Below are 142,183 nucleotides of genomic sequence, written 5' to 3' on the forward strand. Positions count from 1 at the left end.
CACACACAGGTCTTGCACATTTGTACAGAACTCAACTATTTGTAAAGCATCAGCCGATTTGATCCCCTCAGCTCTGAAATAGAAGTTATCCCCATTTTCCATACAAAAGATGGACAGGTTGGGGGAGCTTGATAACATGTAGGATTAGGACCAGCTCTCTTGATTCCTTGTCCAGTGCTTTTTTTCCTATATTTGTTTGTCTAGGCTTCCGGTAATTAGACCTTACATTAGCTGGCCTCCCAACTCAGGAGGATGAGTTTTGTTAAATTAATACCTGTTGCTCCTGACCCTAAAGCAGCTCCCATGTGGAGTTTCCCACGGTGCTTCGGGAAGCCAGCAAGCTCTGTCCTGGTGGCTCTTTTCCATGACTCCTGAACAAGTATGGCACATCTCCAGATCCACAGTCACACCAGCCTCTCTGGAAGTTATCTGCTACTCTTTGAGGTGCCTCCAGGATCCCCAGGGTGAGTTTCGTGGATACTATGTAGGTTAAATTTTTTATTATTTTTTTAAATTTTCTTATTTTTTTTTTGCGGTACGCGGGCCTCTCACTGTTGTGGCCTCTCCCCTTGCGGAGCACAGGCTCTGGATGCGCAGGCTCAGCGTCCACGACTCACGGGCCTAGCTGCTCCGCGGCATGTGGGATCCTCCCGGACCTGGGCACGAACCCGTGTCCCCTGCCTCGGCAGGCGGACTCCCAACCACTGCACCACCAGGGAAGCCCAAGGTTACATTTTTAAAAAGACAGCTTTATTGAGCTATACTTCCCATACCATACATTTCACTTATTTAAAGTATATCATTCTGTCATTTTTAGCATATTCACAGAGTTCTGCAACCATCACCACAATCAATTTTAGAACATTTTCATCTCCAGTAGAAAGGCTGTACCGATTAACAGTCACTCTCCTTTTCCCTCAACCCTCTAACGTCCCCCAAATCCTAGACAAAACCATAATCTACTTTCTGTCTCTATAGCTTTTTCTATTCTGGACATTTCATATAAATGGAATCATATAATATGTGGCCTTTTGCTTAGCATAATGTTTTCAAGATCTATCCATGTTCCAGAACCTGTCAGTACTTATCTTCTTTTTATTGCTGAATACTATTCCAGTATATAGATGGATCACATTTTATTTATTCATTGATCAGTTGATAGTCAGTTGGGTTTTTTCCACTTTTTAGCTATTAAGAATAATGCTGCTATGAACATTTGTGTATAAGTCTTTGTGTTGACATATGTTTTCATTTCTCTGGGGTATTTACCTAGGAGTGGAATTGCTGGGTCATGTAGTAACTCTGTGTTTAATCATTTAAGAAACTGCCAGGATATTCTCCAAAGCGGTTGCACCATTTTACATTCCCACCAGCAGAGTGTAAACGTTCCAGCTTCTCCACATCTCACCAACACTTGTTTTCATCTATTTGGATTATAGCCATTCTGGTGAGTGTGAAGTGGTATCTCATTGTGGGTTTTATTAGCGTATGTTTTAAATTAGACCACCTCAAACATATTTTCCAAATCTAGTGACACCTATCCAATTATCTTCATGTGACAGAATAAGTGACAAAAAAGGAATGGGAGCCAGGATTGGAGGAGGTGGACATGAGACAGTGGGGTAGGTGCTGAAAGGGAGAGAGTTTAGGGTGTTTCAGGAGACACAACTGGGGCTTGATAAACAAAGAGATGCAGGGAGCCTCCAGCAGAGAATAGAGCTCGGGGGACTGCTTGAGCAGAATTGGTTACAAGTATATCTTCTTTCTGGGAATCTTCCATTGTAAAGAAGACAGGGCCACTGAATAAGCAGAATCACATTTGGTATTTATGATATTAAGTGGAAAACAGTTAAATATAATCTTAATGCTGCTAGGATTATAGCCATATGAAAACATGTCTGTGTGTAGATAGGCCCTGAAAGAGAACAGGGGAAAATAAACACACTTCTGTTAGGGAGCTAGGATGGTGGGGTTTAAGAAAATGTTTATTTCTTTTTCTTTTTTCCTTTATTGATATCATACTGTTTGTGCAACACCAAGTTGTTAGGCAGGAACCAAAAAAAATTCACGTTAGCAGCCCCTACTTCCTTACCAGCCGTCCTCATGCCTCGTGCTTCAGCCACACTAAGCCTCCCATTGGTCTCAGACATGTCTGAGCTTCACTGTGACTCTGTACCTTGCAAATGCCATCCTCCATCCTCAGAATGCCCTTGGCTCCAGCACATCCTCTGCCAAATTAGTCCTTGTTCTTTTTAGCCCAGCTCAAATGTCCCCTCCCATGAAGCCACGCTCATGGGGTCTCCCCGGAAGAATGCGTCATCCCTTCCTCCATATTCCGCTACTCCCAGCTTTGGCTTCTGTTTCGGCCAGCGAGGGGCCTGACACATAATGTGTTATTTCTGGAGACTGCATTGTTCCCTCCCGGCACCCGCACCTTTGCAAGGTGACTTTGTAGCGCCTCCTGTCAAGAGGCGGAGCCTATTTCTCCCCTCCTAACTGGCCTCTAGACTCCACTCATTCCCTCCAGTCCATTCTCCTCACTGTAGCCAGTGATTTTTTTCATGTACAAGTCTGATCATATCCCTGCTTAAAATTCCTTAGTGGTTTTCCATTAACTTGGAAAACAGTCCATACTCCTCAGTGTGACAGTTGTGGCCTTGATGGAGCTGGCCCTGCTCATCTTTTCAGACCCACCTCTCTTAACAGCTTACCCTGAGGAAGTTGCCTGTACTTGGAGCATAAGCCCATCTCCACCCTTTCAGCTATCTTCTGCTCAACCTTCAGGTTTCAGATAGACTGCACCTCCTCTCTGAGGCTGAGTTAGTTGGTGCCCCTCCTGTGTATGCCCAGAGCATCCTGACAATCTAACCTTTATCGCAGTGCTTTTCAGTTTCTGCAGCTGTCTCCATTACTAGATTGTGGCTCTATTCCCTGTGCTGTACAATACGTCCTTGTAGCTTATTTTATATATACTAGTTTGTACATCTTAATCCCCTACCCCTATCTTGTCCTTCCCCCTTTCCCTCTCCCCACTGGTAACCAATTAGTTTGTTTTCTATATCTGTGAATCTGTTTCTTTTTTGTTACATTCACTAGTTTGTTTTATTTTTAAAATTCCTTGTATAAGTGATATCATACAGTACTTGTCTTTCTCTCTTTGACTTACTTCACTAAGCACAATACCCAAGTCCATCCATGTTGTTGCAAACGGCAACATTTCATTTTTTTCCTTTTTCTTTTTTGTGTGTGTATCTGTTACAGATTTTTGGTTTGTGGTTACCATAAGGTTTATACATAGCAATCTTTATGTATACGTGATTGTTTTTAGTTGCTGACCCCTTAATTTCAAATGAATTTTAACACCCTGCATTTGTACTCTCCTCCTATCATGATGACTGTCTTTGACATCATATTTTACATCTGATTGTTTTGTGTCTCCCTTAACCACTTATTGTGGATATAGGTGATTTTGCCACTTTTTTCTTTTAACGCACCTACTGGCTTTGTGTGCGGATGATTTCCTACATTTATAGTATATTTGCCTTTACTGGTGAGCTTTTTCCTTTCGTAATTTTCATGTTTCTATTTGTGGCCTTCTCTTTTTCACTTAGAGTTCCTATAACATTTCTTGTAAAGCTGGTTTGGTGGTTCTGAACTTTTGCTTTTGATCTCCCCGTAAAATCTGAATGAGAGCCTTGCTGGGTACAGTATTCTTGGTTGCAGGATTTTTCCCTTTCACCACTTTAAATATATCATCATATCGCTCCCTTCTGGCTTGCAGTGTTTCTGCTGAAAAGTCAGCTGATAGACTTATGGGAATTCCCATGTATGTTATTCCTTTCTTTTTGCTTTCCCCTTTCTGCTTGTAATAGTCTCTCTTTATCTTTAATTTTTGCCATTTTAATTACAGTGTGTCTTGGTATGTTCCTCTTTGGGTTAATCCTGTATGGGACTCTCTGTGCTTCCTGGACTTGGATGACTGTTTCCTTTCCCAGATTAGGGAAGTTTTCAGCTATTATCTCTTCAAATGTGTTCTCTGCCCCCTTTCTCTCTGTCTTCTCCTTCTGGGACTCCTATAATGTGAATGTTAGTATGCTTGATGTTGTCCCAGAGGTCTCTTAAAACTGCCCTCATTTCTTTTCATTCTGTTTTCTTTTTCCTTTTAGCATGAGTGATTTCCACTACCCTGTCTTCCAGCTCACTGATCTGTTCCTCTGCATCATTTGGTCTACTTTTGATTCCCCTTGGTGTATGTTTCATTTCAGTTATTGTATTTTTCATCTCTGTTTGGTTCTTTATATTTTCTCTTTGTTAAAAACTTCTAACTTTTGCTCTGTGCATCCATTCTTCTCCCGAGTTCTTTGATCATATTTATGATGACCATCCTGAACTCTTTCTTGGGTAGATTGGCACTCTCCACTTCACTTAGTTCTTCTTCTTAGCTTTTACCTTCGTCCTTCATCTGGAACATGTTCTTCTGTTGCCTTACTTTGCTTAAATTGCTGTTTGTATTTTTATGTATCGTGTAGGTTGTTTCCTGACCTTGGAGAAGTGGCCTTCTATAGACGTCTTTTGTGTCCCAGCACCCCACTCCCCTCTTGTCCCCAAGCTATATGCTCTAGGGTTTTCCCCCATGAGGGCTGCATGGGTCTTTCTGTTTGGCAGGCTATGTGGGCAGTCTGGTAGGCTTGGGTAGTCCCCAGTCCAGTTGGTTGCCAGGCCCCACCTTGCGCAGAGGCTGCTGGCTGTTGGTTGGCAGGGCTGTCATGAGGCAGCTGACTGCACAACCCCAGGCGGCCCTGGGGCTAGTACTGGCTCACTAGTGGGTGGAGCCATGATCCAGAAGACTCCAGGATTGTGGTCTGCCCACTGGTGGGCGAAGCCAGGTCCTGAGGTTAGTGTCAGACTACTGGCAGGCAGAGCTGGGTTCTGGAGTATGTTTGCAGGGCCCCGGGATCCCAGAGCTGGTGTTGTATCACTTCGGGGGTGGGGGAAGGGAGATTCCTGACATGGGTGGAGTGTGGGGTGTCCCAAAGCTTTGTTGGCTTGCTAGTGGGCACGGCCAGGGCCCAGCTGGTCCCAGGGGAGCCTGCTCTGGGCCGACTGGGTCAGCAGGCTGTGGGATTGTGGATTTCTTGCCTCTCGTGTCTGTCCCCTTGTGGGTGAGGCTGGTCCAAAGGTTAGAGCAGACTTCATGGAGGGCAGGGTTGGGGCCCAGGGGGTTCTGGGACTGGTGCCTACCCACTGGTGGGTGGAGCTGGGCCCTGGGCCCTCTGGTGGGCAGGGCAGTGTCCAGAGGTGGCTCTGGGCTCATGAGGTCTTTAGCTTGTGTGCTGACAGAGGGACTGTGTCCCCGCCCAGTTAAGTTGCTTGGCCTGAGGTGTCCCAGCCCCGGTGCCTAGAGGCTGTTGTATGGGGCCAGGTCTTGGTGCTAATAAGCCAGAGGACGGGATCCACAGTGGTGCCCACCAGTGCCAGGGGCCATGCGGTAGAAGCAGCTACCAAGAGTGGCTACCACCAGTGTCTATGTCCCCAGCGGAGCCACAGTCGCTCCCACCCCCATCCCCCCAGGAGACTCTCCAAGACCAGCAGGTAGGTCTGGCCCAGGCTTCTATCAAATTAGTGCTTTTGCCCTGAGTCCCAGAGCATGTGAGGTTTTGTGTGCCCTTTCAGCTTCTTCTTTCCCCAGTTTTGTGGGACTCCTGAAACCAAGCCCCTCTGGCCTTCAAGGCCAATTGCTCTGTGGGCTCTCTTCCCAGGACAGGAACTCCTGTGGGAAGATCCTCTGCAATATAATTACCCTCATTTGTGGGTCATCCAGCTGGGGTACAGGACTTGACTGCATCATAAGCCTGCCTCTCCTACCCATCTCGTGTGGTTCCTTCTTTATATCTTTAGTTGTAGATCTTTCCCAGGAGGTTCCCATATTTTTCATTGATGGTTGTTCTACAAACAGTTGTGATCTTTGTGTGCTCGTGAGAGGAGGTGAGCTAAGGGTCTTTCTACTCTGCCATTTTGACCAATTTATCGGTCATGAAACATCTTTGATAGATTTAATTCCCAGTTACCTTTGGGGGTATTTTTTTGGTTGCTGTTCCTATTGTAAATGGTATTTTCTCTTGGATTGTGTTTTACATGTTGCCAGTGTACTGAAATGCATTTGATTTCTGTATATTGATCTTAAATCCAACACCTGATAATGCTTTTGGATTCACTAAGTGGAAAATCAAAATCTGTGAAAAGTGTTATTTCTTCCTTTTTAGTCCTTGCACCTTACTTTCTTTTCAGTCTAAGTGCTGCGGCAGGGGCGGTGTAGGGACAATGATGAATAGAGTGATCCAGGATATCCTCATCTCACCCCAACCGTGAATGGAGTACTTCAAACATTTCATTTGCTCCGGGTTTCCTGTAGATATCCTTTGTGAGGTAAGGGGAGTTCCTTTCTGTTTCTAGTTTGCTAAGCGTTTCTATGGTTTGTTGCTGAATCTTACCGAATACTTTTTCTGCATCTATTGACATAATCTATGTTCCATCTGTTACTGATTATTTGGGTTCCTCTACTCCCTACAAGATGAGAAAATAATTTACAATATAAAGAAAAGCTTGAGATCCTTTTAGTGCTTGCCTTTATAACACATACTGGCTAGTACGGAGACTAAAACCCAGAAAGCCTGTTTATCCAGCCCGAAGCTCCCTTGTTTGCTTTCAGGCCAGGCAATGGACTGTTCTAGTCGGTGGGGGCTGGTGGAGCTGCTGGCCGAGGGAGGCCAAAGAAGCCCTGCTCTGTCAGGTGCAGAAAGCACAGGCCCAGGGGCCGGGAACACGGGGGACCGGGGGGACCGAGAGGACACGTGACAGCTGCCAGACTGGAGAGGGGACAGGGCGGGCATCTCTTCCCCACCCTTGGCCATGGCCAGCTTTACCTGCCTCTGAGGATCCCCTTCCTAGAGCTCCACAGCCAGCCTCGGAGTGGGCAGACTCTTTCCCAGAGGGCCACTCAGAAAATGAAGGTAGTAATTCTTCCAAAGAATTCCAGGCTCCAGCAGAACACTGGAGAGGAGTAAGGTCTCTCGTGACAGGTTTTCCGAATGGTGGAGTCACCGGTATGAAGACGTGAGCTTGCCCTCATGACTTAACTGTGCACTGAACAACTCTATCCACTGTAAGAGGATCTTAAGACCCAGGGAACCAGGCCCACGAGACACAGAGGCCGGGACTGTTGTCTTCACACCTCCACAGGGCTGTCCAGGGGCAGAAGAACACAGAAGTGTGACCACAAAGGGGACAAACCAGGACCATCAGGAGGAGCTAAAGGAAGCATAGAGGCTGACTCAGCATAAGGAAGAACTTTCATAGGGATTCCCTTGGTGAGAGGGATTGCCCCATCACAGCAAGTGAGCAAAGACCTGAGGACCATCTGGCAGGGACTGGAGAGAGAAGATTCATGCCAGGATGGAACTGCTGCCTCCAAAGTCCCTTCTGTCCCTGGAATAGGCAGTGACACCAATGAACAGAGTTGCCTGGGTTTACCCAAGAGCCAAGGTGGTCAACGTGACGTTCTGGCTCATGACATCATTCCGCAGGCTCCGCTGTACCAATGAGTTTGACACCTCTGGTCCCCTGGGGTGGCCTGTGCTCTCCCAAAGAGCTTGAGAGCCCTTAGGAGCTCTGTGTTCCTATTTTGCAAATTGGATCAGGCTAAGATTCTGTACTGTGGGAAGGTGCCAAGAAGCCATCAAAGCCCTCCAACATGAAGGGGAGTGGAGGGAGTAGAGCGGTTGTTCATCCACCAGTGTAGCACAAACAGGGGCTTTATTGGTGGGGCTCGGGACATTGTGACAGCCCAGCACGCAGGCTGTGAGGGCCTGGGCAGCTGCCAGGAGGCGAGACGTGAGGGGACCAGCCTCTGCACTGTGCTGCTTGGGGACAATGTGTAGGGACAATGATGAATAGCGTGATCCAGGATATCCTCATCTCACCCCAAGCGTGAATGTCCCTTTTCAGTTCTTAGAGGCAAGTGTGCAGGAAGAGGGTTCAGGACTTCACAAACTGGTGGGTGACCTCGTAGATTCCCACAGACTCCTGAGCCTTTTCGTCATAGTCAGTCCAGTCCTGTGGGAAAAAATGGCAGCGTTAGCCTCATGAGGCAGCCTGGACAGCATGGGGAGTGGAGGACTAGGACTTCAAAGGCCCAGCTCAGGCTCCGGCTCAATCTTCAGGAACATGTCAGACCCAGGACAGAGCCAGAGTGCTCGGGCCTGAATTCCTACTCTTTTAGCTTTGTGATTTTGGGCAAGTCACTAACTTCTCTGAGCCTTCATTCTGTCCTCTATTAAAAAAAAAGAGGACAGCAGTAGATTTTACACTGAATGTTGAAAGAATCAAGAGTTAACACATGTAAAAGTATTTAGCCTAGGGCCAGGCACATATGAGAGCTCAGTAAACCCAGTTACTGTTATTAGGTGCTATGCAAACTGAATGTTTTTGTCCTTCCTTCCTCTGAGGCCTGACCACAAGCCTTCCTTATTTGCAAGGCACTAACATGTCCAGTTGATTCTTGGTATTCACAGTAGTTACGTTCTACAAAGTCCCCACAAACACTGCTCCCAGGGGAAATACAGGGTTAGGTTCCTGGGAGCATCTGATTCTGTTTAAAAACACCTTATTTAACATACATACATATATATTTATATAGCTGATTCACTAATACTGAACTCACAGCCAACAGTGCTGTATCTCACACCTGAACAAGCTTGTCTGACACCTATCTTCTCTGTAAGGCACACCCAGCTTTCCTGCGTGTGAACACTAGGCAGCGCTTCAGCACTACACTTGGGGCTATCGTAAACACCAAAATCACCAACAAGAAGCACGGAAGCGTGGAGTCGGCTTCCCACTGAAGAGCCTTGTTCACCAAAAGGGTTATTCCCACCAGGTGCCCTAGAGCTCCCCGCAAGGCCCCCAAGGCCCGTACCTTTTCCTGCAGATTAATGTCACTGAAGACTGTCCCGGATTCCAGACCCTCAGCAGCAAAGCCGGCCTGCAGGTGACAGGAAGGCAGTGGTTAATCTGGGGGAACGGAGGCACTGGTCCGGCCTGTGGGGCCTGGTCAGGGAACTGGCCTTTCTCACACCTCTGGCATCGGAAGACAGAAATACAGTTGGGCTACTGTTCTGGAATAAGTGCTGAGCTTCCATGCCCTGGCAGCTGCCCTGGGACTAGAGTGGTTTCTCCAGATTAGAGCCCTGGCCCAGAAGGCAGGAGGCGTGGGGTAAACCCACCCATTACCCTTGATTTTCTGAAACACCCTGGGCGTGTCACTTCCCTCTCTGGACCTCAGTTTTCTTACTTATGAAACGGGGATGACAATACTCTCTCTTCTGCCTACCTCACAGGGTTGTGAGGTGAAAATGCTACACAAATAAAGTGGCCTGAGCACTGGCTCTGGAGTCGGATAGATGTGGGTTCAAATTACAGCTCCATTGCTTACTAACTGCATCACCCTGGGCAAGTGGCAAAATCTCTAAAGTTCTTTTCTCATCTGAAAAATAGGATGTATAACTTCACAGAGTTACTGTGAGGATTAAGTGAGGTAACATTAAAAGTGACAAGCCTGGTGCCTAACATATATTAGATGCTTAATAAATAACAACTGTTATTCTTAGAAATGAGAATTCCTAGTCCTAGAATTCCTAGTCCACGGTCTCTGCAGGAAGCACAGTTCTACTGTCACTTCCTATACGCCCTCCCCAAAGATACAGGTTCCCCAGGAAGACATGCACCTGGGGCTGGAAATCGACTGGTTCAAGTCCTCGGCACTCAAACTCCACTATCGTCTTGAACTTCTCGTTGTCTTCGGCCTAGAAAGGAAGTGTGTTGAGGAGGTAGGTCCAACTGTGCCCTCAGGTTGACTCCACAGCCCCTGAGAGCCCAGAATGGGACTCAGGGGCAACTCATCCCATCCTGGAAGAAGGCTGCCTTGACACCTGCTTGCCATGAGATCTTCCTGGATGTGGCCTCTGGGGTCAGAGTGCTTGGATGTGAGCTCAGACACAGTTCTGCCTCTCTTTTCCTCTGGGCCTAAGATTGTCAGCTGGAGCTGAGGAAACCACTACAGGTTTATTGTGAGAACCTGAACTAGGTGTAAATTGCCCAGTATAGGACCCGACACTATGCTCAATGAATGGTAGATAAAATTATCAAAATAAAAACTATGAAGAAGAATGTTAAGCTATAAGGTTTCCAGGTCATCCAAAAGGCCCCAGTACACTTCGCTGTGGCCTTTTGCTAACCATCCGCCATGCTGTCAAGGCAGGGGCTGACTTAAAGCCTTTGAAGTGGGATATGCATGTGGAGGAGGCACACTGAGGGGGGTGGTACAGCCAGGAAATTCATGCCTCCCTGACCCCTGGGCCCACAGACCCCAAGGACACACCCACACGTTCATTCTCATTCTGTCATTTACTGTAGAAATGCTTCCTGCACACCAACCATGTGCCTGGCCCTGGATTGGTTTTTGTTTGCTGGTCTGTCTCTTCCACTAGATTATGATTTACTTGAGTGCAAGTCCTTGTGTGATTTTTCCCTTTAACTTCAGGACAAAGCTGAGAATTTGGCATAAATCAGACATTTTTCAAAAATACCAAATAGGAATGGATGAAGACACAGACCCAAAGCATACACTCCCTCCCTCACCTTTGGACTAATCTGTTAATGCAGTAACATATAGATACTTAATAAAATCAAGTATCAAGGATGGATGCACTGTCTCATCCATGGATTCAGAGAAGGCTCACTAGCCCTCCAAGATGTAGACAAGGCAAGTGTTCCCAGCGATGGAAACTGAATGGCCAGGTTGGGTCAGAGGTCCCCTAAGCTCCCACAGCCCAACACCTATAAGAAGGCGGTACAATAGCCTAGTTACGAGTCTTTTTCCTGCCGAGCACTCAGTCAGGGTAAGGTGAATGAATGACTGAGTGAATGAACGAACAAGTAAGCACATGAAGTCAGTCAGTTCCATGTGGGTCACTCTGGTGCAGATATAACTTGAGAACCCAGGCCTCCTAGCTCCCGGCTTGGATCTGATCCCACCATGCCTGCCACTGCAGCAGGAAACTTACATTGTAAGGTTTGATGGTGCTGCTCAAAATCTCTGAAATGTAAAAGAGAAGACAAAGTCGATTTAAGTCCATATCCCGGCCCCACCCAGGTACCCAGATGTGGCCCTGGGCAAGAGTCTACGGCAGAAGCTTGGATCCCTCAGGCCTGGGTCCACCCACAGGTAACATGAGCATGCTTTTGGTCTGGTACCACAAAGCCGATGGCCAGCCTGGCAGAGGTCAATATCCATGGCCTACCTACCAATGGAGTTTTCCCTTGAACACAGCTTGCACTTCTGGACCATGGAGGCACTGCCACGGCCTCCCTTCAGTGCCACGTTGTCCTGGCAAGCAGTAAACAGAACCTCTAGTCACATATCAGTCAGATGTAAGGGTCCCCAGGAGACCCAGTCCTACCACTTATTATCAATTAATATTATAACAATATTTAAATACACACCATCTATATCTACCAAGACCCAGACAGGGTGAGCAACTTGCTAGGACAAGAATCCTGGGAAGGCTTCTTGAGAGCGAGGAAAGGACTTCCCCTTGATTTTGAACTCTGCCTCACATCCCAAAGCCCATTGTTCCCAGTTGATCACACTCTGCCTGCCCTCCCAAACCACAAAAAGTGGGGTCCAAAGACCGGGGAGGTGAGGGCCACATACCCCTGCCCAGAGGCCTATGTGTGTCTGTATATGGGTATAGTGGTGGGGGGAGCGGTTACCGTCAGCCGAATGTACTGCCACTTCTCTGAAATCTCACCACAGTTGCCACATTTCATCTTGGGGAGGGGGAAAAAGAGTATTAGTAAAGAAGTTGGCTCAGTTGGGCAGATGCTGAGGGAAGGGTAAGAACAGTGTGAGGTGGGCAGGTTCATCATCTTGTCAGCAATCTTACCTCATCCTTATGACCAGCCCCACTAAGGACATAACCAGACTTCTCTCTGGGCAAAGTGTTTCTCGTGTTGCCTTGCTCATCCTCCTCTAAGAAGTCCCCAGTCTGACTAGGGATTCAAGGCTCAAGTAGTACAGAAATGGCTTCAAAGTCCCCCCACCCCGTGTTGAGTTAGGAGCTTCCTGTGTGTCCTTACAGGCCCTGTAGGTTCCTGGTAAAAGTATTTATCACTCTGTTGCCACTCCTTCTTTGTCTCCTTCTCTAGACTCTGCTTTTTGAAGCCAGGAAACATCAACTCCTCAAATAAGCCCTGGCACTCGGGCTTCAAAATATTTGGAAATAAAGGTGGGCAGAATGCTTCCTGAAAGATAGGGCTTTTGTCAGGTACTGAAGGATTCTGGGATTTAGACTAAAAGGAAAACAGATCAGAAGCTCCGGGATCTGGGAGAGTAAAGGACCTCAAACTGCTCAGTTAAGAAGAGGACCTCTGTATACCATCCCACTAGAGTACCAGATTTACCAATACAGGATGGGGAATTAAGAATGGAGCCATGCACAAAATTAAATGATTTCACAGTAAATAAAACCTAATCAGCAAAAGAGAAGATGAAATTATTCTTACTAAATCATCACAAGATCCCTACAAGTAGCCTTTCGTTTAGTGTTTGTTTACATACCATGAAATACGTTACGGAGGAAAAAATTACAAAAGATATTTCAAGATACTGCCAATTAAGAATTAACCAGTAGGTCTTCCCTGGTGGCGCAGTGGTTAAGAATCCTCCTGCCAATGCCGGGGACACGGGTTCGAGCCCTGGTCCGGGAAGATCCCACATGCCGGGAACAACTAAGCCCGTGTACCACTGCTACTGAGCCCACACGCCTAGAGCCCGTGCTCTGCAACAAGAGAAGCCACCGCAATGAGAAGCCTGCACACCGCAACGAAGACCCAACGCAGCCAATAAATAAAATTTTAAAAAGAATTGACCAATAAACTTAAAAAAGCAAACATAAAATTCTACCCAGAAGAAAAGAGAACATTTAATAAGCATTTCTCACCTAGCTGGAGAGAAAGCTCCCGTTCACCACTGAGATGAGGGTGGGAAACCTTTACGCGGCCCCGGCCCCGGCGCCCCCACCACAGCCTTACCTTCAGGTACCACCGGAAGTCCTCGCCCACTGGCCGGAGGTTGGTGACATTCTCCAGCGTGGCTTTGAGCTGCAGCGCAATTTTCTGAGAGGAGGAGCGCCAGGGCGACGGCGTCAACAGCGCCCGGGCCCGCGCCTAGCCCCTGCCCGGCCCCACCCCTCTCCTCCCCCCCCCCCGGCATGAGCTGTGCCTCCCCGCTCCTTCTCAGCGCGAGCTCACTCCCCTCCTTCCCTCCTGGCGCGAGCTCCTGCCTCCCAGGTTCTCGTCGTTTCCCAGGTTCTCGTCACCTCCCGGCCTCTGCCCCGGCAGCACGTCGCCTCCGCTTACCCCCATAGCGACCCGGCTCAGCCGCCGCTGGCTGCGGCCACTGCTTTCCGGCCCGTCGTAAACGGCGGGCGCCGCATGCGCACCCTCGCTGCGGCTCTGGGCGGGGCGCGGGGCGGGTCTCAGTGCGCCGGGGCTACCCCCGCACACCTGGCTTTTTCTCCCAGGTAAAGTGGTCTTGTGGAGGTAGGCTGAGTCCGCAACTAGCCGGTGCTCAGACCCGCGGAAGGCTGCCTCCAGCAATCGGTAATTCCAGATATTTACTGAACGCCATGCTAGTCTGAGGGATACCGCAGCAAACAAGACAGTCCTGCCCGAAACCTCTGCGGGGTCCGCTTCCTGCCCTTCAGACTCTTGCCTTCCCTCACCCAACCTCGCGCTTGGTCCCTGCCTGCCCTTGGAGGCTTCTTAGATCACGTTCACCCAGCCCAGGGCCGGCTTCGTAGGTTTGAGGGACGGGACCTTTTTCATCTTTAAACTGCTCCTTCCTCCTTCCCCCAGGGGACCTTTCAGAGGGTTGGCTCGTGCACATGTCCTCATTGTGGTCGCCAAGACTGGACACTCCCTTTCAGCTGGCTCTTCTCTGAGTTCCTGGTTTGTTTTCTATCATACATTTACTGAACCTGTGCTCTTGTGCAGGGCACAGTCGAGACCATACAGAAGCTGTGAGCATTATAAGGAACAGCCTGTTTGAGGCTTTTACAGCTTCCTGAGGTCTAGTTTCTTTAAAATTTGGAGTGACTCTTTTCGGATGTCTACTTTGCCACGAATTTACCTGATTGCCAGGTACCTTTCTGTAGCAGAGGGTGCACTATAGCCAGGAAGCCTGACATCTCAGGTCCCAGATCTGCACCTAACTTGCTGCCCTGTAATCTTTGAAGGAGGCAAAGTACACTGTGTGTGTGTTGTGGAGGAACACTTGCCTAGGAGTCACCAGACTTGGGACCTGTCCCAAGTTGGCCTGTCTTGAGGGATGTTGAGCTCAGCCTAATCACCTCCCCTCAGTCAAATGAGATTTATCAAGACCTCGTTTCTTTCAGCGCCCACTGTCTGTTCAGTCAGCAATTTGCCTCATTAAGGAAGCCATGCAATTTAGCAGCAAGAAAAAGTTCCTACAGATTTACCTGCTGAAAAAATCCCCACACTATCTACAACAACTAGGTTGCTTCTTAATGGCCGCTGGTATTCTGATTTTCAAATGAATTATTGGAAAAATTTTGAGACCAGGCATTTTATCCCTTATAATGTATTAAACCAAATATTTCCCCCCATACTGAAGTAGCTTCAGATAGATCTATAAAGGTGATTTTAAAACCCCCAACCTCAGTTATTAAGCTGGATGAAAACAACAAAACCCAAAATACCAACCACAATACTATTTCACATCTAAAAAATTAACAATACTTCATTAATACCAAATATCATGTTCAAATTTCCTTAATGATGTCAATTTTACATTTCCTGAATCATGATCCAAATAGGGTTCAAATGTTGTATTGATTGTGTGTCTCTCAAATCTCCTTTTATAGGTTCTCACTCCATCTCCATTTATTTTATGTTTGCAGCTTATTTTTTGAAGAAATCAGATCCCTTGTCCTGGAGTTTCCCAGGACAAGGATATTGATTGGATTTCCACTGTATTTATTAGCATGTTTCTCTATTCTTTTACTTCCTGTAAACTGGTAGGTATATGTATAGAGTTGATTAGATTTTTGGCAATATTTCACATAGGATGTCAGTGTTAAAAAGTGAGAAGAGTGCACGTGTTCGGGTCTTTATAATAAAAATTGCATTTTGTTACGTATTTATTAAAGACAATCATTTATAGTTTATAAAAAAAATACTGCCCTGATATACACAAAAATGTCTTGATAATGGTAATTAAAAGGAGCACTCCCACCCCCCTTGTGTCCACACAATCAATATTCAATCTAGATTGGCTTGATCTTGAAGTGTAATCCAATAAGACTGAAGACCAAACACTTCAGGTCCTGGACAAGATAATAAAATACTCGTAAGCCTTCTGGATCCCTAAAATGCAAGAAGAAAAAAATGTTTAAAAAGCTGAGAAAACTCAGCAAAAAAATACCATTTACTAACCCAGATTATTTATGTACCAGGATATTCCTCATAGAGGTATTTACATAATTAAAACTTTGAAAACAACCCAGTGTCCAAAAAGAAGAAAAAGCCTATACGCTATATATTAAAATGTAATATTATGAGGTAATTTAAAATGTTAAGGTTTCTTCTTAATGAGGAAATGCTTATATTAAGTGGGAAAAAATCATGATTAAAGTAACAGGCTGTTGATCTCAATTACATTTTTTGTGCTTTAAAAGACTATATATATTTTTTAAAGCACAGGAAAAAGACAAGAAATACTTTAAGATGGTTATCTAATTGATAAGTTTACGGGCTATTTTCACCTTTCTACTTTTCTGTATTTCCTATATTTTCAACAATGAACATGTATTACCTTCAGAATTAGGAAAACTTATTTTTGAAGTAGTACTAAGCAGGACCAAGAGGCTGAAGATTACTACAGCATAACTGGGTAAGAACAAGACTGTTCCTGTGAAGACAGTTATGCCTAACATGTACTAAAAGTGAGCCATATCTAACCCCAAATCCTCAAAGCACAAGACCCAAAGAGGTTGCCAAATTCTAAGGATTCTTTGTAGCATGTAGATTCATGTCTCAACTTTATAATTTACCCTGACAAAATGAATTTTTAAATTTATATTCTGAATAATTTCAAGTTTCACTAAAGTCAGGCTTTAAGATGTGCTATCGGAATAGCCAACACTGAGGAAGGTGTTCAGACTCATTGATTCTACAGTTTATTTCCAGCACTTGTTTTTTTGTGTTTCATTTCTGTTCTGGCCAGATTCTTACCCACTTTGGCTGCTCTTATGGCATTACTCTGTGTGTGTGTCACTGAGAAGCTCTTATTAACAATGATTGACTAAAACACCAAAAGCAAAAGGAGCAAGCCCTTGAAAATATATAATTTGGAGTCTCTCTATTGAGGGGGACAAAGCTGACCAATTCTGTCTTACATTTGTACCAGATCTTACCATAATGGTCCCAATTTGGTTAAGGGTTTCATATCAGCCTGCTCTAAAACAGACACATCTGGATATAAGGATCATGGATACTTACTTGGATTGATTGACATCAATAAGGGAACCAATTTTTGACGTTGTGAAAGAAATATGTTCATCTCCAATGACAATTTCAAGCTCCTAGAAACATGAAATGTCAATTTAATTGGATTTTTCATCAGTCACACAGGAGAAGGGTTCATCATCTGCCAAATCACATAAACTATAATACAGCTGGCCACATTCCCAAGACCAGTTCAATCTGAGCCCTAAACTGTACTGGGCACTGGAAACAAAGAGATAAATAATTGGTATGAGATAAATACTGGTTTAGCCCTTGAGTAGCTTATACTCTTAGAGGAAGTTGTATGTGTGAGGCTCCACCATTTAGAAGAATTTACATCATGCTTTGTATAGGACTTTTCATTGTTAACAATGTGGAGTAACGTATAAATCTGTTTTACGAATACTTAAGAATCTAACTTTTCTGGGCAACATGGGACAAGTAAAAGAATTCCAGACCCTGAGCAGATCCCAGCTTTGTCACTTACTAGCTGTATGCCCTTGGGTCTGAATTTCTAAAGAGTGAAACAAGTACTATAATCTTAAAAAAAAAAAAAAATCTATTGGGTGGGGAATTGTAGGGCGGTGCCTATGGGACAGATCAGCAAAACCAAACAAACATCTCTGCCCTTGTGGAACTTACAATCTATTTTTTCAATATTTATTATTTATTTATTTATTTATTTTTGGCTGAATTGGGTCTTAGTTGTGGCATGTGGGATCTTCATTGAGGCATGCAGGATCTGTTGCTGCAGCGCTCGAGTTCTTCCTTTGTTGAGGTACATGGGCTTCTCTCTAATAGTGGCTTTAGCTGCCCCGTGGCACGTGGGATCTTAGTTTCCCCGACCAGGGATCGAACCCGCATCCCCTGCACTGGAAGGAGGATTCTTTACCACTGGACCACCAGGGAAGTCCCAAACTTACAATCTATTGAGCTCTACTTCTTAACACTCAGATTTGAAAATGTTAATATTTTATCATATCTGTGTCAGATTTCTTTTTTAAGAAATATTAGAGTTTAGACCCACCTCCCACTCTGTTCTCCTTCCTGCCTCCCCAGAAGTTGGGGTGTATTCTTTCCAATCATGATTTTATATTAGGTAGTATATTTTTAAAATTTTACATAAATGATCGTACTATATCTTTTTGCTTTTTTCATTCAACAAGGGTTTTTGTTAATTTGTTTTTTATTGAGTTAACATTGTTTTTTTGTTGCTGTTGTTGTTTTTGGCCACACCATGCAGCTTGTGGGATCTTAGTTCTCTGACCAGGGACTGAACCTGGGCCCACGGCAGTGAAGGCAACGAGTCCTAACCACTGGACCACCAGAGAATTCCCATATTGGGTTAAAATTGGTTTAAAAGTTTCATGTGTACAATACTATATTTCTACTTCTGTAAATACTAGAGTGTGCCCACCACCCAAAATTTAGTTTCCATCTGTCACCATACAGTTGATCCCCTTTACCCATTTTGCAACACCCCCTCCCCACCTCCCCCAGCCCCTTCCCTCTGGTAACCACTACTCTGATTTCTCTATCTATGTGGTTTTGTTTGGCTTATTCATTTATTTTGTATTTTGTTTTCAACAAAGTTTTTGTAGGTAGATCAAGTCCATTAGTTTTAAATGCTTTAGAATATTCATTTCCCTATTGAAGCAGACTTAAGTTCCCAATTTTTGTTTCTATAAACAATGTGGCAAAGATATCCTTCTATGCATCTTGTGTATATATGTGAAAATCTCTCTAGGAAATTCCTAGAAGGTAAACATATTTTCAGCTCTGCTAGACACTAACAAATCGTTCCCTAAATGGTTGTAGCAATGTTGTTTCCACCAGTATATATGAATCCCCCTTTTCTTTCTCATATCCTTTTTAAAACTTGGTGCCTTTTTTTTTTTTTTGACCATTCTAATAGGTCTGACATTGTATTTCACTGTTGTCCTCATTTTCACTTTTCAAATAAAACTGTAAATGTTTTCATAAATTTATTACCCACTTGTTTTTCCAGCTCTGTAATTGTCTATTCATAACCCTTACACATTCTGCCACTAGTTTACCTTTTTATTATTAATTTGTAGTTCTTTATATATTCTGGATTGAAATGCTTTGCCAGTTATGTTTTGCAAATACCTTCCTCTAACCTGTGGCTTATCTTTCTATTTTATCTTGATATCTTTAGATAAAAAGAAGTTTTAAATTTAATGAAGTCAAATTTACTAATCTTTTCCCTTGAGGAGTTTAGAAAACTTCTCTACCCGGAAATAATAAGACAGTCTATATTTTCTTTTATGTTTTAAAATTTTGCTTTATTTCTATAAATCGTCTAATTAAAAAATACTCTGTAAATATATTGCCAATCAACTTGGTATACTGTGTTAAACAGTCCATCCTTTTTCTATTAATTTGAAAGCTCAACTCTGTCATATACTGTTCCAAGTTCCCGTATACTCATGGGTTAATGTTTCTGGGTTCTCTATTCTGTCCCATTGGTTTAGTGGTCAATTCCTGAGGCCATGTCACCATACAAATGACTATAGTTTTATAAGAAATCTTCAAAATTATCTTGGCTACTCTTGCCCCTTTGATCTTCCATGAATTTGAGGCTCCATCAGGTTTTAGGAAAAATCCTGTTGTGATTTTGATCTGAATTTATAAATTATTTTGGTGAAAATCGATATAATATTGAGTCTTCCCATCCACAAAAATGATACATATTTTTATGTCCTTCTGTAAAGCCCTTTCCCATAAGTTTTATATATCTTGTTAAATTCACTCCCAAGTTCTGTACAGCTTTTGTTGCTGTTATGAATGGGATTTTGTTTTTAATTACACTATCCAGTAGGTTGTTGCTGGTATATAGGAGTATGCCTTGCCCACTTCACAGGACTACTGTGAATGCTGAATGAGCTAATGGAGCTGAAAATTTTATCAATCCTAAAGCAAAATACGTATATATAGTATTACTAAGATCTCATGAACGTTAATTAAAAAGTTAACTTGAGTAAGTACTGAGGATGAGATTTTTTTCACTCTTCCTCAAGAGTTAGTTGGCCCATCATTCTGAGGTTAATTAGAATAAGCTTATATGAGTTTTCATATTAATTTAATAAATATAATTATTTTTGAGCTTTTACTATACACTGGCACTATTTCAGTCACTAGAGATATAGCAGTGGAAAAAATAGGTAAAGTCCTTGTACCGAGAAGTATGCATGTGTATGTGTACGTCTGTTGCAGTGGAGGAGGAAGAGAGATGCATAAGGAAAATCAAACAAGGCAATTTCAGACAATGATAAATGCTATGAAGACAAAAACCAGATTTTTTTTTTTAAGTGGTGGGGAAAGGCATTTTAGATTGGACGGACAGGCAAGACATCAATCACTGAGGAAGTGACATGTGAAGACCTCAATAATAAAGACAGTTGGATAGAATGTTCCGGGCAGCATGTAGGAAATGCAAAGGTCCTAAACTAAGAACCACCTAGGTGTATCCGAGTAACAGAAATAAGACTGGTGAGGTCTGAACACAGTGAGAGATGGTGAGAATAGTAGAAAGTAAGGTGGGAATGTGGACTTTATTTTAAATGCAGTGGGAAGCCACTGGAGAGTTTAAAATTAGTGGAATAAACAAATTTACATTTTAAAAGATTACTCTGGCTTCAGGAAGGAAAAAATGGGCTGTACAGGACAAAAGAAGAAACAACGAAATCAATTAGAAGTCTGGATTAGGAAAGCAGCATTAAAGTGGAAAGAAGAACCTGTCCTATTAATTCTGTCAAATATGACAGTGGCTTTTATTTTTTAATTGCCACAATGTTTTCAGAATAAATATCTAAGCCATGAATTTAAACAGATATACTTAGTTGCCTGTATGATTTTCCATTAGATTGTTGAAATAACTATGTTTTATTTATCTTTGCACCCTCACAACGTTTTGTCCATAGTCATTACTCAGTAAGTAATATGGGCAGCAAGTACTCTGAGAAGCAAGGGAGGGATCACAAGAGGAAATTAAGGGCTGGGCTCTAGGTGGAGAGCAGCACCACCTGCTCTCCCCGATCCTCTGTGTGGGATTAGTGCTTTCTTAGACCAACGTGCTGGTAATCTGCTCTGTGTAGGGCTCCATATCGCACATCCATACATGAGTATATTCAGTATCATATGCAGAGCAGTAAACCTCATCTTATTTGTAAGATTTTTGCACTGTGGATAGTTGCTGAAACACCCACCTGCCGGCCCACTCGGTCAGGAGGAGGCCACAGAGCATCATCCTCTTTGGTAATTTCACTGTCATCAATTATTCTCTTCAGTTCCTCCATCACACTTCTATGTACATAAGCCTGAAAGCAAGTTAAAAAACAGAATTTAAACTGTATCGCTAAGCAGCATTCTGACTCAGATAGTGATGAAAAATAAAAAGACTACTCATGAAAACTTATTTCTGGCACCTCTGTAAGTGGGAAGACATTCCGGCTTGACCTCAGCATGCCAAGAGGACGGCAGGGTCAGAAGTGCCCAATGACTACACCTCAGTCCCCCAACTAGTAGTTTCTATTTCTTGGTACATCCTGTTCATGTGGACCTACTCCTTGCCTACCTACAAAACTCACACTGGAGCCCCAAACAAAAGATCTGTGAGTAACTCTGGTTCATTTTAACTAAATGACATGCTTCTGAAGGGCAGAGATATGTCTTTTGCATTTCACATATTAGTCCACATTAAAAAAAACTGTGAGGATGCTAACATGTGTGGGTAAGCATAATACTGATTGCTAATTAAATACAATAGCATGAGAATATACTGACTGTTAAGATAATATACTGACTGTTAAGGTTTCATCAAAGTGGTTAAAAGAATAACTTTGACGAAACCTTAACGGTGTGGTAGAAATCATGCCAAAATGGAGCACACGGACTTGACAAAGGCAGGCACAGGTCTGAATTCCTGCTCAATCTCTTACTAGGAGGGCTAACTTTGTACCAGCCCCATTATTAATATCTGGGCCTTCACTGTCTTATCTGTAAAGGGTATATAATACCACCCATCACAGAGACTTACAGTAAGGGTTAAAATAAGCTCACAGATGTAATACCTAGTGTCATGCCTGGCATCTAACATGCATTCAGTGATGTTAACTGCTTTCCCATGCTCCCTTTCCCCCATTCAAATGCAAATTAAAAGAGCTCTATTGAGTGCTAGGTACCAGGGAATACGTCAAACACTAAGTTAGTGGGGTGGTAGGTTTTCTGTTTTATCAGATGAAGCAACTGAAACTTATCAAGTTCAACCAGGAAGTGTGCCCAAGGTCACAAGGTTAGTAAGTAGCAGATTCAGGGTTCAAACCAAGATTTGCAAGACTTCAAATGATTACCCGTTACCGATTCAGCATTGTTAAAGAAAATATAAACTAAAAGAAGATTTGAGAAAAACTTTAGAAGCTATCTACAGACATGTCTATACTTCCCTGTTCTTTATCTTTCAATACTACTCACACAAAGAACAAAAACAGGACAAAAGGCTAAACGGCTCTCAGAGGATTCATTACCTCTTTTCTGATCATGACATCATTTTTGTAATTGCTGTTGTTGGCGTATCTCAATTTCCCTGTGAGGGGCAAAAAACAAATTCAATATATAATAAAAACATATAAATAAAGCCTGCCTTATCAGTAAACAAAGAATGTTGCCACCATCAAGCCACCAGCCACACCACTCCCAGCTCCCTCCCCACGGGTGCACCCTGAGGGGATTCAGGGTGGGGGAAACAGGATACTGGCCCTAGATAGTTAAGGTGCATATCAAAGGAATGACCTCAAGGAGCCAAGCATCTTCCTCTACATAGGAAAGTGCTAACTTCTTTAACTTGAGCTGCCTGGTATTTCTTTAATTAATAGTTAATAGTAATATTTTGATGTTCTGACTACCTGTTTTTTTTGTCTTTGGGGTTTTTTTTTTTTTTTTTGCACAAACTCCTATATATTCTGGCTCATCCCTTACCTCTTCGGAACAGTCCCTCAAAGCTATCTGAGAGCCTGTCTCCCAGGCTTAAGTCCTCAGTATTTCTGCCGAATAAAACATAATTCTCAATCTTTAAGTTGTGTTTTTTTTTTTTTTCAGTCGACACTATTAAATAGCCTCCTAGCCAAAAATACAGCTGACAACGAATTACAATTCTTGCAAAAGCCAGCTCAGGTGTGAGAAAAGAACAGACTCTTTTGTGACTGGCAAATCATGTCTCTGCAGGTTAATGTCCTCAGCTGAAAATAGGAGAAATTGATAACTCACCTGCACCCAGGGCCTTCTAAGGCTCAAAAGAGTGGTGAAAACTTCTGCAAACTGTAAAACACTTTTTACATATATTAACATGTGACTGTGAAAAAACTCTCATCTATCCTTATGATGGAAAAGCTGTGGATTTATTATTGAGCATATTTGGTATACAAGGCCCTTTGTGCATATGTGCATCTAACAGGCTAATTTGGGTATATAGGGTGGATATGAAGGAGAAGATAAAAGGAAATAGAGGAGATAATTATTTCCCTATAGAAGGCACACTAAAAAGAGCCAAATTAATTGATGCCTCACTGCACTGTCTCTCTGCCTCGAGTCTCTCCTTTCAGGTCATTCTCCATACAGTGGATAAAGTGATATAGTAACAGATGGCTCTGATTAGGTTACTCTAACACTCTGATACCAACAATGGCTTCCCACTGCCTTCTTGATAAAATCCAAATCCCTTAACGTGGCTTACTGTTAAGCTGAGCCCCTTTCCAGCCTCACTCCTATAATAGTCCTCTCTCACAGAGCTGGAGTTAATCAAACTATAGCTGACCCTTAAACAACGTGGGGGTTAGGGGTGCCCACCCTCTACACAGTCGAAAATCTGAGTATAACTTAAGAGTCAGCCAGCCCTCTGCATCTGCGGTTCCTTGGTATCTACGGTTCCTTACCCGAGATTCAACCAACTGTGGATCATGTAGTACCATAGTATTTACTATAGGAAAAAATTTGCATATAAGGGGACCCATGCAGTTCAAACCTTTGTTGTTCCAGGGTCAACTGTCTTGGTTTCTGCCTGAAACATCCTATGCACTTTTTGGGGTTTCAGCCTCCTTGCTGTTAATGCTGTCCAAAATGCCTTCTTGACTCATCTGCCTAACCAACTCCTACACATTCCTAAAGACTCACACACCCCCTTCCCCGTGTCATTTTATACAGGAAGCCTTCTTTGACCCTTCAGGATAGGTTAGGTGCCTTCTTTCTGCTCCTAGAATCTTCTGTTTCTTTCTACCACAACACCCAATACACTGTCTTGCTATTGTTAACAAAACTTTCTCTACAATTGGGGCTTGTCAGTTCATCTTTGTGCCCCCATTTAGTGGAAGTTTTCTGTCATCTTTGACTCCTTTTCCTTCACCGTACTGGCCACGCCCCAAATCTTATCAATTGGCAAAGTCCTTTTGGTTCTGCCTCCAACAGTATCCTAAATCCTTCCCTCTACTTTTACTATCACTCTAGTCCCAATCAACATCCTTTTTGTCTTAACAACTGTAACCGTCTCCCATTAAGTAGTTGCCATTCTTGCCCATTCTGCACCTAATAGTTACAATACTTTTTCAAGAACAGATTACATCTCTGCTTGAAACTTTCCAATTGCTTCCTGCTGCACTTAGAAAAAAATCTAAACTCTACCATAAACTATAAAGACTACATGGTGTGACCCCTGCATATCCGACATCATCTCCTACTATCCTCCCCAGAGGTCAGTACTCTTCAGCCACAATGGGCACCTGAAACATGCCTAACACATCTCTGCCCTACGGCCTTGACACTTGTTTCTCCCTCTGCCTAGAATGCTCTTCTTCCTGAGCTTCACAAGGCTGGCTCCTTCTTGGCAATTAGATCTCAGTTCAAACATCTGCTCTTCAGCGAGTTCTCCAATGGCCACCCTTTCTAAAAGCGGCCCACCAGCAATTATTTCATCATTTTATTTTCTGACCACTCATCACTATCTGGAATCTTTTTTTTTTTTTTTTTACGATCTCCCAGCACGAGGATACAAGTTCCATGAAAGAGGAAGCCTGTCCATCGTTCACTCCTGCACCCCAGAATGTGGAACAGAACCTGGCACAAGATAGGCGCTCAAGTAATGTTTGTTGAATGAAGCATTATGGTCAAAAACGTCACTAAACAGAAGTCCGTGCACACATACAGAAAGAACCAGTGGGGAGGACATAGGATCGTTCCCTCCAAATCAGCGCCTCACAGCCATCTGTCCCTTCCTCCTCCAGTTCCTCGTACATTCCGGACCCCCGGCCTCCCCACTAGCCCGCCCCCAGGCCTAGTCCTCGCTCCCGGGAAGCGGGAGGCTTCTCTCACCGTCCGGCCGGAACTCAAACTCCAGGAATTCGTGGCCGAATTTGCCCTTGTGACCCACATAGTAACGCAGATAGAAATCACTCTCCATAGCTGGCAAAAGGCAACCAACACCAAACTTTAATAGCAAACCTCACCGCCGCCGTACGCCCCCGACACTGACGTTTACGGTGGCGCGCGGAAGTGACGTCAGGCAACGGCACGGCCTGCAGCGGAGAGACTCCCTCCCTACCCCATTCACCCGGAGGTGGGACAAGGCGGCTGCGCCCTTCCCGGCCGAATGAAGCTGCATTTCCCCGGAGGCGGGGTCTGTGCAGCCCTGCCGGCTCAGCCCGAGGCGTGAAGGGCCTGAGGCTGGTCGACCTGCCTTCTCCTGGGCTTGAGGCCGGAAGCCGTCCGTGGACTTCTGGGCCCCGCGGCGGGGGGCGGGGGTCTGGAGGTCGCGTTGCCTGACCTCGGGCTTAACACCCGGAATACTGCGTCCCCCCAGGCTCCACCTCCATTTGGGACACCCGACTGTGTGGGTCGGAAAAGGCCCTTCACCGTCTCTGGACCTAGGTCGTCTCATCAGTAAAATAGGGTTAAAGGGAGACCTCAAGGGAGAACGCAGCGTACCACGGTGAATGAACGTACGCTCCGACTGAACTCTGCCTGTTTAAGGATCAGTTCTAGAAATCCTTCTCAGCCACGCTTTCCCTGAATCCGCAGTGGAGCTTTTCATTTCCCTGCAGCTAACTCGGCCGCACTTATCCCGCATTTTATCTCTTTCTACCTTTTATTTCTTCCTTTCCCTTTCTACCTCACGGGTCTCTAGATGAGGTGCTGTGAATAGGACTTAAGTTGAATATTTGATCTCCCACTCCCCAGCACAGCTTACCCAGCAGTGATTCTCGGCCCGGCCTGCGCAATTGGATCGCCTTGGAGCACCTAAAAAAATACTGGTGCTTGGGCCCTACCCCAAACCAATTCAACCAAAATCTCCAACAGTGGACCTGTGTGTCGGTATCGTTGTTTTGTTTTGTTTTGCAGAGCTCTCCAGTTGAGTCAGGATTGAGAATTACAGCCCAAGAGGCTCTTGTCTTTTCAGGCCAAAGTGGTTGACCTCTGTGAAGGCTTTCTGGCTATGGAAAAATTTTCCTCCTTGCTTAGGCCAAGGGCAACAAAACTCCTAATTAGTAGAAGCCTGCTGTAGTTCATCTAAGTTCCAGCCAGAGGGGAAAATGGAGTTGGATCTAGAGACAATGCCGAAATGGCATCATTCTTGGCGCCTGTAAGTACACTATTCTGTATTTGGGCTAGTGGTCTCTTCTCATTCCCAGTCTTGCCATTACTACTTTTCTCCCAGAAAAAGAATTGGTAGCAGAGTGTAGAGTGGGTCTGATGGGGGGAAAAAGTCACTGGAGATTTGTATTAAAATAATCCCTTGTGTGACAGTGATTCACTGTGACCAAAGGTGAACTGATTGAATTTTTTGGACCTCAGGTTTCTTATCTTTAAAATGAGCATAATAATGTCATACATCTGGCAGAGCTGTTGCAAGGATAAGAAACAATGTCTTGGAAATTGGAAAATACTTTGTAAACTGTAAATTACTATAAGGCATCTTATTAAAAAAAAACAGTGGATGTGGGTGATAACAGGGAACTTGTATAAAAAAGAGAAGGGATCCACCGTGTATTAGGCACCTAATAAATGTCAACCCCTAGGCTGAGTCTGTTTACAAGTTCTTGTTCTTCGAATCCTCATGACAATCTTGAGGTGGTAGTTGGAGTTAAGTATTTAGAGACATTGGGTAATTACCACAAGGTTATTTTCCAAGAGTGAAATTATAAAAAATTATAATGTAATTGATGAATCTGGGCATCTGCAGATATGGCAAATATCAAAAGTGCTGAGAAAATTTAAAGGACACCCAACTTGGGCTTCCCTGGTGGCGCAGTGGTTGAGAGTCCGCCTGCCAATGCAGGGGACACGGGTTCGTGCCCCGGTCCGGGAAGATCCCACATGCCACGGAGCGGCTGGGCCCGTGAGCCATGGCCGCTGAGCCTGTGCTCCATAACGGGAGAGGCCACAACGATGAGAGGCCCGCGTATCGCAAAAAAAAAAAAAAAAAAAAAAGGACACCCGACTCCAATCAGGCTATAAGGTGATTTCAGGTTTTGGGGTATGAGGCCACATAGTATAGCTGAAAAAGCATGGTCTATGTGTCTGATGTGCCTGAAGTTAGCATAATTTAATGAGCATCTACTATGTGTCATGTGCTGGGAATACAGTGGTGAACAAGATATACCTTTATAGAGCTTACAGAGGAGGCAATCAAGGAACATACAAGCAATTATAATGTAGGGATAAAATTTACAAATAGGGGAAGCACAGAATACTATGGAAGCACATGGAGTGGCTCCTAATCCAGTCTAGGGGGTCTAAGGGAAGTCTTTCTGAAGAAAATGTTCCAGACAGAAGGCCCAGAACTGTGTGGTTTGCATACAGAATAAGGTTGTGAATATAATAATGAGGTTGGAGAAGGGGTAGAAGACTAATCATGAAGGGCCTTACAGCCCATATTAAGGAGTTTGGGCTAAAACCCAAGGCTACTGGATTTAAATGGAAGGAAAATGGATGACGGGCTTTAGGCAGGAAAGTGGAAAGAGGTGGTGATGACATGATCTATTGCATTCTAGAAGGATCACTCTGGCTGGTTGTAGACTGGATTGGAAAATGGAAAGATTAGAAGTATGAAACTCGTAGGCAAGGAGATTAAGATGTAGCCAGAGAGGTAGGGGAAAAACCAGGAGTATGGTGTCAATGTAAGCCAAAATAAGAGTATTTCAAGACAGGAGTGGCAACAGTGTTACATACTGCTTCCAGGTCGAGGAAGATAAGGACTGAAAATATTTACAAGGTTTATAATCAAGGAAGTCCTGGGTGACCTTGGTAAAAGCAACCTCATTGGCATGGGAGTTAGAGGCAGAGCAGAAATATTGGGATACAAATGGAAAAATTTGTTGTGGAAGCACAGAATTACCTAACCCTATGAGTTAGGTCTGAGTCTGAGAGAATAGAGAAGGCTTCCTAAGGAAAGTACTCAAGGACAAATAGGAGTTAGCCAGATGAAGAGGCAGAAAAGGAAAATCGAGGCAGAGAACACCACATGTGCTACACGTACTTTGGGGGCACTAAACATAACTATTGACTCTGGGAAGTTTCTTCACTCATATTTCTCATCTCTAAAATGGGAATGATAATATTGACAGTCCTTATCTCACAATATCATTCACTCCCCCCCTCGTTAAAGCATCACAGTACTTTCATATTTTAAGAAAATGCATTTAATCTCTCTCTAGAAACAGTGCACTGATTTTACAAATGTCCACATTTGGTTTTAGTTCACCAAGATGGTGTCGGTACAATTAGTGAGATGCAGCTCACCACCCTTTGCCTCTGGAAGAGAAACCAGACTGCAAAGGGGACCGAGTACAGAAGCTAATGGAACTCAGAAGGACAAGACAAAAAAGCGTAAATGGTGAGTGTGACCCAACATTCTAACATGCCTGTTACATCAAATGTGGTCACTTGGGGGTGTTCAGAGGAAGACAAACAAGGAAAGTTCATTTGCATACAACGTGATGGAGTTTGCAAACCAGTAGCTCACCCCACATCAACAACAGTTTGTATAGAACAAAATGCTATTTTAAAACACATGGTTTGCACAGATATTTGTTTTCTCTTGTAATTTTTGTAAAAAAGTATCAAAACCTTCACGTCTTTAAATATATATATACATATACAGGTGGCTTTTTAAAATTACTCTTTATAGCACAAAGTGTTTGCAAATGCAGAGGATTTCTGCTGATTCTTGACTATGTACACGGTGCATAGCCTGAATGAACAAAGCTTCCTGATTTCTTATATTAACTGAAAATTTGAAGCTGTAATTCCTCCACCTCTAAGTTCTCCATATCCTGAAAATCCCCAATACCCTAAAAATAGTGTGAGAAGATTCTGATACTCTATCTTCATGCATTGCCAGGAAAAGAAATTATTTACTCTGAAGCATTTAACTGATAACTCATTTATATCTTGTAAAATGATGAGTGTATAGCAGGTGTGAGGGAGTGGGGTAGAGAGGCTCACATTCCTGTGCTCTCTCTCCATTCCCCCTAGCACCCGACTGGGCAGTACTTGGGGCCCCCTCTGCAGACCCCACGTCTTCAAAATTTCCAGTTTTCTTTTTCACCGTTGAGAAAATCCCAGAGGTTCTTGACAACATGGAATCCTTCTGTGAAAATCCCACTGCCCTTCTATTAAGTCTTCATTGACCGTATCAAAAAACTTCAACTCAAATTTATGAAAAGCAGTCACTGTTTCCCTTTGGCCACAGGAAAGCTTGAGGGTGAAGACTGTCATGTCTGCAAAGTGCTGGCAACACATTCTGATCAATTTTCCATGATGCACTTGGTGCTTTATACACAGTAAATGACCAAGAAATGTTTCATTAATTGAATCAGAAACTAAATAGAGTATTCTATAAAGTGCTTACATTGAACCTGTCTTTCCATCCAGCCTCGTTTCTTGCTAAGTCTCCCTTGAGCCTTTTGCTCATTACAATGAATTACATGCAGTTCCTTAAGATGCCCATGCTGTTTCATGCTTCTGTGTCTTAGCTCAGTGTGTCCTCTGCCTGAAGCAGCTTGGATACCCCTACTTAATTTCTAAGACTTAGCTTAGGGCCATTTTTCCTACAATGCCTTTCTTGACCCCATTCTTACAACTTTGTAAACTAATAGTACCCCCCAAAATATCTATTCCTTTTTTTTTGTTTCCACATGTCTTCCTCTAATTGCTTCTGTGAGTTCTGTCAGGACAGAAGGTGTTTGACTGACCTGTACATCCACAGTACCTGGCACTTAGTTGGTACCTAGCAGATAGTTTCAGTGGATGAATATACATATTGCAATCACACAGAATTGGAGGGATGAAAAGTACTTATTGCTATACATTTAAATACGATCTCATTCTGAGGTTACAGTTTACCTCAATCTGTTTTATATGTAATCATGCTATCAAGAGTAAATAAATAAAATTTTAGTTTTCCTCATTTCTGGAAGGATATTTCTGCCAGTGCTTTCAAAATTCCACCAGAAAGATAGGCCATGAGATAGGCAGCAGGTTTGATACAATGTTCGGGCAGCCCAAAGTAGTCTCCTGGAAAAGGCAAGCGAGGAAAAGGGCTGGGACTAGTTTCTTTTACACATATAAAAAAATGTCTGATAAATTTTCTGCCCTTCAGGCCTTATCTCTAAGCTTCCTTCCAGCTCTGTAGTCCAATGACTCTGTGATCCATTATTGGCTGTAGGTATATGATGACGCAGGGGCAAAAGGCCACAGAAGTGCAACTGTACCTCAAAACGCATCCAAGCATAGAGAAGAATGAACGTGACTCCTCAGATTTCATCTCATTTACTGCCATCCAACACATGAGTATTCCACAGTTTTTTGTAGGTTGCTTCCGTAACTGTCTCTTCCAAACTGCAGTTGTAGCATATTCAGGAAACATGGATGTCTCTCCGAAAGTTGTGTTTCATCATCATTTTGATATCTCAGGCTGAATCATCCTGACCCTATTCATTATTTTTTTCTGTGAAGGACAGGATCTGACTAAAAGTTTAGAAACTATGCATTAGTCACTATTATCATTTCCCCAGGAAATTCTATTTCTTTGGAGGCAGGTTACAGAAAAAGTTGCTTGTTTTGTGTAAATTTCAGTGCTTTTCACTTTCATGATTTTTCTTCAGTCAAAAATAATTTTACTTTCCATTCTTGAAAGAATAGTAGTAAGTGATTAAGCTCTATAGGAGTTGGCCACCTGTTCTTAAAATTCTGTTTGGTTTTGGTCATTCTAGATCAATTGCATATACCCTCTCAATGAATGTTTCAGGACTATCAACACATGTATATCATGAAGAAACTGCTTGCTTATGCAAAGCTTAGTGCCCAGGCTCCAGAATACAGTTATTTTCTCAGAAGACAGGAGACCATGAGTGATGTAGAGAAAGGTCCTAGGAACAGGGTGACAGAACCCCAGAATGTCTGCCTGGAAATTCAGAGGGTATCAAGCTGGTGAGACATCCAAGCTTCACAGAGTTGGGGGCAGCTGGGGAGTAGAAGGGGAGGAATTTGCTTAAAAGTGTCAAGTTCCAGGTATGTTAAGGTTAGATACATGTCCTCTGCTCCTACTTAAACCAAACACTTCCATGTCACACCTTGTCCCTGGTTGTCCAGTGGGAGTGAAGTGGCAGAACAGCAGAGTTAAGACCACACCTTGGATAAGAGCCAACGGGGACTGAATTCCTTCTGGGACTGTAGGATTATCTTTTCAATGGTAGACCCCACAAAAAGAAAAGTGCACTTCTCCCTGCCTCCCCCAAGGCCCAGGAAAAGCAAAGTAAGTGTCCACAATGAAAAAAAAAAAATCTATACATATACCCAGAGTTTCTCCTTTTATTTACAAAGCAGTAAACCAAATCCCTGTGTGAACATATATATCCAATATACTGTAGTATTGTGTACGCCGTTTCCCCCTCAAACAGGACTTTAGGTTTCGCCACTTTTTCTGATTTAAGCCAAATATTAGTTTCATCTATGTGAACACATGATGGCAACGAACCTATGTATCACTTTAAATTGTTTTCTCCACGTAAAGGAAATGGTAGAGAGAAAGGGGAAGGGAGAAATAGAGATGTAACAAAACCTGTTCCTCCATCCTCATCCTCAACCCATAGCATACTCAGAGGTCAGTGCCTGAGCCAGTCCCAACAGTAAACTTGGGCTGTTCAAGAAACATCTCCATTTAGCTCTCTATAAGTAAGGATGGCACCCTCAGTGTGCTTCAGAGGAAACAGTGAATTCAACCCAAGTGTCCTAAAAGAAAATGAAGTTACTTGAAATGCTGAACTTTAAAACAAGGAGTAGCCAAGGTTCAGGCATGTTCTCACCTGAGCCCGCGGGAACTTTGGGTACTGTGTGAAGTCTGTACACTGGCTTTAGCCACAGAAGCCACGGGTGAGCTGAGGGCCTTTTGCTGACTGATTGGAATCCCAAGAACAGTCAGAGGCAGAAAAGATCTACCTCTCCCCACTGCATGTTTGCACAAACCATGGTATCTCTTTTCTGATCCAAATTTCCAAAGGCTTCTCTGAAAACTACAGATAACCCTTCTTGTGGACTGTTTTAAAATATATTTATCTTTATGTATCTGAACAACAGCCATAGGTGTGCCTCTTCTCTACAGATTTTTCTTTCTCACTCACATACACACATAAACATAAATGCACACAGAGTCCAGGTGGTAGGCCAATCATACCAAAAATAAATACTCTCACCTCTGTAAATTACTTATAGAACTAATCTTATTTTTGAAATATGTTAATAAATAATCTAAATGGGAGAGGGAGTTGAAGTGTTTTCTTCGTTTTACTTATGTTGATGGATAGCCACAAAGCATAATCATTCTATTTACAAAAAAAAAACCTCTGAAACCTAAAAAAGCCCCCCAAAACCAAATACCCTCTGTAAATATAATTTTTAAATGATGAGTAAGCTACTGTACCATCGGCCCCATTTGGTTATGTACATCACGTTAGTCACTCAGCAGTAGCTATTCCATGAATTCCTCATGGGTAGTGCAACCAGTTAAAAAGTGTATAAAACATTATACATATAAAAACTCTCACATCCTTTGGATGTTTGCAGTTCATCATAACTTTGTGGTTACCTTTCCGCAATATAAATTAAAAAAAATTACACACGCACACACACACACAGACACACGGACTCATGTACAGAAACCCTTCCATCCAGGCATACACCATCCAGGGTGTAGTGCATGGGACTGAATTCCGTGAGGCACAAAGGGAGTGGTCCCATCCTCAGGGCAGTCCATCATCTTCAAGGCTTAATGCCACTCGCTGGGGGAGACAGAGCAAAGAAATCATCATTAGACCCACTGGAGCTATTTATTAGATCACAAGGTACCAGAAATTCTATTACTTTATAGGCAGTAGCTCACATACTCTTCAAGAAGCTACCTCAGAAGACACGCTTGTCATATTTATTTTACAGATGAGAAAACTGAGACTCAACGAGCTTAAACAGCATTTGTCCTGGATCATATAGCAAGCGGGTGAACTCAATTTGAACCCAGATCTGTATGAATCGAGAGCTATAGCTTTTTTCATTATTCTGTTCTGCCTCTGTAAAGAGGAGGGCTGTGGAGATCTAAACTTTCTCCATCCTCCCTTACAGGATTTTAGGTTTGCTTAACTTCAGTGGGTTAGCTTTGGCAAATGTTTAATCCCAGGCCATTAGCTACTTGTCTCTAGCACGCTAGTCACAATCAGGAAGGTTGCACCCCTCCCAACTAATTATCCAGAATTGGAAGGCAGTGGAGATCAATTAAGTTTAATCCCACTTTCCCTCTCCCCAACTTTCTAGTCATTAGATACTAGACTTCCCTCTGCCACAAATGGCTGACCACCCACTAACCCTTGAGCCAGTCTATTCCATTGTGGACAGTGGACTTAAGTTCTTTCCTATATTGTCATGAAATCTGCTTCTTTATATCTTCCGACGTTCCCTGATTCTCTCTCTTAGACTCAGAGAGTTCTACACAGACAACACTTGAAATTTTCAGTGTTTGTGTTCCCTTCCCTTCCTTCTGAGTGTTTTCTTCTCCAGGCTACACATCTAGCTTCCCCAACCTGGTCCCGATATAATGCTGTGTCCCACTCTTCTATTTCCTGGATACCCTCCTTCGGATAGACCCCATTGTTTCAAGATCTTTCTCATCGCTATATGAATTTGAGCTAGCCACTTCACGTCTCTGAGCCTCGGTTTCATCATGTTCAATGGGAGTACTAATAGGACCTACCTCATAGGGTTGTTGGGAAATCAAATGGGATCATGTATGTAGGGTGCTTAATGTAGTACCTAACACACATGGGGTCCAGAGTATTCTAAATCAACCTAACCAGCATAAGATAGAACCAGACTAGCATTTCCCGTCTCTGAACATTCTATAAACAATAAAAAGTAACTCCACTGCCTTTCAAATCACCTTTGGATTATTTGTGGTTTTGCATGAATGTCATGGCCTTGCTCCACTAGACTATCTTTTTCTAGTCTGTGACCCTCCCACTCTCCTCAAGATAGATCTCTAGGCCAAAGTCAGGTCCTAGCAGTGATGGTGGAGCTACCTGAGAAGGGGACAGGGGAGAGAACAGGCTGTTGAGAATACTGATTTCCACCTTCAAGGCCATATACCCTGAGAAATAGTGGAAAGAGCATGGGCTTTTGTGTACATACAGATAGGAGTTGCAATCCTGGTTCTACCACTTCCTAGTTGTGATCCTAGGTAAGTTATTCAATTTCTCTGAGTCTCAGTTTCCTCATCTGCAAAATGGGGTTAACAATATCAAGTATATAGGTTCCTGTAAAGACTAAACAAGAAAATACATGTAAAACACTGAGTAGCGTCTGATACACAGTAGGTTCTTACTAAATGTCAATATCCTCACTCTCCTACTCTATTTCTCTGCAGTTGGCAGGAGCTTAATTCTTCAGGCCTTAGATTCATCAGGAATAGCTCCTCCTGAGTGGTTGTTTCCTTCTGTGGAAACAATGACACTTTACATGTGCAGAGCGCTTTATAACTCACAAAGCACTCTCACATGTGCTATCTCACTTGGACTTTATAAACTTAGGCAGCAGAGAGAATGGGGGTTATTATTCTCATTTTACAAATAAAAGTAATCAGAAAGAAGGGACTGAGATCACAGAGCTGTGGAATAGTGAAACTGGGAGTCATCTCCACTCTAAGCTCAACATTTCTTCCACTGTGCCCCCTCTGATCTTTAAAAATTGGTTAAGCAACTGTCTGCTTGGATTGGCCAAGGTTAAGGACCCTCAAGGCCATCTGCTAACGCTCCTCACTTGCTTGACCTCATTTCCCACGTCTCCCCTTCACGAGCAATTAGCTTCAGCAGCAATTCTGTCTGTCCTGCCCCGTACTCAGTCATTTCTTCCACATGCCATTTCCTTGGTCTGCAACTAACCCATCTTTCATCTTTGCCCCGACACCCAACTCACAGTTTGCAGCCTTCTAGAACCAGAAAGCCTTCTAGGATTGACTGCACCTGCCTGGTTCATGCCCTCGCTCATCAGCCCCTCAGACTCAGAGTGGCACTGCCCTACCTTGCACTTGACGACAGGCAGCTCGGAAAGAGGGTTCTTCGGGAGTTGGTGCAGCTGTGACCTTGGTTCCCCCGGCAAGACAAAAAGCTCCTTGAGGGCGGGGGCTGGGTCTTCCATTTCTCTGGTCTCCCCAAGACAGGGCTCTGCCCACAGTGGGTGATCAAAGCTGCTGATCGCCTGACAGGGGGATGGACTGGATGACCTATGAGGTCACACCCAGCCCCGACTCCGCTATACAACCATGACGTCTGCTCCAGCCACTTTGTGGTCCTTGATCCCCCAACAAGCCATGCCCTGTCGTGCCTCTCAGCCTTTGCACATGCTTCTTTCTGGAATGCCACTTTCCTCCTTCTCTACGTGGAAGACTGCTATGAATCTTCCAAGGACACAGTTCTTCTGTCACCTTTGTTGATGTTTCCATAGCATTGGTTCAACAAATACTTACTGGGAGCCAAATATGCTGTGCTAGGCACCAGGGAAACATTAATCAGACAATCCTGCCCTCAAGGAGCTCACGTTCTAGCGGGGAGACCAATGAGTAAAAAGATAAGTAGACTATAGTGTGACAGGTGCTGTGATGGAGAGAGGTGGTGAGAGAACAGAGAAACCAGGGAAAGCTTCCTAGAAGAGGGGACCCTTGAGCTTCCACCATGGCACTCAGCACACAGCTGTTCAATAGCCAGTGACTCTCTAACTCCCCCACCAGCTCCCTGGGAGCAAGTACATCCCTTCTTTACTTTTGAACACTTGGTATCTTATGTGGTACTTGGCACATAACTGGTATACATTGTTCACTGAAATGAATGCATTTGAACTGAATGGCCACAGTTGCCTTTCTAGGCCAAAGGTTCTGAAAACGTATTCAGCACAAAGACAGGCCTCTTTCCTCCAGGAAGAGCCTCTAGGTACAAGGTGGTCCTGATACCCTTCTATCCCAACCACCTACCCCAGCATTCCTGTGTCCCCAGGGCCTAGAACAGTGCCTGGCACATGGTAGGTTATTGATAAATGTCTAAAGGAGGGAAGGAGGGAGGGAGGGAGGGAAAGAAGGAAGGAAGGAGGGAAGGAGGGAAAGAAGGGAGGAAGGGAGGGAAGGAAGAAGGGAGGAAAGGAAGGAAGGAATTCTTCCAGCAAGGAACACTTACTGCTGGATAGACATGGCCAATCTGAGCAGCCCTCCCTATGTGGAGCTCATCCTCATCCTCTTCTTCTGTCGTTTTCCTGTATACAGGGTTGTCGAAATTCATGCTTTTGGTGTTCTTCCGCTTCCAGTTTCTCCAGATCAGGTAGCCACTCATGCACAGCAGGGCTATAACCACTGGAGGAAGAGACACGTTACAGTGGATCTCCAGCAGGCTCCAGCCCGTTGCCCAGACATCAGTGCATTTCTCGCCACCTCTCCAGCTTGGCTGCCCCTTGTTCCCAGGCTCTGTTTCTGCATATTCTTTTTCTGCTGCTGGGAAGCCCTTCTCCTAGCTCTTCGTTCATTAACTACTCATCCTTCAAGATCCAGCTCAAAAGTGAAGACTTTCTCAACCTCTCACGGTACAGTCAGTTGTTCCCTCACGTGTGTTCCCAGACCACAGTGTTGTACTTCATATATGTGTACCCCCAACTAGACTGGGCTCTTTGAAGGCAGGGACCGTGCCTCCTTTCTGCCCAGTAGCGAGTAGGTGCTCAGTAACATGCTGAGTGAGTGAGTGAATTTCTTCACCACACTCTTGCCCTAATACTGCTACTTCCCTGGATTTCTCTAAGAAACCATTCTCTCCCAAAATTGGAGGGTGGAGGGTGGAGGGTGGGGTGTTTCTTTCCAAAGCTGGGGCTCTGCAAGAAGAGGAGCATCTCTAGAAGGGAACACAGCAGGGAAACACAGGTTCTGATTTAAAATAAATGGATATATTAATGAGTAAAGGAGGAAGTTCTCAGATAGAGCCGGGAGAAAATGGGGCAAGCAGCTTCACGAGATAGTAAGCAGTCACCGTGAGCATTCAAGTGGAGGCTGGGTGATAGCTATCTAGGATGCTATAGAGGGGGTTTCTACAATACTTTGGTAAGATTATAATAATCAATAATAACTGATATACATAAAGATAAGAACAGGGCAAGGATGTCTGTTATCGCTGCTAGTATTTGTTGTCCCAGAGATCTAGCTATGCAGTGAGACCAAATAAAGAATTGAAGGGCACACGTGGGAAAGGGAGAAATCAAACTGTCATTAACAGATATTGTATGCTTGGAAAATCTTAGAAAAGCAGATGAAAAACTATTAGAAATGATTTTAGTTCATCAAGAATCAACAGAAAAAAATCAATAGCTTTCTTATTAATCAGCAATAACCAATTAGAAAATGGATGGAATAAGAAAATATTCATAATAGCCCAACAAAAAACTATAAAATACTTGGGATAACCCAGTAAGGAATGTGCAAGTCCTATGTGACCTATGCAATTCTACTGAAGGCCATAAAAGAAGGCTCAAATAAATAGAGAGATATGTCATGTTCCTCGATGGGAAGGTTCAATGTTGTAAAAATATAAATTCTCCCCGCATCAATTTATATACCCAAGGCATAAGATTCCATCATAAGTTTTATAGAATTAACAAGATGATTCTAAAGTTCACTTAGAAGAGAAATTGAATAAAAATAACGAAGAAAATGTTCCAAGATTAATAATACCCTATTAGACATTAAAACATATCATAAATTTGTGTTTCGAGTATATAGGAATAGTATATAGGAATTGGTGGAGAATAAACAGCCTAAAAGCAGATCAAAGTATGTATAGGCATATAGTTTACAATAAGATGACAATTCAAGTCAGAAGGAAAAGATGGACTATTCAATAATGGTCTTGTGAAAACTAGACAAGCATGTAGAAAAAAATACTTAAATCACTACCTCTTGCTGCATTCTAAATTCCAAATGGATTAATAATTGATACTAAAAAATGCTTAAAATAGTAGAAAAATATATAGAGAGATATTTTAATAATTTAGAATGAGGCAGACCTTCCTAAGCAAGACACAAAGCCCAGAAGTCATAATGTAGATTAACAGATCTGATACTTAAACATTTTTAATTCATGCATAAACAAATTCTAAAAATCAAGTGGCAGGATGGGAGAAATGATTTGTAACATATATTACAAAGGTTTAACATTAATGATGTATAAATATTTCTACAAATAAGTAAGAATAAGACAAGGAACCAATAGAAAAATAAGAAGAGACTGTGAATAGGCAATTCATAAAGGATGAAATGTAAATGGCCAATACGCTTGTGAAAAGATACTCTGCCTCCCAGGGAAATATCAGGGAAAGAATATTCATCTTTCAGCCCTCAGATAAGCAGAAATTTAAAATAATGATTCTATTAGGGCAGGTTACATCAGGGAGACAGCATACACATGCCCTTCTATGGAGCAGAGTATGGCAGGAGAGGAGTTGATTTCTCTTTCACTAAACAATGCTGAGTATTTTCCACTTTACTCAAAATGAGCCTGGAATAGTTTCACCATCATCTTTACTAATAAAGCCTTTCAAGGCCAATTCGAATGCCACCTTCTTTAGAAGTGCCACTCCCTCTCCTCCACAGAGCGTCGGGTCTCTATTACAGCACCTTATAATATGTAGTAACACCTCTCTTGTATCACCTTTTTTATGATTAAGTCTTACTAAAAACTCTTTTTTTTTTTTTTTTGCAGTATGCGGGCCTCTCGCTGTTGTGGCCTCTCCCGTTGCGGGGCACAGGTTGCGGGGCACAGGCTCCGGACGCGCAAGCTCAGTGGCCATGGCTCACAGGCCCAGCCGCTCCGCGGCATGTGGGATCTTCCCGGACCGGGGCACGAACCCGTGTCCCCTGCATCGGCAGGCGGACTCTCAACCACTGCGCCACCAGGGAAGCCCCAAACTGAAAGCTCTTAAAGTCTTTTCTCTTTTTCTTCCCTGGATCCTTGGCGCCTCGCACAGTCCCTTGGATGGTGTTGAAGTTTTTAAAACATTCACTCGCTAACTCACCACCATATTGGGGATTCTTAGGATAAAAGGGCCAAGTCCTTATCCTTGAGGTACTACACATGGGCAAGTAAGGGAGATAAAACGATGAATGGACAATCGCAATTCAAAGATCCGACCAAGAGAAGAGACTGGTATGAGAGACAGGATGTGCAGGACACTAAGTGAATATCAGGGTAAGAGAGAATGAATCAGCCCACATGGCTCTCTGTGAGGTTTAACCAAATGTTATATTCTGGCCATATTCCAAACCCACCCCACTCCCGCCCTCCCATGCCATCCCCATTCCTGGCTTTGCCCATGTTGTCTTCACCTGCTTGGGTTGCTCTTGATCCTTCTTCACTTGGCTGATTTGGCTCAAATAACTTTTCCACTAGGAACCCTCCCCTGTCCACTTCCTTCCTCTCCCAATTCCAAGATAAGTGCCTCCTCAGCACTTCTACTGAACTGCATATGGCTTCATTTTAGGACTTACCATGTCAGAATCAAATTATCTGTGTTATGTGTGTCTCTCCAACAAGTCTATAAACTTTTGGAGGACAAGAACCATGTCTTACTTATTTTTAATCACCTTCCCTCCTCTTATCACAGAATCTGGTACATCATAGCTGCTTGATAAATGTTTGTTGAAAATGAAACAGAAAGCAAGCAAGATAGCACGATCAATTAAAGGAATGGCAAGCAGCTCTATGAATTTTTTTTAATGTATGTTTTTTCTACTCATTAATTTGACAAATACTTTATTTCCTCCCCTGTGCCAGACACTGCTAAGAGCTGGGGAGAGTGGCGAGCAAGAGAGACACCAGACCTGTCCCCGTGGAGCCTACAGTTTGGCTTCACGTGGCTGGTGTGTAGAGTATCCGTGAGGGGTAGTGGGGGAAATATGTGGATAGTTGTCTGGGGCCAGGTCCTGAAGAGCCTGGTGTGCCAAGCTAAGAAACCAAACTAAATCAGGACTGGGAGGTGTGCAGGAAGGCGGCCAGGGCAGAAAAAGTCAGTGAGAGAGGTCCCTGTGCTAAGCGCTCTATCCTTCCAGTGCTTTTACCCAGACCTCGGGCAGGGTCTCTCTCTTCTCACCAGTGACTTGGGGCCACACTCACCCATAGGCACAATGATCCCAATGACAGCAGCAGTGACGGTTGAGCCCATCTTGCCACTTTCATTCCCATCTGCAAAACACAAACATTAGCAGAACGACGCTCCATCACTGTGAGTCCCAAGTCCCTGCTGGCCTCAAGCAGTAAAAACTACCCAACTGCTTCTTGCCCCCGTTCCAAAATGGTGATCCCGGCTACTGCTTAATAATTTCGTCTTCCCAGATCTTATCAGGACAGAGGTGATCTCCATTTCACAGATGAGGAAACTGAGTCTTCCTGGGGTTTGGGGGACCCACAGAGAAGTGGCAGAGCTGGGATTCAAACCCAGGATTTGTGACCTAAATCCCTTACCCTTTCCACAGTATTTGGGTGGTAGGAAGCTCGGGGCTGAGCCCTTAGGTCTTTATGTTGCTGGCTACCTGGGGCAATTGCCTTTTTCAGCCAGTATCTGTTGTTTTGTCTCTCTTATTTCTGGTGGTCTGTCTGTCCATCTGCATCATCAGTTTTTTTTTTAAAAATAAATTTATTTATTTTTATTTTTGGCTGTGTTGGGTCTTCGTTTCTGTGTGAGGGCTTTCTCTAGTTGCGGCGAGCGGGGGCCACTCTTCATCGCATTGCGTGGGCCTCTCACTATCGTGGCCTCTCTTGTTGTGGAGCACAGGCTCCAGACGCGCAGGCTCAGTAGGTGTGGCTCACGGGCCCAGTTGCTCCGCGGCATGTGGGATCTTCCCAGACCAGGGCGCGAACCCGTGTCCCCTGCATTGGCAGGCAGATAGATTCTCAACCACTGCGCCACCAGGGAAGCCTCTGTCAGTTTATTTTTAATGAGTAATTAAAATGAGACACAGTATAGCATAGTGGAATCCAGAGCACAGGCTCCTGGGTCAGACTTCTAGGGTTCAAATCCTGACTCTACTACTTACTACTTCTGTGACCTTGGGCAAGTTGTTATATATTATAAATATTATATTTCTTTATCTTTAGAATGGGGATAATTATACACCTGCTTCCTAGGGATATTGTGAAGATTAAATGAGATAATTCATGTAAAATGCTTACTTAGCACAGTCTCTGGCACAGCCTTGCCTAGTTCAGACAGGCCAGGGAGTGGGGTAGGGGTTGTTGTGAGGCCTGAATAGGGTAGATAAAAGCACTTTCTAAACTGAAAAGTGCTTGGAAATTGTACTATATATATATATTTTTTAATTAATTTATTTATTTTGGGCTGTGTTGGGTCTTCGTTTCTGTGTGAGGGCTTTCTCTAGTTGTGGCAAGCGGGGGCCACTCTTCATCGCGATGCGCGGGCCTCTCACTATCGTGGCCTCTCTTGTTGCGGAGCACAGGCTCCAGACGCGCAGGCTCAGCAATTGTGGCTCACGGGCCCAGTTGCTCCGCAGCATGTGGGATCTTCCCAGACCAGGGCTCGAACCTGTGTCCTCCGCGTTAGCAGGCAGACTCTCAACCACTGCGCCACCAGGGAAGCCCGTACTATATATTTTTAAAAGTAGGTTGTGCCATCTTTTCCACTCTCTTACACTCATCTTCATTATAACATCTGTACAGAACTTTTTAGTTTAAAAAGCAGTTTTCCCTTGGATCCTCATGACAGCCCTCTGAGGTGTGGAGAGGAGCTATCATTTGCTCCAAGAGAGGAGATGATTGTCTCCTGGAAACGGCCCAAATGCTATCCTCTCAGTGTGTCTGTTTCTCCAAGTTACTCCAAGGGAACCTAATTATTAAGGGGAGAAAAGAGCTGCACTGCTTACAAAGTTTACTGTGGAAATGCCGTTCTCCTCTCCCTCCGGGTCCCAAGCAAACACAGGACAGTGATATTAAAGCCTAGAGCGTGATGAAGCCAGTGGGGAGACCCCCTGGTTGGAGGCTCAGCCCAAGTGAAAGGAACTAGACTTCACACGCGACCCACCTGCCTCTCCGAACTTCAGGTTAAGCGCTCAACTCTGAAAGCGCTCCTGCTGGCAAGATGGGCCTGATTATTAAGGTGCTACCACGCTGCTTAGTTTCTGGGCCACGCACATATGGGAAAAAATTTAAAAGATAGTTTACCCTCTTAAATGAACTCCCCCAGCAGGTAACTCAATTTAAAAGGTATTTGCTGGTTAATGAGATAGAACATTTCTAGCAGTGACAATTACTGCTCCCGATGATTTAATAAGTGGTGAACTTAATTATTTTCATCCCAGGGTTTGCAGAGGCACTAACAGACCACAGTGAAGGATATCACTATATGGGGAACCTCCCGAGAGTGCTGAGAACTGAGACCAGGGCATTTGAAACTTCCAAATCTGAGGGATGCTCCCTCATACATGTCAGTAACGTGGGACACAGACACACTATCAGAGTCAGCAGAGGCTGTGTGCATGAGCACTTCTGTTTACACGGATGCCTCTGCTCTCGTGGCAACCTTGCGAAGCAGGTAGGGGAAGGGTTATTATTACCCTACTTTGTAGGTGAGGAAACTGAGGCTCAGAGATAGGAGGTAGCTTCCCTCGAGACCCTCTATAAGGTAGGAGCACCTGTGACTCCTAAATTGCGGGTTGGCACTCTTCCTCCCGCTGCTTCCTCCTTGTAGACAGCCACTATTTAGCTCTGGTATGACCACTTCTTCCCACAGCTCCCCCAATCCTGGCTTCCCTAGGACCCCCCCGCGTCATGAAAGAAGGCAGAACTCATTTCCTTACGGTGCTGGGAGTGGTTGCTGGTTGCAGGGCTTGGGGTAGACGGGTTGATGCTGGGAGCCCTGGGGACACTAACTGAGCTTGGGACCGCTGCTGTCAGGCTCGGTGTCTCTATGCTGTGGTTCTGGTAGGCGGGGCTGTGGACGGTGGTCCCAGGGGCTCTGGTGGTGTCGGCTACTGTCCTCGTTGTGGTGGAGGCTAACATTGTAGTTGAGGTAGACTGAGGTGCTGCGGGGGAAATATCATGAAGGTCACTGGACAAAGAATTTTGCTCTTTTAGTGCCTAAATTATTGCCTCGATGAAGTATACTTATGAACGCATCCTCATGGCTCAGCTCAAACTCCTTCCCTAATCCTACTGAATGGGCTATGAGTTTTACTTTAGCTGAATGCCAAGCATCTTGTCTGTGTTTATACTGCATTTCGATTTGATAAAGATGAGTCATTAGGACAATGCTATAGAATTAGGTGTGGGCAAGACCATGATAAAAGACTGGGAGGAGTGGAAATTATATAAATCTAGAAGGAGTTTGCATGTATACTGGTACACTCTTAGGTTCAAATTCTCACTCCACTTTAAACAATTGAACCTGGAGATCACGAATGCTACAGCAGACTTATATGCTCAAACAAAAGGCCTCGTGCCTCCATCGAGACTGGAGGATGGATGTAAACTTATATGGTTGAAGTATTAACTGACTGTTAGTCCCAATCATATCACAAGAGGGCTGCTAGATAGTGTGTTAAGTTCTGGGTGAGAAACAGGCAAGATCATAGTCACCTGCATATAAATAGTAATCAAAGCCATGGGGATCAAGGTTTCTTAATTTGAGGTCTTCAGGGGATTCCTGATCCCCCTGAAACTGAATTTAAAATGTTGTATGTGTATGTGCATTTTTCTCGGGAGTGAGAAGAGAAAGCCTTGGAGGGACCCTATGGGACACCAGCATTCAAGGTCGGTACAGAAGAGGAGCCTGCAAAAGGCAACAAGTAGCCAGAGAAGATGGAGGAAGACCAGGAGCTCATGGTTTTCCAGAAGTCGAGGAAAATTTCAGCAGATGGGGTCTGGCATTGTCAGGGGCCATCCCTCCCAGTAGCTCTGCTCACCTCGGTAGCACCTCTTCATGTCAGGGCCCAGTCGCATTGTGTCAGGACAGGCACAAGTGTACTTGGGGGAGTGGCTGGACATCTGAGGAGCAGGAAGGCACAGGTACTCACAGCCTCCATTGGGCTGGGCACTCAGCTCGCAGGCATCTGCAGCTAATGGCACAGAGAGAGATGGGGAGAGAGAGTACTGTGGCACAGACGGGATGTGCCAGGCTCTCCCTCCCCCACGCACGAGGCCCTTCCCACTCAGCTAAATCAAAACGATTTCTCTACTACTTTTACTGGGCACCTTCCTTCACTGTACCTGCTGTTTTATCCCCACTCTTTCTTCCTTTTTTTTTTTTAAACATCTTTATTGGAGTATAATTGCTTTACAACGGTGTGTTAGTTTCTGCTGTATAACAAAGTGAATCAGCTATACATATACATATGTCCCCATATCTCCTCCCTTTTGCGTCTCCCTCCCTCCCACCCTATCCCATCCCTCTAGGTGGTCACAAAGCACCGAGCTGATCTCCCTGTGCTATGCGGCTGCTTCCCACTAGCTATCTGTTTTACATTTGGTAGTGTACATATGTCCATGCCACTCTCTCCCTTCGTCCCAGCTTACCCTTCCCCCTCCCCGTGTCCTCAAGTCCATTCCCACACTTTCATTTAATGCTGATGACAACTCGGGGTGGGGGGGTGTTATGCCCAGGTTAACAGATAAAAGACTGTGGCTCAAAGAGAACAAACTTGTCAAAGCTATACCTCTAGTAATTTTGGAGACAATTTAAATTGAGGTCTGTTGGACTCCAAAGTCCATGTTTTTTCCTCCCTATGCCACATGCCGTATCTCTTTCTTATTTAAATTTCTAATCTAGAATCAGGCACCAACCTTATCTCCTTACCCCTTTTTGCTTTCCCACCTTCACCCTTCCCATTACAGTTAGAATGAGTATATCCTAGTGACAGAGGAAGGGACAACCTAATTGCAGGATTCCTGGCGTCTGTTGCCAACCAGCAAGCTGACTTACTGACGGCCCTAGGATACATTATAGCACTGCAAAGGACGAACAAATAGCAAATGAGAAGCAATGTGCTCCTTTATGGCAGAAGGAGCTCTGGAATCAGGCCTAAGTTTAGGCTTTAGCGCTACCACCTGCTAAGGTTATTTTACCCCTGTGAGCTACAGTTTCCTCAGCTGTTAGATGAGAACAGTGATATCCATACTTTGTAAGAATGGCAAAAATGGGACATTTGTATGTTTACTTATTTCAACCCAGCCTTAGTTCACCAAGAGCTTGAGGCAAAATGAAGTAAGTACGTGACAGCAGGGCAGTCCACCAATGACAGGGACTGTTGCCACTACTTCCGGGGATGCCGAGACGTGACATGCATGTGAATACAGCCTGCCTACTAGAGGGAGAGGATGTGGGCAGGGGACCTGGGACTGGGCAAGGCTCACCTCTTGGCTGCTTCAGCTCATGGAAGATGACAATGTCATGTGGGTTATTGAGGTTCTCAGCTAGGACGGAGATTTCCAGGCCATTGAGCCGATTTGCACTGAAAATGGCCTCATTCTCCAGGTCTGTCCAGAACACCTTGTCCTGTGGGGTACAAATACAGAGGATGGGAAGCCTAGAGCTTAAACCCATGACCTCAGCCTGAGGGCTCGGCCTCAAACCATAGTCACAGGAACTGCTCTGGCATCTCCCCTGAACTCTCTTGTCCACAGGTTCATAGCGGGACTCTCAGCTCTGATCTGTGGCATAGGCTCTGGTTCCCTTCTGTCTCAGAGGGTTATTCAGTGCTTTGGCCTGAAGGCTGCTCATTAACGCTGAGCTAGGCCTGCTTCCTGGAGTTCAGCAGAAACCAAGGTTGGGTCTCTGTAGCTGTTACCATTACTAGGGCCTGGGACCAAGACTGGAGAGGATGTATGATCTAGCAAGCACTGTCCCTATGGGGCCTCCTACAGCCTCTGGGTATACACGCATAAACATCCAACGGTTGGTCCACACAAGCCTAAATGTGTATCTGCAGGCAAGTCCACATTTATAGGTACAACCGTGCAGCCTCAGGTACAGATCTAGACACATACCCACATGCTCATCTACACACCCAAAGGCACACTTGTGCCTAAAATGAACTTGTCTAAGTACTGGTATGCATATTTACACTCGCAAGCACTAGCACATACAGGAATGCACATTTTTAAACAGACGCATTTACGTATACACAGGCATGTACACATACATGCCACATATACGTACAAGCACAAACACATGTGTCTGAACACACCTGTCTTTCGAAGCAGAGGCTGGACTTGGGAGCTGGAGCTTTGCCCACAATTTCAGAGCTGTGCTGGGTGATGTCACTCCAAGCAAATATTGCCAATGCCCACCACAGGCCGCTGTCCCCTTGCTTTCCCTCCCCTTGGTGGCAGAGTTAGTTTTGGGGAAGAGGTATGGGTGTGCGAGAACTTGGTCGCTTCTGGCTTCCTCATTCCCCAAGGAGAAAGGTTGTTAGGGTCAGAACACAGGAGGGTCTTGACTCTTCACCCTCCTGTGAGCTTCTTGAGGACGGGGATGATGTCTGATTCACTTCTATGACCCCAGGGTCCAGCAAAGGTCAGTGAGAGTGTGCTGAATTGAATGGCATCTCTCAGGCCATTTCCAATAGTAAATGATACTAAGGAAATGTATATTCCTTTTCCCTTTCTTTATTGGGTACCTTCTGTATACGTGGGTACAGTGCTGGGTGCTGAGGGTACCTGGTCTAGCAACTTACCTGTGGGAAGTGCTCTGAGGGAGGGGTCTTGGGGAGGAAGCACAGGAAAGGCTGCCAGGTGGACAAGGGGCTGCATAGCCTCTGTCTGCAGACAGCTCACATATTATGTACAAACAAGCCAGTCAGCTTCCCTGTCCCTTTGTTTCCACTTGGACGAGTCTCAGGGAGTCATCCTATTTGAACAGCCTTTCCTAGGCTTCAGCTTCCTGATGGGGCCATGCCTCCCCTCACGGAGCTCACCTCAAACACAGCTATCCCGAAAGGGTGGCTCAGGTAGTCAGGGGAGGAAATCAGCATCTTCCTGTTGCCTCCGCTGAAGTCAATGCTGGACAGCTGGTGCAGCTTGGAGTCCACCCAGTACAAGCGCTGGTTCAGCAAATCTTGAGCAGGAAAAAGGGACAAGGGGATCGGGTTGTGAGCCTGGGACCACAGCCTGGAATTCTGCTCCTCTGTGGCCCTTCCCTGCCCACATCTCCAGGCCGGGCCTCAGAAGGAGGCCAGCCCAGGGCAACCATCAGGAAACACAGGCAGTGGCACTATAAGGGGACACAGCAACAAGACCCATGGAGCCCCAGGCAGTGGTCAGCTCCAGGCGCTAGAACAGGCCCCCCAGTGGGGGAAGGCAGGGCTCACCCAGGGTGATTCCGTTGGGCCACTCAATACCGTCTGACACCAGTGTCTGCCGGTGCACACCGTTAAGCCCAGACTTCTCGATCTTAGCCTCGTACCCCCAGTCAGACCAATACACGAACCTAGAAGAGAGAAGAACCCAATGGGCTTCTTGTCAGGGGACACGATTGGGATGGTGTGGGTCACAAGGGCTGAGCGACCCTCTGAATATTGAAGATTACGCTTAGTGAGGACTGGAAAGACCTCTGAAGTTCACGGGAGCCATCAAACCTTAGCATTGGCAGGCGTGTCGGTCTTCGCCTTATCTGAGTCCCTGGAGAAGCCTGTATTCCCAGAGTCCACCTGACCTCGGCTGAACAGCCTTTCAGCCCATCTGTCCCACTTCAGCAGCTCCAGCTACAGCCCTAGCGTGCCAGAGCAGGAAGGGAAGGGCCCTTTCAACCCTCTTACTTTCCTGGTTGACAGCGAAGAAAGCCGATGACCTAGCCAGGGTCACACAGATAGAACTCTGTCCAGGGCTTCTCTCTCTTTTTTGTGGAACATTTATTGAGTATTTACTAGGTGAGTGGCCTCATCTCATGTACTTACAAATGCAGTAATCACTGCCCCTCTAATCCAATCCCTACAGAGCAGACAAAATGAGCTTCTAAAATGGAAATAAGCTGTCATTATCCTGTTTTTTGAAATTGAGATATAATTGACATATGACACTAGTTTCAGGTGTACAACATAATGATTTGATATTGCAAAATGAGCACCACAAGAAGTTAGTCAACATCCAGCACCACACAGAGCTACAATGTTTTTCTTGTGATAACTTTTAAGATCTATTACTCTCCAGTTTTTAAACTTTATGATGGTTTCTCCTATTGACCTTAAAATCAGATCCCAAATCCTTACCACATTCGACAGGGCTCTGCATGACTAGGTCCCTGCCTACCTCTGTGGCTGTCTCTCCTGCCACCACTGCCCGCTTCCCTTACAAACCCCACACCCGCCGCCAGGGCTTCTCTTAGATCCTTCAGGGCACCAAGGCCTTCACACAGCCTTTGCCACCACTTGTTTGCCATTTAGAACGTCTTTTCAGTAGAGAACCTTCCTCCGACCCTCAATGTAAATAGGTTCTCCCTGTTATTGACTCTTAAAACACCCTGTTTTTTCCCTCCAGAGTGCTCACACCATCGGTTATTTACGTGTGCATTCGGTATGTGGCGTATTTGTTTACTGTCTGTTTTCCCCACTAGTCTATATGCTCCGCTGAGGGCAGGCTCCTCATCTGCCTTACTCCTCATTTTGTGCCTGGCAGGTAGCTCGTGTGTGGCCTATAGGCCTTATTTACTGTTTGTTGAACAAAGTAGCCTCACAATTACCCCAGGAGGGTATAATTATTAGTCCCATTTTACAGATGAGTAAACTGTGGCTCAGAGAGGCTGACTTCCCTAAGATCACGCTGTGAATAAGTAGTAAGGCCAGGCTTCGAATTTAAGTTCAAATTTAGTTGGACTCTAAAGCCCGTGTGCTTAACCCTCCCCAAAATGCCTCTGCTGAAACCTGGTGTCAAGCCAAGGCTGGCTCCAGGCTAGGGGGCTGCGTGGTTGTCCTGGATCCCTTCCATTTGCCACTTTGAATCCCATCGCCACTCTGCTCTGTATACCAAAAGGCTGGCGCATGTGGGAACCACATCAATGGGCTGGGCTCCCTAGCCGTCTGGCTTCCCGTTGTATTCAGCAAAATATCAGAGGGGGAAGGGGAGAGACTGAGGTCAGGACGTCTATTCCCCTAACTCCCCCCTACAAAGGTGCCTCCAGCTGGCTAATGCCCTAAAGGTGACCCCCTCTACCCCGCTCTTTCCTTCCCAACTCGGGTAACCCTCCCTGCTCCTGCCCCTCAGGCCTGTTAGCTGTTACTAGTCCAGGATAGTGCGTGAGACCTTACCCGCTCCTTTGTCAATAGTCCCTTTATTAACCGGCCTTAAATTATCTTAAAATGAGTGTGCAGTGGGTTTTCTGGTGGGACCCTGACCGAGCCACAATGGACCAGGAATGGGCTGGGTGTAACTATATGGTTTGGGGGACATGGCAGGTGCAGCCCCAGGTCTGTGTGATAGCAGACAGAGAACAGGGTTGAGGTGGAGGTTAAATGAGAGGACAGTTGTCTGCAGAGTGCCTGGATGCACCTGTGCTGCCTATTAAAGCGGCAGCTGTCGGTCACTTCCCAAGGCCACGCACAAAGGCCACGCACACCCTCTCAGGTGGCCAGCCTCACCCCCAGCTGCCCTCACTGGAAGAAGACGGTTTTCTTATCCCTGCTTAACAATTAAGGAAACAGCAGCAGGAAGAAGCTGGTGATCCTGGCAAACATATGATGCAGCTGCTTAAAAACCATGTCGTCTCAGGACATCCCCACTGAGGGAGGAGGGACGGAGGGAGGGAGGGAGGGAGTCGCGCTCTGTTCAGAACCCCTACCCCTGATATGGAGGCATGGGCAGAGCAGGGCAGCCTGGGTGGTGAGGGGCCCAGAGGCTGTGGGCCACAGGGATGGGGATGGAGGTGGGCAGGCTGGAGCAGAGCTGACCCAGTAATCTCAGTCCTCAAATCTTGCTGGCTGTCCTGCAGGGCAGGGAGTAGACATGCTAGAGGTAACTCCGGAGGCCAACGGAGGAAGTCGAAGAGAGGCAGATATGGGAACATGAGAACGAAACAAACAAAAGAATACTTTCTAATGGGCAGAGCTGCCCCAAAATGAAACAGGCCGTATGAGAAGTGACAAGCTCCTGTCTCTGGAAGTGCGAGCAGTCACCAGATGCCCACCTGCAGCGCGCAGCAGCCTGAGGGAAGACTTCCTGCCCCAGGGGCGTCTACCAGGCAATTTCTGGCGCCCTACCCGGCTCTGAGATGCTCTGCTTCTATGATGTGGTGAGACAGTAGCAGAGTCCTGGGAGCGCCCTGGCGACCAGTGCGCAAGGGACCCTGGGTCAGGGGTTCACAGGCTGAGGGGCCCGCACAGACTTTCTTCCCTGTGGCTTGTGTCTGGGTGGCCCAGGGCCTTCCGAAGCCCTCAAGGCAGCTCTTGGGACAGATACATGAGGACTGAGCACCTGGGGCAATTTGGGGTGGGAACACTCACCCTCGCAGGGGGTCGACGGCAATGGCCCGGGGTTCACTGAGGTCACGGCTGAAGAGGGTGCAACGGCGTCCGCCATCAGCTGTGGCCACTGAGATGGTCTTGGTGCCCGAGTCGGTCCAGTAGATGTGCTTGTGGACCCAGTCCACTGCCAGGCCCTCCGGAGAGTGCAGCTGCTCATCGATGAGGACCTCCTGCTCCGCCGGGTCGCTGGCTTTGTCCATGTAGGCGCTAGGAGCAACCAGGGCTGGCGTGGGCAGGTGTGCCCCGCGCCCCCCACCCCCCCCGGGCCCATCTGGAGCTGCCCTTCCCCTCTCTCTTCCCTCTGGGCCACAGCAGTGCGTTGGAGAGGAACTTGGCTCATTTCCACTCAACACATTCCCTGGGCCACCAGGGTAAGGATACAGGCTCAAGTCAGCCACAGTCTCTGGCCTGGAGGAGCTCAGTTTAGTAGGGACAGAAATTTACAGCCAGATAATTACACCAATACACTATGATTACGGAAAGTATCAGAGGCTATAGCAGCAGAGTAATGGAGACTACATCATCCTGGAGGGCTGGAGAAGGCCTTGTAGCTGAGCCCTGAAGGACCAATCTGTCAGGAACACAAAGAACCAAGGCAGAGGGAACAGCACGTGCAGGTGCCGAGGCGTGTGCTCTGGAACAGTGATGGATCCAGTGGGGGTGGAGCGGGGTAGGTGGGGTGTAAGACAGGAAGTAAGTGTAGGTAGGGGCCACATCCTGACGGGCTCTGCGTGCCACGCTAAAGGCTCAGGACTTCACTGTGGAGGGGTAACTGAACAGGTCGGAGGACATGGCCAGAGAGGCATGTTACATCACTGTGGCACCTGCAGAATACGCGAGGAATTGGAGGAGGAGGGAATGAAGGCAGAGAGACCAGTTAGGAGGCTGTGACCGCATCCAGGTGAGAGATGAAGAGGGTGTGCAGAAGGGCTGAGGCAGTAAGAATGGACAGAAGGGGCCACAGTACAGCAGACACTCAGGAGGCAAAATTAGCAGGGCTTTCTCTCTCCCAAATGCTTTATTTCCCAAGGTTTTCTTCTCCACTTACCCTCTCTTCGGGTGATTAGTTCCACAGTGCCCACGGCCATCCACAGCTCTGACCCTCTGATCCTGACAACTGTCTAAGTTCCAGACTATAAAGCCAACTGGCCCCCGTCAGACGTCCCATGGACACCTTGAACTCAACACATCCCAAACTGTTCATCCCCATTCCCCTCCTCTCAGCCACACAGACGGACTGCCTACCCCCCACCCGAAACTCCTCCCCTGCTCCCATCTCAGAGAACGGTACCACCGTCCACGAAACCTCCCAAGCCGGAAACCAAAACTCCCAAAGCGAACCTGGGAATTCATTCTGACTCGTCCTCCCACAGCTCCATAACCAGGGCATCATCAAATCCTGCCTCTTTCCGTCACAACCATCGGACAGGCACTGCTCAAGCTGCTTCTGGGTGTGCGAGCGGGAGTGAGTGTGTCTGTGTGTGCTGGGGTGTGATAAGCAAGTTGTCGGTGAGCAGCACGCACACTGCTTCCATCCATCCATCCACCATTCGCTCAACAGTCCGCCCAGCGCCTGGTCATCGGCAGTCCTGCCAAGTGGATCTCAGGACAGAGAAAGGGGGCCTGGGCATGCAGAGGCTCCTAGGAGAGAACCTCCTGCGTGTGCGAGGAGCCTTCCCAAGCGCCAGAGTCCACTGACTGTGGTGTGCAGGTAGTGCCACCCTTGACCGCCAGATTGGGTCAGAGGCCTCCTCTATACCTTTCCCTCATGCTCATCACAGTGGATTCCGCTATGCTCTGAGTGGGATCCTCCAGGCAGGACCAGGGCTGAGTCATCTTTGAGTCCCCAGCATCCAACAGACATATACGTGAGCTGCTCTGAAAATCCCTACCAAAGCCCAGAGGCTTCTTCCTTTCCGCCCTGGCTGAACATTTCCTGTGTCTCGCACTGCCCCCTCAGGCCGCCAGAGGTCAGTCAAAGCCCCCATGTGTGGGGCTCAAAGCTGCTCGCCCATCCAAGCCCTCAGCCCCAGAAGGCCCAGCAGGTGGAGAAGTCCTGGCAGTTCCACAACCGCTGTGATCCCCCGTGCCTTCCTAAGCCCGATCTCTGTCCTGGGGAAATATAGAGGCAGAAGGGGTGCAGAGGCCACCCTTCCTCTCCTTCTTTGTTGGCCCCAGCCCCACCCCCCAGGCCTGGTTGCAGGACCCAGGCCTCGACTCACCTGTAGATCTTGCGGTAGGAGAGGTCACACCAGTAGATGCGATTGGTGGCAACTTCGACGTCCAGCGCCACGACGTTCTTGAGCATGGGGATGAGACGCGAGTAGTCCCGCTTCACCAGGTCTATCCTCCGCACTTCGTGCCGGTTGGTGAAGATTAGGGACGGGCTTCTGCCAGCTGCCATGCAGGGGGGTTGAGAGGGAAAGGGTCAGTGCAAGAGGCGGGGGATCTGGAGACCATGGCTCTGCCACTGGTTTGCTGGGGGACCCCTCATTTCCTGTAAAAAGTGGTGACGACTCCTACCTCACAGGTTAAAGAAGCAGGTGAAATGATGGCTACAAAAAGCATAAGATGCAAAGCACCACGCGTAACAGAGGGATTTTTATTCTTTTTATCGCACACAAACTCCCCCCAAATCTTTGATGACTCCCCATTTCCTCTGGCCTGCACGGAAGGCCTTCTGCAGCATGACCCCAGCTCCCCGTCCAGCCTCATCACTCACCCCCCTAACACCTTGATTCCGGCCACCAGACTACCTGTCATCACCTTGCCACAGCAGAGCTTTGCTGCCTCGGAGCCTTTGCTCAAGCTGTCCCTCCACCTAGAATGCATTTCTCCCCAGCAGCTGCCACCTCCTCTGCTTGGGCCCCACTGCAGTGTTCAGGAAGGGGCAACATGAGCGTTAAATGATTTAGAAAGATGACTGAGGCTGCAGAATGGAGCACGGACCTCAGGGCTAGGGGTGAGACTCGAGGGAGGAGATTCAAGGAGGTCGTTGTGAGTCTTTAGTTTATACAGAGTGTACTGGCATGAGATGAATCTGCAGATGCTGGAAGGGGCCAGATCACAAAGGATCCTGTGATCCAGGGGAAGAGTTTGCACTTTATTCTGACCCAAAGGCAGGGGTGGGATGTGTATAATATGACACAGATTATATACGTGCAAAGGGACAACACACAACCTCCCGTGTATACACAAACCCATTTTTAGATTTAGGATTAGATTTTAGGAAGATCTTCAGTGAGCTAGACATTCCTGGCTACTCCATGGGGAGGGTCACTGTCCCCCAGGCCTATGAGGGCCTAGCACTTCGCACAGGCCGCCACTCCTCCAGCCTGTTTTCAGATGGAGCGGGCCACTCTCAGGCACCTGCAATACTGAATGGCAACACCTGCCCCTGTACCTTCTCCCCCTCTTGTTTTCCAGCTGACACTTCTGCAGGCCACCTAGTTCCTGTCACTGTCCATCTGTGCCAGGCTAATGTGCTCCCTGGGGACAGGGTAGGACCAGCACAGAGCCAGGTGGGGCCTGGGGCTGGGTGTGTGACCTGTGTGTAGTGATGGAGATTATTTCAAAGCAGGGTTGGCGTGACAGGGAAGGTGTGGGACAAACAGATACCATGGAAAACTAGAGGTCTAAGCGCAAGGAGAAAGGAGGAAAGCTGGACTCAAGACCCCAGCTCCGCCACTGACAAACTGTGATTTTCCTCACCTCAAAATGAGAGCAAAGACACTCCATCTTCCTGAGGGCAGGAGCTGGGTTACAGGGTACCTTGAGGTGATTTTTCCTGAGAGCTGTGACTGTGACAGGAACCCTGTGTGTTTATGATTTGAGTTTTTGAGTAACTGCACTTTAGATATTCACACGTAGGGGTTTGTGTATACATGGGCCATTGTATGTTGTCTCCACTGCACGTATGTAATCCGTGTTCTGTGTCACACCTGTCCCATGTGGGGATAAGAACAGGTTGCATGTTACATGTGATGGGCTAATGTATGTGCTGTACCTTGTGCAGTTTGGGTGGTATATGTTTTGGGTTTACGGGCTACATGTCAATTATTGTAGCTGCTGTGTTGTTATCACCTATAGAATGAGTATTCGTGCATCTGAATTCCAGGTTCGTATATCCAACAGCCTACACAATACTTTGCTTAGATGTCTAAACAGTTTTGTTAAATTTAACATGTCCAGATCAATCTAATATTCTCCCAAACCTGCTTTTCTCACCGTCTTTCCCAACTCCATAAATAGCAATCCTATTTTTCCAGTTAGTTCGTCAAAAACCTTGGGGTCATCTTTGACTCCTTTTTTTTCTTTCACATCCTACATTTAATTCATAAGCAAATCCTGCTGCTTCAAAATAAATCCTAACCTTCAAAATATATTCATACTGTCCACTTCTCATTATTCCCACGCAAGGCCCTGATCCAAGCCACCATCACCTCTCTCCTGGCTGACGGCAAGGACCTCTGCAGCAGCTCCCCTGCTTCCTCCCCTGCCCCCGACAGTCTATTCCCAACACAGCCTCCAGAGGAAGTCAGTTAAAATGTAAGGCACACCCTGTCCCTCTACTCTGAACCCACAAAGGCTTCCTTCCCCCTGACTGACAGTGAAACCGAGAGTCAGCCCTTAGAATGGTCTCGAAGGCCTTTGTGATCTGCCCCCAAGTCACCTCTTGGACTTCATCTCCTCCTATGCCCTGGTTGCCCTGGCTGCCCTGGCTTCCTCGTTCTTATCTGAACACAGCAGGCACGCTGCTGCCTTCGGTTCCTGCAGGTGATGCATGGCTCACTCCTTCAGGCCTTTATTCAAATGTCACCTTCTCAGTGAGGGCTTTCCTGAGCACTCTATCGAAAACTATAACTTCTCTACTTTATATTTCTCCTGAACCCTCATGACCATCTGCCATGCGCTGTATTTATTTTTCTGATTTCTTGTCTGTCTCACCAACTAGAGTGTAAGTCCCATGAGGACAGACAGGGATTCATGTCTGTTTTGCTTACTGCTGAATCCCTAGTGCCTACAACAATGTTAGGTGTTCAGTGTAAAGACCTGAATAAAACAAGTGAATTCCGTTGGCTGACGTGACGTTAGGTCTGCACGTGGCCCGCTCTTTGTGTGGGCCGCCCGAGCCGTGTGTAGCCAGTACGGTCCAGCCTGTGTCTGGCACTGTGTGTCGCGCGAATGCAGACTCTGTGGGCTGTACCGGGTGGCGCTGTGCAGCGTCTGCGTGGGTGTGCATGCACAGTGCATCGTGTGTGTGCTGAATATTTACACTCTGAGCACCGTGCGTGCAACCTGCCATCTGTGTGTGTACACGCAGGTGTGCACACCCGCTCCTCACGTATGGGAAGCACACTGCTTCCTGGACTCCCTCAGAGCTGCTCCCCTGCGCCGCCCCCCCCAACCTCGCGGTGTCCGTACCGACGGCCTTGCAGTTCTTGGTCAGCGTGTCCATCTCGTAGCCAGGGTGGCACTCGCACTTAAAGTAGCCCTTGTAATTGACACAGATCTGGCTGCAGGCATCTGGGTCCTCACACTCGTCAATGTCTGTGGGGGGAGCAGAGGTCAGCACTGGCCGGAGGAGCCGCCTCCTTGAGGGGCTCGGGGAGGGGCTCACCACCACAGGTCTTCTGGTCCAGGAGCCGGTAGCCCGATGGGCACGTGCACTCAAAGCCGATCCTGAGGTCGGTGCAGATGTGGGAACAGCCGCCATTGTTGTGCAGACACTCGTTCAGCCCTGGGGAGGGACGTGGGCTCCTGAGGGTCCAGGAGCTCAGATTGGGGTGGGGGCAGGACAGGGATGGGCCTAGAGCTGAAGCAGAGACTCGGGGCAGCGAGCTTCCCCCAGAGCCTCACTGAGCCTCAGCCTCATTAGCCAGGTGACGGGGCAAGAGGAGGCTCCGAGAGGGCCAGGTCACATAGACAGGACAGAGTGGAACCAGAACTCGGGTCCTTTGCCTCCCAGGCCAGGGCTCTGTCCACCACCAGGCTGAAGGCAGCTAGGCTGCCTAAGGTCTTTCCTTTCACAAACACGTTTCTTATGGCTCCTCCTTCCTTGTGACCTCAGAGTTGAAGGTGCCTGCAGGTACCACGTCCAACCCTCAGGGACCCCAAAAATCCCTTCCGAAATGTCCTTGCTTAAACACCCCCAGCCTCGGGAAGCCTGCTTTCCTCCTGAGGCAGCTGGCTCTGTGTGGGGTTGACCAGAGTCCAATGGCTCCCCCAGAATCTCCTTAAAGCGCTGATTCCTGGTCCCCCGCCATTCAAGTGCCTTTCTCTGCATGCACTCCATCTGTCTGTGTCCTTCTCCCGCAGGGCCCAGAGCTAGTCTGCCACCTAGGGGAGTCTGAACGACAAGGGCTGCCCGCTACTGAGCTTGTGGTCATCTAAGACTGCCAGGCCTCTTTCTCCACGGAGCTGTTGCTAAGTCAGTTCTCTCCCACCGTGAACTATGGTGGATTTTCTCACCTCCTCTCATTTCAGCACCTGTCCCTATTCCTACACTTAGTCACAGGCCTGGTCCCAATATTACCAAACGCAGCAAGGGATGAAGGGATGCCAGGAGGTCATCTGGTTCCCCCGTCCTCCACTCCCTTACCACCTCCTGGCAGGGTCCTAGCGGAGGTCAGGGAGGCCAGGACCAAGGCTCAGCAAGTTCTCACAGCATCTTTGGGCTTTAGAACCACAGAGGGTTAATTCTGCCAGCCAGGGAAGGTGCCGTGCCACCCTCTGCCCATCAGGCCCACGTCCCACCACTCCAGCCAAGCCAGGCAGAGCTGTGCCCGGCCAGCCAGGGCCATGCACACAGCTGGTCTGAGCTGCCCACCCCAGGCCATGCACAGCTGTGGTGCCCCACCTCCAGCCTGAGCCATGCTTAGGGAATGCTCCTCTTTACCCCTGGGCCGCCTCCTGTTTCTCTGGGATGTTGGCAGAACTGAAAGAAGAAGACCATAGCAACCCCATGACTCGGGGGCCGGGGGGTGACTCAGCCAGGCCCAGCCCTGGGAAGCCCCAGCCCCTCGGGGTGGGCTGAGCTGTGGTAGCTTTGCGGTGGTCTCTGTAGGGTACCACCTCCAGGACTCTTTCTGTCACTCCAAGCCCTCCTTGACCTCTCCCACACCACACTATTCCCTCCTGTCCATTCACTTGTTCACCAGTTCACTCACTTCCTACCCCGCCTTCTGCAGGGGCAGCAGCTCAACCATTGTATGTACCGACCACTGGGTGGAGGGGCACGTGTAGGATGGCTCTGCAAGGGGAAAGGGGAGCGCTCCACGCGACTCAGGCTTCGATGAAAGACCAAGGAACTGAGTCCTCCAGGGCCGAGGTGAGTCGGGGTCAGAGAACGGGTAGCGGGTCCCGAGCTGTCTACCTCCGTCAACCCTTCCCTGGAAGACCAGTGCTGAGGCAGAGGCTGAGGGGAGTCTCCGGGCCTTCCCAATTCTACCTACCCTGGAGGTGATTCTGCTGGGGACCTGCAGGGTGGGGAGAGGGGAAGGTGGCCCAGAGAGGCCTGAGGAGCACTTGAGGTCCCCTGTTGAAGGAAGGGGCAGTGCCCTTCTCCCGGCACGCACGCCCACCTGCATGCCCACACCTGCATGCACACACACACCAGCTTACGTGCACAGGCAGGCACATTCACACAGACGTGGGAGCCGCACAGAGATACGTGATGCAATTCCCTTGCCTTCCTCAGAGAAGGAGCCATGGGTACAGACACTGGCCTCTCACCAGCACAGAGACACAAACACATGCGTACATACGTCTCTTTGGTGTGTCATGCAAAAGACAAGAGAGAAGAGAGTTTAGCAGTTAGTAGTCTGCGGGTGGGGGGCGGTGGCTAGGCTCAGCCGCTCCTGCCTCCTTATCCTCTTTTCCATAACTTCCTTCTTCTGGGACTTTCCATGGCAGGGCCTGGGGGGAGTCTGTCACCTGCAAGCTCAGGTGGAGGCCGAGGGACCTTCTCCCGGCTACTTCCTCCTTCCGAAATCAATGTCTTAACCTTCAGTAGGGGCAGAAACGTGCTATTCCAGGGAGCTCCAGGGGATGAAGCTCCTCTGAGGGCTCAGGAGGGGAGGTACTGGGCGGAAAAGGGTCTGCCAGGAGGGGAGGGGAGGGAGGGTCTGACCTAGGCTCTGTCCCCCAAGAAATCCTCTGTCCCCTGACCTCAGAAATGAACCTTCCTGGAGCCCACGCTGGGTTTCCTGCGTGCTCTCTAGGATGCCCGCCCACCTACGGTCCAGACCCTCCTGTTCTTTTTAGCCTGGAACCCACCCCTACAGCTCTGGCCTCTTTCCACTCCTGACTCACGTCCAGCCCGTGAGTCTGGTCTCCCAGAAAGCTCCTCAGGATGGTGCCACCCTCTGCTGCTGGCTCTGCCCTATGCTCACCCGGGCCTGGCCTGAGCCCAGTGGCCTCCGGATGTGCCTCGTCTGCCCACCCGCCTGCTGTTCCCCACCTCTTCCTCTGCAGGGTCTCCTGCAGGGGGCTGGAAGGCCTCGGAGGGCAGCGCCCTGGCTAGGTTGGCAGGGCAAAAATAATGAGGAAGAGAGAAACTTCAGAGTGAGCACACACTCAGAGGTCTGAACGTGGAAGAAGTGAGGAGAGGCTGCATTTGTGAGAGGAAGCGTAATTTCTGAGCATCTGGAAAGGAAAGGCCCTTTGATTTGCAGAGTAGCAGAACAAGAGGCCCCAAAGGCAAAGAGCCCCGTCTGAGACCATGGGACAGCGCACGAGTCCAGAGAGAGGGTCAGATCAGAATGTGTGCAGAGGGGCAGGCGAGGGCTGAGGGCCAGGAGGGGGCGTGGCAGGGAGGGTTAGTCCAGCAGCGGGACGGAGAGAGGTACTGTACCACACTCTTTCAGAGGTTCATCTGACCAGTCCCGGCAGTCCCTCTGAGCATCACACACTTTCCCGCCGTCCACGCACTCGCCACTCTTACACTGAAATCTGCGGGGACCCTCACATGTTGACTCTGTCGGGCCGGACAAGAGAGTGGACAGCACCAGTGAGACCTTGGGCAGGGAGGGCTGGGGTGGGCTGGGCCCGTGGGAGGTGAGAAGAGCTCCAGCCCCAGTCCCTGCTGGTCTCCAGAAAGTGACCCAGGACAGACAGCTGAATACAGGGCCAGAGGGAGCTCTGCTCACAGAAGGACAGGACCCCAGGGATAATCGGGATACCCAAGCATCATCTAGGAGGGCAGGGCATGGGGCTCTGCGTCTGATCTGTCAGTATTAGGGAACTTGGAGGGAAAAGCAGCAGCTCTACAAAGACCCTGGCGGACGCACTGACCATCTCCTGAGGGGGACCTATGCTCCAAGTGCCCTAGATAGAGGAGGCCACGTCACTGCCCAATCACTGATCCATTTCTCCAGATGACCACTGGGTCCGGGTCCCTGCTGCTGCTGCAGGGTGATGACCGCAGAGCCATCTGAGAATTAAGTGGGCTCCCTGGGAAGTGAGACTCAGCCTCTGCTCAGTCTGGGAACGAGTGAGGGAGGCTGCTTGGAGGCGTAGATGTGGACAAATGGTGGGGGCTGGACTTCCTGCAGTGCCTTCATGTCCCCTCTCCCTAGGCCTCTTTCAGCTTTTGCAAAGTCCTTAAAAATCCAGGTCTAGTGCCACTAGGACCCCAGGAAGGGGATCTGGGTGGTTTAGGGGCAAGTAATGCTCTGAGGGAAGATGCATCTTAGGGACCAAGGGGTCGCTGCTCTCTACGGAGCCGGGGGAGGAGCTCAGGCATTCGCCTCAGGGGATGCTGCCCCTTTGCCGCTGACCACACGCACCCTGCAGGCAGCCAGCTTCATCACTCCTGTCCGGACAGTCCTGTTCCTGGTTGCAGCGCTTGATGGCAGGGACACAAGTCCCATCCCCACACCGGAACTCGTCTCCACGGCAGGTGCCCAGCGCTGCCAGGAGAGGGGAAGGGGAGAGAGTCAGGGCCGTTGTGGTGCTGGGACAGCTCTCCTCCCCCAGGCTCCACCCTCGCCCCCACTCCATATCCACCCCTGGCAAAAACAGAACCGGTCCCTGAGCTTGGGAGTCTTCGGAGGACACCTGGCCAAGGCACAAAATGGGAAGACTGAAGCTCAGAGAGGGGGAAGGCCTCACCCAGGGTCACACAGCACTCTGGCTGGCAAAGGCAGGACTACAACTCAGGTCTCCTGTTTCCCACTCCACCGTCTCTCCCCAGGGCCACCCCTCCAAACAGACACGTGGTCTTCTTTGGAGTCTCCGTGCTCATTACTTAACGACCTCATCCCTTCAGCAAACCCCTCCGAGCGCCCAGTGTGTGTGCGGTGCTGTGCAGGGGTGAGGAACACAGAGATTACTAAGAGACTCCCCATCCTCTAGGAGCTCAAGGGTGCACAGTGGGGCTGAGGGGCGAGCAACGAGGGCCTCACAGTGTGGATGTGCTGTTAAGAGAGGGTGCCAGGGACCTGCAGCAGCTCAGGGGAGAGACGCAGCCCAGCTGGGTCCATCAGAGGAACCTGGGCAAGGCCTTGAAGGATGAGCAGGCCCAGCAGGTAGGCAGGGTGGGGGGCTTCCTGAGTGTCTGGCATTGGAACCACTGGTGACTGCTTGGGACAGGGAAGGGCAAAGATGGGAGGTATGGGGGTGGGGGGGAGCGTTACTGAAGGTCACAGGTACCTGTGAGGACCCTGAGCTCCGCAGCTTAGCAGCCACGTGGCCTCACACAAGTCACTTCACTTTTCCCAAGTCCTGTTGCCACCGTTAAAACATTACTAGGATCAGAGTAGGGCGAGGAAACGCGGCCCCTCGGCGGACAGTCGCGCACCCGCGGCTCTGGGCGATACGGAGGGGAGGTGGCTTACGGCAGTCGGCCTCGTCCGACTTGTCCTTGCAGTCGCGGTCGCCGTCGCAGCGCCAGCCCAGGTGCACGCACTCGCCGCTGCGGCAGGCGAACTGGGAGGCAGCGGCGCAGGCGGCGGGCGCGGACGTGGCCCTGGGGCCCGCGCGGCCGCAGAGCTCGGCCGCCTCGTCCGAGCGGTCCTCGCAGTCGAACTGGCGGTCACAGACCCAGCGCTCGGGGATGCAGACGCCGCCGTCGCCGCCGCAGCGGAACTCGCGGGGCCCGCAGGCCGGGTCGGCGCAGCCACGCTCGTCGCTGCCGTCGCCACAGTCGTCGTCGCCGTCGCACACGAACACGGCGGCCAGGCAAGAGCGGTTGCTGCACTGGAACTCGTGCGGGGCGCACACTGCGCAGGACAGAGAGCCGGTCGGCCCGCCGGACCCCATCCCCGGCGCCCCGGCCCGCTGGGCCCACTACAGGGGCCCTGACCCTCACCCGCGGGCCAGAATGAGCCCGGCTTGGGGGGCCGAATAGGGGACATCAAAGGGGGCCTCCAATCCGGGTCCTGCCAGGGTCCTGCTGGGCGACCTGGGGCAGCACACTTGCCACCCTGAACCTCCCCAGCCTCGTTGGGAGTAGGAATTCCTGTGCTGCTCCCAGCAGGATGGTGGGACTAGGAGAGTCTCTAAAGCCGCAGAACACGCCCTGTCTTGAAGGGCTTTGTGATGTTCTCAGGAAACGATATGTAACATGACACTGACCCTTCCAGGGAACGAAAGTCTGGACCTGCTTCTTTACAACACAGCTCAGGTCCCTCCCCGTCCCCAGTTTGCCCAGAACTACCCTAAGTCCCTCGGCTTAGCATCCAAGGCCACTGGCATGGAGCTACTGCTCTGCCCCGTCACCTCACTCCCGCACGTGCTCCGGCTTCACGTCGCACACTGGACCATCTGTACGCTTTCCCACCTCCCGGCCTTTGCCCAAGCTGTTCCATCTGCTGGGCGCCCATCTCTTGCCCACCACTGTCTCTGTATATCGCAATGATGAGTTTGCAGTCTTCAAGGGCCCAAATTCTACCTCTTTCATAACACACTTCATGCTCCCCTGCTTGGCAAGTTTCCACCCACCTCCACTCTCCTTTCTGGTACCCTTCACAGCCTGCTCAGGTGTCTGGGTCTTGTGTCCTTCTCTGTCTGCCCCATGACCACAAACTGCATGGGGGTGGGCTCTGAGACTGATCCACTTTTGTTCTGAAGGCCCGGCACAGAGGAGCTCCCTGCAATGAGTGGGTGTGGTGTGGATGGAGGCTGGAACGGCCCTGGTGTGAGGAGTAATTTAGAGATGTGCAGTAGTTAAGGGCACAGGTCACTGGCCCCGCCTGGGGCCCTGGACTTCCCCTCTCTGGTGGGCTGCTCTGAGCTCAGAGGCTGGGGGAGCCTTAGTGACCACCAGCCCAACTACCAGTTTACAGATGGGGAAACTGAGGCCCAGAGAGAGGAGCAATTTGCCCAGGGTCACACAGTCAGTCCATGGTGATGAGGGAACCAGAACTCAGGTTTGGGGCTCTTACTTCCTACTCTAACTCATCTCGGCTTTCTGGTTTTCCTCCCATCCTGGAGTGTAGGCTGTTTCTAGAGCAGCGACCTGGCCTCCTTCCCTCCTTCATTCCTTACACAGAGGCCAAGAACAGGCCTGGGGGCCCAGGCAGGGTGTGGATGCAGGAGCTGTGGCCACAGGTAACTCAGTGGTGGCAGCACCAGATATCTCCACGTGGGGGCGCCAAGAGTCTTTTTCCGGTGGGGAAAAAGTCCTTTCTCATCGTTAGGGAACATAAAAGAGAACGATGTCTTCAGTTTCACCATGTAGGGCAGCTCGTGTCATGTGTTGCTGACAGCGCTACCAAGTTTCTGACAGATGCATTTTTTTCCCTTTCTGGGCTTTTGGGATGTTGGGGCATTGGTGGGAACAGCACACCCTACCCTGTGATGTCTGCCCCTCAAGATTAAGCTGATGCCTAGGTTAGCTCCCCTCCTTCCTGTCCGGACAGGGACGGAGGACTCATTACGATCAGAGTTCTGAGAAGAAGTGCTGTCTTTATCCTGAGTTCACTCCAAGGTTTCGAAGCTGATAGCACCTTGAAGATCTACATCCTCAGGCCTGTGCCCAGGGACCCCCCTCGCCCAGCATTCACGAATGGAAGAAGCTCTGAGGGATGAGAGAAGGGAGAATTCTTTTTGTTTCCCCCGGTGGTTGGGAGCTGAAGCAGAGAAGCCCCACAGGCCCTTCGAACACCACTATCTCCTATAATTAACAGGAAACAGTCCTGCCACAACATGCCCTTGTTAGAGCTATTCCTACCCGCTGCGGTAGTGGCCGATGGCCTTGACGACTGAGGAAACATCTGATTTTCAGGGGGGAGGGGAGGGAAGAGGATTCTCACTGGCCAGTGAGGCCCCACAAAATTATCACAGCTGAAGAAATGAGCCAATGTCATCAATGGGGCTTTGAAACTGCTGGCCCCAGCCAGGATCTGCCCCTATAACCAGGTGCTTCTGGCTTCAGACATATCCAAACTCCAGACTCAGAATCCTAGAGTGCTGTGACTCAGAAGCCCTCAGAGGAGATGGCATTCCCCTGGGCCAGGAAGGATGGATAGGATGAAATACAGAAGCTGATGAAGGGAGGGGGTGGGAGACAGTGGTGGACAAGTGCTTGGCAAAAGCCCCCAAGGGATTGCCCAGATCTCAGCCCAGCCTCACAGCCTTGTAATGATAGCCAGTCTGTCTACCCCGTTAATCGTGAGCTCCCAGAGGGAGGACTGTGTAGCAGTCACCTTATCGGCCCTTTCGGAGCCTGGCTCCGGGCCTGGCACACAGTAGGTGCCCATCAAATATGTAACATGCACGGTCGGGTTGTGCTCCCCACTGGCCCAGGCCCTGCTGGCCCGCTCCCTGGGAAGGAGATAATCCCTGTGTTTGAAGCTCAGTGATGTGGAACCGCCCCAGTGACCACTTCCATCTGTCCCTGCCGAGGCTGCTGGGAATGTCTTCCTGCCCTATGGCACCGGGGCTCAAATCTGAGATTTTAGCGACAGTCCCCCTCCCTACCCCTGACACTGCCAGTGCCCTGGCCCGGGCCACCACCATCTCTCACTACGGTCCCCACCCTGGTCTCCCTGCCCTTGCTCAGAGATCAGTACAGACGTATGGAATGGATGAGCAGATGTCAGGCAGGCATGGTTTAAGAACGCATGGATTTTGCTGTCCAGACCTGAATTTGAATCTCAGTTCCATAACTCAGATGGAACTGGGCACTTTTCCTCGCTTGTCTGAGCCTCAGTTTCCTCACCCACAAATGGGGATGATAATGGCTGTTCGTGAGGTGTTTGTGAGGATGAAAAAGAATGTCTCTGCAAAGTGCCCGGCCATTACTAGTGTCCTGACCGTTACCTTTTCCTCTCCACCTGCCAAGCCCCCTGGAGAACCTGGCCCCTCCCCACAAGTGGCCACTGCTCCCCGAGGCTGCCTGACTGTGCTTGGCAAACCCTGGGGACCTGACCCCGGACTCACAGGTGGCACAGCCGGCCTCGTCCACTCCACTCTCGCAGTCCTTCTCTCCATCACAGCGCCACGAAGCAGGCACACACTTGTGGCTGGTGGGTCCACAGCTCAGCTTCTCTGCGGGACACACCTGCTTGGCTGTGGAGACAGACACACGTGCATGGCTTAGCCGCGGGGGACACAGGGCATGGTGCCAACCGGTCCTACTGCCTGGCTCCAGCCACCTGGCCCGAGGCCCTGGGAATCCACCAGGGCCTTCCTGCCCCATGTCTCAGTTTCTTCGTCTGAGAAGAAGCCCCTGTCTTCCCCTAAGACTTCCTGAATCCTATAACTGACCCCACCACTGCCCTGCCTAACACCCTTTCGTGGCCCCCTGGCCCCTGGCCCTCAAGGCCCTCCTTGATCCAGCCAACCCCTGCCTGCCTCACCGGCCCGACCTTCCACCCTTCCAAGCCTTCCCTTTAGGCTCCAGCAATGTGGAGCCGCCTTGCCCTGCATGAGTCTCTGCCATTTCCAGCTGTGTGCCCTTGGGTGAGATATGCCCCATGTGGGCCTCAGTTTGCCTTCCAGATCAGTGACTCCATGACTGCAGATGTGAAGGGCTCACCAAGGCCCCAACAGCTCCCTCCAAGCCCCCTCCCCTGGCGATGGTGCGGAGCCCGCTGCTGAGAGCAGCCACCGAGTAGCAGGGCCCAGTGGGACCACATAGCTATAATTACTGCAGCTGCAATCAGGCTGACTCAATCAGGGGCTCGAAGCCCCAGGGTTGATTCTCAATTTGGAAGAAAGAATGAGAACCCTGATCAGGCCTGGGGATGGCTCTCGTCTTGAGCGTCCCAGAATGTCCCACGTGACAGACCCAGCTGAGGCAGATACATCTCAGACCTCCGCGGCTGGCTCCCTCTGCCTTTCAGGGGGTACACGAGGCCGAACTCAGTGGTCTCCAGGATGTGCCAGGCACAGAGCTAGACGCTTCCATTTAATCTTTACAACAACGCAGCAGGGTGAAGGTTATGTTGGGGCCTCCAGCACGAAGGTCGAGGCCATGGGCTCTGGGGCTTGGCTGCCTGGGTTCAGCTCAGTCACTCACTGGCTATCTAACTTGGCCAGCAATCCTCATCTCTGTGCCCATAAAGTGGGGACAATACTATTCCCTATCCCACAGGATTGTTACAAACACCTACGTTAATGTCTGTAAAGCACTTAGAACGCCCAGCCAGTGCTCACTAATGATACCTACTATTACTCTCCACGCGTAGAGCTGAGGACTTGTTTGTTCCCTCAGTGAGTAGCTATTGAGCACTGCTGTGTACCAGACATGGCACCCATCACCAGGTACTAGTCACACAGCTGTAAAGAGCCGAGTGAGAATGCAGTCAGCTGTGTCTGATGCCAGAGACTGGGCACGGTCCACTGTACCCTGCAGGTGGCAGGTTACTGGTGCCTTACCCTCAGTTTTTCTCTCTGATCTCAGACCAGTTTTTCTTCCTCTTACTTCCATAGCTGGGGTGAGAGGCCACAAGAGATGGAGAAAAGGGCACAGACAAGGTGGGGTTGGGAGCAGGTATCTGAGTCAAGGCCCCCAGACACTACTACGCTGTGGGAGAGGAGTACCTCGGACCCCTAACTGTGGATCCCAAAGTTATCCCTAGGAATACATTTCACAAATATAAGGTGACCTGTTGGGAATACGGGATTCATAGGATTCATTTTACAGAAATTTCCCTTTACAGATACTGTCGTGTAAAGCCCTGGAAAGCACTGACACTCAAAGACCCTTTACAACGGCCTCCTCGGGGTGAGTGCAGGGTGGCGAGCGGCCTGGGAGTCAGGAGAGGGGCCCAGAGCACCTCCATCACCCACGCACTGCAGGACCCGAGAAAGCACTTCCCACTCTGGGCCCAGCAGAACACGAGGGGGCTGCAGCGACCAGCGTGTCCTGGAGTCCTGACTAAGGGGTGGGTGTGTGAGGGCTGTTAGAAGTGCAGGTTCTTTGGCTCCAGCTCACTCTAGACTGAATCCAAACTTCCGAGGGCAGAGCCCAGCATTTTCGCCAACTCCCCCCCATTCCTCCTCCCCTGGTGATTCTCATGCACCCTATTTGAGAAATCCTGAGTTATCATTCTACAAGTCTAAAAGATATAGGATATTTCATCTCTTAAATTCGCTCCCAGAAAAGTGATAGAGGAGGCTCTGTATGTTTGCAAGCCCCTGAGGGAACCATGGGATGGAGGGACGAGGCAGCCATATATCCCTGCACCAGGCCTTAGGAAACAGAGGAGCTGGCAGGGAGCCACATTTACTGGGCACCTACAGTGGGTCAGGCTGCTCCATTCTGAGGAGCTGATACTTTCCCATGTCATCCTGACCCTCACCCTGCCAGGTAAGTGGGCCCTGCAGGCTGTGAGTGCAAACTCCAGGGGCACCATTCACAAAGATCATCATGTCAGTGGCACCCCTGGAATGGAGTAGGGCAGTGGTCCTGCAGGTAAGCACCCCATTTTACAGATAAGGAAACCGAGGCTCAGAGAGACCAAGTAACTGGCCCAAAATGCACAGCCGTGAAGGGCAGAGTCCCGGTTCCTTGGACTAAAAACCCTGCCCTTCTCCATCAAACCCCTCCTGCTCCTGTGGGTAGAGAAGTGGCCCAGAACCAGCCCCAAACTCTCTGCCCAAAAGCCCAGGTGACTGAAATGGCCCTTGACCTGTCCGCACCATCTCTGGGGGCCTGGTTCCGCATACCCCAGTGCAGCAGGCAGCTGCTTGAATTCTGAATGAATATTTATACAGTTAACTGCATAACCTTTCAGCAAGGACAATGATTAAACAATCCGTCTGCTTCCTTTCTTTATAATTAATAAGACATTTGCTGTGTCCCTAAATAGACAGCTCTAATTACAGGCTCTCGAGGATTCAGCAGTGCCTGACACCAGCCCTCCTACCCTCACAGAGCCAAGGCACCTTCCTGGAACGCCGGGACACAAGAGGCCTTGGAGGGCACACTGAGGAGCAGCCACTGGAGTGACAGGAGGCAGAGGCCCAGAGAGGGGAAGTGACCTGCCCAGCTACTAGATGCTGGGTGCTCCAACTGCTGTCTCTCCTAGAACCTTGCCGTCTCCGTTGGGGTGCAGCTGTTCCCCAAAGCAGGACACAGACCTTGCCCCACGGGCTCCTGGGTGAGGCTTCTCACCACTCAGCCCTGGGAAGCGAGTCTGGGGAGTGTTGATGTGCAGTATCTCCTCACGAGGTGGGTGGGGAGAGCAAAGCCCAGAGAGCGAAAGTCGTTTGCTCGAAGTCTTGTGGTAAAGGGCAGAGCTGGGCTTCCTCCCCAGGTCCCTCAACTCCAATTGCACTGCTTAACTTATGGCACTGGACACTGCACGTGAGAAAAGTAGGCCCCACCAGTCTCCCGGCAACCCTGGGCTGCAGAGGGGTCACTGGAGGGACGAGGCTCACCGGACCTTTGCTCAGGCAGAGTCTGCGAGATAGCAGATGGCCGTCTGACGTCCACTTTCAGGATAACTAAAGCTAAAGGCCCCAGGCAGCACGACGCAGGAGACAGAGCATGGGTTTGGAGCCGGACAGGCCTGGGTCCAAATCTCATTTACTAACATGAAGGTCCTTCAACAAGTCACTTAGCCTCTCTGCACCCTGGCTCCCCTCACCTGAAAAAGGGGCTACATAATCTCCCAGGGTTGGTGGGTGGTTTAAATGAGGAAACATGGAAATCCCTTCACTCAGGGCCTGGAGCAAACTTGGAACTCAGCAAACAGTTGCCCTAGTTTTATTTCATGAAGTGCAGATACAAAGGGCTGGGAGGGCCCTGGTCTCACCTCTGGGGATGCACATTACACATTATTAGAGTCCACGCGGCCTGCCACGACGCGGCCTCCACCCCTGAACCGAACACCTCTCCCTCTCTCCACCTCTTGTCCTCTCCTGCCCTCTCTCTCTCCCTCCCTCCTCTCTCTCTCTCTCTCTCTCTCTCTCTCTCTCTCTCAGAAACAGATGCCGCAAGGGATGCCTCTGGCCTGCTGTCCAAGTAACCCCAGGTTCTCCGAGGCAGGAGTGACAAGCCCCACTGTCTCTCAGACATCAGGAATCCTCCAAGTCACCAAGGGCCTGCAACTGCACCCTGGAGTGGCCGGAGGCATTTATAAATTCCCAGAGAAGCCTGCACCAGAAATCCAAATCCAATGGTACTTTCTCTAATTCATAAGTTCACAAATTAACAAAAAGGGAAATGTCTGTTGAATAAAAGAATGAAAGTGCTTGACAGCTACCTATTGAGCAAGCACATCTGCAGTGTCAGATCACGAGAGGCACAGCGGCAGAGAACCTCCGCACGGGGACTGCCAGCTCCGAGGGGACCAGCGGCTCAGGCAGTGGGAACTACAGGGTCTAGCTGCTGCCCCAGGAGGCACGACATGGGACGTCCCACTGTGCAGAAGGGGGCAGTTACACCAAGCTCCTTCTCACAGGGTCAGCTGGGTTGGCCTCTAACCTTGCTGAGATCTCATAAGATCTCTGGTCTCTGATAGGAAGGTACGCTTGGTTAATCTGTGAGGTCCCCCTTTCAGATGGGAAGGCTCTAAGATGCATGAAAAAAACCTCATTTTCAATAAGCAGCACCCAGAACTGTAACTCCTTCACCTTGAACTAACCTCCCCACCCCCATCCCACGCCCCTCCCAACAGATGCCTGAAGGTGGATCACGAATGGCCCCAGTCAAGTGAGCTATAATTAGAGCTGAAATGCTACTTTCAACTAGGCAAATGTCCCCGCTTTCCCACTGTGACTCCTGGCTCAATTTGATAGACACAGAACCCGAACCGGAAGGAAACAGAGCTGGGAGAAACCCGAGGCAGCGAGGGGCAGATGACATAATGGGGGAACACGAGAAGGGGGACCTGCTCCCAAATTCCTTTCCCTTCCCTGCAAACCCCCCTCACTTAGACTATTCTAAGGCTTTAAATTGGGGAGAGGGCCTACAGTCAAAACGTAATCATAAAATAACACTGCCATTTGCTCCAGCACTGACACTTTGCGTGCATTTTGTTCATTTGATCCTCATAACCCCCCGTAAGGTAGGTACCACGACCCCATTTTGCAGACAAATGAACTGAGGCTCAGGGAGATTGGACAACTTGCCTGAGGTCTCACAGGTTAAAGGACCTAAACCCAAATATATCAGACATCAAACCCACTACCCTTTACTACTGCCTATAATCTTTCTTTGCAGGTAGGCAGGGGGCTCTATCCTGGAAGCTGGCACAGTCCCCAGGAACCTGGTAGGCTGTGGAGGTTGCTATGACAACGCCAATTAAATGGGCAGTGAATTGGCTGCCAGGTTCTCACTTGGTCAGGAGGCTGTGAGCAAGCCTGTTACCAGGTCCTGAGGCTGTGAGCAAGCCTGTTACCAGGTCCTGCTCCTGCAAATTCTGCCTGACCCTCAAGGACCCACTCTGGCTGCCCTCCCCCAGGCAGCCCTCCCCACCCACAGACCTTGCCCACCTGTGACCAATGTAACTGTGCATGGAATGTGGGATCCTGGGCCTTGTGCCCCAGCTGGGTACAGGCAAGGGAGAAAGAGGGCCTCAGAATCCTAAGAGTCCAGGAGTATTAGAATCACAGTCTTTGGAATTCTGGACTGTTAGAAACTAGGGCCCAGAGAGGGGTGGGAAAGTATGCAGGACCTCACAGTGAATCACTAGGAGAGCCCAGAGGAGAGCCGGGCCGCCGACCCCCAGGGTGTGGCCTCGGTGGCAGCTCCCACGGAGCCCCCTGTCAAGCCTCAGAGACACTGTGGAGCCTGCCTTTTGTCATGGAAGGCAGACCAGCCATGAACCACCTGTGTGTCTTGGAAGCAGGGCCCTCAGCTTCCCTAAGCCTCCAGTTACTCAACGGTCAGATAACCGTGCTCTACAGCTGAACACAAAGCAGGCCTGCGGGGCAGGAGGCGTGAGGCCCGAGGGCACCCGCACAGCCCAGAGGATGCGAAGGCAGCAAGTGCTGAGATGGCGAGAGGGAGGAAGACAGAGGGAAACGTGGGCAGGGCAGCAGAGAGAGAGCCGGCAAGAGGGAGAGGGAGGAGGGGCAAGCAGGGAAGGGAGGCAGCCCGACAGTGCAGGGTTGGGCAGGAGGGAGATGAAAAGGAGCGTCAATGCAAAGAGACAGAGACCTGGGGAGGCGGGGGGAGCACAGCGCTCAGGCAGCAGGACAGACCCCGGGAATGACCCTGACGATGCTCCCCCGCCCCTCCCACCTCCAGTGTCCAGGGAAACCGCAGGCATGGGGTCTGGATGACCGAGCTGATTGCCACGGTGGCCACAGCCCCCTGCCCAAACACACACTCTGGGCTACACACAGCTCTGCCCTATATTAGCTGGGCAGCCTTGGGCAAGTGGCTGAACCTGTCCCAGCCTCAGTTTCTTTCTCTCTAAACAGATCCACCCCCCCCCCCCCCCATAAGGTTGCCAGGAGGATGAGTCACAAGTGGGAGTCGCTGGGCTTTGTTCCTCCAGAAGCCAAGCTCAGGACAAAGCACTGGGCTGCCCTTGGGCCCAGACACCTGGGACTGCACCAGCTTTGGCTACTTGGTGGGGTGAGGGAAGAATAGGGCCTGCAGCAAGTCCGGGGAAGGCAGGGCAGCTGTGCGAGGAAACGAGGGGGTGCCCTGTCTCGGGCGGGGACGGCTCCTGCTCTCCCTTTCTCTCTCCCTTTCTCTTTCTCTCCCACGGAGACTGGTAGCTCTGTTGCTAGGAGACAAGGAAACCCAGTTATCACCAGCCGCAGCCCTAGATGGGACGCTGGCCTCCATTGTCCCCACCTCTGCCTCTGGGGTGACTGTGACCCTTAAGGAAGATCCGGGATTGTGACTCGCAGGTCCCTGCCAGCCCCACCCCCACCCCCAACCAGGTTCCCCCCCCCCTCACCCCGCCTCACCCCCTGTCCTCCACGTGCGGCCCCCACCCCAGCCTTTTGTCTCAGGCTCATTCTGCTGAAGCTCTGCCTCCGGGACCATCGGGTCCTTCCCTGCCCCTGTCTCATCTCCTTTTTAATTTAACAAATGTCACGGAATGACCTGGTGGGTGTAAGTTTGCTTTGAGGATTAGGGCCTGGAAAAGAAATCCCAGAGAGACAAAGCCTGAGTATGGGAGGCGGGGGCCTGGGGCTCCGCTCTGGCCCTCGCCTCACCCCTGGCTGTCTTCGCTGCCATCAGCCCGCCCAGAGCAGAGGACAGAGCTGGGGCCTCAAAATCCCGGCTGAGTGGCCTCGGGCAAGTCAGTCAACCTCTCTGAGCCTCAGTGTCCGCCTCTGCAAAAGTTAGAAAGTGACAGTACCTGCCTCATGAGGCCGCTGTGGGAATCAGATGAATGAAAGCATACACAGTGCTTAGCACAGAAGCACCCGCCGCCATTAGCACTATTAGAATTCTGATTAGAGTCCTCAAAACAAAAATAGTGGGGGAGGCTGAGGGGAGGCCTGGAGGATGTGCTCTGGCTACTTCTGGGCAGCAGGGCACAGAGGGGCTGTTTCTAGCTCCTGGAACTACAGGAGCAGGGCCCAACCTGCCGGAGGGCTGGCAGGAAAGTCCAGAAACAGGTCACCAGACACCAGCAACTAGAGGCACCGGACTGTCAGCCCGGAGCTGGCAAGGGCTCAGCACAAAGTGAGTCTGAGGCTGTGCATGACAGATCACCTTACCCGAGCCTCCCAACCTCCCAACCGGGAAGACCCGATGAGGAGACTGGAGCCCAGAGCCAGGTCCCCTCCCCCAGCCTAGGGGCAACACTCACTGCAAGTGGCCTCGGACTCGTCCGAGCCGTCGGGACACTCCTCCTCGCCATCGCACTTCCACCGCTCTCGGATGCAGTGGCCGTCGTCACAGGTGAAGTCGCTGTCCGCACAGGTCTTCTTGGCTGTGGGGCAAGGAGAAGAGCGTGAGGGGCCTGGTGGGCACAGGAGGCTTTTCTAGGACATACACTCAGGTGGCTACGGGGTGACCAGAATGTGCTGGTCTGCAAGCTGGACCACGCAACCTCCCATAGCCCCAGGAGGCCACGAGTGCCTCCCTGACCAAGAGGAGTGGACAGGAGAGAAAGGCTTATTCATTCCACACCAGGAGGAGACGGGCAATCCCTGGCCTTGCTCTCCAGGTTCAACAAGGGTGACAGGATTCATCCATCAGGGGAATGCCCATTCCCATCACACCTCTCTCTTCCCCCCAAGTCCAGGTCCACTGTCACAGCCTCCAGGAAGCCTTCCCTGATCGCATACGGTAGCTGCCTTAGCCCCTTCAGCCAGTTCTCAGTCCCTTTACCTGCCTTTCCTGCTCCCCACAACCAGACTGAAGTCGAGGCTCCTTCTGCAAGCACCAGGGAGCTGGTGATAATAAATTATAAAAGTAAATGATCACCTTGTGGCAAGATTAATGAGGTGTGTTTTGTTCAGAGCGAGGGAAAGAGAATCTGTGGGCAAGACATCCAAGTAAGTCGCTGCTCCCAAGGCGCTTATGGCCACACAGGGGGTTGGAATCCCAGCTCTGCCTCTTTCTATCTGTGTGATCTTGGGGATGTTACTTAAGCTCTGAGCCTCTGTTTTCTTATCTATATAATGGGGAGAAAGAAACAAAGGGCTCCAAGGGGAAGTAACAAGAAGTTATAATGTATGAAGATCAGGCAGCAGAGACTCTGGCACACAGCAGATGCTCAGTAAGTAGCAGCTATGGCTGTTTTTATGGTCTGAGCCTTAATTAGAAGCAAAGGAAATGGGGTGTTCTGTGCCCTCATAGGGAAGTACACAGCAGGTCGGAGCAGCTGGGAGCAGAACTCCCAGCTGGGAGCAGAACTGGGACAAGAACACAGGGACCAGCAGGGTTTACTTTTCTCCCTCCCTGTCCCTCCACTGGCCTGACACTCCCCCAGTGCAGGGATTGCATCAGATTCAGCACAGGACCCAACTCAGGGTAGATTTCAGTGCAGGGCAGTGAACCCATCGGAAATGTAGCTGTCCAGCCTCTGCTCCCGCACCTCCAGGGCCAGGCTCTCCTTCTCCCCGGGAAGCTCCTTCCCAGTGACCAGCCTTGGGTTATGTAAATCCTCCCACAGGCCCTCTGGCCCCCTCTGGAGCCACATGACTGCTCCCCCACTAAGTAGCCTAATAGGGATTTGGGGACAGATGCTAGGCCTCCTGAATCCATTCCATTTCTGCCTTTCTTTTCAATCAAATCCTTGCAGTACCTCTGCATTCTAAGCTGAGCTTTCTTCACTTTCCTTAGAAGAACATCTCTGCCTGTGCAGGGCTGGAAGAAACCAGAGGAATCAGAGTCTACCTACAGATGGGGGCCTGAGACCCAGAGAGAGAAAAGGGCTGGCCCAGGGAAACACAGGAAGGCAGCAGTCAGAACGAGCTCACTTGCCTCCCAGTCCAGGACCCCCAAAAAGGCCTCCCTGAGCCCTGCACTGAGGGGTCAACATGGGTGATAAATACCAATGTGGTATTTGGTAAATCACGGCTTATAGTGCATCAGAAGGAAGTATACTTATGAACCACGGCACCTGGGGCATTTCCTAATATGAGCACCAGGGTGCCCCTTCCACAAGAAGCTCAGCATTCAAAAAAGAAACATATATTCCAGTGCTTTCTTCTTCCTGTTCTAACATTCTCCGAGTGCATCCTGTGTGCCAGTCCCTGCGCTAGGCACTTTACCAGGAAACCCCACGACAAAGGGCCTGTTCTGTCCTCACTTGCCATGTGGGGAAATTCAGCTCCAGGGTGTTAAGTTACATGCCCAAGGTCACACCTCGGTGGGAGCAGAGCCACAGTTGGACCTCACAGTCAGACGTCCCTCTTCCCCACCATGGCTCTCCAAACAAAATGCCCAGGGGCATCAGATACGGAAGAAAAGCCCAAGAATAGGTGGGAAGTCCATGGAAGCTTCAGCTCAGCGCTCAGTGAGCTTGTGTCTGTGCCCTGAGCACACGGATGAGAAGTCCACCCAGCCCGTCAGCACGAGTGCATGACCAGCAAACCCCAGGAGAGCAAGGCAGGCTTGACGAAGAAGGGGATGGAGGGGCTCCATCGCTGGGTGGGCCTCGGCCAGCCAGATGATCGCCACGGACCCTTTCCTCCCCGGCATCCTGGGAGTCAGCTTGGCCTCCCACGGTGTGCCAAGTCCTGACAGGCCAGAGCAGCCACAAGCAACATCACAGTCCTGAAGGGCAGCACTGAGGCCAGGAAATGGCAGGCTCGGGTGCATGTCCCATGGTGGTGTTTTGGGGAACAGACCTGTTTCACTCTCATGACCAGTTTGGACATTTTCCACCCTTGCTCTGCCCTGCCACCTTTCACTCAATATCCCAGTGATTCCTCGTAGCTATCCTGGCAGCTGTTGTTAATCCCATTTTACAGAAGAGGAAATTGAGGCTCAAAGAGGTGAGGGTGGTAGGTGGCAGAAGTGGGATTTCAAGTCCATGTGGCAGCTTCCAAAGCTTGGACTCTTTATACTAAGTCCCTTAGCCACCTCAGCATTATCGGGCGAAGAATGAGGACCCCAGAGAGGCAAATGCAGTTGGACTACATCCCAGGGGCTGCAGGACAAGGCAATGTGGCGGATCCACCACAGACCAGAGGCACCTGCATGAAGGGCTCCCCTGGAATGTGCCCAGAAATGTGAGGTAGAATAAACCTGGGCCTGTGACAACTTATGCTTTGCTAATGGACCACCCTGGGGAAACTGAGGCAGCATGGTCAGTTTCAGGCTGGGGACTAGACTAAACCACCTTGGCGGACCCTGTATGAAGTGTAACCACGTGGAAGGGTTTGGAAGCAGAGCTGAGCCTGAACCCTGGCACGGCCACCTCCTCTCTGGGTGACCCTGGGCAAGTTCCTTCTCTCTCTGGGCAAGTGAGGATGGTGGCTTTCCCAGGCAGCACTGCCACACAAGGTCGAAAGGCAAAAAGGGATCTGAGCAAGCATCCCAGCGTCAGGTTGTGCAGTGTAAAGAGCCCAACAGCCCCTTGTCAAGAGGCTACATCAGCCCCGCCAAGAGATGAGGGCAGGGCAGTCTTTTGAAGCTGTCAGAGCAAACCATGCCAGCCCCCACTCTCCTGGCCTTGGCAGCCTTGGCTCCAGCTTCCAGGGTGATTCCCAAGCTGGGCTCGAGGCCGTGGCTCTCTATTTCCAGGGATTTATGTCCCTCCATGCCAGTCATCCCTTGGACAATTCCCACTTCTGTGAATCCCTGTACTCCACAGCCCAGGAGCAGTACACAGTCAACCAGGATCTGCGACATCATAATCTGGTGCCATGGCAACAGATGGGCTGCCACAAAGGACTTGGGATTCCTCAGGGCAGTGGGGAGGGGCCAACCCTAGGGCAGAGGGGGAGAGAATGGGAAATCCAGGACAAAAGAAGGGGGAGCTGCTAATTATAACAAGAACGCAGGCCAAGGAAAGCGTCAGACTGCTCACGGTTGATGGAACTCTGTTCTGCCACTTGTGGGCTGTGTGACCTTCTGCAAGTTACACAACTTCTCTGAGCCTCACTTTCTTCACCTACATTCAGGGATAAAAGCTCTGCTTCACCACAGAGGGTTGTTGTGAGAAGCAAACAGGCTAAGGATGGTGCCAGGACCTTATGAACTGAAAAGCAGAAAGGTGCAAGTTTGCGGCGTGTGCAGTCAGCAGCTCCAGCTGCTATGTGTGTGACACTGGGCTCATCAGCCACGTGGGCCTGCCTCCTCATCCGGATATGCAAGTGCGGAGCTGACTGAATCTTCAGCCCTCTGTGCCCAGAGTCTATGATCTTGCGCAATTGTTATGATCACTCATCACCTCCCAGCTTCCCCGCCCCCAGAAGCGTCCTGCCCCGAGACAATGTGCATCGTTCATGCGTTATTCCCCACCCATGCTCATCCTGCAGCCCCAGTGCAGACAGGAGGCTTCAAAACAAAGATTAGCCAGGACTGCCAGGTGGAGCTGCTCGGTGTGGCTTCGTCTTGGCAATCGCAATGCTCTGTCCTGTCAGAGCCCAGGGTTTTGAAGTCCCCTCTGCGCTCTCCTGTTCTAGAAGCTGAAGCCAGGCCCAGGGAGAAGGGGCTGCTCCGAGGCACAGCACGTGTCTGTGGGAGGGCTGTACCTGAGCCCAGGTATTCTGACTCCCAGTCCCACTGTGTGGCCAGGAAGCCAGGCGAGGGCTACCCAACCATCCCAGGGGTCAGGGAAGGCTTCCTGGAAGAGGGGACTGTGTTCAAGGAAGAGAGGTCATCCAAGCCGTGGGAGTGAGGAGAGCAGAGAAGGGTGTCCCAGGGAGAGGGATAACAGGCCATGGGGTGTGGAGGAGCCAGCGGAATGGCCATTTGGGGCTGGGGAGGAGGCAAGTGGCAAGGGACCTGGGAGCTCCACTAGGCCAGGGGCCAACTCGCCCCGCCTGGCACCAGGCTGCCCCTCAGAGGCCCAGTGCAGGGACCTGGCTTTCCCTGAGCTCACCTAGGGACTCACCCCACCCCTGCTAAGCACAGGGCAGCCAACAAAACCCACGGCTCCAAGCTGCCTGGGCCTCCTTCAGGATTTGGTGTGTCCGTGCACACGGACCATCAGGCCCTGGCAGAGGAAGAGAGAGGCAGAGGGCAGGACAGAGAGCTGCAGGACCATCCACCCAGATGTTTGGGTTAAGATTTATTACCTTCCCCTTGGAGATTCATTATGCCCACTGGCTTACTAAGGGCCCTGAGAGGCCTACAGTAAAGATATCAGATTGATTTTGTTTCCTCCAGCACTTCCCAAACTTGTTTAGCCAAGGAATGCCTTTGTTGGATGCCACATCTATTAATTTCCCAAGAAACAAGTGTCCAATGAACCACACTTGACGAAACACTGCTGTAGTGCCAGCCCCTCAGATCAGAAGATGAGGCCCAGAGAGGGGAAGGACTGGCCTATGGTCACACAGCAGAGGCTGGGACCCAATCTTCTGTCTCTGGGCCAGCTCCACCAAGCCATAAAAAACAGGAGAAGGCATTCCCAGAGTACTTGGGGCAAAGTGAAGCTGAGGGGACTCCACTGCGGAGACCCCAGTCCTAAGAGCAGGGACATGTCTAGAGGCAAGCCCAGGATGGGGTTGGGGGGAATTGATACCAGGCCACACGGGACAGGGAGATGCGAGAGATGCAGGCTCTGCCTGCCCTCAGGTTTCTGCAGACAGGTCATGGGCCCCAGGGAACATTCTTTGAGGGCAGAGCAGAGACCCACAGACAGGTGATTCCAGCTCAACATTGTTGCGGAGCCACCTGGGGCAGGTTCCTTCTCTCCCAGGGCAGTTGAGAGTCTGGGAGGACAAAGATGCAAACCCTCACCTTGGAGCCCTGTGCACAGAAGGGGCTCGTCTGTTCCCACTTCCTCTCTCAGGCTTGGACCAGCACCGAGCGGCCTGGCTCTGGCCCTGCCGCCCAGCCCTAAGGCAGCTGGGCCACTTGTACCCGGGTCGGGGAGATGAAAGAGCTGCTCCCCCCCGACGGTTACCCTTCTGCAGAGCTCGCCAGGCCCTGGCGTTGCCAAGACGACCACTGCCAGCAGAACGAAGATCCGGGGGTGGGGTGGGGGGGCAGGGGGCGTGCCAGCCGGCCCCGGCCTACTAACCTGGCAGGCAGATTTAAATGACAGCCCAGGAAGCTACTATTAAACTGTCACCCCAGTCAACGGCACGACAGACCCCGAGTGTTCTCTGGCTGCAGCAACAACACAGCAGGGGTGAGAGGGGGAGGAGCCAGTGGCCCAGAGCAACCTGCACCCGCTCCTGGGAAGCCGGGTCTGCCTGCCTGTTCACCCGCCGCCGGCCAGAGCCACCCTCTCAGGCTGAGGTGGGTCCCGGCCCAGAGCCGCAGCATAGCACCGGGCCTGGAAAACTTTATTTTTCAGCAGAGGGATGCTTTTCCTAAGTGAAACCCCAGCATATAAAATAGAGTAAAATGGAGCTGCACGACTGGAAGCAGGGCGAGAGGGGACCCCATCACTCCCTTAGCAGCCTGGTGGGGCCGTGAAACCCTGAGCTCACAGCCCAGCAGCAGCAGCTCTGGGGTCCAGCAGCACTGGGTTCAAACCCGCCCCCGATCCCGCCCCCAACACATGATGTTCCTAAAAACCCTCAGTTTAAAGATCCCGTGAGTCTAATACAACATTTAGAATAGCTTTTGTGGGTTTAAGGTTCTCACTCTCTAAGGACCCAAGTTTTTAAGACTGCACCACCCTGATCCACACACCCTCAGCCTCATGACGGGACTCCAGGACAGTTACTGCATGACGCACACGTGTCGACAAGCTGTGGACACCCCCCGATCCCATCCTGCAAGGGACTGTGTCCGCGAGTCCACGCTGACAGTCAGACTCGAGGCTCTGGGTGGTGCCAGAAAGGCAACCCGTTCCCACAGTGTCCCGACACCCACGGAGCGCGGTGGGAGGGGCTCAGCTTGCGGCTTTGTGCTGCCCAGCGGGCTCCGGGGCTCAGGCCACCACCATCCATCAGCAGGTGACATCTGAGTCCGCTTTCTCCTCCACCCTCGCATCCCACCTGGGGAGTAAGAGGAAACGAAGCAGCAGATGCTGGCGGGGAGGGGTGGGCATGTGAAGGGCTTGAGGCAGAAGATAAAAGAATGAAGCGGGGGTGGGAGGGTCACTCTTTGGGGAGGGCGCCTTTGCTTCTAAATTGGACACAGTGTCCTCAGCCGGGTGTCCACCTGACTCCACACACCAGCGCCTGCCAACGTTTCCTTCATCTCAGCGTCCCCCTCACACAGAGTCTGATGCCAAGCAGGTGCTCAAAGAATACTTCTGGTCCCACACCTCTGACAGACCGTGTGACCTCTCCCCCCTTGGCCTCAGTTTCCTCAGGTGAACATATCTTTAAGGACCCCCTCCAGCCGACATTCTGGGTCTGTGACTCTATGACACAGGTGGGTGGTGCTTCACGGTGATGCTCCAGGGGACCACCTGGGGCTTCCCACAGCCAAGTCCCTCTTCCAGGCCCTGGCACATCCCAGCTGCTCTCGGACGCTGCCCGACCCCAGCCCCGCTGTCACCAAGGGAGGTCCAAGCCATCACTAGGATATGTGGGACTCCCTGTCGCCACAGGGAAGATGCGCGTCTCCAAGGGACAGGCGACAAAGGGGTCTTCCTGTCGCAGTGATTTATGGACAAAGGGGTATTAAGCCAGTGACAGCTGTGAGGGGGTCGGGGGGGAATGGGTGTGGGGGAGAGATGGATGGGATCAGCAGGGGTCCCCGGCGGGTGCCTGCACAAGGACCAAACACCATGCAAGGGGTGCTGCTCAGAGGAGCAGGCAGCAGTGGAGAGGACGGCCACTCCCTGACCAACTTCCAGGCTCAGGACTGCCCACTCCGGATATGGGACGCCCACTTGGCGCTGGGATTTGGGGTTGCAAGGAAACACCTAGAGGGAAACTCACAGTATCCTCAGGGTAGGAGTCTCCTGAAGGCAGAAGGTGTGGCTAGGAAACCCTCCACGACCTCCAACCAGAGCCCTGCCTGGTTCCCGGCCACACACTGTCCCTCCGCTCAGGTGAGAGCACTTGGCTGGCCCCAGTGGGGACTCGGCCTCCTCTGAACTTGGGGACCTTCCTGTCTAACCCCAGTCAGTCACGGCTCCACCTCCCACGCGCAGACCTCAGAGCCTGCCAAGGACTCCACCTTCCAGGCCTCGTTCTCCCATCACCAGCCCCAGCGGGAAGAGGGACAGCTCTCCTGCAGCTGAGGGAAAGGCTCCAGGTCTCATTCCAGCCGGGCTCTGCCACCAACAAGCTGGGTAACACTGCCAGGCCTCTCTGGGCTCTGTTGCTTCCACCCCGCTGACTTCGAGTGGGAAACCCAGGGCTCCCTGGACAAAACTCTGCAGCGGTGGGCGAGGAGGTCAGGCCAGAGAAGGGCCTGAGAAGCTGCCTCAGTCAGTAGCCTGCGTCGGGTTCGCTAAGGGAGTAAAAGCCGGGTGTCCAGTCGTTCCTACCCAAGCAGCCAGGTGGCACGAAGCAGTGAACGACGGAGTGATGACCCCCACTTGTCTGGGGGAGAGGCAGTCCCCCCCGACTACCCCCCACAGGCAGTAATGGATGCCGCACCCTCTGACCACGAGGCAGCAGCTGGGAAGCAGCCCCACCTGAGTGGAAAATGCAAACGCTTTCACCAATCAGGCTGGTAGGAGAAGCGTTTTGAGAGGAGCCCCACTGGGCTATCCTGGTGATAAATGGGCAGTGACACCCTATTATTGGGAAATCCATCCCCTGGGGCTGGCTGGGCTGCGGCCTCTCTGGGGCACCCTCTCTGTGCTGGCCCTGGGCTTCTTGCCCAGGAGGCTGGTATGGGCTCTCTGCCACCTTCAGCCCCTTGCCGGCCATCCAGGGGTCCTTGGCCCACTGGGTGCCCAACAGGAGGCCCGAGGGTTAGGGCCCTGCTCTGCAAAGTAGTTGAGGCCTGTGTCTGGGAGGCTGCTAGCTTTTATTTGGAAAGAGGTTAAGGACCATTTCAGTGCAAACAGGGTTGGCACTGGGCTCTCTCCCATCACTGGCTTGGGGACCTGGCTCTACTGTGTGACCTTGTATAAGTCCTCTGCCTTCCCTGTGCCTGGCTCTCTTCCTCCACAACGGGACTGGATTGGACGAGATGACCTCTAAGTTCCTTTTCTTTTTAGTTATGGTGCTAAAAAGAGGTCCAGAGTGAGGCTGGCAAAGGAGGGGATCTGTGGCTCAGTCCTCAATCCACCCCTGTGACTCCAGGTAGGGGGCTGGAAATCCACAGCCAGTAGCCACTGTCCCGCTGGAGGCCTCTCCATCATCAGAAAGCCACCTTTCCTGGTCCTGCTGGGTTCCCATCTCCCCTAGAATCTGACCAAGTGTCTTAGCAGGGTGCTCAGGGACACTTCAGGCTGTGTCCAGGCCCCACTCACTGCTCTCGCCCACCCCTAGCTACCAACACCTCCACATCCACCCAACGATCATGGACAAACCGTGGGCTTGCCTACCTGGTGTCCCACTCGTGCAGCTCCACCTGCAGGAGGTGCTTCTCATCTCTACCTGGCAAAACTCTCCCCACTCCTCAAGGCCAGTTCAAGCATCAGCTGTTGATGGCGTCTGACAACGCCCTCTACCTCCAACAAGGCCCAAAGGAGTGGAGTTCCTGCCTGGGGCCTGCCAGGGCCCAGACACTAGCAAGCTCGAGTCACCACAGGGTACTTATTTTGCTGCCATATTTTTGGCAGGTCAGACCTACCTGGACAGTGCCCGCAGCAAGCCTTCCAGGCTGTGCCCACCCTGGCCGTCAATGCCGAGGTGAAGCTCTGCAGCTTGGCTGGACATCACTCATCTCCCTGTTGACAGCCTGGGAGGCCCCGGGAGGCTCCACCAGACCAGAGTGGGCTCAGTGAGTCATCCCAAGGTTCAGTCAGCCTGTGGAGCTGGCCTCAGGGAGATGCAAACCTTCCCCTCCCACTGTAGCTGGGCCCTTGGCTATGAGAAAGCCCTTCACAGGGCTATTCCGGGGGCATTCTGCAAACCCAGGCCTGGGTTGTGGCGGGGGAGGAGGTACTGAGTGGCCTGGGCCTCAGCGCCCTGGGCACTACTCCAGGTTGCCCCTGACCGCTGGGGTGACCTTGGACAAGTCTCTTGCCCTCCCCATGCTTTGGTCTCCTCATCTAGACATCGGAGGAGAAAGGAGTCAGGTTTTCCATGTGCATCATTCACAGGCCTGCCTTGGTACCCCTCCAGGTGGACAGTGGAAGGGACAGAGGGCACTGGGCTACATGCCCCGAGCCGGCGCAGTCAGCACCCGCGTCTAGAAGGGGAGGCAGGTGTGCAGCTGGGTGGTGAGGACAGCAGAGCACGTGCATGGCTCAGGGTGGGTGCTCCATGGAGAGGGGGCAAGGGCCCTACAGCAGGGGCCACAAAGTAGCAGCAGCTCAGACGTGGGGAACCGCAGGGCTGTTCTGGGGACAAGGAGAGTCTCTGGCTGGAAACTCAGCGAAGGCCAAAGGAAATCTGGCGGAACTGGGATCCTGAATGAATGCGGTGCTGAGTGGCAGATTCACGACCTCAGCCCTCCCCCCCCCTCAGTCTGGCTCCTTACAGCAACTCTGTGAGGCAGGGGGCATCACCCCCTTTGAGAGATGAGGAAGCAAAAGCCCTTGAAAGGCAACAGACTGTCCCAAGGTCACAGACCTCAAGGCAGGACCAGAACCCAGGGCATCTTATCCCTAATGCTTGACAAGGAAAGCAAAGGATGAGAGGTGGACCTTCCCTCACAGATATTACAGCCAATCTGAGGAGACAAGAACTCAGATATAATGGCCAGCTGCAACCCAGAACAAGACAGGATAGTCCTGATCAGAATCGAGGGTGGCGAGGTTGCTGTGTGGCCTCAGACAGTCATCTCCCTCTCTGGGCCTCAGTGCCCCAGCTGAAAACAAGGATGCTGAACTCAGCCCTGGGGAGCTCTCACCAGTGCTGCTCGTCTCTGGGGGTGAGGGGTGTTTGGGGGACAGGGGCGGTGAGCTAGGAGCCTTTTGAGTTGGACCTCAAAGAAGGGGTGATTTTGCACCAATGGGGAAGCAGTGGGGGCTGAGGAAGCCCGCCCTGAGAAATGCCGTTTGATCCAGAAGGAAAAGGTAGATTCTAAAAGCAGATGAAGAAGGCAGTTTCTTGTCTGGCTTCTTGGTGCTTTGGGAAGGAAACAAGGTCCATTCTCTGAAGCCCTTGAACATCCCAGGGGTGGTTCCAGGGGAGAAGCATGAGTGTGTGGGTGGCAACCCCACCCTGCAGCAGATTCTGGGGAGAGATGCCCCTGGGCTCCCTCATCACACTGACCACCTCGGGCTGCTCACGCCTCGTTCGATCCAGCCTGCACGTGGCCGGCAGCTGTGCAAGCAGCAAGCGACACAGGGTCCTGGAACTCACCAGTACAGGTGAGTTAACCTCTCAGAGCCTCAGTTTCCCCACCTCTAAAATGGGGCTAACAATCAGTAACTACACCCCTTGGGGGGCAAGATTTAAAGGAGATTGTAGATGTTGAAATTGTAGAGTGAATTGTTCAGCTCACAGAGACGATGGAGCTCTTGTCAATGATCTGGTTTATTTCTTCTTATCACCCCCACCGGCTTTCCTGCTGGGACTTTGGAGGAGAGCTGGGTCGCCTTGCTGCTTTCCTGCTGGGACTTTGGAGGAGAGCTGGGTCGCCTTCCTGCTGGAATGCGAGAGGGCTGGGGGCAAGCGGGCAAGGGGTGTGGCTCAGATGGGAAAAGCTTCTGGGTTCCCAGAGGTGCCGTGGGGTGGCCAGCGCTGACGGGACACTGTGTGGACGAAGCTCGGAAGGAGCTAAAGGAGCTGCAGGCAGAACACACCTGCGAGGCAGGACCTGGAGGCCCTCTGGTCCAACCCTCGAATTTCATAAATGGGGCAGCTGAGGCCAGAGAAGGCCTGGGCTTTTCACACTCCCAAAGCAGCCCCGGCAAAGCAATTACACTCCCTCCTGAGACCCAGTCATGGGGCAGAACTGCAGCTTAAGAGGTTCATGGAATCATAAAATAGCCTAGAATCACAGAACAGAATCTCCAATTCCATGAGAGTATCTTAGAATCTTAAAGCACACGATTTAAAAGTACTTAGCCCCAAATGGCTCAATGGTAGGATCATGGATTCACAGCTTCTTTTCAACTTGGAAATCACAGAGAAAATGTTAAACTTACAGACAACAGAATCCTAGAAGCTTCAAATCGCAGAATCTAATCCAAGCGCCAGGAGTGGCAAAGGCCTGTCCCTTCCCCCCAGGCAGTGCAGGCATCCTCTGTTCCCACCGCTGACATATGGCCATCCCGCCCTCTTGAATGCTCTCAGCGACAGGGGACTCAGTCAGCTGTGCCGGCTGGAGGCTGGACACGTTCCTTCCTCTTGAACAGGGAGGGAAATAAGTTCTCAACAGGAGATCCCCACTTCGTACAAATGGATTTTTCACCCCTCCTTGTTCTTTGGCTCTGGTCAGAAAGATTCCCAGGGAAGTGGAAAGGAGCCAAGAGCTGCCACGAGATGACTTTAACCAGCAGACAGGCTGGTAATGTGTTTCGGTGGGAAAAAGGAAGGAGAGCGGCGATTAATTCCAACTTGCTATGTGATAAAGGAAATTAAGGCATAATACAGAGGAGACAGCAGTTCTATTAACCTGTGTGGAATACCAATTACTCAGGCTTCTCAAAATTGCTGGAAATAGAGAGAAAACCCCTAAAGAGACTGTGATTGTGGCCTAGCGCTCATCTGGATTAGGCTGTTTGTTTGCCCTGGCACCCTAATAAAGGGAATGAGGGAAAATTCCACGTTTCCTGGGAGACGGCTCTGCCAGAGTGGGGGAGAAGAGGCAGGCCCACGTGCTGCCACTGGACCGCTTGGCGAGAGCTCATGGCGGAGGGGGTCCCGGCCCACTTAAGGAAGAGTTTGGTACAGTCGGGGTCCAGCACACACCCTTAGTCTTGCACTCTGGGAGGGACCCTGGGAGGGCCAAGCTTCTGATGACCCCTGTTCCCACTGAAAAGTCTCAGGTCTCTGCTTCTGGAAGCTGAAAGAATCAAGTGGGGCCTTCTGTGTGCCAAGTACCCTGCTAGGTGCTGGTAAGCCCTGCCATTAGGCAAGATCTTCAGAGGTGGCCGTGTCTCAGGTGCTGGTCCTGCTGGGCTGGCGCCCAGGGCTCTGGCCTGCACCGCCCACCTCTCTGCAGCCAGCCAAGGGACAGGCAGCGTGGGCAGAGTTAATGGCCAAGGGCCGCAGCTCGGTGCCTACGGCCAGGGCCCCAGCAGGACTTCTGTGAGGGCTCCCGGCCAGAGCTGGGCAGGAGGAGAGAGTTGCGGCCGTGGGAAGTGAGCTGAGAGACGGAGTGGGGCAGGTGCCCAGCAGAGCCTCACGCCCCACTGGCATCCTGGCCTAGACCCTTGCCACTTCTCAGAGCCCCTCTGACAGGGGGCTGTCACTCGGGCTCTGAGCCAGCATGGTTCCTCCAGCAAGATAGGTCCCACCACAGCCTGGCTGATAGGGAAGCTGCCTCTGAAACAGCCTGCTCTGTGAGCACGCCCACCACGCATGACAAGTCCATCCTCCTCAGCCTTTTCTTCAAGTGGATGTTTTCTCCCAGTACAGAGATTTGGAAGATGCTCGTCTGCAGCCCTCTGTGGCCCTCCTCCCACGAGGGGCAGGTTAAGGAAGCAGAGCTCGCATCCTGGCTTGGCCCCTTACTAGCTGTGTGACCTCAGCCAGGTTACTTGACCTCTCGGAGCCTCTGTTTCCCTCATCTAAAATTGCGATGCTGCATCCTGACTTGCAGGGTAGCTGCTTATACGATGACACAGCAGTGCCCGACGTAGTGATGCAAGTTCCTCTCAACTTTTCTTTTTCGCTCTCCCACCCCCAGGCTCTGTACCTAGTAGGTCCTCAGGAAGTTTTTGTTACAATTATTAAAGGGCATCAGGAGGCCTGGCCATCGTCATCCTGGGCCTCCTGGTTCTTCCTAACATGGTTTCTCCATGTATAAAGAAGGGCTGTTCCTTGGAGAAAAAGGTCCAGGTGGAATCATGGCCGGGCAGTCAGCTGGGCTCAAAGGACAAGCTATTTCAGAAGTGGTGTCGCCACTAATCCCCCCCGTGATCATAACCCTGAGTGGGGCAGAGTCAAGACTGGCCCACCTAGGGATACAGGCGGCGAGCTCCAGCCACCAGCACGCCCTGCCATCTCCACCCATGGACCCACAGACAGCCAGGGTCCTCTAAGGGGGCCTCTCCTCCATTCTTGGGTGTGGGCCCAAGCCCAGGGAGAGCTGCATGGGGGAGGGGAGGGGAGTGGAGCTGGAAGGTGCCCAGCGGCCCATTTCTGGGTGAATGGTTAGCCTGTCCAAGGTCAAGCCCCTGTGAGGCCAGGGTGTCTGGTGGGCACATCTTCCTCATTCTTTGGGGTTCTCCCATTCTACCGAAAAGTCTTCCATGAGCCCACATGGAATCTGAGGCCTGTTCTGGCCACAGCCTCATCACCCCGTGTTCCTGTCACTCAACGACCCTTCCCCACCAGACTAGCAGCTCACTGGAGGCAGGATAAGATCTACATGGTGAGCACCAAGGGAATGCTTAGGAAATGGATGCTGGGTGAAGGAACGATGAATGAATAAATGAAAGAACACGTGCAATCTTGAGGCCTGGGTCTCTTCTATCTATACAGCACTTACAGCCCAAGATACAAACCATCTTGACCAGCCAGCATTCTGCATACGTAGAAACAACAATCATTGAAACAATGCTTTAAAGATCCTTCATTCATGCATAACGAACTGGAGCTTCAGGGGATCCCAAGTTCTCTCCAGCTGGCTGGTACCCCCACCTCCCTCCCCGCAGGTACAGGAACCACCTCTCTGTTCTCCTTCTCCCTTTCCAAAGACACACGACCAAGGAGAACAGAGCCAGGGGCCAGGAGGCCTGCATTCCGGTCCCAGCTGTACTCCTGAGCTGCTATGTGGCCTTGAGCAAGCCACTCACCCTCTTTGGACCTTAGTGTCACCACCCGTTGGAGAAGAGGTGGGTCCCACTGCTCTCTGAGCCCTGTTCCTGCTCTAGTTCATCATCACCAGCCACACGTGGGAGACTGGAGCCGGAAGACAGTAAGTGCCGGCACTCAGCACCCAGCCAGATAGCTCTGGGGAAAGGTTCACAGTCTGCAAGGCTGGGGAGGGCACCAGCCTCCGTCCAGGGCCCCACCTCCTACCTGCTCCTCAGGGAACCCTGGAGACACGTGGCCCTGATGATAGAGTGACAGCCGCCCCTGGGCCAGGCCCTCGTCTATCTACCACACCTTGAGGTTTACAAAGCCCTTTGCACGCATCTCCTTATTTAGTTCTTACAACACCCACGAGGCTCAGAAAGGGACAGGATGGGGCTTCCCTTGTGGCTCAGTGGTTAAGAATCCGCCTGCCAATGCAGGGGACACGGGTTCGAGCCCTGATCCGGGAAGATCCCACATGCCGCGGAGCGACTAAGCCCGTGCGCCACAACTACTGAGCCCACGTGCCACAACTACTGAAGCCCACGTGCCTGGAACCCGTGCTCCGCAACAAGAGAAACCACTGCAATGAGAAGCCTGCAGACCACAACGAAGATTAGCCCCCGCTCGCCACAGCTAGAGAAAGCCCACGCACAGCAACGAAGACCCAACGCAGCCAAAAATTAATAAACTAATTGATGATAAAAAAAAAAAAAAAAAGGGACAGGATGGGCCCAGGCAACACAGCAAGTCAGTGACCATCCATCGGCCCAGTGTTCTGCCCTGACTCCACCCTCCTCCACACAGTAAGAAGGATGCAGGATCTGCAGTGCAAGTCCTGACCTTGCCCCCTGAGCAACCCTGAGAAATGTGAGTGGTACCCTCTCAAGAACCTCTCTGATCCTCCATGAAAATCCAACAGCATAAAAGAAGCCAAAGGTGTGAAAAGAGCACTGCACAGGGGGCCCCAGAGCCAGGGCTCCAGTCCTGGCCTCTCCACACACTGGCTCAGTGCTTGGGCAGGCCTGGGTTTCCCCATCTATCAAACAGGGGATGAGAATCCCACCCTGCCCGCCCCCTGCAGGCCCGCTGTACACTCGCCAAACCTACCCCTGTCCCACCTGTGCATGGCCCACCTGCCCTTCTGTGAGCATCACCTCAGCCAGGAGGGGTGGAGAGGCTGCCCCCTCTCTGCACACAGCTCAGTTTGACTCACTGCCCCCCAAAGCCAGGCCTGGGCACAGAAGTGTGCTCAGGCAGGCATGCAGACCCTCGGGCGCAATGCACACAGCACATGCAGATGGGCACACATGCTCACAAACACCCTGCCCACTTGCGCACTCAGATGTGCACCACATACCAAACACAGACACACACGCCATGCTGTGCACACCGCAGCACACGGGCCACACACTCACACATGCACACGTGGCTTCATATGGTGCTCACACGCTACAGACAGAAATGCATAGATTTTCCTGCCTCTCCTGTGACAGCCAGATGGTGGGATTCTCCCAGAGGGCTACCATTTAATGCTCTAATTAATTTTTTAAAAGTTCTATATACCCAGAGCCTGGGTTTGTTCCAAATGTCCCAGGCATGGCCCAATTCAAAACCAAGGAAGGAAGCAGACCTTAGGGGGAAGGACTGTGGGGCCGGGGAGGGAGAGGGGCTCCCACTGCCCGGGAGAGCCTGCATCCTCACCTAGAGGTCTGATACCTAGCCTAGTAATGGGGGTCCGGACTCAAGGGTCATCTGCCCAGATGTGGCCCTGATCCTGGTTCCAAGAGCACCCTATAACCCAGGCCAGGGAGAGACCCCTCGCAGCACCCCTGGCCGGGTTGTCTGGTCCTACCTGCACACTTCAGTTCCTCAGACTTCACTGCAGAGGAAGGTGTTTACAGACACCAGGGTGGGCTCTGGGGCTCACGTCCAGATCCCAACTCACCCTTTACGAGCCCTACTGTGTGACTCCAAGGCACTGTCAGAGGAGACAATGCACAGAGCCAGCGCGGTCTGCCGGGTGAGATGGATGAGGCGGGAAGACGACGGGCCAGCCCAGGGGGACTTGCAATGCTCCCTGCCTTCCCACTTACATGCCTCCAGTGAGGGGAAGCTCACTCTGTCTCCAGGCAGCCTGCTCTGAATGGACCAGAGCCCATCCTCACCCAGGTCCCCTGGTGAACCCCGGCCGTTCTCTGGGTTCCGGTCCCTGGTGGTCCAGGCTGGCAGGAACCATGCAGCAGTTGCCCTCCAGGCCTTTCCTCTGCCTTTCCCGGGGGCATGTTCTTTGCTGCTGAGTGTTTGGGAAATCGCAGCAATAAATTTACCGCCTCACTTATGAGTAATTTGCTGTCAGGAGCTCTGCCTAAGCAGAGGGCTGAATTAACGAGGCTTAATCAACATGAACGTTGTGACAGATTTCAACCAGTCGGGAAATCCCCCATCCTCGAAGTCCAGGCCCTCGCCTGCCACTCCCCAGCCCATGCGGGAGATGAGAGGCCCAGGGAGAGCACTCAGAGCCACTGATGGATGTGACCCGGGGCTGCCTCTTTCCCAGGATTAGGAGGGATTTGGGATCTGGGGGATGGAGGTTTGCAGATCAGCACAAGAAGCCGGGGGCCTTTGCAACACCAATTCCAAAGGAGTTTTCAGGCTAAGCCCTTCGTCCCTACCTGGCTCAGTGACAAATGCATGGGCCTCGGAGCCTGAGAGACCAGGGTTCGGATCTGCCACTCACATGCTGAGAGGCCTTGGGTGAGTCACCCTACCCCTCTGCGACTCACCATCCCCATCAGCGAAGGAACAAGACAAATCCCCCCTCACAGAGTTGTCAGAGGATTCCTGAGGTCATGCATGGAGAGCAAAGGTGCTCCGAGATCTTCATTTTCTCCCCCCGCCCCATCCTGAGCATAAGAACAAACATTATTGAGTGATTACCGTGCGCTGTGCTCATCATCCATCTCATTTAATCCTCCTCATAGTCCTTTGAGGAAGAAACTACCATAACCCCATTGTACAGATGAGAAAACCAAGGCACTCAGAGGGGAGCTAATTTGCCCAAGGTCACACAGTCAGGGGGGTGAGGGGACCACAGTCACCCATGACGCTCACTGAGAGCCCCTGGAAGAAAGAGCCAAGGCAAGGGGTGAGGCCAGGCAGTGGGGGCCATGCTGGGGTGGGCACGGGGCCTGGCAGTAATGTTAGTGGAATCAATCTGTGAATGATGGAGGAAGGGGAGAAGCAGGCCCTTGGGCAGCAGGTGTCCCATCAGAGAGGTATCTGTTTTTCAACCACTAAGACTTTATTAAGTTGACCCCCGAGGGCCCAGCTTGTGTCAGGCTCTGGGGAAGAGAAAAATGCAGTGGAAGGTGCACCCGCTGCTCTCAGGATTGGTCCCCCACTTCTACTCCCCTCGGCTTTCTCTCAGGGCACCCAGCCCAGCCCTGGCATGGGGCGGGAACACCATAATTTATCATTAATGATTGCCATTATTAACATTAATGTGAAGGACACCTCTGACCAGAACCAACTTTAAGGAGTAGCAGGAAGGAGGCCCAGCTCCCACCTGCCCATCCCAACACCTTGGGCCCCCAGCCATCACCCTGCACACCTTAGATCACCCAACAGGACAGGCCATGTTAAGGTCCTGGGGCTCCCCCTGGAGCACAACCAGGGGAACAGGAGGGGCTCTGGGCCCCAGGTCCCCAGGGCTCACCTGAGGGACACCCAGTTGGAGTCTTGGTGTCAAGGATGTGTCTGGGAACAGTGTAGGGAGGAGGGAGTGGACAGTGTGTGGTGCAGGGTCAGATCTACCTCCGGAGTATAACCCTCCTCAGCCCTGCCAAGCCCCACCCCTCCCCCCAAGTCCTGCCCCAGGAGGCCTTCCCCTCCCCGCAGCTCACCCCCCAACTTCCTGACTCAGACACTAGCCCCATGACCTTGGGGAAGCTTCTCATTATCTCTGCCTCATTTCTCTTCTCTGCACGATGAAGGATAAAAACAGTACCTATCTTATCAGGCTGACCTGAGGGTTGAGTGAGGTACCACCTGGCACTGAGTGGCAGCTCAATAAATGATGGCTATGCGGTTAGTGGAGACCAGCCCTGTCAGGTGCCACTGAGGAGCCAGGTGGGCTCGGGAGTTCTCTGGTCTCTACAGGGCAGCTCCAAGGCAGCAGGATTAGCCAGGGGGCTCTGTACAGCCCCTGTGACAGGCCTGGGACCCATAGGGCCTCTCAAAAAGAACTCTGTTTTTGGAAATAAAAAGAACTACCTTATAAAGAAGTGAGGTCTCCGTCCCAGGAGGTGTGCAAGCAAGAGATCCATCCATTCATTCAACAAGCATTCACTGGGCCCCTCCGCTGTGCTGGGCCCTGTGTTGGCCAACGGGAGTTGGGAAAGAGAGCATGAGACACAACCCTGCCTGGAGAAACCCACAATCTAAAAAAGCAAGAGCTACTGAAGTTGCCAAACTGACCCTCAGGCCAGGGCTGCCCACCCCTGTACACGTGTCAGAGCCTGGAGAAAAAGCAAGAGGCCCTTCGGCATGAAGGGGGCTTTGGGGAACACCCGGGGCGGCTCAGTGAATGCGCTCTGGCCCTGCAGACATGAGGTCAGGCCCCACCTGCTCTGAGCCCCTCGTGGCCCTGTGATCCCGACGGCCTCCTGGTGCCTATGCTCTCCTTGCCCTGGTCCACCTTGACCACAGCTCAGCATCAGCCTCCAGAGCCCCCATCCACCCCGAAACCCAGTCAGGGGGGTAGGAGGTGTCCTTGGAGGGAGGGCCCTGCTGGCAGCAGGGAGCAGAGGAGAGACGGGTGGCTGTCTGCCTGGACAGGGGCAAGGGCACGGCCAGTCCCAGGCAGGTGGCAGGCTCACCCCTTGGCCACTTTCCTGCCCCCCCAGCATCTACAACCCTGCCAACCACGGTTCCCGGGGAGCAGGCTCCAAGGAGGCCCAGCAGCCAGACCACCAGCTGCTGCCCCCTCCCCATACAAACACTAGCCACAAAGCACCCTCCCCCAGCTCTGCCCGCCTGCGGTGACAGCCTCTTGGCACCAACTCTCCCCTTCCCTCCATCTGTCAGGAATCGGTGCAGACAGACTGTGAGAACCACAAGAGGAAGTAGCGATGCTGCTTGGACCCCACCCCTCCCCCCTACCTCCCCAGCGCTCTCCCCCGCACCCCACGTCCTCTCTCTCCCCACTCCTCTCTGTGTCTTCCTTTCCCTTGCACCTGTCTCCTACTGATGAAGCCATTGACAAAGTTGGGAGTAGGCAGGGGAAGAGGACCAGCCAGTCAGTGACCCCCACTTACTGGTAATCACCACACACCACGGCCACAGCACAGCCACCCACCCATCAGTCTTCATCCTTTACGTTCTCCCAAACCATTAAGGAGTCGAAATCCTGTGCGACTGTGGGTTCAGTGTCCCCATCTGTACAACTGGTACAGCAAGTCCTGTTGAGCCCGCCTCCCAAGGGATACTAGGAGCCCAGAGGCGATACACGGGAAGGGCTCTGTAAACCACAGAGCCTTGTACAAGGCAAACGGCCTGTGTCCCCAGCTTCTTCCTATCTGATGTGGAAATAAAGGTCCTAGTGCCGCCCGCCTCCTGGGAGTAGCGAGGCCAGAATGGGACGTGAACAGACAGAAAAATGCCTTGAAGAATATAAAGGGCAGCAGGAACGCAAAGGCCGGGCTGTCGAGGTAATGACCCTCACTGTAGTGATGTGAGGTGAGCAGGGCAGAGCTGGGGAAACTGAGGCCCAGAGGGAGCCGTCACAGGGCTAGCTGTGTCAGAGGCAGGATCAGAACAAAGGCCAGGCCTCCTGGCCATGTCCACACCAGCACCCCAACAGGGATGCTCAGCCCTGGCTCCTCCAGACCTTCCAAGGGGGTCTATGTCTCTTTGAATTTTCCCAAAACGTGGGGAAGAAATCAGCTTTTTCCTTTCTTTAGAGTGAGCCCTGCCCAACTGGCAGCAGAACCCACAGGTAACGGGGGAAGACCTGTTGCAGAGCCGAGGGAGCAGCGACGGGGGTGGGCAGGGTGCAGGCCGGCGGGCTAAGTGTCCCATTGGACATGAGACTTTTCATTTTAAAACGGGGGCGGTTCCAAGCCGGGCACCCTGCGTGGGAGCGGGCGCTTGGTAATGCCAAAGTGCAGGCAAACATGGGGGTGGGTCTTTGCACCGAACGGGGAGCATAACCCCTTTCCCCCTTCATCCCGGCGAAGCTTGGCCCAAGGCCCCACAGGCCCCAGCGGGGAGGAAGTTCTGGTCTAGCTGCCGTCTCAGGGTCCTGTGAAGCCACGTCTGCCCCCAGCTGCAGCACAGATGTGCCCAAGGAAAAGGGGAAGGAGACATGGGTCCTCCACCCCTTTCACTGCCAAGGAAGCTTGAGGTTCGGAGAAGCCAACGGCCCAAGGTCACATACTGAGTTGGGCGGCCAAGGCCTGCTTTTCCATCTGCATATCCTCCTCAGGTCCCAGCAGGGCACTGGCACACAGGAGGCCTGCAGTGGATGCTGGAGCTCAGACTCGAAGGCTCCAGGCCACACAAGGCACTTCTCGGGGGCTCAGAGAAGCACCGTGTGCGAGCGGGCACGTGGCTCAGGAGGTGCAGCACGAGGAGCAGAAACACAGCCTGGGGCGGGAGCGGCGCTGGGCATGTGAAAAGCCAAAGAGCCCCACCCGCTCTCCTCCCTTCCCTGCTTCTCCGCAGGCCCTAGCCAGGTCCCCCTGCCCCATCCTCCTGAGGCCCGTGGTCTGGTGTGAACCACAGACTCTTAATCGGACCATCCTGACGCAGAGTGGCAAGGATGGAGATGGAAGGAAACACAGGGACGGGGGAGCCCAGAGGAGGCCCTGACTCAGCTGGGGTGTGAAGGCTCCCTGGAAATGGAGACTCTTAAAGCAAAGTGGGGTTGAACAGAGGAAGGGCCTTCCAGGCGGAGGGGCCCACACGTGAGAGCGTGACGATGCCCCTGTGACATCAAACACATGTGGGGTGCGGCTGGAGCACAGAGCCATGGGGTCTGGGGGGACAAGTGGATGGTGAGGTCTGCAGCAGGAGAGATGCCAGGTATGTGTTTGGGCGTTGAAGGGCCCTGAATGTTAGCAAGCAGACTATCCTGTGAGTGGGGGACGTCCCTGTAGGACGCTGAGCAAGGGCAGGAGAAAGCTCCACGTGTTTGAGAGCGCTTGGCGGCAGAGCGGAGAACGGACAGGAGGGAGGGAACAGGGGCGAGGCTGGTGCTGCTGCCGTGGTCCGGGGAGGCTGAAGTGGGATGGGGAAAGGGCCTGGGCCGGCAAGTAGGAGGGGAGGATCAGGCCTTGGTGGCCGTTAGAGGTAAGGGAGACGGGGGCTGTGATGACTCCCAGGTTCCTAACCAAGGCCAGGACAGTGTCCATGCTGTGGACTGGTCTCAGGGCAGAAGAGGTCCATGCACAGCCCCCAGTGCCCGTGTGCCCAGCCACAGGTCATCGCGGGGTCTGGGCACTACCACCTTGCTGACCCGGACACAAGCTGTCTGCAGAGGTGTCACCTTTACTGCTGGACATGGCACATCTGTCCTCAGCCCCCCACTTCCTTGGGAGGTAGGTCACGGTTACAGAAAGCAGCCAATGTTTATAGAGCCCAGAGTGTGCAGCCCATCAGGCTCCAAGAAGTAGTGACCAGAGAGGGGGTAGGCCTTACCCAAGGCCACACAGCATGTCAGCTATCACAGGCCAGGAAGGGACACTGAGCAGGCTTGGAGTGAAGGCAGCGGGCAGTGTTTGTGAGCAGAGGTCCCAGAAACAGAGCTGGGACCTGGGTAGGGCAGAAGCGTCACAGGAGATAGATTTGAGATCGAAAGGAAGACAGATTTTGTAACAGGAAGGGCTATCCAGGGACAGAAAAAGCTATCAGGTTGCTCAGTGAGCTCCCTGTCCCTGGAGGTATGTAAGCAGACAATCGCCCCCTCCCCATCTCCAGCCCCTGGGGCTGCTGAGGGGATTCCGGCATTAGGATGGGGGTCGGGAGCCTGCTTTGGCCAAATGAAGATGCTGCTCCAGCCCCAAGAGCTACAGCTCACTCATTCATTCACTCAACACACATTCACCAAGGCTTGCTCTGTGCCAGGCCAGAGACATTGGGCACCAGGGGTAGGTGGAGCAGAACAAGAGAAACCTCATCTCTCAATCTTCCCCACCCCCATCCAGGGGGGTGAGGCCAAAGCTGGGCAGGGGGCAGAGGATGGAGGCCCTGGCTGCCCACACTCCATGTCACAGGTCTAAGGGGCTGGGCTCCCTTATCTTTCTGGGCACATTTGGAGCACAAGGCCAAGGGCTGGGCAGGATCAGACACAATGCAACCTCCTCCTGCACCCCACCCCTCCTGGAGGTCCCCAAGGCTCTGGGCTCATTTCCTAATGAGGTCCCTGTAAGGACTCTTCCTAATTAAATTAGGACAGTAAGTTATGGCCTGGGGCTGCAGGGGAAGAAGCAGGGACAAAGGTGACTTCTGGGGGTGCTCCCTGGCCCCTCCCAGCCCACCCAGCAGTGCAGCAGCCTGGCATGGGAGGGGATTCCTAAAGGACAGATGGGAGATGGAGGTTCAGAAAGAGGTCAAAATAAGTGGAGCAAATCTTGAATTGAGCACCAATCACGTCCAGACACTATTCTTGGTGCTTTTCCTAAACAAACTCATATCATCGTCCAATCACCTAGAGGGTTAGGTGTTGATGGCTCCATTTTAGAGAGGAGACAAGTGCTCAGAGAGGTGAAGTAACTTGCCTAGGGTCCCACAGCTAGGAAGCAGTGAAGTATGGACTCGATCCCAGGCAGCCTAGTTAGAGGCCCTGCTGTTATCTGAGTCACAGTGGAGTTGCTCATGGATGAGGCAATGCGGAAGCAGTCAGATGTAGGGGACCTGGGGGGCTTCCCACCCCCATGTCTATGGCTCCCACCTGGCCACACAGCAAGCAGAGGTTTGGAGTCAAACCTAGACAGGGGTCAGGGAATCTGAATTTCAAAAGGTGACCAAAGTGACTCACTCTCCTGATCCAATCCTCACACGTGGGAAAACTGAGGCCCAGGGAGGAGCAGAGACTTGCCCAAGTCTCTCAGCAAGTCAGCGACAAGGTGAGGCTACCTGGCTCCTGGTGTGGTGAGGGTGAGGGCCTGCGGGGGGACTCGCTCATAACGGATCAACAGCGACAAGGGCTCAGGCCTCTGCTTCCAGGGGGAGAACTCAGCGCAGAATTTGCAAGTGTGGGAGAGGTCAAAGGCCAGGGAGAGGGAGGGCGAGAGGTCTGGGAGAAGGGGTGGCAGAGAGAACAGGGGCTCCAACCACATGGCTGGCAGACCTCTGTGGCCTGGTATGGCCCAGTTCCCGGTGTAGGAAGAACCGACTGGCTCTGTGAGACCCAGTGAGGCTTCAGGTACTGTACCCAGACCAGGAATTGCTCATAACCCGCGTGCACAGAGCAGGAGTCTGGGGTTCAGATTCGAGCGACTTGCCCCTGGCCTCCAACTAGGACGTGAAAGGACTGCAGTGGAAACCCCAGTCCAGCTGACACTGGGAGGCCATGTGTGTGCCTTGTCCGTGCACCTCCAAGAAGCAGGCAGCTGAGCAGATGGGGGATGAAAAGAGGAGGAGACACGAGAGCATTACATATGCAGCATATTTAAAGCCTGGGGCTACGGGTATTAAAAGAATTGGCCCGGTCAGACTCGGCAAAAAAAATAAACAGGCGGAAACCCCCGAGCAGATATAGGTGCTGCTAATTAACAGTTGGTTCCAGCTTTGCACATACGGTTTATGCCACATCCCCTGTGCGATGGGTTGGATTTCACAGCCCTTGCTCCCTGCTCTGGGCCTTCTGGGCCTCGGGGAACGGGGGCAGCTCCTTGGACCGCCACATCTGGGTCCTGGCCATGGCGGAGCTCCTGTGAACTCCGTGGTTCTCAGGGGAAAACAAAAGAATCCCAGGGAATTGGGGCTGAGAGGGGCCTGGAGATGCCCCGCTCCCAATGAGCAGAGACCCAAGAGGGGCAGAGACCTGCCGATGGCCATTAGGTAAGGTAGGAGCAGGGGTGGAGCTGAGGTGGGCCTGGTCTCCAGGCCATGGCGTTTATATCAACCTCAGCCCTCTGCGTGGGGCGTGTGTGGGTGCAGACAGTGGGCTATAGGCTGAGGCTTGGAGGGGAGAGGCTGCCATGGCAGGGGGCAGGCTGGGAACAGAGATTGCTGGCACCTCTCCAGCTACAAATAATTCCCCGCCACAAACAGCCCAGTGGGGGGCTTTGGCTTTGCCTTGGCTGGGTGGCCTTGGCCAGCATGGGAGGAAGAGCGTCACCTTGTCCCTACAGCCTCTGTGCGTCCAGAACAGTCACCTCTCTCCTGGTGCACACCTGCTCTCTGAGCACGCACACTCCATGCACACGCACGTGTGCGGCTCTGAGAGTGATGGGGGCAGCAGATGGCAGCTCGGGGTCCAGGAAGTGGAGAGGGAGGGAGGGCGGGAAGAGCACTGGCATAAATATCCCTGGATTCACGCCACCAGGAAAGCCCACCCTTGGCCTCCAGCTATTCATACCAGCAGATTAACCTGGGTCAACAGGCCCTTCCTGACTCTCATCAGCTGCCAACTCTCTGATGTTAAACTGGACCCACTGGTGAACCAAGGTCCCCTCTTAGATAACTAACTATGCCAGGCCCGGATGGTTAACCAGCTCTCCTTGGTTCTTTCTGCGTAACCAGCTCCCCTAGGCCACCCAGGGAGCAGCCACCCTGGGGCCCCCGGTGCAGATGGCAGCGGATGAGATGATTCCTACAGTCCCTCCCGGCCCGAGAAACTGCTGTTCTCCCGGGCAGCCAAGTCCTCCCAACTGGCCAGTTGACCTACATCTCTCCTGCTGCTATTTCAGCAACTGCCTTCTTGTTATGTCCTTGGAGGAGGAGAAGGAAAGATGTTGACGGTCGCTTCCACTTGGTGGGGATCACGGTCTCGGGAAGGGGAAAGGGGGTGCTCATTTCAGGGCCAGGTCTGGGCAGAACACTTTACATCAGCCTGCACACCTCTGAGAGGTGGGCTCATCATCCCCATTTCAGAGACCAAGGATCTAAAGCTCAGAACATAAGACCCATACCAGGGACCCTGGCTAGTGGGTCACAGGGCTGGTGGCCTGACTCCATTTTTCTCCATCACTCCACTGCAGTCACGGGCACAAGAAGAAGACAAAAGGGAAAGTGGCCCAAGGAACCTGGGTCTTAGGGCTGAGTTCTGGAAGTGGACCCTAAAGAGTCCAGCTACCCTCCATCTGCCTGCCTGGAATCTACCCACAAAGCCAGGTACACTCCCACCAACCCTCACCAGGCATTAAGGAGCTCGAGGGCCACAGGTCCCCCTCCCCCAGGCCAGGACTGGTCCTGAGCCCAGCTCCAGGGAGAAGAAATCTGCTCAGAGTGCAGGTTACAGGGCAGGTGGAGCAAGGATCAATGGGTAAAGGGGAGATGAAGTTCAGAGAGGGAGAGACCCTCACACAGGGTCACACAGCAAGTTAGGGGCAAGGGCAGAACAACTTGTATAAAGCTGTGGAGGAGACAGATTCTACAAATATCTTGAGAAAAATGAAGACCAATTATACTCCCTTCTGCTTTCTTTGGTGGGGGTGGGGAGTCCTTGGAGCCAGAACACAGTTGACCCTTCTCTTTGCTTTGTTTTGTGAGGCCTGGATCTGGCTACTTGGTCTGCCCCACAGGGCCAGGGTGAGGTCGCCCTGTGCTCAAGGAAGAGGGAGGTCCCGCGGGCCGCCAGCCTGGCTGGGAAGGGCCATTGCGGAGTCAGGGGGTGTTGTGAGAAAGGAAAACATCTCCTTGAGGGAGAGCGACAATGTGAGGATGAAAATGCACATGCTCAGCCATGCCTTCCCTAGGACTTCCTCTTAAGGGAAGAACCAGACAAATGCACAAAGGTGTAGTACTGGTATTCACCCCAGTACTGTGTAGAACAGGAAAAAAAAAAAAAAAAAATATATATATATATGTATATGTATATATATATATATATATGTATATATATATATACATATATATATATATATATATATATAACCAACTAAACACATGTCTATCAATAGGAGACTGTGTCATTAAATTAGGGAAGATTCATGCAGTAGACTACTATCTAGCCCTTTAAAACGATAATACGTACCTACTGTTACTGACACTGAAAGATGTGGTGCATGATGTGGGGAGAAAACAACTGACATAACACAAGCTCGTTTTGCAAAAACACCCAAAAACCAAAAAAATCCCACAGAAACACACATGTTCGTGCACACCAGCTCGCATGCAGAGAATGCAAGAACACCTCTGGGAGGACAGGCAGCTCCCACGGTGGTATAACCAAGGGGGACTCCTACCTTCCTCTTTTCCCTTTTCTGAATTGTCTGTGTGTTTTCTTTTCTTTAAATTACAAGTATGAAACTACCTTTATATAATCAGAAAAACTTACTTCCGTTGGAAAAACAAAGGAAATCAATTGAAGCGAGTTTCAGCTTCAGCACCACCAGTAACAGGCTGTGTGGCCCCAGAGGAGCCCCACGCCCTTGCTGAGCCTCACTTTCCTCCTCAGGAAAATGGGGACGATAAGGAACTCCTGCACCACCTTCCTCCCAGAGCAGCTGTGAGGCACAAACTGGAAGAGGCCATACTGTGGTTCGAATAGGCTGAGAGGGCCGGAAACTGAAATAGTCTCCAGAGCGGCTGCGGTAAGGTCCCTTGTGGCATCTCAAAGCCAATGACCAAGGGAGGGCGGTGGTCACGTTCACCATTCCCGTGTACTCCCAGACTGGCTGACCTCGGAGAGGCTTTGGGCTGCCATATCCAAGGGGCAGTTGCGTGGAGGCCGTGAGGGGTCATAGGAACTGTGTGGACCTAGGAGCCCCATGGCCCTGCCTCTCTGGGTAACTCTCCTAGTTACTAGAGGGTGTTCCAAGGGGCCTGATAAAAATCTGGTTCCTCGCCCGCAAAGCAGCCGGCTTGTGGGCACCTGGCCTGGGCCCTGCCAGGGTCAGGGAGGTCAAACCAGGTGCAGGGGGATGGGGGAGCTCACAGGCAGGGCCCGCTCCTGAGCCACTGCAGCCGAGGGGCTATTCCTACGGCCTGTGACATACACCGGCTTGTAAGAGGAGCCATGGTGAGCACAACTGATGATCAAAGCTGCCACCTGGGGCCGCGCTCATGCCTGGGGGCACCCAGGGGCCAGAGCTGCTCAGGAGGGAGCCGGTACACCCACTGGCAGGGGCTGGCAAGGACGGATGCCTGGGGTACATAGAAAGGAAGGGCGGTCGCAGCACACCCCAGGCCACTCCCACTGTAGCTGTGACTGGGATGTGTGAACGTGTATCTCTTCCTTTCACCTGTGTCACAATGCAGCCGGACAGGCATGGCCCAGTCCTGCCTCTGACCCGTTGACCTGCCTGGGGCAAGTGACTTCACCTCTCAGAGCCTCGGCTCTTTCTCTGTGAAGTGCAGTGATGATACGTCCAGGCACCGGCTGAGGGAGGTGTTGCATGAGAAAGCCCCCAGCAGTGAGGATGCTCATGAGCTCTTACTATAGCTAACAATATTATTTTAGGTGAGTTCCCAGCGATCTGGGGGTGGGCAGCAGGCCCCAGCCAGGGGCAATATGCACCTGCGGTCCCCGTGGGGAAGTCCCGAGCCCTTTCTGTGCGCAGGAGCCAGTGCCCGCCTGCAGCCTGAGAACGCCTTGTTCCCTGGTCCAGCAGGGAAAGGAGGGGGGGGGCAGGGTGGCAGCAGGTGGGAGTTGGGAGCGTACTGTTCTGACTCAGTCCCAACCCAGGAACTGAGGACACCCTAGTTCTGAGAATGGATCCCTGATGACACCAGGAGCTGATGTCCAGCCACCAGGGCCTCGGTTTCACCTTCTGAAGCCTGGAGCTGGGAAGCTCCCAAGTTTGCAGTGTGAGCACTGAGAGGCCTGCGTGCCCAGGTCCTGTGTGACTATGGATGTCACTGGTGCCCTCGGGGCTTCAGGTGACCCAGCTCACAAGAGGGGGCCTGACTATGGTCCCTAAAGGATGCCCAGCTCCCTTCTCCAGCTTCAAGGACCCCTCAGGGCCTTCTCAGAGGCCCCTGGGTCCCCTACATCTGACAGATATCAGCTTCTCACCCTCAAAAGTCGGTGACATTTCCTCAGTCCATTCATTCATGCACATACCATCCCTCAAATGCCTCGGCTCTGGGCCAGGCCCTGTGGTCTCCCACCACAGACACTCCCAGCAACCACGAGCTCCTACGATGGGCTATTACAAGGGTGCACAAAGCCATGGGCATCCAGACATAGGAGAGGCTAGATCACACCAGGAAGACAGGGAAGGCTTCATGGATGTGGTAATGAGCTGGGTTTTGAAGGATGGGTAGAAGCCAGGGAAGGACAATCCAAGCAGAAGAAAAGCATGTATGTATGAGACCTAGAGTCAGCGAATTGCATGGGGGTCAGAGAACCGAAGTCCACATTTTGGATGACTTGGGCTCTTGGCCTTTTCTGAGGAAGGATGGTAATATTGGAAATGACACTCCTTGAAGTCATCTGCATCAGCGACATATCACTGGGTCCTCAGTTTCCCTATCTGTACAATGGAAACAGTACTCACCACCCCACAGGCAATGGCCAAGGAAGGCCCTTGGAAACTGTGGAGGGTCACACTCATGGGGGGTGCTGGACAAGGGGGGCCTTATGTTGGGGCCCCATGTGGTCTCCAGAAAAGACAGTTCCTCCTAGACAGAAACCTGTAGTGCAGGAAGGCATCACTGGACACTGCAGCCCCTCACCCTCTTCTTCCATGTCCTCTGAGCCCCAGGCCCTCTGACCCCAACTGGGTAGACAAAGCTCAGAGAGGAAGACGCTAAGGAAGAGTCCAGGCTCCAGAGTGGACAGGCCTGGGCCAAATCCTGGCTCTAGCACTCAAACATCATGACATTGGCCAAGTCACTTCTCTTTGAGCCTCAGTTTCATCATCTTTAAAATGGGAATAATAAGAAAACAGCCCTCACAGGGTTGTGAGTAGTAACATTAACGAATGCAGATTGTCCAACACGGTGCCAGGCATGGGGGTAAGTAGCCAGTATCTGTTTAGTAGTAATTCCCTCAAGGGAGCTATTTATTTTGGAATCCCTCATGCTCAGCACAAGGACAGCAGGGCAGACAACGTGGAGAAGACAGATCTGAGACCGAGGGGAGAACAGGGGCATGTTGTGGGAGCTCAGGGACTAGGGAGCAAGAGGACAAGAGGTCAGGGAAGGCCACCTGGGGGAGGTGGCGTCTCCACCAGGCCTTCAAAGACTGGGTGATCTGGGCATGCGGGCATTTGCAGAGCAGGTGTTACACTGCTGCTGAGATCCAGGGCCCCGAGGCCTGGCTGCCCAGCCCCCAGAGCAGGGCCCACACCCTCTCCTAGGCCCAGGACTGGCTTCATGGGGATAGCACTGGCCTGGGGGTCTGACCACAGACCCTGGGCCAGGAGACTTGCACTTGGTTACAGCCCTGAAGGGTGGCACAAATGAGCCTATACCCTCCTGCTCCATCAGCCCTCTGGGTCCTGTCGCTCCTCACCCTCTCCCTGGGGGCAACTCTCTGGTTTCACCTGCTGTTGCTACTTCCCTAAGGAGGGAAAACTGTCAAGTCAGCTGCCTGCAGACAACCAAGAGGACTAAGCCAACCAGCCCTGAGGCCTATTGCACTCGGAACCCCCAGCAGGCCTGAGAAAGCCCGGGGGTTCCCAGAGGGGAACTCCGTCCCAGGAGAGCCCCCAGGAAGGCCCATGGGAGAGTCTTCAGCAAACACTCCCAAGGCCTGCTGGGGCCAGCCACGGAGACACAGACCTGGCCCTAGGGAAGGGAGAAGCTTAGGCCCTGTGGGGCAGAGCCACGGGGGGCTGTAGGGCTTTCTCCCCATCCCAGGCACAGACAGGTCTGGAAACCAGCCTTGGGACAAGCAAACGGCCTGAGGGAAGTCTTCCTCTGCCCCTCCCAGGGCCCCGGCCACTCATTCACTGAGACCAACCGGGCCTGTTTGATTCATTTCTTCCCTCAGGCCCTCCTTGGGTACCTTCCTCCACTCCCAGGTCCATCTCAGGGCCAAATGGCCTTGGGACCACCTCCACTGTGGCTGGGGAACCCTCTGGCTGAGGCACGCCTCAGCTGCGGGAGCCTTTGGATCTCGGGCTAAGCAAATGCGGGCAGGAGAACCAGGGGGGTCCTGGCAGACAGGTATCTAGAGACCTCAGTGAAACTCCTCCTCCAGGAACAGACAGACCCACTGCCATTCACTGAACACTTACTGCTTACCGGGAACATTATCTCACTTAATCCTCATCACTGGGAGGGAGAGACTATTATCACCTCCAAGGCCATTCATCCAGAGGTCACAGCTGGGATAGAAAACCAGGAGTATCTGATTCAAGGCCACATTGAGTTATTCCAACACACATCTCTAAGTCCCCTCTTTCGACTCCTATATCTCAGCCCTGGGGAAAGAGGGGAGCAGGGAGGGCTTTCTGGAGGAGGTGATACCTGCACTGATGATTCTAAGATGACAAAAAGAAGGTAGCCAGGTGAGGGAGCAGAAAGTGTTCCACACAGATGGAATAGCATGTGCAAAGGCCTAGCAGTAAGAAGCAGTAGAAAGGCCAGAATGTGACAGAAGTTTGGTGTCACAGGTTCATAGGAAGAGCAGGAAGGGGCTGGAGGGCAGTGGGGCAGCGGAAGCTGGTCACAGAGGGCCAGATGCAGAGGAGTCTAAGCTGACCCTATCCTATGGGTACATGGGAGCTTCGGGAGGACTCCGAATGGTGGAGCTGGTGGGTCAGATGAGGAAAACGAGGTTCAGAGAGAGCAGCACGATCTGTCAGATGACTCCATCCAATAAAGGACATGAAGCTGGGCCTCGTGTCAGGGGTGTGAGAATGGGCTAGGCCAGGCGGCACACTGAAGACCAGATGCGGGCTTGCAGCCCCAGCTGGGAGCTGTGGTCGAGCTTTAATTATTTACAAGGCTACTTCCCAGCAGGCCTCAGCACTCCTACAGCCTGGCCTTGCCAGCTAATGAACTCTCGGCCATGGGAGACCTTGCTGCGGCCACTCTTTATTAAAACTGGAACGGAGCGGTGATGGGGGCTGGGAGAACAGCGCAGCCTAAAGAAGCCTAAACAGGTAGAGGAAACTGAGCACACGACCGGTCCACCTGTCTAAGCAGTCCATCCACACGGAGAAGCGCAGAGTTCTTCCCAGAGCTGGAAGTGGAGTGCGGGCGTTGATGTCCCCTCAAGATGGGGAAACAGAGGCCTGGGAGGACTTGCCTGAGGTCGTCAGCTACTGCTTGATGCAGCACAAGTTCCATTAGTTGGGTGCCTGCATTCACACCCCAGCAGTTTCAGTTTCACTTAAAAATCATACACCCTTGTTACTTAACCCCTCTGTGCCTTTGTAAAATGAGGAAAATGCGGGTACTTCCAAGAGTCACCCCATTTTATAGACTCGAGGTGCACGTGGTGATACGTGTAGAATCTCAGCACAACTCCTGGTCCACAGCAAGTACTCAGTAAGTGTTCATTGTTGTCGCTGTTGCTACTCTGGGGGCAAAGTGCTGGCTGGAGACCAGAACCCACGTCTCTGCTCCCAGACACTAAGCAGCAACAGGAAACTGAGGCCAAGGCGCCAGCTGGCCTACGTGACCCAGGTGCAGCCAGGAACCCCACCCCTTCCCCTGGCCGGGCCACCCCTGGGCTTCCAGCCCCTTCCTCCACTTTGAAGGCCCTTTGAGCTGGGAACTGAAACCCCATGAGCCTTTCCCTTCCCCATCCCAGTCAGATCTGTGTCTCCAAAAGGCCAAGTCCCATCCGCTGCGGGTAAGCTTCCGCACTTAGAAGGTCTTACTTTGAGTTCCAGGTCCAGTCCTGAGGAGCTGTGTGAATTGGGGGGAGTCACTTCACCTGTCTGAACCCCAGTTCTTCCTCTATAATGTGAAGACTGCATCACCTATTTTTAAATGGTAAGCTCTGAGGAATGGCATTAGTTACTGTCTTTCAAGGCCTGCCTTAGCTGTCTCTTCCTCCAGAAAGCCTTCCTTGGTTTCCCCCACACACAAGCTCCCTCCCTCCAACCTCCATCAGCTCTCGGAATTCACAGTCTGCATTCTGGCCCCTTTAGGAGCCTGAACGCATTTTGCCCCACACAGACTTCACTTACAAATGGCAATCCCCATTTTGCAGGCCGAGAGGTATAGAGATGGGGTGATTCAGGCCCTCTCACAGGGTGGAATGGTTGGAGTGGTCAAATATAAGGCAAGGAGGATGGTTCCAAGAAATGCAGCTCGGGCAGGTGGCCCGGAATGGAGGGAACTCCCCAGATAGGGAAGGAAGGGGTGACAAAAGACCATTTTCCAACACCACGCCTCATACAGTCACCCAAAGCTCCCACCCCTTTCTTCAAGATTTCTCTTTGTGGCCCCTAGGGGTCCCTTTCTAAAGACCTTGGTGGTGTGGACACTCATCCATTCCCTTCTCTTCACCAGCCCCAGGTGAAGACTTTCTACGGGTATAACTGATGGTAGAGGAACAGCTACCCCGCATTTGGCAGATGAGGAGACAAGCCCAGAAAAGCCCAGAAAAGCCCAGTGTGGGGGACGGATACTTGACACCAACAGCAAAGCCCTCAACGGCGGTTGCTTTTGTTCACTAACCCTCTGCCTGTGACTCCACCCCATCCATCTCAGAATGAAAGCTGGAGCCCAGAGTGGCCATCAGATTGGCCCTGGTCCCATCTGGGGTCGCCCAGCCACCCGCTACTTCACTCCTCCATCTTGCCCAGAGCCTCAATGGAGATGAAAAGCACCCGGATCACCCTCCTGGGTCCTTCTGCACCACACTCCCACCGGAGCACACAGTGCCCCTGAGCTAGGAGGCAGGTGGACACCCTGACCAAGTTCTGTCCCTCTCAGCTGTGTGACCTTAGGCAAATCACTCAACTTCTCTGAGCCAGAGTCCTTATCTACAAAGGGGGATGACAAGAAACACTTCTGCTCTTCACGGCCACCCCCCAACAAAACTGTTGTTATACAGAGCCAGGGGGATAAGGTAAAACCAGCCCAGAAATGCACAGTTTTCACTTCCTCGCCTCATCCTCAGCACTCCCCCTGTAAGGAAACCACAGAAGAACAACTCCGGGCGAGGAGACTCACTATCACATTTTACCCTGGCTCAGGCATTTTCAGAATTTCAATAGCATTGGGAAGTGGTTAGGGTCATAATTAGACTAAGAACTCTGGAGTCAGATGCTTAAATTTAAGGTCCTACTTAGCAGCTCAACAGCTGTGGAATAACTAACTTGATCTCTCAGTGCCTTGGGGCTTTTTTGTTTTGTGTTTTTTGGTTTGTTTTGGTGGATAAACTAGGACTGCTCTGAAGGTTACAGGGGCTTATGTAAGATGAGCACTTACCACAGTGGTTGGCACACAGCTAACAGTCAGCACATGGTAGTCGCATCACTTTCAATTATATTTCTAGAACTGGTCTTCAAAACCAGGGCAGGAATCATTAGCCCAAGTGGTCAGGAGAGGAAACTGAGACAGGAGGGAAAGATGCGCCCATGTCACACAGCCAAATCTGGGTTGGTCTGAGAATGAACCTGGGGGCTGACTAGCAAACCCCGAAAAACAACACTATAACTCAACAGACAATGCCTGCCCAGGTGGTCTCTCTACCCCTCTTGCCACTGCGTGGTGCTGTGGGCCTGTCCACCTGTTGCTCTCCTCCCACAGAACCTGCACTCCCTGGCCTGCGGGGTGAGCCTGTTCTCCAAAGTGTGCCAGTGCCTGGCATACAGCAGGTGCTCAGTAACGATGAATGAATGACTGCCCGCGTCTGTGTTTTTATAGGGTCCTGTTTATCTGTTCCTGGAACTATACTCCTTCCACTTGTGGCAACTGCTTGCTAACTCGCCTCAGGTCCCACAGACATCAGAAACCACGTGCACCTCACGAAACAACTTCCAAAGCAGTCGTGCCCAGGTGTACAAACATCACACTCAGCAAAGGCGGCCGGCCACCTGCACGTGGCCATGGGTTCATGCGCGGCCTTGGGATCCTCACCCCCCTTCCAGGAAACAAACTCATCCCTCTGGCCCCCTCCTTCCTGCTCTGCCCAATGACTCATGCCTCAGTCTAGCTGGCAGGAGAGCGCAGTCGGCCAACCAGGGTGGCACAAGAAAGGTCTTCACCATGACTAGGCAGAAAGGCAGCGGGCGCCAGCGCCCCGCCGGCACCTACTACCCAGGGGAGGAGCGGGGGTGTGGCCAAGGCGGGGCCAGGGCAGGGCCCCAACGCCAAGGGCGCCAGAAAACTGCACACCCAGCCGTTCCACGATTGGCCTGCTCCGGCCACAGGGACCTATGGGGTGGTCCTCGCACAGCCAATCAGGGGCCCCGGGGAGCCCATTCATTCACAAAACCCAGCAGGAAAAGGAGTGAGGCTAGGCCCAGAGTTGCCTGGAACTTTGAGACACGAGCGCGTTCCGTGGGGCCTAGGCAAGAGTCCCGGAGGGCCTGATCGCAGAAAGCTAGACGCTTGCAGGGACCGTCGCGTCGCCGCCCCACAGTTCCGGCCCAGCAACCCGGGCGTGGCGTGCCCTCCTCCCGGGCCGTGCTGCGCCAGGCTTCGCCCCCGGCTCCATCAGGACCTGCCGGCCCAGAACCCGTTGGGTCCCTAAGTGCCTGGAGGGAAGGGGCTCCCGGGAGGGTTCCCGGCTGCAGGCTCCGGCAGTAAAGGTCCAGGCAGGTGGCCCGGTGGCGGCTGCAGCCACGTGGACGCTGAGCAAGGAGTCCCCCACCTTTCCCTCCCTCCCCGGCCGGCCACTCACGGCAGTCATCCTCGTCGCTGTTGTCCGAGCAGTCGTCGTCCTCGTCGCATCTCCACACAGAGGGGATGCAGCGCTCGTTCCGGCACCGGAACTGGTCCTCTTCGCACTCCTTGACCGACCCTGCGCGGGGGAGAGGGGGCGTGAGCCGGATCCCCGGAACAAGCGATCCCGGCCGCGGGGAGGGGTCTACTGAGTGAAGGAGAGGGCCCGATGCTGAAGCCAACGACCTGGAGGCCTCTGGCACCCTCGATCAGGAAGGAGGGCACGATGGTAAGGGTTCCGGGGTGACGGGCTGCTCTGTGGCAGGCTCACACAGTCGGTGTCCCACCACTTAGGTATGCCCCCCATTCAGAACACTCACCCGCATACACGGCCCTTAGTGAGAGATGCACGCAGACACAGCCCACAGGGAGCCCCTGAACACGCCGCGACACGCGCACTGGGCGCTGCGGGCACATCCGCCTCGCACGCAGCCCCTCTTTCTCTGCCACACGCAGGGGTCGCCGGAAACGCATTGTCAGGCGGGGTAGTCTCCGGGCTCCGCTCATCGCCGCCGCGGAGCGCGCGTGTCAAATTAACGCCAACGGCGAGAATCACACAGCCCTCCCGAAAGCATCAGTGATCACCCCTAGCAAAGTTCCCGGCCCGCCCGGCCCCCACGGCGCCCATCCCCCAAGAGCAGGTGCCGGAGGGCAGAGCCCACCACACTGGGAGCCGTGGGGGCGGGGGTCTAGGGCAAATTAAGGGAGAGCTGGGTCCCGAGGAGCATATCCCACCCGGGCGCCTCCCTGCCAGGCCCGGGCTCGGAGGCCCCGGCGCAACCCGCCCCCCGGCCGCCGGGCCGTGCTTTGTTGGCCGCTCCGGCGGCGCAAAGCCGGGCCGGGGAACGGCCGCACGCACCTTGGCCGCCGCGCAGTGGATCCGCCGCCGCCTCGAGATACTGGAGCTGCAGCAGCAGCAGCAGCAGCGCCAGCGGCCGGAGCGCGCCCCGTTCGGGGCGGCCCATGGCGGGCCCCGGGCTCCGGCCGCCGCTCCCCGCGCACCCCGTGCCGCCGCCGCGCCTCAGCCCTCCGACTCCTTGCCGCGGCGCCGGGGCTGCCGCTGCCCCCGCCGCCGCCGCCGCCGCTGCCGCCCGCCCCGGCTCCTCGGCTGCATTTCAAGCAGGTTCCGTGACGCTCGGCGGCGGGGCGGGCTCAGGCTGGGCGCGCGGCCCCAGGCCTGGGCTGCCTCAGCCTGCGCGCGCGCCCCCCCCCGCCCCCCGCTGCCGCCTCCGCCCCACGCTCCTCCCGCTGCCGCCTCCTTTCCCTCCTCCCTCATGCCCTTGGTCCACTTCTCCCTAGGCCCGTGCTCGGTGACCCTGCTCAAGGCTCGCTGCGTGCTGGGCGTTGCAGACGCTGGGATGAGCCAGGCGAGGCCCCTACCCCCAGAGGTGGCAGACGGCCCAAGGGAAGTAGCACAGGCTGCCTGGAGGAGGTGACATGCTGATAGGTGGCTGAGGGAGGCCTAGGAGTGAACCTGGACGAGAGGGGAGATGATGTTCCCGGGTGCACAGGCCTGGGCATGTGCACACGGAGCAGGGATGGTAGTGGACAGGGATTGGGGTGCCAGGATTCGTGTGATCAGGGAGAAGCTGGGGGAGCAGGAATGAACCTCTGCACCCCTCCAAGACTCCAACCCAGATGTTACACGTCTGTGTAGCTGGTTAACATGCCTATGTTGCATTCTCATGTGAGAATTCCCACGGCCAAGGATGTGAGGCAGGTGGCTTGGGCCTGGCGCACAAACTTGATCCATTCATTCTCATTCAGTGTTCTGTTGGGCCAGGCAGAGGGGCAGACAATCAGGGGGAACTGCAGGGGCGACAGGGTAGTCCTTGCTGTGATGGAGAAGGGCAGAGACTGTGGGACCCCACAGAAGGGACGCCTCATCCCTGCTAATAGGGGACGCACACCCAGGGCTGCTGTCTGCTTCTGCTGGCATGAATAAGACCTCTCCCCTGGAAGGTCTCAGCGCCATCTCATCCATGCCAGGGTACAGGTGACTAGATTTTAGCTACCTGCTGGTAAGCAAGGCCCAACCAGCCCAGGCTTTTTGGACAATGAGTTTTGAGGGCACTGGCCACTAAAAGAGACAGACTGGAAGGTGGCTAGGCCCAGTGTAGGTCCACCCTCCCCTCCTCTCTTGCTGCCTCACATCCATGGCAGAGGGGCAGAAGAAGGGGCTTCAGGAGCTGTTAGTCTCAGGCCTGGAAGCCGCTCTGTCTCATCGGCAGTCCTGTTACTGAGCCTTGTTTCTTCCCACAGAGTGCAGCCCCTTAGCAATTCGGTCATCCAACAAGCACATCCCAGCTCTGCTCTGTGCCAACCCTGGGCCTAGGAGTGCCAAGGTGAATCAGACATGGTACCAGCTTGATTGGTGGGGAGACAGACTATCAACGGACAGACAACGAAATGCAAGCATGCTTTCAACAAAAACTTATGGAGCACCTCCTATGTGCCAGGCATTGCCCAGGGATACAGTGTAGAAATAAATGACGTCCCTCTTTGCTCTCCTACATCTTACATCTTAGTTGGGAGAGACAGACACAAAAGCAAGAAAACAAACAAACAAGAAATGATAATAATTTCAGATCATCATAACTGCTATGGAAAAAATAAAGTAGGGTGATGTGAGAGTGATGGGAGGTAACTTTAGAGAGGTGATCAGGGAAGGCCTCTCTGAGGAGGTGACATTTCGCTGAATGGCAAGAAGGAGCCTGCTGTGGACTGAATGTTTGTGTCCTCCCAGAATTCATATGTTAAAACCTAATCCCAAATGTGAGAGTATTTGAAAGTGGGGTCTTTGGGAGTCAATTAGGACATAAATGGGACTAGTGCCCTTATAAAACAGGCCCCAGAAAGATCTCTGGCCCCTTCTACCATGTGAGGACACATCGAGAAGAGAGTCATCTATGAAACAGGAAGTGGGCTCTCACCAGACACCAAATCTGCTGGCATCTTGATCTTTCAGGGCCTCGATCTTGGACTTCTCAGGCTCCCAGCAAATTTCTGTTGTTTTTAAGCCACCCAATCTATGATATTTTGTTATGGCAGCCCATATGGACTAAGACGGAGCCCAACCATAGGAAGATTGGCTGTAAGGGCATTCCTGGCAAAGGGACCAGCAGGACAGAGGCCTTGAGGTGGGCTGGAGCTCGGTGAGGAGAAGTTGGGTGACCAGGCGAGGTCAGAGTCAGCAAGGTTCTGATCACATGAGGGCTTTGTAGGCCCCAGCAGGAGGTTTGGATTTTGTTCCAAGTACAACGATGGCCACTGTGACAGCAGGATGCCTGGGACTCTGGAGCCCTTCCTGCAGCCAAGACTGACTGCTTCATCTCAGCCCCTCCTTCACTCTGTGGTCTCAAGGAAAGTCAGTTCCCACCTCTGAGCTTCAGTTTCTCTTCTGCAAAATAGAGATGGAGAATTTCAAAGGTCTATTCTAGTTTTAAGATTGTGTAGATTAAAGTTCGGAGGCAGCAGGGTAGAGAGATTAAGAGCATGGGCTCTGGGTTAGACTACCTGAGTTTAAGTCTGTTCCTTCCCTTCCTAGCTACATGACCTTGGACAACTCACTTAACCTCTGTGGCTCAGTTTTTTTATCTGTAAAATGGGAATGGTGACAGTACCTCACAAGGGTGTGAGGATGACATTAGAGGAGATGCGCAGCATGCACTGTGCTGTAGGTGCATAATAGCTATTAGTTATGTTACTGTTATTCAAACATAATTCCCTGTCAAAAACCCCTGATAACCTCTTAACACTCAGAGAATAAGGACTGAGCCTTCCTTCACCTCACCTCCAAGGGGGTCTTTGCTCATACTGTCCGACACACATCCAGCTGCCAAAGTGGGCAACTCCTGTCTCTCGAAAACCCCCTCATTGGAGGTTCTCCAGGCTCCTCTCAGCCCCCACCCAATTTGGACCACTTCTCTCTCTCCCTAGTCAGCCTGTGACCTTCCTGAGGACAGGAACCAGCTCTCCTGCATTTCTGGGCTCCTACAGGGCACGTTTGATCAACGTTTGTTTGTTGTTGCCTTTACCATGGTTTCTGTATGCCTAGGAGGATTATGTCTTATTCATCCCTATTTTCAGAGGATAGATACAAGGCTTGGCATATAACAGGCATTAGATAAATGATGTTTAAATCCTTGAAAAGGTTAAAAGGAAAACCATATCAAGTAATAATAATAGCTAATACTTATTGTACACTTGCTGGAGGTGGGGAGGGGGTCAAGCACCATCTAGGTGTTTTAAACGCTTTAACCCATTTAGTCCTTACAGCATCTCCATGAGGCAGGTTTTATGTTGATTCCATTTTACAGATGAGCAAACTAAGGGGTGGGGAGGTCATACAGCTAGTAAATGGCAGGCCTAGCATTTGAACCCAGAGGGCAGAAATGGGAATTTTTCAGGGCACCTAAGTTGGTTAATCTAGTGAAGGGCAAATGAAGAAAGCTTTGACACACACCATACACCAAATGGACACTGAGGTCCTTGTACAACTTGTTCCCAAGTGACTTCTTGTCCTCACCTGTCCTCTCTCTCCATCCTGGGCTGACGCAAGCATACAGGCCTCGCCCAGTCCTGGGTTTCCAAAGAAAACCCTCAAACCCAACCCCAAGTGCAATGAATTCCCCACGAGACAGAAACCGGTGACATTCCAGCTGCTGTCAGCATGTCACCCTGCCCATCCCAAGTCTCTCTGTCCTGCTTTAAGAGCCACCAGAGGCCAGTGGCCCACCCCTTGCACATTCTACTCCCTCACCCTGTCCTCCAAGAGAGCCTCAGGCCTCAGGCCTCTGCCAGGCTGTACCCTCTGCTGAGAACAGTCTTGGCGCTGGCTGAGTTCTGTGCATCCTTTCGGCCTCAGCTCACATTCCTCCTCCTCTGGGAAGTCCTCAGGCCTCCTCTAGAGAGGTCCTCCCTACCCCTCTGGCCTCCCACAACACGCCGCGTCCCAATCTCTCTGATCGCACTGGGCTATCATTGTTGTATCCTCCATCCAATAAGGAGCTGCTCAAGTCAGAAACTGGGTCATCCTGGTCCCTTCTGTGTCCCCAGGGATAATTTGTTAAAGGGTAGTGTGACCATATGAATTCTCTCCAGGGCCAGGGCCAGAGAGCCTTCTGCATATACACCTCCCCCAGCCTGCTCTGACTGGCCTTGCACCAGGCAAGGGGCACAGATGAGCAAGACTCCATCCCTGCCCTTGAGGATCTCTGGTCTGGGGGCAGACAGTGTCAGTGCAGGGTGATAAGAGCCCCAGAGAGGGGCTGCCCACAGGCATCACACCCCCACCCTGAGGTATCCAAGGCTGCGTCAACCACACAGCCAGCGACAGAGACCAGTGGCCCCAAGCTGATCATAGCTGAGCTGCAAGGGCAGCAGAGCTCTCCCACTGTCCACTATCATCACTTTACAGAAGTCTAGCCTAAGTCTGTTATGCTGTACTGGGAACCAATTGCCAACTTCTCTTTGCCACTGTCCCTGTGTTTCCCTCTCTCTCTCTCTCTTTCCCAGCAGTGTCTTCATTCCTGTAAAAGGGATTCTAATTTATTACATGAACTTTATACAGATCCAAACCGCCATGGTTTAAATCACTTGTTAACTGTGTGATCTGGGACAAGTTACTTGAACTCTCTGTGCCTCAATTTCCTCATCTATAAAATGGGGATGACAATGTTACCTAAGGGTATTAATTACCTATTGCTGCATAACAAAATACCCCAAATTCAAAACAACAACAACTCAAAGCAACAACAAATATTTATTATCCCCCACATTGTCTGTGAGTTAGGAATTTGGGAGCAACTTCGTTGGGTCACGATGCTGGCCAGGCTGTAGTCTTCTGAAGGTTTAACTGCAGCTGGAGGGTTTGAGTTGGCTCACTCACATGGCTGGCACGTTCATATTGGCTGTTGGCAGGATGACTCAGTTTTTCACCACACAGATTTCTCCGCAGGACTGCTTGAGTGTCCTTATGACATGGCAGCCAGCTTTCCCCATCCAAGAGGGGGAGAGAAAAAGCAAGGAGGAAGTCACAGTGTCTTTTGTGACCTAACTAGGGAGGTCACACTCCATCATTTTGGCAATATCCTATTGGTTTCACAGGTCAGCCCTATTCCATGTGGGAAGGACTATATAGGAGAGCAACAGCCAGGAGGCAAAAATCACTGTGGGCCATCTCGGAGACTGGCTGCCACACTGTCTCACAGTGTTAGTGAGGATGAAATATGTGAATATAAGTAAAGTATTTAGAAGAGTTTTCTGTACATAGTATACCTTGTATATGTGTTTGCTATTATAATTGTTGCTGCTTTTTCTGGTACACAGTAAACACTTCCTAAGGACTATACAATTATCGTGAACATTACTGCTATTAGCTGCAGAACCTCATACAGAGGAATACACTCAGGAACTGAGAGGATGAAGGCGTTTCAGGGTTTCAGAGCTGACCAGAGCAGAGCAAGACAGACCCAGTGTTGGTTTCCTGCCTCCTGGCCATGTGCTCTCAGGAGAGTCACATCTGCCTCCTTCACTGCCTTTCTAGAGGACACTGGGCAAGTCCTTTTTCCTCTCTGGGCTGGGCTCTCTATCCCTAACATGAGGGTTGGACTAGGTCAGTATTTCCCATGACCAGTCAGTCATTCTTATCGCCGGGGAATGACTTTCTCCATTTCCCCTTACCTGCTGTACTGTCATCCTAGTATTTCCCTTTAAATCCTTTCACTTAATAAACTTCGCTTCATCCTAAGCAATGATCTCCATGAAATCACAGGTTTGATATGCTAATCATATTTTCCAATACACATTAAAATAAATGTGTGCTTATTCAAATAAACAATGCTCCTCCGTCCATCCAGATGTGTCTCGCTTCTCTCAGGGCCACCAGCTCTGTGTCCCCCATTTAATCTGGGAAAAAGGATAGAGGGCAGAAGCCCTGGCCACTCTGCCCGTGACAACAGGCTCCTCAAGGTGACTCAGAGTTCGTCAGGCCCTGGATGCCCATCACCTGAGTCACAGGGCCTTCTAGGGGAGGCTCAGCAATTTTCTGTTTGCTTTTGTTTTGGTTTAGTTTTTATTTTATTTTTTCTTATCAGAGTTTTACTTCACATAGTTTAAAGAATCAACTAGTTCTGTACACTTTGTTATGAGAAACTTAAGTCGTTCACTCCCCACCTCCATCTCCTTCTCCCCAGATGCAAACACTTTCAAATCTTTTAGCTGATTCTTTTGGTATTTACCTCCCTAAATAACACACATTTCTATTTCTTTTTTTTTATTTTATACATTTATTTATTTTATTTTTGGCTGCGTTGGGTCTTGGTTGCTGCACGCGGGCTTTCTCTAGTTGTGGTGAGCAGGCGCTACATTTTCGTTGCAGTGCACGGGCTTCTCATTGCAGTAGCTTCTCTCGTTGCAGAGCACAGGCTCTAGGCATGTGGGCTTCAGGAGTTGTGGCACGTGGGCTCAGTAGTTGTGGTGCACGGGCTTAGTTGCTCCGTGGCATGTGGGATCTTCCAGACCAGGGCTCGAACCCGTGTCCCCTGCATTGCCAGGCAGACTCTTAGCCACTGCGCCACCAGGGAAGTCCCACATTTCTATTTCTTGATCTTTCGGTTTCAGGCACTATCTTTTGAAGACAATGATTTAGCTCTCTCACCACCACCCCCCTGCACCCCCAGACACCTACACACACGGACTCTCACACACTCACTCTCTGAGTCAACCGTCACCCATCCTTCCAATATGGTTGTGATTCTTTGATTTTAAAAAGTTTTAAAATTTTTAAAATTATTTTTAGTTGTGGTAAGATATGCATAACATAAAATTTACCTAACCATTTTTAAGTGTACAATTCAGTGGCATTAAGTACATTCACATTGTTGCATAACCATCACCACCACCCATCTCCAGAACTCTTTTCATCTGGCAAACGGCAACTCTGTACTCATTAAGTAACTCCCCATTCTCCTTTGTCCCCAACCCCTGGCAACCACGTTCTAACTTCCGTCTCTATGAATTTGATTACTCTAGGTACCTCATATAAGTGAAATTGTACAGTATTTGCCCTTTTATGATTGGTTTATTTCACTGGCACAATGTCCTCAATGCTCATCCATGTTGTAGCGTATTGCAGAATTTCCTTCCTTTTAAGGATGAATAATATTCCATTACATTGTGTTTATCCATTCATCTGTCAATGGACACATATGTTGCTTCCACCTCTTGGCTGTTGTGAATAATACTGCTATGAACATGAGTGTACAAATATCTCTTCAAGTCTCTGCTTTCAGTTCTTTGGGGTAATATACCCAGAAATGGAATTGCTGGATCATATAGTAATTCCATTTTTATTTTTTGAGGAATTGCCATACTATTTTCCATAGTAGTTGCGCCATTTTACATTTTACCAACGGTGCACAAGGGATTACATCTTTGTCAACACTTGTTATTTTCTGTTTTGTTTTGTTTTTTATAGTAGCTATCCTGACAGGTATGAGGTGGTATCTCATTGTGGTGTGTTTATTTTTTGGCCGCACTGCCAGCATGCGGGATCTTCCCCAACCAGGTATTGAACCCATGCGCCTGCAGTAGAAGTGCCGAGTATTAACCGCTGGACCGCCAGGGAAGTCCCCTCGTTGTGGTTTTGATTTGCATTTCCTTGATAGTGATATTGCCCATCATTTCATGTGCTTCTTGGCCATTTGTATATCTTCTTAGGAGAAATGTCTATTCTAGTCCTTTGCCCATTTCTAAATTAAGTTTTCTGTTTGTTGCTGTTGTTGGGTTGTAGGAGTTCTTTATGTATTCTGGATGTTAATCCCTTACTGGATACATGACTTACAAATATTTTCTTCCATTCTCTGGGTAGCCTATTCACTCTGTCGATTGTGCCTTTTGATACACAGTTTTTATTTTTTATTTATGTTTTCCAGTTTATCTATTGTTTCTTTTGTTGCCTGAGCTTTAGTGTCATATATTGAAAGGATTTTTATGTGATCATAACAAAATAAATGCTATTCACAGTGTGCCATTATTAGCATATTTTCCTGCATAACTGTGTTTTTCCTGGAGTTAGTAATGGATATTTATTTATTTATCATTTTATTTTTTGCCTCATTTCTAAGTATTCATCCCTTATCCCCAAACTCTCCCTCATTTGTGTAAACTCCTATTAATACAATCACCCATATTAGTACTCTATCAATTTACTTGACTGGGAAGTTGCTGCAGATTTCTGACTCTCCATCCTGGACTGGTTGATAGCAAGACCAGCTGCTCAGCTCTCCTTGTGGCTTTCCCTTCCCCATCATCTGGAGGCTTCTCTGCACTTTTCTCCTGTGTTGAATCTCCTGCTTCCAACATCCCGTGTCTTCCTCACGACCTTATTCGGGGCAACATCTGCTCATAGCTTTTTTTTTTTTTTGTAATGCAGTCCACTGGTTAAGACTTCATGCTCCCACTGCAGGGGGCGTGGGTTCGATCCTTGCTCAGGGAACTAAGATTCCCCAAGCTGTACCATATTGTCAAAAAAAAAAAGGATAAAATGATGTATAGTTGACTTACAATATTGTGTTAGTTTCAGGTGTACAGCAAAGTGACTCAGTTATATATATATGTATATTTTTCAGATTATTTTCCATTACAGGTTACAATAAAATATTGAACATAGTTCCCTATGCTATACAGTCAATCCTTGTTGCTTATCTATTTTATGTATAATAGTTTGTCAATCTCATATACCTAATTTATCCCTCCCCCTTTCCCTTTTCCCTTTGGTAATCTCAGGACATGGAAACAACCCAAGTGCCCATCAATAGACAATTGGTTTGAGAAGACTATATATATAATGGAATATTACTCAGCCATAAAAAAGAATGAAATAATGCCATTTGCAGCAACATGGATGGACCTAGAGATTATCATATTAAGTGAAGTAAGCCAGACAGAGGAAGACAAATATCATATGATATCACTTATATGTGGAATCTAAAATATGATACAAATGAACTTATTTACAAAGCAAACAGACTCACAGACATAGAAAACAAACTTATGTTCACAGCTTTCTGAGAGGAGGTATCTGAGGTAAACTTTTTGAGACCTTGCATTTCTAAAAGTGCCTCTCATTTAATTGGTGGTTTGATGAGATATAGATTTCTAAGCTGGAAATAATTTTCCTTCTGAATCTTGAAGGCTTGCTCCACTGTCTTCTAGTTCCTGTTGAAAAGTCCAATGCCATTTTGTTTCCTGTTTACATAACACTGTTCTTTCTCCCTGGAAGTGTTTAGACACCTGTGTCCTCAGTGTGTCTTTGAGTAAATCTGTTTCCATTCACTGTGCTGGGTGCCCAGTGGGTCCTTTTATTCTGGAAACTCATCTTCAGTTTGGAGAAAATTTTCTAGAGCTGCCCCTATAACAGAACGATTTCCTCGCCTCCATTTTCTCTGTTTTTTACTTTCTGGATCTCCTTAATTATTCCAATATTGGCCCTCCTGAACTGGTCTTCTACATTTCTTATATATATTTTTTCACCTCTTTTTTTTTTCTATCTAGAACATTTTTTCAACCTTCTACAGAGGTTTTTATTTTTATTTTTCCTCTGATCATATTTTCAAGAGCTCTTTGCTTTTTCAATGTCTATTCCTTTTTTATTGTACCTTGTTCTTTTTTCATGATGCAATATTTTCTCTTATTTCTTTCAGGATGTTAATAGTGTTTTGTTGTTGCTTCCTGTGAGTATTTATCACCATGTATAGTCTCTGCTTCCTCCAAGTTAATTTTTTTCTCATTGTCTAAAAGACTAGCCACAGATTGGGAGAATACATTACAGTACAAATAATGAACAAAGCATTCTACCCAGAATACATAAAGAACTCTTACAAACCAATGCTAAGAATACAAATAACTCAAAAAAATAGCAAAAGATATGAACAAGCATTCACAGCAGAGGCAATATGAATGGAAAATAAACCTGAAGAAAAGATGCTCAACCTTATAGTAATCAGGAAAAAGCAAATTTATACCACAATAAGATTTTCCACACAAGATGAATCTGACAGTGACAAGTATTGGTGAGGATGTGAAGCAACAGAATTTTCCTATGCTCCTAATGCAGTGAAAATTACTGCAACCGCTTTGAACTTGTGATTTCATTACTAAGCGTAAACCCTAGAGAAACTCATGCATACAAGCATCAGGAGACCCATACAAAAATGTTCACAGTAGTGCCATTTATAATGGCAAAAACCTGGAAACTAAGCTAATGTCCTTAGAAGGAAAATGAATTAATAAATTATGCCATCTCCGTATAATGAAATCCTATACAGCAGTAGAAATGAATCAAATATAGCTGCAGACAACTATGCGAGGAAATCTTAGAAACAACGCTGAGGGAGAACAGCTTGTTGCAGAAGACTTCATAGGACAAAATCCAACATTTAGAGGGCTCAAAAACAAGCAAAAATAAAGTATATTGTTTAGGTTTTCATACATATGTGATACAAGCTTAATTGAGGAAATGATTCAACAAAATTCGAGATAATGGTTACTTCTATAGGGGAGGCAGGGAAATGGGATAAGGAAGAAGCCCATAGCATTAGTCATCTCTCACGTTTAAGTTGGGTTCAAAGGTGTTCATTATTATGCTTTATACCCAGGGTGGCCATACATCCGGGGTTTCCAGAACAGTCCTGATTGATACCTGTTGTCCCACATAATTATTCACTGCAATCCCTTTCTTTCTCAGAAAGTTCTGGTTTGGATAGTAAAGCATATGACTAGTCTGTTTATTTCTTATAAAAATGCAACACACGTCTATTTTATATATATCTATTATTAGATAATACGTGTAATTTTTAATGCCAGGGCCACAGCCTGGCCACGGTCTAAAGGGATGTTTGTGGTTTGGCCCTGGCATCCTTCTGAATCAGTCTGGGTATCTGTCCCCAAGAACTCAAATGACCCCCTCCAGCCACTCTAGTCTCCCTATGCCCTAGTCCTCACACCCTCCCCCCACCCTGGGTCTTACCCCCGACTCCTCTCCACCTGTCACTCTGTGTGAGGCCATCCTCCAGAGTTCCTGAGACCTCGCCTGCAACCCAAGGTCACTGATGTCCCCTCTGTGCCAGGCCCTGTGCTGGGCAATGTTGGGGTCCCAGCCCAGGTCCTGCCCTAGAGGAGCTGTTAAGGTTCAGACGGAGATGGAGACTGTGGCAACCCAGAGGATCAGAGGAGAGACACAGCCCTGGGCTACAGCACTGCAGAAAACATGGCCAAACCTGGAGACCCCAGGATGGCTGCCTGGAGCTGAGTGAGCTGGTGGGAAAGGTGGGGAGAGAGCTCCAGGCAGAGACAACAGGAGCGAGACATGGGGCGGGAAAGAGAAGGCAGTTCACACAGTTCAATCTAAGTAGAGCACAGGGCACAAGACAGCAAGACAGTGCAGCAGCAGGCAGCAAGACTGGAAAGGGCACCTCCTGGGGCCTTGAATGCCAAGCCTCAGGTCTTGGGCTCTATCCTGAGGGCAGCGAGGAGGCTCTGAAAGAATTAAAGTGAGGCAAGGAAAACTATGAAGTCGGGAAGAGTGGTATCAAATGAGCTTAAGAAGGAAACTGGGGAGAGAGACTCAGAGAGACAGAAGGGGACAAAGCAACAGAAATTTTACTATTCGGCTTAATCTTGGAAGTCCACTCCCTGGACAGCTTCCCCTCGTCCGTCCTGCATCCGCCACCAAGACACCGTTGCTACACATGCTAAGAGATCTGAATAGCCCAGAGGTCTTGTGTCCAGGCACTGCTGTAGGACTTCCTGGGTTCAAATCCCAGCATTGCCCACATCCTACCTGTGTAACCTTGGACAAGAGGCTCAGTCTCTCGGTGCCTCCATTTTCCTACTCTGTAAAAGGAGGATGAGGAATGTACCTGCCTGAGTGAGGCTTAATTGAATCATTAAGGGCCAGGAACATAGTAACCTCTTAATGAGCCATCACCGTGATTAGGTCAGATACCACCCCCTCCTCCAAGACAGAGAAGATACAGCTGAGAAGAGAGATGGTCTCTCTGCCGAGCCTTGCCTTGTGGCCCAGGGCCCCACACAGGGCTGGAAGTGTCCCCCAGCTGAATGAATGAAATTTCATGCCTTCTTGAAGTCTCTTTCCTCTGACCTTGCCTGTGGTGTGGTGGGTGGGATGAGCATAATGACAAACCATCAGTGCATTCCCTGAAGCAAATCTCCCCCCTTTACAGTTTACAGTTCCTCACTGATCTTAACAGCAGCCCTGTAGGTGAAGCATCTTTGCCTCTACTTTATAGGTGAGGACACCGAGGCTCAGAAAAGTGTGAAGCTTGCCCAAGGCCACATAGTCAGGGTATATGACCAAGTTCAAGCCACCTGACTTCCACTGCCCACAGTTGTCTAAATACAGAATGTCAGGACATCAGAGCTGGGAGACCCTGAGAGAGGACACTTTGGATGTGGGATTTTAGTCACGGAGTTCTTTCTTCAATAAAAATCATTGTGCAACCTCAAGATATAAAATCCATCCAAGAGGAATATATTAGCCATGCTAGTCTGGGTTCTGCTGAGATGACAAATAAACCCTGAAATCTCAGTGGGGTAACACAATAAAAGTTTGTTTCTCACTCACACAAATACAATGTGGGTTAGTGGCTCTCCTGAGCATCTCTCCTCCACATGATGACTCAGGGATTCAAGTTGCTTCCATCTTAGTGTCCCTATCTATGATGTAAGTTCAATACATTGTCGCTATGAGAAACAAACAAAAGAGCGAAGAGTGTCATATTAGGGGATTTAAAACTGGACCTGGAAACAACGTACATCACTTCTGCTCACACTCTTTCCAAAGAACCCAGTGACTGACCTTTGTCACCTTGGCAAGTTAGGTGAGAAATGCAGTCTTCCTGTGGGTCCAGGAAGAAGAAATAAGACTGGCGAGCCTGTAGTCACACTGAGTGCTCCTGCTGAAGGGTGGAGAGGAATCCTAGAGCCCCAAAGCTGGCAGTCCTCCACCCAGGCCCCCTTCCCAAGTGGGGTACATAGTTTGAAAATCTCTGCTGGAGTCCAGCGGTTGGGGAGGCCCAGGCCTAGAGCAGCTTCATGCTTCCTCTAGATCTGAGCTCTGTCTGCTCCTGGCTGTCTTGCCTAATTTTTAAAGGCAATCAGCCTGGCACGGAGGTTTCTTAGCTATAAGCTTTTCCTGTGGTAATTTCTGAAACCCTTGGTGCCAGATCCAGCCATTCCCTTGCAGTGCCCACAATAAACTGAGACACTCAACCCCTTTGGGTCAGGGGCTTCAGGAGCCTAGGGGCCCACAGGAATCTTCCAGGGATGCTGCCTCTACCTGGTAACTGGGTCACAGCCTGTTAGGACCCAGAAATGGGGCTGAGAGCACAGGTAACAGCAGCCACTGCTGTTCCACCAATGTCTATGGCTTTCAGGCCTGGAGTCCCTCTCCTGAGTTGTCAAGGAGTTGACCTCCCAGAGGCAGAAAGTCCAGGCTGCACCACAGCAAAGTTTACCTCATTGCCTCCCCAGACCCCAGAAAAGACTCCACCTCACCCTGGGGTCTCCCTGCTCCTGCTGCTTCCCTCGGGAGTAGGTGAGGGTGACCCAGTGCTGTTCTGGGAGCCCAGGGACCAGGAGCTCCCTTGGAAAGGCTGGTCCATTTCTGCCCCACCACCCCCTGGCTGTGTTACTTTGGGGAAGTCCCTTTACCTCTCTGAGCCTGCATTTCCACTCCTTTAAAATGCGCAGAATAATCCTACATGTCAGGTGTCAAGAGGATCCCTCCAGATGGTGTCAGTGCTGTCAGGGTAGACACCAGCATGAGCCCTGTGAGGCCACTGGGGTGGCGTTCTCCCAGTCCGGTCCTGTGCTCAGCGAATGCTTGTAAAATCTGGTTCCTATTATTTAAGGACAAGGCTGTCAAGGGCGCCTAAAGGAACAGCTTAGGCCTGGCCTGAGAGCAGGGGATTGCTGGGCTGAAAGCACAAGTGGCAAGTAGGAAACAGAAGCCAGGAGTCAGCCCAAGAGACCCATCCTGCACAGGACCCTCCACCCAGGAGCCCAATAGACACATCGTTTATCTTCCCCTCCAGGCGCGAGCTCCAGTAGAAGGTGGTAGCCTGGTTTCCCAGGCCCTGCTACCCAGGCTCCAGACTGTCTCCGAGGAGACATCCTCCCAGCCTCAGGACAGCCTACCCAGGGAATGACTCCGGAATGTACGCGGTTCGGCATCCCCACGTGTGATCCCACTGGTGGGTGTTGGTGCATGTTTCTGCGTGATTGAACATCTATGTGTGCTCAAGAGTGTAGAAGCCTGACTATTTCTGCAGTATGTGATTCTCTGTGGGTAGCTTGGCCCTGTGTGCTTGGACTGTGTGCTGTGAGTGTGTATGTGTATATGTTTGTGTGTGTACATATGTAAAGTCACAGATGTTACCTTGATACTTGCTTGAGCGTAAGCACGTACATGCGTGTCTTGGTTAGAAGGTCATAGTGCATACATGGGCCTTTGGGTGTGGGAGTGTACCCTATGAGAAGAGAGTGGTATATTTCTATGTGCTTACATGTTTCCGAGTTTGTTGCTATGTGTGTAGAGGGCATTGTGTGCTTGAAACGACACATACACAATCACAATGGTGTGTGATGGGACATGAAAGGGGCGATGGGGGCCGTAGGTTATCAGAGGAATGCGGGACAAACTCTGCTTACAGGGAAAAGGAGGTCTTTCTGAAGGGGTGTGAGAGAGCCTTCAGGCAGAAGGAGTCGTCCAAGCAAAGGCCCAGAAATTGGAAAGGGCATAATGAAACAGCGTCATGAGTGTCCTCACTTAGGAGGACCTGGAGGGGTGGGATACAGGACAGAAGAAAGTGGAGAGTATGCTCATGGCTCCCAGATTGTGGTGTCTGCTGTAGAGTTAGTTCCCTGTCTAGGCTCAGGGAACTGAGAGGGGGAGGTCCGGGTGAGGATAGAGAACAAGAGGCAAACACCTCATCCCTCCCTGCATCAGCTGGGCCAGCCCTGTCTTGGGTTTCTAGGGAGATGGATGGTGCGACTCCTACATTGTTCTCAGGCTGTTGATTCTTTGTCCTGGTGGTTATGGCCTGTGTACCCGACTAGACCCTGGGGTGGGGCTGGAGTGATGGGGTTGGGGAGCAGTCTGGGGCAGGAATCCTTGGGGCCTGCATCCTCATTGCTGGCTCTGCAGCTGACATACTGATGACGGAGCTGATGGGGAGAGCTCCTGTGGGTTTGGGGTTCAGCACATGCCTCATGCATGATGCTCTATGTTCACAGCATAGTGGGTGAAAGCAAGGACTCTGGAGCTGGAAGGCTTGAACTCAAATTCTGATTCTACCACTCACTAGTTTGTGACCTTGGGCATGTTAACCTCTCTGTGCCTCAGTTTCTGGATCTATAACAGGGAGATGATAATAGGAGCACTGATGCCTGCTGATACTGTTGATGTGTGGGTGAAACCACTTAACATGTGTAAAATACTTAGAACAATCGTACCAATGTTTTCTTAGGTCAGTCTCCCAAGGCAATAGAAATAAAAACAAAAATAAACAAATGGGACCTAATCAAACTTACAAGCTTTTTCACAGTAAAGGAAACCATAAAAAAAAAAAAAAAGACAACCTATGGAATGGGAGAAAATATTTGCAAATGATGCAACAGACAAGGGCTTAATCTCCAAAATATACAAACAGCTTATACAACTCAACAACAAGAAAACAAACAACCCAGTCAAAGAATGGGCAGAAGACCTTAATAGGCATTTCTCCAAAGACATACAGATGGCTAGTAGGCACATGAAAAGATGCTCAACATCACTAATTATTAGAGAAATGGGAATCAAAACTACAATGAGGTACCACCTCACACTGGTCAGAATGGTCATCATTAAAAAGTCTACAAATAACAAATGTTGGAGAGGGTGTGGGGAAAAGGGAACCCTCTTGCACTGTTGGTGGGAATGAAACTTTGGTGCAGCCACTATGGAGAACAGTATGGAGGGTCCTCAGAATATTAAAAATAGAATTACCATATCATCCAACAGTCCCACTCCTGGGAATATATCCAGACAAAACTATAATTTAGAAAGATACATGCACCCCTATGTTCATAGCAGCACCATTCACAATAGCCAAAACATGGAAACAACCTAAATGTCCATCAACAGATGAATGGAAAAAGAAGATGTGGTACATACAGTGGAATACTACTCAGCCATAAAAAAGAACAAAATAATGCCATTTGCTGCAACATAGATGCAACTAGAGATTATCATACTAACTGAAGTAAGTCAGAAAGAGAAAGACAAATACCATATGATATCACTTATACATGGAATCTAAAATATGGCACAAATAAACCTATCTACAAAACAGAAACAGACTCATAGACACAGAGAAGGGACTTGTGGTTGCCAAGGGGGAGGGGGACAGGGAGAGGGACAAATTGGGAGTTTGGGGTTGGCCGATGCAAACTGTTATATTTAGAATGGATAAACAACAAGGTCCTAATGTATAGCACAGGGAACTATATTTAATATCCTGTGATAAACCATAATGGAAAAGAATATAAAAAAAGAATGTAAAATATTTAGAACAGCCACTGGCATGGTAATTAAAGGCTATGGAAGCTTTAACTACTATTTTATTTTATTTATTTATTTTTTGGTCCATGGGCCTCTCACTGTTGTGGCCTCTCCCGTTGCAGAGCACAGGCTCTGGACACGCGGGCTCAGCAGCCATGTCTCATGGGCCCAGCCGCTCTGTGGCATGTGGGATCTTCCTGGACCGGGGCACGAACCCGTGTCCCCTGCATCAACCACTGCGCCACCAGGGAAGCCCTATTTTATTTTTTATTCTATGTTCTCACGATGACCAGATGAGGTACATATCACTTTCTTCATTTAAAGAACTCAGGCTTTGGACTCACCCAGACCTGACTCTGAATCTACTCCCAGCTGTGCAACTAGGGGAAAGACTGAGCTTCCATCCTCCCAGCCATGAAATGGGGCTGTCATCGGTAATACGTGGAAGGATGCATGCAAGGCTCTGAGCCCAGTACCTGGCTCAAGGCAAACACCTTTTTCTTTTTTTTTTTTTTCGGTACTCCGCCCTCTCACTGTTGTGGCCTCTCCCGTAGCGGAGCACAGGCTCCGGATGTACAGGCTCAGCGGCCGTGGCTCACGGGCCCAGCCGCTCCGTGGCATGTGGGATCCTCCCGGACCGGGGCACGAACCTGTGTCCCCTGCATCGGCAGGTGGACTCCCGACCACTGCGCCACCAGGGAAGCCCAAGGCAAACACTTTTGATGAGTCATAAAAGATGAGGAAAGGAGAATCAGAGGGTCACAGAACCGGTAAGTGGCAGGACTGGGAGGAGTGAAACCCAGGCACCTCCACCCTGCCAGGCTGCCTGTCCCCAGGCCTTGGTTCCCCCATTTGGAGGGCGAGGAGCTGGGCCGAGAGTGTGGATGGGTGGGTCAGCCGGAGGGAGGGCACTGGGTTCAGGCTGCAGGGCGGCAGCCTCCAGACACCAGCTGCAAACCTGGGAGGGGAGGGAGGAAGCCCAGAGTGCCAAAGCCAAGCCAGGGCTGGAATTATGTTGCTGAGGCTCCAGACCTCTGCTCTCCTGCCTCCCACCTTCCCTACCCAGAGACCCTCTCCTGGACCCAGCCCCCTCAGGACCCTCTCCATAGCAGCGGCCCCCGCTGCAGTAAGTCACACGTCTCGGCATCTGAGAATCCTCTCCAAGCCACTTGCCCTGTGACCTTGGGCAAGTCTCAACCCCTCCCAGCTTGGGGGGGCTCATCTGTCCACCACACGAGATCACTGCTGTGAAAGTACCTGGCTTGTGTGTCAATGGCCCGCGCTTAATGAGCACCTGCTGTGTGCCAGGCTCTTTTCCGGGCACTTTACCTTCATTAATTCAGTTAATCCTCCCACCAACCCTGTAAGTGGCATACTATTCCCTGTTACCCTCTCCTCCCCAGGATGGAGAAGGTCCCACCTCACAGGGGCATGGTGAGGGACAAATGAGATAATGGAAGAAAATTGCTTGGACAGAGCTAGGCACCTGGTAAGTGCTACCTACATATTTGTTATTGTTATTCCTGGGACTTCAAGGTTTATAAAATGCCAGGACCTCCTTGTGCTCCTCTGGGAAAGTGGGGGGCAGGGAGCAGGCTTTATTATTGGCATTTTTGCTGTGCTCATCTATTCATTCATTCATTCATCAACCCAGCACATATACAGTGACCAGGCCTGGGCCAGTAGCTCTGGGGTTGCTGAGGCAAGAGTCTGGGGGCTCCCAGCTTGACTCAGGGGTAGAATACCCACCAGCTTCCAGGGGCTGCCTGGCCTGTGAGGACTGGAGAAAGTGACTTCCTATAGTGGGTTATTACCTGACGGGGGTGGGAACCCAGTGAGCCCAGATCTTCTGATTTTTCAATGAAACCTGAAAATCTAGATTTTTTGTGTGTGCAATTTCCTGATCTTTTATGTTTTAAATAATTTGATTCAAACAAACAAACAAACAAACTGCAGTACAGGCTGTGTCCTGCCCTTGGAATGTTTGAACCCTCTGGGAAACTGAGGCCCAGAGATGTGAGGGAACCTGCCCAAGGTCACACAGCTGGGGGGAGAGCTGGGATTCAGACCCAGGACTCTTGAGACTGCATCCCCTTCATCAGGTCTGGAACATGTAGAATTGGTGGAGTGGACTTGGTCATTAGCCCTCCAGTGGGGACTGGCCACCTGAGAGATGCCCCTGGGGACTGAAAGAGAAGCTGCTTTAATGGATGGAACCCCAGGCAGCCCAACCCTCAAGCCATGTTAAGAGATAAAATGCTCTGGCCCCACCCACACTTCCAGCTCGCACACCTGTACAGGCGCATGCAGAGTCCCCAAAGGCCGTACTGGGGACAGGGCCGGGAATCACAGCAATTCCAGCTTCCTGGTTCTTCTGAGAAGCTCTGACCAGTAGACATGTGTCCAGCAGCTGGGACGATCATGGTGACCAGGGCAGGGCTGGGCCCAGCCGACTAGACAGTGGCCAGAGCCCTTGGACACCACTGAACAACATGTTGGGTCCAATCCTCCAGGGGCATAACTGTGACTTGGGCCAGCCCCATTTCCTCTCTGGGCCTGTGTTGCAGGGTTGATGGTTCCAGGGCTATGTGATAGAGAGCAAGCAAAAGTGGCAGGTCCATGGCTCTGCAGAATATCAGGTGTAGCCTGAGGAAGGGGGCATTTTCTCCTGGGAAGGGGATCTGTGGGGGCCTGGGGCAGAGGCAAAGCTGTCCCTCAGCTCAGGCCTTCCTACCCCATGAGGTGCTCAGCTAGAAGGGAACCCAGAAGACAGCTCGCCCTCTCCTCCCCTCCACACAGACACCGCCAAGCATTCACTCCATCTTTAATTGCACATCTTAGGACGGGTCACCTACCCCTCCCTAAGCAGCCCCTCCATTGCTGGGCTGCCGTGCTGATCATAAATTCCTTTTCTGTGTGCCTTCTGCCTGGCTTCCTTTCAGAAGGCAGCATGGTGGAATAGAAAGAGCTCTGCCACTGTATGATCCCCAAAATTACTTAGCTTCTCTGGGTCTCAGTTTCCCTATCTGTAAAATGGGGGTAATAGTACCCACCTTGCTGTCTGTAAGGATCAAATGCATATAGAGCATCCATCCCATGCCTGGCACAGAGTAGGTGCTCAGTCAGTGACGGTTCCCTTCTCCCACAGGGTTGCACACCCGAAGCCTCAGGAGCCAGGTACGTGGTGTCAGCTGAGCTCCCCACACTGGTTTAATTTCCCTGTTCCACACTCCGCATGGCAGACACCAGGTGGGCAATGCTGGCTGCAGTTTCCTGCCATTAACAGAAAGCACCGTACATCCCTGGAGTCCCAAGAGGCAGGGCCAGACTGGGTCCCCTGGCTCCCTGCCCCTCGTGGGGCAGTCCTGCGGGGCGAGGCTAGCCAGACAGAGCCGGTCCCAGAGGATGCTCCCCACTGCCGGTCAGTCCCTGCCCAGCCCAGGCCTCCTGCTCGCCCTCCAGGTCCCACCATGACCCTCCCCCAGGTGCCCGCCCTCTCTCGCCTGACTACTTCCATGGCCTCCTCACTGTTCTCTCCACTCCCACTCCTCTCTGCCCCACAGTCCTTCCTCCCACCCAGCCAGAAGGGTCTTTCTAAACCCCGATGTGACACTGTTGCTCCCCCATCTAACGTCCTGCCGTAGCTCCCACCCCCCTCTAACCTTTGGCCTGGCATTCAAGACCCTTCTCAGTTTGGGCCTTACTACCTTTTCCCACCTCACCTCGATACCACACTCTAGGAATCCTGCATTTGGTGGCGCCTTCTTACTTGCCACGCCCTTTCACACCCCTGAGTCTCTGCATGTGCTGTGCATCCTTCCTTTTATTCATTCTTTGTTTAACTAATACTTGAGGCTACTGCAAACGGGCACTGCTTAGGCACAGAAATATAAAAGCAAACAAAAACAACAAAGGCCCTCCCCTCAGAGAGCTTACATGCTAGTGCGAGAGCCAGAGAATTAACAAATCAGCAAACTTAACGTGCATCAGATAAGGACCATGCTCAAAGGTTAAAGCAGAGAAAGGGGACTGGAAATGTTAAGGCAAGGAGGATGCTGGCATCTTACACAGGGTGGTCAGGGATGATCTTGCTGGGCCCAGCCCAGGACCTTCCCACCTTGGGAGAAGCTTATATGCCTGGGAGTTAGGGGGCTGAATCTGAGCCATTCCAGCAGGGCTTCCTGGAGGAGGCATCCTGATGCTGACCTTGAAGCATGGGAGGTGAGTACACAGGGTGTGAGAATCCCAATAGGAGGGATTCCTGATGGAACCTGGGAGTTGATTCACTCCTAACCCATTGGATGCCAGGCAGGGGGCAGCCCTCACCCTAAAACTGGGCCTTGAACCTCGACTACTGGCCCAGGTACTTCACCCCCAGGAGCACCTCAACTCCCACCAGACCCTGTTCTCTGCATCAGGAACTGTGGGGCTGAGCCAGTCAGGGAGAGCACATCAGGCAGGAACACGGCCTGAGCAAATGCCTGGTGCCCAGACTCAGTGTGGCCTGTGGGGAGGGTAGGTGGACATGGCGGACAATGGGCTGGGCCTTCCAAGGGGCAACCGTGCCAGGTCCCCAGCTAAGGTGGCCAAGGAGCACAGTCTGTGGCCACGTTGCCACAGCCCACTCTGACTTTATTTATGAACTTAATTTGTCCCACACGTCACGCCAACAGCTCAGAATCAGGCCGCCGCAGGAGCCACTTACCTTGTTCTTCTGCTACAATTCTGCCTGTGCTTAGGTAAAGTGGGCCCTGTGGTGCTTCTCTGCTGCTGATTTGTGTCCGGAGCCTCTGGGGATGGGGTGGTTCCATTGCTATTTGTAGAAGGCCCCTGGGGCTTGGAAATCTGACCTAGTATAGTTTCTTATCCCTGGGCTCAGGGCAAACTCACTGTCCCCATTTTACAGGTATGGAAGGTAAGGCTCATGGTTACACAGTGATTCTGTGGCAGAGAACCCAGGCCTGCTGCGTCTCAGCTGGAGCACTTTCCATTGCCTCATCCGGTTCAGGATTTTGTCAACAAGTCTTCTCAGGTGAGAGGATGATGTTCCCATCTTTCCACCAGTAGGCAAGTGTGGGGGCAGTGCGGACCCCATGGACCCAGAGCCTGATGGGAAACTGGGCTCTTACTCAGAAATATGCGTAAATGGGAGTAAGAAGAAAGCAGAGGGTCCTTGCCCTCCCTGAGTCCCTGGCAGGCACGAACTCGCTCTCATTTCCTCGGGGAGTTACATTACTGTTTGAAATAAACATAAGTCTCACTTTTGGGGGCAACATAAAAATTCATATCTGTGGGAAAAACCTAGAAAGTAACTCTTTGAATGTGGTCATCTTTCAGAAATGTAGGGACTGAGATCCCCATCACTGAGGGCATGCAAGCAGAGGCTGGATTTCCCCTAGTGACAGCACCAGGCCTAGAGTCTGAATCTGAACCCCAGGCCACTGATTCATTCATTCATCTGCTCATTCAACCCTCATTTATTTAGCACGTGCTAGCGTCAGTCTCTGTGCCAGGCATGGGAGTGTAGTGCTGAGTAAAGAGAGCTGTGTCCCTGCCCTTATGGAGCTGACAGACTAGTGTAGAAAACAGTGTCGTGGTCTGAAGTGTTTGTCTGAAGAAAAATTAAGCAGGTTGAGCGGGGTTGGGGAACTGTAGCTAGGTGGTTAGCAAGGCCTCTCTGAGAGGGACATCTGAGCAGACACCCACTTAAAGGGAGGGAGGGTGCCTCCAAATACACAGGAAGAGTACAGAGAACAGCCAGTGCAGAGCCATGACTGCACTGTCCTACTTCCCTTCCCAGCCTAGGTGGAAGACCCCCAGGATGCCTCTGCCTTCCCCACCTAGACCCCACAGAATCTCCCTACACAGCTCCCAGCCCTGCCACCAGAGGGAACTGGTGAGTTTAGGTGGCATCCTTGCTGAAAACAACCATGGAGGTCCACGGAGATCCATCCCACATTAGGGACTGATTTCCCCAGTGTGTGGCGGTCATATCAGGAGGGGTGCACAGGGTGATTTTAGGAGATACATGGCCAAATGTCTTCTTTTCACAGTAATGTATTTATTTTCAAGTGTATTTAGAAAAAAATAACAAGCACATCAAACCTGGTATTATTGCCAAGGACACATGAAGAAAGGCTTTGTTTCAATTCAAAATAGAAGAATACACACAGGTAGAGAGAGAATGTTAGCGATTGTTGAATTTTGGATAAGGATATAGGGTGTTCATTTTCTAGTCTTTCACCTCTTCTATGTAACAGAGGAATTTCAGAGTACAAAGTTGGTTGGGGGAGAATAAAACTGAGGAGTGCTGGATGTCACTGTGCAATGGTGAGCAAGGGCAGGTCTGAAAGGGCAGCTCTATTACACAGAGCTCCACGTGTTTGAGAGTGCACGGCTGCAGAGCGAAGAATGGACAGGCGGGAGAGAACAGAGGTGAGTTCGGTGCTGCTGCCGTGGTCCGGGGAGGCTGCAGTGGGATGGGGAAAATGCCTGTTTTCTCTGCTCTCAGTAATAGAGCACAGCCATATGCAGACTTGGGAGCCTGACTACTCCCGTGTGGCTCTGGCCTGTGGCCTTGAACAAATTCCTTAACCTGCCTCAGTGTCTCCACCTAAAAATTGAGGTAATAATAGTACCTAGTACCTCATCAGGTTATTCTGAGGCTCTGACAAGTTAATAGATGTAAGGCATTGGAACAGTGCCCCACCAGAGGCGGGACTCCATAAATGCTGGCTGTGCTATAGCTGGTCCATTCCTCAGAGGACTCTTGGCAGGGCACTGACGTGGATCATGGTGGAAAACAGCCTGGTGCCTGGTGATGGCCCTGCACTGGGGAGCGCTTCATGACACACACGCACAGATCCCAGCCAATTCTGCATGCAAAATGCATTATATAAATCAATCAGATTTATTAATACTTCTATTGGGCTGTTAATTTTTTATTTTAATTTAAAAAATTTAATAACATTGTTTTGTTTTCATTGTTCATTTTTAAGATTAAAGGCTGAGGCACATCATGCTGGTTTCATTTGCAGGAATAATGAAAAGTTTCCTTTTAAAATAAAGTTTAAGAGAGTTGGTCGGTCTCTGCACTATCTTCACAATATTCCTATAAACCTAAAACCGTTCTAAAATTAAAAATTTATTCTAAAAACTCAGATTCAATTTTTTTTTAAGTTTTTACAGAAAAGAGAGTTGATAAAAGTGAAATATTAAAGATTGGCTTTGGAGATTTGCAGGGACCGATGGGTGGGAAACACTTCTTTGCTGGGAACCAGCTTGATCAGTCTGTTTTCCTCCCAACCCTGTGTCCACAGGGGAAGGCCTTGTGGGGCAGGGAGAGGGGAAAGGAGGAATTATGGGTGACAGAGCACAGGGCACTTTGGGGGCAGGAACAGCCTTGCGGGGGTGTCTGCCAGGGTCCTTCTCAGAGTCAGGATGGAAATGAGTCCAATGACAGGTTTAGGGGTGGTGAAACACCCTGAGCCTAGCAAGAGTGGGGAGCAGTCAGCGCCTGTAGCCTGTGAAGGCAGCCCTGCCCAGGGCCCTGAGGGCTGAGGCTCTGGGGGGTGCCACCTGACAGAGGATGCAGCCTGGCCCGGCAGGGAGGGGCCCGGGGAACAAATCCCCAGTCTCCCTCACCTCCACCCCCCACCCTCCGAGCTCCTGCTGCTGCTTCCCGGGGGCTGAAGGAACCGGAAGTCGGAGGCGAGGGGGCTCACGTGATGCAGTTGGTGGAACAGAGGGCAAGGCAGAGGGTGTGTCTGCAGGGCCAGTGGAGCACATCTGGTTTAATCCCGGGCAGGTGGAGGTGGGAGGGTGGCTGCAGACATTCAGCAGATTTGCGGAGAAAGCCGGGAATCCGAGTGTGACTGCGCGAGCTTCACACCTACTGTGTGATACAGGGCAGTGGCTTCCCCCGTCTGTCCATCACGGTAGCAAACACCCACTCCAGGAGTGCGGAGAAGCTGAAGTGAGGCCGTGCAGACTATGTGCAATTGGGCACACAGTGGGCTTGCTGGTCAAAGAGGAATATCATCTACCCTTTACAAGAGAGGACCGAGCCTCTCCCATCTCCTCCCCGCTCCACGGGCCACCCCGCTCCTCGCAGCCACTCTGGGACCCGTAATGTCCTCTGCACAGCTCGTGGTTGTCCCTGCCACCTCCAGGTCTCCTTGTTTTCTCAAATCCCCCCCCACTGTGTCTCCCCTCGTCCCCTCCTTCACGGTACAGACCAGGAGCCCAAGGCCCATAGAGAAGAGCAGCCCGTCCAAAGACACACAATAAGTTAGTGGCAGGTCAGTGGATTTACAGGGGCCTGGTTGGCCCTTTCATCAGCAGGAAGGCCCTTTCACCGGAACTGGGCTGATCTCCTGGTCTAGGGGCGCCTCCCCAGGAGGTGGGAGAATCATGGTCAAGGCTTCCGGCTGTCTATAATTTTCCAGCCTAATTAGACACCTGTAAATCCATTTGCTACTACTGATAGAGAGGAAGCCCCAGGGAATATCTGGAGGGGAAAAATCCAGTCATTCAAATTGAGGGAATAAATAAGCACAGTCCTGCAGAAGTATAGGTGCCAGTGGGTTCTGGTGATTTCAACACCCACCCATCTCCATCAGGCCACCCCTCCCCATTCTTTTACGAATACTTGATGGCCTCTTGGTCTTAAGTAAGAGATTTGCAAAAGCACCATCAAGCTCCCTTCCTCCCATGGCCTCCCTTGGCCCAGCAGGGAAAGTCCTGGTTCCAGTCCTTACCCATGCTGTGTGGCCTTGGGTGTGTGCCTGCCCTATCTGGGCCCCAGTCTTTCTCATCTGTAAAAAGGAATCATGGTCCCTCTCCTGTTGTCCTCATTTGCCAGTCCAGGAGATGAGAAAACACACAGACCCAGCCATTTTTATCTCTCTCCCATCTTCTGACAGCCCACTATGCTCTAGCCACACTGAACTTCCTGCCCTTCCCCAAATATTCCCCATGAGTTGGGGGTATATCAGTTAGATTTTGCTGTGTAAGAAACCACCTCCTAAATTCAGTAGCTGGTTTCAAACAACAACCATTTACAGGTCAGCCAGGTTTATTGCTACACCTGAGTCAGGACTTCCCTTATGTGACAGATTGATTATGAAATTGGCCCATTTCCCACACTTGTTCCCATATCCATGCCCCTAGCAATGTGCCTCCCTCATAAAGAGGGGGAGGCTATTTTCCTACCCCTGGTCTTAAGACTTGCTTTGATCAACAGAATGTGGCAGAAGTGACGATGTGCCAGTTCTGAGCTTTGGCTTTAACAGGACTTGCACGTGTCTACTTGCTCTCTTGGACCTCTGTCATTGCTGCCATGAGAACAACCTGGGCTGGCCCACTGGAGGATGAAAGACACCACACAGAGAGGCGCCAGCCATCCTCACCCAGGCCCACCTAGACCCAACAGCCCCAATCAACTAGGGTGACCAGCTGTTTCAGTTTGTCCAGGATTGAGGGGTCACCGGGGAGGCGGGTCCTTTAGTGCTATAACTGGGACAGTCCCAGGCAAACCAGGATGGTCGATCACCCTACAGCTGACTCAGTAGCAGACTCAGGTACAGGAATAAGCCTGCTTGAGATCAGAACTAGCCAGCTGACCTGTAAATGCTTATTGTTTTAAATCAACTGCTGAATTTGCGAGGTGATTTGTTAGACAGCCAAGTCTAACTGGTGCACCTTCTGCATTTCTGTGTGAAGAACTCAGAGTTGCCCTGCACAACTACAGGGGGAGCCCGAGACTACCTTGTGAATGGCAGCACTTGAAATTGTGCGGGATAGAATCCTGGATAAACTTCAAGGCCCCAGTTCAAATGTCACCTCCTCCGTGAAGCCTTCCCAGACTTCCCCAGATCTAGTTTACTAGGGAAAAGAAGTCTTTTGAGCTGAAAATGATAGGGATAGAGTAGGATAATTAAATAATTAGTTTAGAAATCCCACTAGGGGATTAAAGACAGAAAGGGGATATTAAGGTAGTTTGAGAGACTGTTGTAAGCTAATGATCACTCAAGAAAAGAATCCAGTAACCTAGCAACAATCTACACTACCTTGTAGGAAGACCAGGTGCATCCAAACACCAGGCACACTCAAGCCACAAACCCTGATAGTTAAAACACAAGACAATAGATATGGGGTCTGAATCTTGTTACATGAAGTCAGAGAGCTAACAGTCCTTGAAGAGTAGCATTTCTGCATGTAGCCAAAACAGGAATATAGGTGAAAGGTAAAAAAAAAAAGAAAAAAAGTAGGGGAAAGGGAACATTATACCTAAACCTGAGATAAATGACCATACTTTAGTACATGGTGCAACACTTTTGCTAAAATACATATTATTGAAATAGTGCCACGACAGTCCCGCTTAGACCATGCAGGGTCAAAAGAGGAGATAATGATGTGAGTGTTGACATCTGCCCAAGAACGAGGAAGAAGGTGGTCTTCTCCCCTCTCCATTTTTTCTTTGATTATAAAAATGTACCCCTCCTTGTTCTCGGGGCTGCACTCCTTTGCCAGCTCGCTTGTATCTCTCACTAGCATCCTTTGCTAATAAACCCACTCTTTGCCCATCTCTTCGCCTCACACTGAATTCTTTCTGCCATGAGATAAAAGAACCTGAGCTTCAGTAAGTCCTGACACCAGGTGAATGGTTTCAATTAAAAGACAGTGGGTTCATGTCCCCTCCTAAATCAGGGATTGTGGGTTCAAGTCCCAATCTGAGGTGCAGCTGGGTTCAAGTCCCATCTGAGAAGGAGTGCAGTTTCAAAAAGAACCTGTTTTGGAGTCAGACCTGGTTCAAAGGCTCTGCCACTTATACCTTGGGCAAATCACTTTTACCTCATCTGGAAAATTGGGATGACAAAAGATAAACATCATCCTCTGGGATTGTTATGAGGAGAAAGCGCACAGTGCCCAGCAAACAGTGTGTGCTAAGTCGGGGTGTATTCCATAAAAGAATGGAGCACAGGACTTCCCTGGTGGCGCAGTGGTTGAGAATCTGCCTGCCAATGCAGGGGACACAGGTTCGAGCCCTAGTCTGGGAAGATCTCACATGCCGCAGAGCAACTAGGCCCGTGAGCCACAACTACTGAGCCTGCACGTCTGGAGCGTGTGCTCCACAACAAGAGAGGCCGCGACAGTGAGAGGCCCGCGCACCGCGATGAAGAGTGTCACCCGCTCGCTGCAACTAGAGAAAGCCCTTGCACAGAAACGAAGACCCAACAGAGCAAAAAATTAATTAATTAATTATTTTTAAAAAAAGAATGGAGCACAAGTCTTTTTCCTCTACACTTCTGAATTCTTTCCTCTCTGTCCCCACCGCTGATGCTCCTTCCCCAGGTTCTAAGAATTTCTTTTCTCCTAAAATGCAATCAGCTCCTCACTGGCCTCCTGGAAGACCAGGCTTGCTCTGTATTATGCATTAGAGCCAAAGGGACATTTTCTTTCAATTTTTATTTTTTAATTACCACACAGAAAAATTTACTTTTATCTTTTTATGTACAGTTCTATGAATTTTAACACATGTATAGATTTGTGTAACCACCACCGTAATCAGGACACAGAGAGTTACATCACTTCAAGGGATTTTCTTTTCAAAATATACATTTTTTATTTTAAAATTTGGGAATAGATAATACACACACTTTGTAAAAAATACATTTAAAAGTATACAAGTTATTCATTGAGAACTCTCTCCCACCCCAATCACTCCCCAGATGCAATCTCTAGTTTCTAGTGCCTCCTTCTAGAGATATTTTATACATATACAAGCATAAATATGTAGAACTATCCTGCACACCCTGGCTTTATACCACTGGAACCGCATTTTGGTTTTTTGTACTTAATACATTCTGGAGATGGTTTCAGATCAGTAATAATTCTAGTCTATCCGTACCTGGTACTTACCACGTGCCACACCCTGGTCTAAATGCCGTAAGACCAGTTTTACTCATTTACTCTTCAGCATATTTTGAGGTAGGTGACATTACTATTACTGCTACTTATCCCATTTTAGAGATTAGAAAACTGAGGCACGGAGAGGTTAGGTTAGGTAACTGGCTCAAGGTCAGTCCCCCAGCCAGTAAGTGGGAAAGCTGGGGTTAGGACTCAGGCATTGTGGCTCTAGAGTCCATGTTCTGAGGGACCACATTAATCTACTTCAAGCAGTGTCATGGAATCCCATTACATCCAGACACGGTCATTTATTTAACCAGCCTCCTCTTGATGGTCATTATTTGCCACTGTGAACAAGGCTGCACTGGTTATCTCCATCATTCATCTTTCTGGACATGTGGAAGTGTGTCTGTTGAATTCATTCCTAGAAGTTGAATGTCTGGGTCACAGGGTATATGCAGTTTTATATTTGATAGATATCTCTAGATTGTCTTCTCAAGAATTGTAACCATTTTTACTCCCATCAACAATACATGAGAGAGCTTGCTGCCCTACACTGTCACCAACACAGCACATTATCAAAAATTTTGGTCTATGCCATCTATTAGGGGGAAGTGGTAACTTGATGTAGTTTTTGTTGGCATTTCTCTTACTGTAGCTGAGCATGGACATCTTTGCATATGTTTAGAAGCCATTTGTATACACTTTCTGTGAACCATCTGTCCATGTCCTGTGACCATTTTTCTTTCAGATTTTTGATCTTTAAAAAAATTGACATGTGGTCTCTCATGTTTATATGATAGTTTATTCATTCTCTTTAAATTTTATTTGTGGTTTTTTTTCAAATCAGACATGTTCAATTTTAGTGGTCATATTCATATTTTCTTCTGTGGCATCTAGTTTGAATCATGTTAAGAAAGTCTTTCCCTTTCTCGAACTCAGAACCACAAAAGAATCATCAACGTTTGCTTCAGTACTTTCATGGTTTCATTTATTTACCTTTAAATCTTTGATCCATCCAAAATTAATGTTGGTGTGAATAGTAATATGTGGTTCCAAACTACTTTTTTCCAGTTATCTCAGTATCATTTGTTAAATAATCCATTTTTACCCACTCACCTGAAACGACACCTGTATCAAATTAAAGTCTAATATGTGTTTGTGTCTAATTTTGGATTCTTTTTTTATCATCTACCCAGCTATTCTTTTTGTGTTTTTTGTGATATCACTTACATATAATAAAGTTCACAGATCTTATGTGTTCAGTTCACTATATTTTGGCAGTTGCATACAATGTATAACTACCCCTCAAGAGAAGACAGAACATTTCCATCCTCCCAGAGATTTCTTCATGCACCTTCCCAGCCAACTTCCACCCCTACCATCCCAGAAGCAGCAGAATACACGTTTTTTTCAAGTGCACATGGAACATTCTCCAGGATAGATCACATGCTGGGCCACAAAGCAAACCTTGGTACATTTTCTTAAAATTTAATTGACATTATCTAGTATTTTTTTAAAAATTTTTATTATTTATTTGGCTGCACCGGGTCTCAGTTGCAGCACGTGGGATCTTCATTGCTACGTGCAGGATTTTTAGTTGCAACATGCAAACTCTTAGCTGTGGCATGCATGTGGGATCTAGTTCCTTGACCAGGGATTGAACGCGGCACCCTGCATTGGGAGCACAGAGTCTTAATCACTGGACCACCAGTCTTAACCACTGGACCACCCAGGCCTTGGTAAATTTAAGAAAACTGAAATTAAATCAAGTCGGGAAGTGCTCATATTATTTTTCTCCATAGATAATAAAATTCAACATTCATTGCTGATTTTTAAATATATTTATTTATTTATTTGGTTGTGCCAGGTCTTAGTTGTGGGAGGCAGGCTCCTTAGTTGCAGCTTGCATGCTCCTTAGTTGTGGCATGAGAAATCCCAGTTGCAGCATGTGTGTGGGATCTAGCTCCCTGACCAGAGATCCAACCTGGGCCCCCTGCATTGGGAGCGTGGAGTCTTAACCATTGCGCCACCAGGGAAGTCCCTTATTGCTGATTTTTAAAAGCACTATTTCCTGAAAGAACTTGTGTAGAATCACTATTGTTTCTTCCTTAAGTGTTTGAGAAAACTTACCAGTGAAGCCCATCTGGGCCTGGAATTTTCTTTGTGGGAGGGATTTTTATTACAAATTCCATTTTAAAAATAGATATGGGGCTATTTAGGTTCTCTATAACTTCTTTTGTCAGTTTTGCTAGAGTTGCATTTTTAAGGATGTTGTCCACTGCATCTAAGTTGTCAAATTTTGCATAAAATTGTTTATAATGTTCCCCATGTACTTTTTTTTTTTTTTTTTTTGCGGTACGTGGTCCTCTCACTGTTGTGGCCTCTCCCATTGCAGAGCACAGGCTCCGGACGCACAGGCTCAGAGGCCACGGCTCACGGGCCCAGCCACTCCGCGGCATGTGGGATCTTCCCGGACGGGGGCACGAACCTGTGTCCCCTGCGTTGGCAGGCGGACTCTCAACTACTGTGCCACCAGGGAAGCCCCCCCATGTACATTTTTCATGTGAACTTAAGAATCTGTCAATTTTCCCATGACAAAGAGTGCTTTAAACTCAGTTCCTCTATTTCCTGAGCACTCGGACAACATAGCATAGCCTCTTGTAATTAAGTATAATTATGTGATAGGGTTCTAGCCAATGGAATGCAAGTAGAAGTGATGTGTATTACTTCTCAGACTGGCTCATGAAAACCTGCCATGCTGAATCATTCATATTCCTCTGCCAGCTTCAGGCAGATGAGCATAGTCACCTTGGAAACCATGTGTTGAAAATAGCAGAGCCAAAGATTAAAGAATTCTGATTGAGAAAGACACACACATAGATGCCCACCAATCAGGAACACCTATTTTGGGATTTATGTAAGTTAGAAATAAACATCCATCATGTTCTAGCCATTATATACTCAGGGTTTGTTTGTTAAAGCAATTAGCCTACTCTAATTAATATACACTCCTAAGAACCCTATTTTTATTTTTGTTGGAAACATTCTAAATGTATATAATAATATAGGGAAAACTGATTTCTTTTTACTATCTTCCTACACAGAACAAATTATCCCTTCCATTTATTCCTGTTTTGTTTTAGGTTTCCAGTAGCATTTAAATTTTTTTCATGTATATCTTGCATTTTTCTTATTAAATGTGTTGCTATACACTTTATCTTCTGTACTTTGTCTTCTTTGCTATTTTCATTGATGGGATTTTTCCTTTAAGTATCTTCTATAACTCACTGTACATGTATAGGAAAGTTATTAATTTTTATGTTTTAATTTTGTACCCAGTTATCTTACCAAGTTATATTATTTGTAATAATTATTCTATTTTATTGGGCTTTTCAAGTGTATAATCATATCATGTACCAATAACAATACTTTTGTCTCTTTCTTTCCAATATTTATGCTCCTCATTTCTTGTGAAATTTTAGTGGCTAATATCTCTAGAGTAATGTTAAGTCTGGGGAGAGGGGACGTCTTTGCCTCACTCATGAATTTATTGGGAAGGCTTCAAGTTGTTCACCATTACACATGCTGATGGATTTTGCCTTGATATACATGATCCCATTAAGGAAGTATCCATCTATTCCAATTTTATCAAGAAGTTTTTAAAAATCAGGAATTAATGTTGAATTTTATCAAATGCCCTTTTAGCATCTATACAGAAGATAACAATTTTCTTCCTCTTTTGATTAATGATGACATTTTATAATATTACATTATTTATATTAATATACATTACTAGGTTTTCTAAAATTGAACCATGCAAAGATTAGTTACAGATGTGTGCTATTAATGTGCTTCTGGACACTGAATGATATTTCTGATTAGTCAGGGTTCTCCAGAGAAATAGAACAAATGGGATATGTGTGCATGTCTGTGTGCATGTGTGTATATATGTATGTATGTATATATATATGTATGTGTATATATATATGTATGTGTATGTATATATGTAT

At 50.3% G+C, this 142,183-nt stretch overlaps 3 protein-coding genes across 7 annotated transcripts; all 3 read right to left on the reverse strand.

The window, feature by feature from the left end:
• Window positions 1-7,985: 7,985 nt before the first annotated feature.
• CZIB (CXXC motif containing zinc binding protein) lies at window positions 7,986-13,227 on the reverse strand. The gene is made up of 7 exons (XM_065895993.1): window positions 13,150-13,227; window positions 11,830-11,886; window positions 11,362-11,443; window positions 11,121-11,152; window positions 9,783-9,860; window positions 8,975-9,040; window positions 7,986-8,112 (listed from the first exon to the last, which is right to left on the reverse strand). The coding sequence occupies exons 2-7, from the start codon at window positions 11,884-11,886 to the stop codon at window positions 8,035-8,037; spliced, it is 393 nt and encodes a 130-aa protein (XP_065752065.1). The 5' UTR covers window positions 13,150-13,227; the 3' UTR covers window positions 7,986-8,034.
• Window positions 13,228-15,242: 2,015 nt separating this feature from the next.
• Window positions 15,243-25,205, reverse strand: MAGOH (mago homolog, exon junction complex subunit). Its single transcript, XM_065884089.1, has 5 exons — window positions 25,024-25,205; window positions 22,191-22,249; window positions 20,874-20,984; window positions 16,639-16,721; window positions 15,243-15,504 (listed from the first exon to the last, which is right to left on the reverse strand). Exons 1-5 carry the CDS (start codon window positions 25,109-25,111, stop codon window positions 15,405-15,407), a joined length of 441 nt encoding a protein of 146 aa, XP_065740161.1. The 5' UTR covers window positions 25,112-25,205; the 3' UTR covers window positions 15,243-15,404.
• A 7,297-nt stretch (window positions 25,206-32,502) lies between these two features.
• LRP8 (LDL receptor related protein 8) lies at window positions 32,503-110,157 on the reverse strand. 5 transcript variants are annotated; one of them, XM_065872503.1, is made up of 19 exons: window positions 109,494-109,599; window positions 108,594-108,713; window positions 72,910-73,032; window positions 65,120-65,248; window positions 61,573-61,956; window positions 60,523-60,645; window positions 56,355-56,474; window positions 56,159-56,284; window positions 52,957-53,131; window positions 50,714-50,941; window positions 47,591-47,709; window positions 47,198-47,337; window positions 45,636-45,777; window positions 44,189-44,341; window positions 43,085-43,309; window positions 40,389-40,457; window positions 36,417-36,589; window positions 35,272-35,448; window positions 32,949-32,987 (listed from the first exon to the last, which is right to left on the reverse strand). In XM_065872503.1, exons 1-19 carry the CDS (start codon window positions 109,597-109,599, stop codon window positions 32,949-32,951), a joined length of 2,871 nt encoding a protein of 956 aa, XP_065728575.1. The 5 variants fall into 5 exon arrangements, with proteins under 5 accessions (XP_065728588.1, XP_065728581.1, XP_065728596.1 ...); XM_065872516.1 differs by lacking the exon at window positions 61,573-61,956 and having other exon boundaries at window positions 32,503-32,987; window positions 109,494-110,157; XM_065872509.1 differs by lacking the exon at window positions 35,272-35,448 and having other exon boundaries at window positions 32,503-32,987.
• Between the last annotated feature and the right edge of the window lie 32,026 nt (window positions 110,158-142,183).

This window comes from Phocoena phocoena, chromosome 1 (assembly GCF_963924675.1).
Source record: "Phocoena phocoena chromosome 1, mPhoPho1.1, whole genome shotgun sequence".
In the NCBI taxonomy this organism is placed as follows: Eukaryota; Metazoa; Chordata; class Mammalia; order Artiodactyla; family Phocoenidae; genus Phocoena; species Phocoena phocoena.

What these genes read in the sequence shown, in the direction of transcription:
- CZIB (XM_065895993.1), bottom strand. Translation starts at nt 11,886, where the DNA reads ATGAAATGTGGCAACTGTGGTGAGATTTCAGAGAAGTGGCAGTACATT. An exon ending in TTCAAGGGAAAACTCCATTG is followed by an intron (nt 11,153 to 11,361) that starts GTAGGTAGGCCA and finishes TTTACATTTCAG; the next exon opens with AGATTTTGAGCAGCACCATC. An exon ending in ACATTAATCTGCAGGAAAAG is followed by an intron (nt 8,113 to 8,974) that starts GTACGGGCCTTG and finishes TTTTTCCCACAG; the next exon opens with GACTGGACTGACTATGACGA.
- MAGOH (XM_065884089.1), bottom strand. Translation starts at nt 25,111, where the DNA reads ATGGAGAGTGATTTCTATCTGCGTTACTATGTGGGTCACAAGGGCAAA. An exon ending in GTTTGAGTTCCGGCCGGACG is followed by an intron (nt 22,250 to 25,023) that starts GTGAGAGAAGCC and finishes TGCCCCTCACAG; the next exon opens with GGAAATTGAGATACGCCAAC. An exon ending in CTGACCGAGTGGGCCGGCAG is followed by an intron (nt 16,722 to 20,873) that starts GTGGGTGTTTCA and finishes TCATGTTTCTAG; the next exon opens with GAGCTTGAAATTGTCATTGG.
- LRP8 (XM_065872503.1), bottom strand. Translation starts at nt 109,599, where the DNA reads ATGGGCCGCCCCGAACGGGGCGCGCTCCGGCCGCTGGCGCTGCTGCTG. An exon ending in TGAAGCTGGCTGCCTGCAGG is followed by an intron (nt 56,475 to 60,522) that starts GTGCGTGTGGTC and finishes GTCCCTCCCCAG; the next exon opens with GGCTGAACGAGTGTCTGCAC. An exon ending in TCGGGATAGCTGTGTTTGAG is followed by an intron (nt 45,778 to 47,197) that starts GTGAGCTCCGTG and finishes TGTACCCCACAG; the next exon opens with GACAAGGTGTTCTGGACAGA.